The sequence below is a fragment of the Macaca fascicularis genome, chromosome 12, assembly GCF_037993035.2.
Source record: "Macaca fascicularis isolate 582-1 chromosome 12, T2T-MFA8v1.1".
In the NCBI taxonomy this organism is placed as follows: Eukaryota; Metazoa; Chordata; class Mammalia; order Primates; family Cercopithecidae; genus Macaca; species Macaca fascicularis.
In genome coordinates this window covers 67,210,030-67,354,208 of record NC_088386.1, presented here as the reverse complement: position 1 = coordinate 67,354,208, position 144,179 = coordinate 67,210,030, and the positions used below count along the sequence as shown (strand labels likewise).

Genomic DNA, 144,179 nt, shown 5'->3' with positions numbered 1-144,179 from the left:
CATATTCAATATAGTGGGCCCTCCATCTGCTTGAGTGCCATGTCCTTGGATTCAACCAACTGTGGTTGGAAAATATTTGGGAAAAAACAAACAATAAAAAATAACACTACAACAATAAAAAATATAAAATTTAAAAATTCAGCATAACAATTATTTACATCTTATTTACCTTATATTAGGTATTAGTAATGTATAGATGATTTAAAATATACCAGAGGATGTGCATAGGTTATATGAAAATACTACACCATTTTAGATCAGGGACATGAGCATCCATGGATTTTGGTATTCGAAAGCAGTATCAGGAATACTTTTGTGCCAGGTGAGGTGGCTCGTGCCTGTAATCCCAGCACTTCGGGAGGTTGAGGTGGGAGGATTGCTTGAGCTCAAGAGTTTGAGACCAGCCTGGACAACATAGACAGACCCCATCTCTACAAAAAAATTTAAAAATTAGCTGGGCATGGTGACATGCATCTGTAGTTCTAGCTACTTCGGAGGCTGAGGCAGTGGGATGGCCTGAACCTGGGAATTTGAGGCTGCAGTGAGCCGTGTTTGTGCCACTACATTCCAGCCTGGGCATCAGAGTGAAACTCTGTCTCCAAAAAAAGAAAAAAAAAAAAAGAATATTTTTGCATTAATTAATAAGTGAAATATAAAATTACTTAGAAACATTTATCCCATTCTTTTATAATTTCTATTTTTGTATATACTTTAAAATCCATCTTATATATAATTGTATAATGTATATTAGATTTTTGTATATATAATTAAGACATTGGCAAGTATGTTAACTTTTTATTTAGTTTATTCTGTCATTTCATACTGTTTACATAGTATAGAAGGTCTTTTCATAATGAATATTAAAGAACAAGACTGACACACTAGTATAGACAAGTTATCTTAGATCCTTTCTTTATGCTATGGGATACCTGTGAAATAACATCTGGTGGAATTTTTCTCTTTATTATTATTATAGATTTTATGTTAGAACTATGACAGTAGTCATTAGAGATGGTAGATTATGATCAATATTCTCCGATTTAAGAATCAAGTTAATTTTTTATACTTTAGAAAGCTTTTTAAATTTTAAGTTAAAGAAGGAAAAAAAATTTATAACTGAAATGCTTGTTTACCTGAAAGATTCACTTCTGTAAACTGATAGTGTATTCCCCCAACAGTAGCAGATAAATGAGGTATTAATAGGCTTGTAAAAATTGGGGTAAGGGGGAAGCTACTGTGTATTTGGCTTAATATGGTTTTTAAATGCTGATGATAGAGTTATCTATTTTTAAATACATTGCTTTCATTTTTGGCTGCATGAATATCCTATTTTCTTCTTTTGGAAAAGATACTACTGCATTACCAATATCACTTTTAGGTTTTGTTTTTTCTTGTCTTAAAATAGTCAAATTGTAGTTTTCTTCACTTGCTGTGTGCTCTTTCAAGATTTTTTTTTTTACTTGCTTTCTTCTTCTTTGCAGCAGTCTCCTGGATTAGGTAGGCCTATCTGGCTCCAGATTGCCGAGTCTGCTTACAGATTCACTCTGGGCTCAGTTGCTGGAGGTGAGTGACATGTCTGTGTGCTGTTTGAGGCTTGTGTTAATGTAATCTTATCTCACTAGACTAAGGCAGATCAGCAAAGGTGTAGTTCATTGTTCCCATGGGTCACGACTTCAGGGCTTTCTGAAGTGTTCTTTATTTTTACCTATGATCAGGGGACTTGTCATAGCAATGACTGTGGACCATCTGGCTCCAGTCTGTCTTCAGGACAAAACCTCTGTAATGATGTGAAAGTCTGGGATGCAGTGCTGCACTCTCCTTAATCATACTGGCTAAGGCCAGTATAAAAAAGTGGAAAATGAAACTGTGTTTATGGGGCAGGTTAAGAAATTGAGATTTGCTATTATCCTTATCATACTAACGCAGGAACAGAAAACCAAATACCGCATGCTCTCACTTATAAGTAGGAACTAAATAGGAACCTATGAACCCAAAGAAGGAAACAGACGCTGGGGTCTACTTGCGGGGGAAGGTGGCAGGAAGGAGGGGAGCAGAAAAAATAACTATTGGATACTGGGATTAATACCTGAGTGATGAAATATGTACAACAAACGCCCATGACATGTGTTTACCTATGTAACAAACCTTCTTATATACCCTACACCTAAAATAAAACTGAAAAAAAAAAAAAAAAAAAAAAGAAATTGAGATTTGAGATATGAATCCAGAACCTCATGAAATAAAACAACGTCTCAAAGTGATTCACAGTCAAAATTTGAGAGACTGTTTTTGCTTAGATACTCTAAATAGAAAATGTGTACAATCGGCCGGGCACGGTGGCTCAAGCCTGTAATCCCAGCACTTTGGGAGGCCGAGGCGGGTGGATCACGAGGTCAGGAGATCGAGACTATCCTGGCTAACATGGTGAAACCCCGTCTCTACTAAAAATACAAAAAACTAGCCGGGCGTGGTGGTGGGCGCCTGTAGTCTCAGCTACTTGGGAGGCTGAGGCGGGAGAATGGCGTGAACCCGGGAGGCGGAGCTTGCAGTGAGCCGAGATCACGCCACTGCACTCCAGCCTGGGAGACACAGCGAGACTCCGTCTCAAAAAAAAAAAAAAAAGAAAATGTGTACAATCTGAAGTTGCTTTGTTGAGAAGAAACTAGCAGGTGTGATTAAAATGCTTACGATTTTTTAAGATAAGCCTGGACTCAAAATACTTTTTTTTTTTCTTTTCACTGTCAGTTTTAGAAGTTGCAAACCAGGTTTCGGCTTTCAGCAGTCAAAGTGTGTAATACTTTCGTTCATGTAAATAAATTTTTCAGTCCCTGAGAAATTTTAAAGCATAGCCATATTTTCTTTTTTCTTTTTTTTTTTTTTTTGAGACAGAGTCTCGCTCTGTCGCCCAGGCTGGAGTGCAGTGGCCGGATCTCAGCTCACTGCAAGCTCCGCCTCCCGGGTTCCCGCCATTCTCCTGCCTCAGCCTCCCGAGTAGCCGGGACTACAGGCGCCCGCCACCTCGCCCGGCTAGTTTTTTGTATTTTTTAGTAGAGACGGGGTTTCACCGTGTTAGCCAGGATGGTCTCGATCTCCTGACCTCGTGATCCGCCCGTCTCGGCCTCCCAGAGTGCTGGGATTACAGGCTTGAGCCACCGTGCCCGGCCTCATTTTCTTTCAAACCAAATTCTATACATAGGGATAGGATAATGTTGAAATGTGTCTCCAATATTGTGGTTGTAACTATGATTAATTTACCGAGATGCTTTATTAAACTAAATTTTAAAATTGTAGCCACCTAGTGTACGGATATAGTCATTTTAAGAAGTAACTGGCATAATATTTAGGCATTTAATGGAAAATATAAGTAAATGTTTTATATAATAGTTTAATGTTGTTATTATAGAAAACTGAGTGTTAACTATCTAATTTGGGAAGTGACTCGATAATCCACTCTGTAATTTATGAACCTAAGATATCAAAGAGCATTCTTGACAGTTGTTCTCTGAAGCAGCTGTATTTATGGATTTCAGTGGTTGCTATAGCCTGCTACCTCTAAGGTGTGTGTGAGGGAAAGAAAAATACTAACATAAAGTCTCTTTTGTGAGAATACATATTGTGTTTTATTTTTTCATCCTTTAAGATAAGATTTGTCATCCTTATGGACTCTCCATTTAATTGTGTTCTTTTTTAAGCCTAAAAATTCTTCTGTTTGTAGCTGTGGGAGCCACTGCAGTGTATCCTATAGATCTGGTGAAGACCCGAATGCAAAACCAGCGTGGCTCTGGCTCTGTTGTTGGGGAGCTGATGTACAAAAACAGCTTTGACTGTTTTAAGAAAGTCTTGCGTTATGAGGGCTTCTTTGGACTCTACCGGGGTGAGTAAGCAAATCCCAGCTGCTGAAGTTAGTGATTTGATCTCACAAGCAGCAGATTTTAACTCACTAATTATGGAAGCCAATATGTAGTATGCCTAACCAGACTAGGTCTGTTTCTCTCTTTTTATTTTCTCTTTGCTCATTTCCCTTTTTACATTCTTTCTGGTGATTAGCAATATTAATCTGCAAACAAGGTCTTCATTTCTTCTTCTTGCTATTTATATTTCTTGGTATCCAAATTATGTGTTTGTCCCAACATGGGTCTATGTCACCATGCTTCTGCAAACCAAGACATATATCTGCAGGTGGAATACAAGGATGATAGCTAAGAAATAGAGAGCTGCTTTTCTCAAAGAATTAAAGAGGAGAAATACATCTCTTTTCTGCGAAAAAGAAGCCAGGCTACCACTCAAAGATGAGTTTACCCTCCATATATTTGTTTCAACTGAAAGAAATATCAAATGTTTTTGTCTCTTTCAGGGAACATTTATAAATTTTTTCCAATGAGTCATGTGAAGGTTTAAAAAAAAAAAAAAGAAAAAAAGGGAAAACCCTTTGGTTCCAAGTCTAATTCTTGCTCCTTTCCCCCACTTAGCTCAGAGGTGTACAGTCAAAACAGAGAGATTTTCTTTTGCAGGGAATGTTAGCAGCCATTCTAGACTGAGCACAGTGCAGTTGGCAGCAGAGGCAGCAGCCCCATGCAGAATTCTCCCCACCCCTCGTTGTCTTTGTAGGAACTTGTCTCTTTGGAGAGAGAATGACTTTCATGTATGTGTTTCCACATTAGAATATAGGGTTTCCTTTGGGAGGGAGATTAATTTTTTAATCTCTTTGGGCGCCACTTGGGATTCTTTGAAAATGCTCTCTACATGCTCAAGTCCAGGCCATTTATGTAATTTACTGTACTTGTTTGTTTGCACACACAAGCTCATTAATCCCTAGCCTATTCTGAGCTCTGTTGAACTATTTGGCTTAGAAATCTTCGTAAGAAAGACTGGGCCCGAACAAAGCTTTGGGCTCATGGACAGGAGAAAAAAAACACCTCTGGTTAACATTATATACAGGTATTCAATCAAAAAATATAACTCCGATAAACTCATAATTGAAGTAGAGGGTCACAAGGATGTTCATTTTTAGCATTATGTATAGAATAAGAGGAGAGAGTCATTCTGAAATCAAACTAGGCTCAAGTACCTTGCTCTTGAGAATGAATGTGATGAGTTTTCCTCAAATATTCAGAACTGTAGCCTCTTTGAATTCCACCTGTACAGCATGTACCCTGTGGAAAGGGGAACAGTATCCAGAACGCAGATCTTTCTGTGTGAATGCTTGTTTTAACTGATTAAACCCTGCATATCCACATTTTATGTAATAGGGAATCAAGGTTAAGTGGCATTAAGGTTGTTTTTTTCCTTGATACCTTCAGTGTTTCTTTGTTGAATAATGACCTTTCTCCTCTTTGGTATACTTTTAAATTGCAAAGAAAATGTCCCCTATTAAAAGGAACCTAGATATTTACTGCACAGTTTAGCCTTCTCAATGAATAGGTGCTTACAGAAGATTTCATTTGAGAGGGATGTCATGTTAATTAAATGGATGCAATATAGCAAGTAGGGGAGGGGATTGTTGGTTTTATTCAGGATGTAAGCTCATAAAAGCAGTTCTTTAAATGAGAGACTTTTGTATTAGGGAGAAGATTGTAGGAGTCCTGTATGTGAGCACTATGATTATTGAGATTGTCATATATTGCTTGGAACTGGTCCATTATTCTGTCAGATGATTGACAAAATTGTTGACAGATTAGCTAAATTTCTTTGCAGGCAACAATGATAAAATGACACAAATCAGTACTTTATTAAATTCCATGAGCCTTATTGAGGCGAGTTGTAAAACAAATATGCATGCTGACATGGTTGTATGGGAGTTAGATTAAAAGTAATTGAGCCTGATAATCACGAGGGTTAGAAAGTTAAGACTGCCATCTGCTGATTTGTTCTTTTAAATCAGTCTGCTACCCATGAAAAGTGTGTGTGGATTTGTGTGTATCATTGATAATTCAGTCTGACTGACAGTAGCCAATATGTATGATTACTTGCTGGTTCTCAGCTTATGGAAAATCACTCAGCAGTATCCTCAAAGCAGGCTGCAGATCAGCAGTCAGCAAGCAGGCAAACACATATATAACTCCCGTTTGGCTGGATGATTTAAAGAATATAAAATGTTTATTGTTAGCATCTTTAAAAAATGTATGGGAAAAAGTATGCTAACAATTCGGATAAGCTGTGTGCTTTAGAAAGCTGAGCCCAACAGATGTTGTTTATTTTTTTCTTTTCCAGTTTACAACCAGCCTGGGAAATGTAACTTTCTAAGGATTATGATTTCCTTTGTTTTGAGGGGATTCTTTTAAAATGTCTTAAGCTTGACATATATTAGTAAATAAGAATACAACAGGCATATGTTTTTGCTTATAGGAGATACTCATTATACAATACTTAAAACTGCATTTTTCTTTGCAGTTTTGGCTTCCTTTTAAATAAATGAATATTGAATGCTGTGTCTCTCTGAAGAGATTATGGGAGTTAGTGTTCTATAATAACCAAGCCACTGTATGCCATTATGTAGGTAGTACAGTTTGTGGCAAAATCTGGGTATGCTTAACAGCATGCTTTTCAGAGCTTTTCCAAGTGTACAGTGTCTGTGTATGTTTATATGTTTTTGGTTATAACAAGGGAGGGAATTTGGTTACATTTTCATTGGCAGTGTTCCCAGAATAGAGAAGACCCATGGCTCTGTTTCTTCCTCATGGACTTTTTGGGAAGTGTTGGATAACCGGGCTTTAAAGTAAGCATGCTTAAGAAGAGGATTTATAGCCTCAAGAAACATGACATTATACTGTATTTGTAAATAATGATTACATATGTATACAGAGTTTTCAGGATAATCTTTTTCCCATTTTAATGAAAACTCTAAAATGTTTGATGGGTAAATAATATGGGGGAAACTCCTTGTTGTTGGGCTTGTGTTTTCGTGTCTGGTACATCTATATTGCTGATCATTCTGTCCCTTTACCTAGGTCTGATACCACAGCTTATAGGGGTTGCTCCAGAAAAGGCCATTAAACTGACTGTAAGTTTCTCTCTAACTGAATTTGTGTCATTTGTTTAGATTACCATTAAGCCAAAAAACTGAAGTCAAGGCTCGGCATGGTAGCTCATGACTATAATCCCAGCATTTTGGGTGGTGGGAGGATCACTTGAGACCAGGAGTTCCAAACCAGCATAAGCATAGTAAGAATTCAGCTCTGCCAAAACAACAACAGCAACAAAAATGGAAAATTAGCCAAGTGTGGTGACACATGCCAAGAGGCTGATATGGGAGGATTGCTTGAGTCCAGGAATTTGAGGCTGTAGTGAGCTATGATCATGCCACTGCACTCCAGCCTGAGCAACAGAGCGAGACCCTGTCTCAAAAACAAAACTAAAATTGATACTGCCGACACTGGCACACTATCACAGAATTTGTAAAACTTTAATTTTACATATAAGCATTTGATAATTTTTAATTTTATCATAAGACAAATATTTTGCTGACTTGGAAAAGCAACAGTGTGCCAGAAGAGAAACAGTTGGGAATTTTGGTTAACTGATGTTGTCTTTCTAATTAGGTTAATGATTTTGTTCGGGACAAATTTACCAGAAGAGATGGCTCTGTTCCACTTCCAGCAGAAGTCCTTGCTGGAGGCTGTGTAAGTATTACTCTTAGGCGCTTCTTGTGACAAATATATTCCGTTAACCTTTTTGCACAGATATGATAGATATCTGAGTGACATTTCCCTTGAACTCAAGGGATTCTAAGCAGGTTTTCTCGATAATCATATGGAATAACTTTTAAATTTTATTGTAAAAGCTAACTGGTTTTGAGTATAGAAAAGAGGTGGCATTTTCCACCAGTTACAATGGTGATCATTAAAAAGTCAGGAAACAACAGATGCTGGAGAGGATGTGGAGAAATAGGAACACTTTTACACTGTTGGTGGGAGTGTAAATTAGTTCAACCGTTGTGGAAGACAGTGTGGCGATTCCTCAAGGAGCTAGAACTAGAAATACCTTTTGATCCAGCAATCCCATTACTGGGTATATAACCAAAGGATTATAAATCATGCTACTATAAAGACACATGCACAAATATGTTTATTGTGGCACTATTCACAATAGCAAAGACTTGGAACCAACCCAAATGCCCATCAATGACAGACTGGATTAAGAAAATGTGGCACATATACGCCATGGAATGCTATGCAGCCATCAAAAAGGATGAGTTCATGTCCTTTGCAGGGACATGGATGAAGCTGGAAACCGTCATTCTCAGCAAACTATCGCAAGAACGGAAAACCAAACACATGTTCTCACTTATAGGTGGGAATTGAACAATGAGATCACTTGGACACAGGACAGGAAACATCACACACTGGGGCCTGTCGGGGGTTGGGGGTTTGGGGGAGAGATAGCATTAGGAGAAATACCTAATGTAAATGATGAGTTGATGGGTGTAGCAAACCAACATGGCACATGTATACATATGTATCAAACCTGCACGTTGTGCACATGTACCCTAGAACTTAAAGTATAATGATAAAAAAAAAAAAAGAGGTAACGTTTTCATCAGCTCTATCTCTTTGATGCTCCTAAAGCATTATCTTCCAGACTTTTTTAAAAGTTCTAATTCCTATTCCTTTTAAGAAATGGAGTACAGAAAATATAGTAGTGGGTAGAGTTACCATTCGTATATGTTAACTGGAACTTTAAAACAAGTGTGAGATGGCTGATTAATTGGGCCCTTATATCTTAGATATAGGACTGAGTAAGCCATTGTTTAATTATAATTTTTCTTCTTTAGAGGCCAGAGGGTATGGCAAACAATAATAATGGTAACTACATTTCAGCTGTTGACAGAAATTCTGAACCCAGAGACTCTGATATTTACTTAGGGCACAAAGGTTTCTGTCTTTAAAAGTGTAAGCATGACATTGGCTTTGGACCAATTCTTAAATCTGTTTGCAACTCAACTAATTTCATTTGTGGTATTTGTTTCATATTTGATAATGTATGGTTCGTTTAAGACTTGTTTAGTCCATTTTATTCTTGGAAACATTAATAACTTCCAGTTGAATTGGCTGACAGTCTTGGCTAAAACTTCCTCAGTTGCTTGTGAAACCTGAAGTGATGAGGTCAGTGACCCTGGCAACATTTAATTCAGAGACACTGCCTCAGGGGTCAGAGAGAGAGAGAGGTTGCTTCAGGTTTTCTTTGATATGTGTCAGTGTGGCACATACCTGAGTCCTCACCTTTCTGCAGAGTTGCTTTGGTAGAGGTGGACTGCTGTGTGGGTGTGTGTGTGCCTGTATGCATGCCCCAGCACATTCTCAGGAAGGAAATCTCTTTGGCTACATTTCTTTTTTAATGAAGAGTAAACAGTGGACATAGAATAAAACTTTTGCTTAGGTGGATCACCAGAAATGAAGTTTCTCTTTTTCCTTTATTCCAATTAGATTCTGTAATTGGTTCTTGTCTAGAGAGAGAATCTTTGCCAATCATAAATATTCTTTTTCTTGGTCGTTTTAAGTTTCTTTTTTTTTTTTTTTTTTTTTTGAGACGGAGTCTCGCTCTGTCACCCAGCCTGGAGTGCAGTGGCTGGATCTCAGCTCACTGCAAGCTCCGCCTCCCGGGTTTACGCCATTCTCCTGCCTCAGCCTCCCGAGTAGCTGGGACTACAGGCACCCGCCACCTCGCCCGGCTAGTTTTTTGTATTTTTTAGTAGAGACGGGGTTTCACCGGGTTAGCCGGGATGGCCTCGATCTCCTGACCTCGTGATCCGCCCGTCTCGGCCTCCCAGAGTGCTGGGATTACAGGCTTGAGCCACCGCTCCCGGCTTAAGTTTCTGTTTGGTTAAGCTTTCTAAGTCATTTTTATGACAGCACATGCATACCTTTGCCAGAAATCTTCTAAGTCATGCTCTTTCTGTTCCATGTAGCTAATTATTTGTTTCTATTTGCAATATCCAGGTTTTTGGCCATGAAGCTGACCTGTTTCCATGTCTGACATGTGACCTAAGTGGTTAAACCAAAATAAGATATTTAGTTCCTTTGTTCTTCCTAGCTACAGACCCTGTTTATAGGTTTGAACTTTAGGAATTTTTATTGAAGTCTGGGGTGCCTTGAGGGTTGTGCTGACACTCTAAATCTCTTCCTTAATCATGACTCATTTCTGGAGGCTTTGATGGATTATCTAGCGGGAAATTGACAGCATGAAAAATATCAGATTGGACTCTAGGCAGAATGATAAGGTTGTCTGCAGTTCTTCACCACAAACGTTTTCTGCTTCCTCCTTTGCTCTAAATCTCTTCTTTCAGGAAGAAGAAAAAAGTGCAATTATTGAGTTTCTACTGACAAATTCACTTATACCATGGTATAAATGATTGTTAAAGCATAATTCACTGTTTCTCCCCAAAGTCTATAAATTTCAACAGAGAATAAAGTCTTCAAAAGGATGAGTCTCTCTTTATAGAATATCAGGCTCTGTGGAACATAGGATACGCCATTTCCTAAATGATACCTGGCAAACAGCCAACAGATTAACACTGTGAAGAGTGGCTGCCTGTGAGCCTGACCCTGAGTCCTCACCATCCTGGGTAGTGGTGGTGATACGATGTATGATGTCCTTGTGGCTTTTGGCTGAGTGCTGTCAGTGCCACTAGTGTGAAGAATACTGCTGTTCTTCCAAAAATTACCCAATTTTAAAGATGCACCTAATGCGTTAACCTAATGTAGGTTAATTAGGAAGAAATGGCTCAAACTGAGTTCTAGGCATTTTTTCCCAGAGGAAGGATTAGCTAGGACCTAGGCCTTGAGTTCCCTGTAGATGAGAGGGAAATTTTATTGCCATGGAAATGACAATATTCTCTTTTAGGAAAAATGGTGTGTGTTAACTAGATCATGAAGTGACCTGGAAGTGAAAATCTCTAGTCCTTGGGCATTATATATTTTGTTGTTGTTGTATGTTTTGTTTTATGATCTGGTTATTTTATTTATTTATTTATTTTTGTTTTTTTGAGAGAGAGTTTCTCTCTTGTTGTCCAGGCTGGAGTGCAATGTCACGATCTTGGCCCACCGCACCCTCCACCTCCCAGTTTCAAGTGATTCTCTTGCCTCAGCCTCCCTAGTAGCTGGGATTACAGGCATGTGCCACTGCGCCCAGCTAATTTTGTATTTTTAGTGGAGCCAGGGTTTCTCCATGTTGGTCAGGCTGATCTCGAACTCCCGACCTCAGGTGATCCACCCGCCTCGGCCTCCCAAAGTGCTGGGATTATAGGCGTGAGCCACCGTGCCTGGTCTTTATGATCTATTTTTAAAGGCATGTGATTTTTGTTTTTTGTTTGTTTGTTTGTTTTTCTTCTTTTTCGAGACAGTATCTCAGTCTTGCCCGGGCTGAAGTCGAGTAGTGCAATCTCAGCTCACTGCAGCCTTGACCTCCTGGACTCTGGGGCTCCTCCCATCGCTAAGCCTCCCCAGTAGCTGGGACTATAGGCGCATGCCACCATCCTCTGCTAATTTTTGTATTTTTTGTAGAGATGGGGTTTTGTCATGTTGCCCAGGCTGGTCTTGAACTCCTGGGCTCAAGCAACCCACCTGCCTTGGCCTCCTAGTTTTGGGATTACGGGTGTGAGTCACCAGGCTGGCCAAGGCCTGTGATTTTTGATACATGCAAAATAATACAAACAGTATAATTATAGAATAATAATAAAATGAGCATCCCCATGGTTCTAGCACCCAACTTAACTAAAACTTTACTATTGTTAATGCTGATTATTGCTTTTGATGTAGCTCGAATCAGCTAATGAGCAAAACATACTTTTCTTACTGGGCTGAACATTTTATAGGGATTATCTCATTATTATTCCCAACTAGAGTTGAAAAAACTAAAACCTTAGTGAAATCCAAATTTGGACTTAGTAAATGTCAAAATTGTGATTCAAACCACTTCTATCTCCAAATCCATATTCTTTTACACTTGATGTAGGTTTTCATTTATTTGTTCTTTCATATATTCACTTATTCATTGAATACCTGATATGTTTCATGCAAATTTTAAAACCCAGCTTTAGGCTGGGTGCAATGGCTCACGCATGTAATCCCAGTACTTTGGGAGGCCGAAGCAAGTGGATCACCTGAGGTCAGGAGTTCGAGACCAGCCTGGCCAATATAGTGAAACCCCGTCTCTACTTAAAATACAAAAAAATTAGCTGGGTGAAGTGGCGCGTGCCTGTAGTCCCAGCTACTTGGGAGGCTGAGGTAGGAGAATCGCTTGAACCCAGGAGGCGGAGGTTGCAGTGAGCTGAGATCGTGCCACTGTACTCCAGCTTGGGCAACAGGGTGAGACTCTGTCTCAAAAAAAAAAAAAAAGGAAAAATAACAGCTTTGTTGAGATATACTTACCATACAGTTCCCCCATTTAATGCGTATAAAATTCAGTGTTTTGTTGTGAAACCATCACCACAATCAATTTTAGAACATTTTTATCAACACAGAAAGAAACCCAGTACCTTTTAGCTATTACTTCTCAGTCTTCCCACGCCATCCCTAAGACCTAGGCAACTGTGTTGCCCAGGCAGGAGTGCAGTGGTACGATCAAGGCTCACAGCAACCTTGAACTGCCAGCTCAAGCAGTCCTCCCACCTCAGCTTCCCTGGTAGCTAGGACTACGGGTGTTTGCCACCACCCTCAGCTAATTTTTAAATTTTTCATAGAGACAGGGTCTCACTTGCCCTGGCTGGCCTTGAGCTCCTGGCCTCAAGCAATCCTTCTGCCTCCTCCTCCCAAAGTACTAGAGTTACAGGTATGAGCCACTGCACTTGGCCTCTAGGCAACTATTAATATACTTTCTGTTTTTATAAATTCACCAATTCTGAATATTTTATATAAATGGAGGCTGGGCATGGTGGCTCATGCCTGTAATCCCAGCACTTTGGGAGGCTGAGGTGGGTGGATCACTTGAGGTCAGGAGTTTGAGACCAGCCTGACCAACATGGTAAAACCCCATCTTTACAAAAAAATGCAAAAATTAGCCAGGCGTGGTGGTAAGTGCTTTTAATCCCGCCTACTTGGGAGGCTGAGGCAGGAGAATCACTTGAGCCCGGGAGGCGGAGATTGCAATGAGCAGAGATTATGCCCACTGCACTCCAGCCTGGGCAACAGAGAGAGACTCTATCTCTAAATAAATAAATAAATAAATAAGGAATCATGATATGTGGCCTTTTGTAAGCATGACATTGTGCCTTTTTTCACTTAGTGCGTTTTCAAGGTTCATCTGTGTTGTAGTATGTATCAGTACTTAATTCATTTTTATTGCTGAATATATGGATATACTACAGTTTTATTCATTAGTTGATAAATGTTTGAGTTGTTTCTACCTTTTGACTATTATGAATAATGCTGCTATGAATATTGGTGCATAAGGTTTTACGTGGACATGTTTTCATTTCTCTTGGGTATATACGTATGAGTGGAATTGGTGGGTCATATGACAACTCTAATTAGCATTTGCAGGACTGCCAGACTGTTTTTCAAAGTGGCTACATCCTTTTCCATCCCTACTAGTAGTGTGAAGGTTCTGATTTCTCTACATCTTTGCGTGTGTGTGTGTGTGTGTGTGTGTGTGTGTGTGTGTTTATTTTTAAATAATGGCAGCGTCTCAAAATGTTGCCCAAGCTGAGAGTGTAGCGGCTATTCACAGGTGTGAACATAGCATGAGCCACCACACCCAGCCCATTTTCAGATTTTTAAATCTCGTTGTGAACATTAGCCAAACTTTTGTTTTATATCTGTATCAAACTCCTCAAACTCCTGGCCTCAAGTGATCTTCCTGCCCCATCCTCCTGAGTAACTGGGACTACAGGCATATGCCATCACGCACAGCTACTTTCCACATCTTTGATAACACTTCTTATTGTCTATCTTTTTACTATAACCATCTTACTGGGTGAAAAGTGATACCTTATTGTGGTCTAATGACTGACAATGTTGAGCATCTTTTTGTGTGCATATTGGCCACTTGTATATCTTCTTTGAAAAAATGTCTATTCAGAATTTTTGCCTATTTTTAAATTGGATTGTTTTTTAGGTTACAGAGTTCTTTATATATTCTAGATGTGAGTCCCTTTTCAGATATTTTTTTACTTTCTTGATGATGTCTTTTGAAGAATTGGGCTTTAATGAAGTTCATTTAATGTATTTTTTCTTTTGGTGTTTGTACTTTTGGTGTTATATCTAAGAAATCATTAATCCAAGATCATGAAGATGTATGCCTTTTTTTTTTTTTTCCTGGTATATAGAAATTGACTTTATATGTATGCCTCTTTTTTTTCTTTTCAGAGTTTTATAGTTTTAGCTTTTACATCTAGGTCTTTTCCGATTTTTAAGCCTTAGTTTTTTAGGTTTTTTTCTTTTTTTTTTTTTTTGCCTGAACAGAGAGAGATATTACTAAATGTCAGTTTTGTTTTATTTTTGATTGCTAATGTTTTGGTGTATTTCCTTCTAATGTTTTCATATACATGTGTACGTGCTCTTATGCATAAACATATGTGTGCACATGCATATACACACACATACATACACACTTTTTAAAACCAGATGGAAGTTTTGTTGACTCTGACTTCCTGATTGGAAATGCAAGCAACTCTCACTTACCACAGAAAAGAGGGAGTCACAGTGGAATGTCTTATTTTAGAAGTAGTATATAACCTTTGGGAATAGTAGTACAAACAGATTGTGCATTTTCAGATTTTTATTTTTTTGAGATGGAGTCTCGCTCTGTTGCCCAGGCAGGAGTGCAGTAGCATGATCTCGGCTCACTGCAAGCTCCGCCTCCCGGGTTCAAGCGATTCTCCGGCCTCAGTCTCCTGAGTAGCTGGGACTACAGGCACGTGCCACCAAACCTGGCTAATTTTTTGTATTTTTAGTAGAGACGGGGTTTCACCGTGTTAGCCAGGATGGTCTCCATCTCCTGACCTCGTGATCCACCCGCCTCGGCCTCCCAAAGTGCCGGGATTACAGGCATGAGCTACTGCACCCGGCCCATTTTTAGATTTTTAAATCTCATTGTGAACATTAACCAAACTTTTGTTTTATATCTATATCAAAATCTTCTCAAAAAACTTACTAGTTCAGAATTTATGATAACTTAGATGTGCTATCCCAATATGTTTTTTTGTTTGATTTTTGTTTGTAGTATCTATAAATTGAACTCTAGGTTAAATTGCCTGACCTTGGCTAGGTGTGGTAGCTCACGGCTGTAACCTCTGCACTTGGGAAGGCTGAGGTGGGAAGATGGCTTGAGCCCAGGAGTTCAAGGCCAGCTTGTGCAACATAGTGGGACCTCCATCTCTACAAATAATAATAATAATAATTTTTAAAAATTGACCTCTTTTAAGGTGGAGATGGGGTAAGATTGTATGTGTGTGTATACAGTTGCTCAGTAAATATTTCTTATGAATGTTGAGTGTTGTATGAGTATTAAATATGTAACAATAGGTTTTAAATAATTTTTCCTCTTGTTCTCATAGGTAAACCATTCTTGTCAGACCATATATTTTTCTGTTAGAAAATCTGTATCTTTCTCTACACACACACACACCCCCACACCCAGATGCTCCTTGACTTACAATGAGGTTACATTGTAATAAACCTATCATGAGTTGGAAATTTTTAGGTCAACAATGCACTTAATCCACCTAGCCTACTGAATGTCATACTTAGCCTATCGTACCTAAAACATGCTCAGAACACTTACGTTAGCCTGTAATTGGGCAAAATCATAAAGCACAAAGCCTGTTTTATATTACAGTATTGGATATCTCATGTAATTTGTTGAATACTGTACTGAAAGTGAAAAACAGAAACGCTTTATGGGTACTTCAAGTATTGTTTCTACTGAATGTTATATTGCTTTTGCACTATCGTAAAGTCAAAAAACCATAAATTGTATCATTAAGTTGGGGACCACCTGTATATATATGTTTATGCATAATATTTATATGTACAAATGTATGTTTATTAGAAGACACAAATATAGTTGAATGTTTGATTATGATATCTGTTGTGGGCAAAAATAGTACCTTAATGTCAACCTAGAATTTTCAAAGTACATTATTATGCATTATTGTCACCCTCTATAAAATAGGTAGATGAGAAACAGAAGTCCAGAAAGGCTAACTCTCTTACCCCAATTTACACAGCTAATATATGCTGGAGGTTTCGTGTGAACCCAAGTATTCTGATTTTTTTAGACCAAGTCCTTTTATTCTATAATGTCCTCTTGGGGGAATCAAAGCATTGATTTGTGTCAAAATAAATCTAGATGACCCTATTCCACTTTACAGTGACTTTCTTGCATCTTTCCTTCCTTCCTTTAATAAATATATGAATATGACATATTTATATATTTGGTTGTTTTTTTAGGTATAATTACCATTTTTAAAAGGAACAGATTTTAGGTATTCAGCTCAATGAGTTTTGACAATTGTATACACCCATGTAATCACCACCTAAGATAATGAACATTTCACCCCAGAAAATTCATTCATGCCTCTTTCCAATCAGTCCCTTCTCCCTTACTCCATGCAACCACACTTCTGATTTCTGTCTCAAGGTTTGTTGTTCTTGGATTTCGTGTAAATGGAGTGCACAAGATGCATTCTTTCATGGCTGGCTTCTTTTGTTTAATATGTTTTCAGAGAGTCATCCTTGTGTGGGTATCAGGTTTGTGTTTGTTTTACATATTGCTGAGTAGTATTTCATTGTACAAATTTACCACAGTTTATCCATTTTTCTATCGATAGATGTTTGAGTTTTTGTCTGTTACATATAAGTTTGCTATAAACATTCTTGTACAAATCTTTTTGTCAACCTATATTTTCATTTTTCTTGGGTATCTAAGAGTAAAATAGAGTCAATGTACATTCAATTTAAAATGAACTACCAGTTAGTTCTTAGAAGTGGATGGATCATTTTATAGTCTTCTCAGCAGTATACAAGTATTCCAGTTGCTCCACATCCTCACTGATGTTTGATATCTGTAGTGTTTTTGATAGTAATCATTGTAGGTATGTGAAATAGTATCTTATTGTGGTTTAAATTTGCATATTCCTGATTCCTAAAGATATTGATTATCTTTTCATGTGTTATTGGCTATTCGTGTGTGTGTGTGTGTGTGTATGTGTGAAGTATCTGTTCAAATCTTTTGCCTACATTTTATTAGGTTTCATATTTTTTACTATTTGTAGAAGTTGTTTATATGTCATGGATACAGCCCTTTGTCAAATAGATGTGTTGTGGATATTTTTTTGCCAGTCTATGACTTGTTTATTACTTTTATTAATGATGTTTGTAGTAGTTTTTAAAGAAAAAGTAATTATGTAGTTTTTTGGATAGATCCAGAAACTTAACTGAGAATAAATTTAAATATCTTTCCAAATTAACAAAACAGAATATTAAAAAAATCTAGGCCGAGCGCAGTGGCTCAAGCCTGTAATCCCAGCACTTTGGGAGGCCGAGACAGGCGGATCACGAGGTCAGGAGATCGAGACCATTCTGGCTAACACGGTGAAACCCCGTCTCTACTAAAAAATACAAAAAACTAGCCGGGCGAGGTGGTGGGCGCCTGTAGTCCCAGCTTTTCGGGAGGCTGAGGCAGGAGAATGGCGTAAACCCGGGAGGTGGAGCTTGCAGTGAGCTGAGATCCGGCCACTGCACTCCAGCCTGGGCGACAGAGCGAGACTCCGTCTCAAAAAAAAAAAAAATCTAAATGGACTAACCTATATGTACTTTCTAATGGTCTCTTTGGTAAGTACCTGTTCTTTTTTAATTGTTAAACTCAAATCAGAGATTAGCAATAAACTTACCTAGCTGACTGCATTACCTCTTTCAGAGAGTATATACTCCTGAGTGGATGGAAGTCATAAAACTCAAAACTTACTGCTCAGCAAAGTGCTAATGTTGCAGGTGAATTTCCACAACCCTATGCGAACACACTTTCTGGAGAACACATTCTTTCCCTTTGTGTTTTGCTTTCGGTCTGCATAGTGCTCTCACATGAGTTAGTAGTGCACAAGACCTCTGTAAGGCAGATGGCACGGTTGTGGGAATGGAATGGTTATGCTGAATGCAAAATCTATGACAATCTAGGTCAGTAGTCTTCCAAACCTAGAATCTTTGAATTCTCCCATGCTTTTTCTCAGCTTAAGCATGTGTGTGCCCACACTGCATACACACACCCTCCCTTCATATCGGTAAAGCAAAAAGCCCACATGTTAGGTGGAGCATTTACTAATCCTGGGGTCCAAGATCTGTAACTATCCAGCTCCTTATGATGAAGAATTCTGTGTCTTCCTCAGCAAGCCGAGCTTGTATATCTCTAACGAGTAGTTTGGAAACAGCTCCTCCACCTCCCATCCCCAGGAATTAGTGTGGTGCAACTTTATCCCTACATACTTATGTGAACACATATAGATATGCATACAAGTTAAAAATCCTTATATATTTATGTCAAAAGTGGCTTATGATAGGTACACAGGAATTTTCATTCTTGCTGTCTTAGTTAATTGTGGCTGCTATTAAAAAATACCTTCGACTGAGTAATTTATAAACAACAGAAATTTATTGCTTACAGTTCTGGAGGCTGGAAGTTCAAGATCAAGGTACTGGCAGATTCAGCGTCTGGTGAGGGAGGGCTTGCTCTCTCTTCCAAGATGGCACCTTGCTGCTGTGTGCTCGCTTGGTAGGAGAGACAAGGCAGCTCCCTTCAACCTCATGTATAAGGGCACTAATCCCATTCACTAGGGCAGAACCATCATGACTTAATCACCTCCCAAAAGGCCCTACTTCTTAATACTATAATGTTGGATATTAGTTCCAACATATGAAATGGGGGAAACACCAACATTCAGATCATAGCACTTCCCTTACCCTAGTTAGGGGTATATGTAATGTTAATTCATAACACCCTCGCATATATCATCAATCAGCAATGAGCACATTGCAGTTTATTTCTTTTAAGCTATCACTATCCTATTTTAGAAAGAACCATAGCATTTCCTATTGCTTTAGAAAAATATGAATGGTTGGTGGTATGCAAGGCTGACTCACTGTCTGTTCCTGTTCCTCTTGAGTCAGTCCTAGTGACACCTAGTTCTGTGACTTTTATTGTTTATCTGGTTATTTTATGTGCACATATGGTGTTCATCTGGAGTTGATGTGACCTTAAATAAACTGAAGTTAGATTTTCATCAGTCTCTAAAAGGGAAGACTTTATAATGAGTTACTTAGATTGGATATTTTGTGGTTGGAGGGAAATCATTTCAATCTATAGGAGACAACAGATCAAAGAAGGAAATAAACAAAGGACTTGGCACAAACAGGGCCCAGTCTCCAACCTCTTTGTGAAACTTGCCCCGGGGATAGGATTGAGAGGGCAGAAGGTTGAATAGGCCTAATCCTGTGTATAGCCCCTCGGCCTTAGGCACTGTGGAAGCATGGTGACATCTCAAAATTACATCCTTTTCCCCACTAACTTTTGCTGTCAGCTTTAGTTGATTTTCTCATTAAAAAAATCATATAAGATTAAATGGAAGTTTTTTATTCTTTCCATTTCTGTTATATATGGGTAACCCTCATTCAAAATGAGATTTGTTCCCTTTTATGTATCTTTTAAACTCAGTTCTAGAACAAAGAAATGACAACAGAATACTGAAAAGTAGAAAGCATCTAAGTCTGTTTTAATATTAATGCTTGTATCTCTTTTAAAAAATAAGCTGCAAATTTGATGAGGGAAATTTAAGCAATTTGAGAATTAGAAGCTAATTTTGGTGATTTCATGAGTGAAAAAAATTCAGCAAAGGTATGGTATTGAATGGTATGTTATCTAATATAAGCATTTATAAAAGAAGCAACAGGATGTCAAATTTAGCAATGTCCATTTAAATTTATGTAGCTGTGTATCATTGTGGTTTAATTTAAAATTTTATATATCTTAGTGTTGATTATTTCAGATCACTAGCTATATTTGGTTAGGTTTTTTGATGTTCATATATAATAAGCTTTTTAAAAAACCTTAGGTCCACAGTAACTAATGCCAACTAGTTTAAAAAATATATTTGCCAAATTACCAAATTTACCATGAAGAAGAATATGTGAGAGAAGACTTAGTCTATAAAGAAGCCATTGTTTCTAAGACCAGGTCTGTTTCTTGTTGTTGTTGAGTAGTTAATACATTCATATGTTTTGAAATTTAAAAGGTACAATAGAGTATGCTATGAAAATTATTTCTCCCAGCTATTCAGTTTCTTTATCCAGGAGGCAATCAATGTTTTAATCTTTAAGCCACTTTGATTTTGAGAAACTTAGGTAAATTTTGACATATTTATGATCAAGTGTGTACCTAATATCTTATGTTCTGTTTTGTCATTTGGCATGATTTTATTATCAAATCATATTGCCCAATTAACAGCATAAAATTGTATCTACTTGGCAGTTTTATTGGGAATTTGAATTTCTTCCTGTTCAATTTTGCTATTAAAAATAGCAAATGTTAGCATATTTGTAGAAATACAGGTACTATTTTTTATTGAAAAGTTACTATATTTATGGAATTCTATATATTAAAGATTATATTTACTGCAAGCAGTGGTTTTCCCCTTTGGAAAGCTGTTATTAATGATATCATTTATAATCAATAGAGTCTTGGAAGAAATATTCTATTTCTCTGTATTTGTTTCTCAGAGAGGAAACACCCAGTTCAATAGTTTGATAACATAGTCCCTCATTCTGTATTGCTTGATTTCTTACCAGTATAATTGAACGAATCTCAGATTTTACTCCCCCTTCCCTATCCCCAATTTAATATGTAGGAGAGAGAGAGACGGAGTGATTAACCTCAGAATTTGAAAAAGAACAGTGCATATTTGCCATGTATGTTTCCCTCTAAGCATTATAAACATCCAGAGTTTTAGACAAACTATTATGTTGGTACAAAAGTAACTGCGGTTTTTGCAGTCTTTATCTTTGCTAAAATTATTCAGCGTTTCTGGAAAGTATTTGCCTTATGTTCCTAGGCCTATCATGAGGTTTTAAAAATGTATACTAATTACTAAAAAAATTTAAGAGGTAGGGGTCTTACTCCATTGCCCAGGCTGGCCTTGAACTCCTGGGCTCAAATAATTCTCCTGCCTCAGTCTCTTGAGCAGCTGGGACTACAGGCATGTGTCATTGCACTTGGCGTGTATGTTAGTTTTTAAAGCATATACAAATGATGTAATTGTCAGAAGTGTTCCTCCTTCAAACATAGGCATGAAACAAACTTATAGATGTGTGCCTTGCTATAGTGTCATTGATTGTTTGCACTCTTACTTGCCAGATTAAATGTGTTTATAAATGCACATCAATTGAGTTTTGTGGTTATGTCCTGTGCATTGTTGGGATTTGGTATGTGTGCTAGGTAACTAATCTTCAAATCATACAGCAATTAAGGTGTATGTATTTTTAAAATGTAGTCCCACCTGGGTGCAGTGGCTCACGCCTGTAATCTTAGCACTTTGGAAGGCCAAGGCGAGTGGATCGCTTGAGCCTAGGAGTTCGAGATCAGCTTGGGCAACATGGTAAGACCCCCATCTCTACAAAAAATACAAAAATTAGCTGGGCGTGGTGGTGCACGCTTGTAGTCCCAGCTACTTGGGAAGCTGAGGTGAGAGGATCGCCTGAACCCGGGGAGGTTGAGGTTGCAGTGAGCTGATCCTGCCACTGCACTCCAGCCTGGGTGACAGAGTGAGACCCTGTCTCACAAACAAATAAAACATCAATTATTTCTCTTTATTGTACCATTTTTGTAGTTTCAGTAGAAAGCCTGTTACTTGTATACTTCAAAAAATTTGAAGCATTGTTAAAGGAGTATAAATCTCAATCAATTGGCAGTTATTTCTAAAAGGGTGCATGAGAGAAGGAAGGGGAGGAGGCAGCTGTGAGGTGCGGGTGGGGGACATGGATTGGAGTACTCCTGCCCAGCAGGATGTTATAATTTACTAATGATTACAAACATGAAAAACCTTTGTATTTATTTAAACATAATGTCCACATTTAACATTTGGCACCCAGGGACTGACACTGTCTGGTAGTGGCAAATTTGGGGGAATTAGAATAAAAATTTTCAGTTCTATTAATTTTTAAACCTGCTTTAGTTAAAACATAAAGCACATTTTCCAAAAGATAGTCTTTGCAACCATTATTTAAACAAGAGATTTCAGGGAAGTAGTGAACTTTTTCAATTGATTTGGTCTTTAATACTAGCTACAGGAGCAATTAGTTGGATTATTATTTTAACATAATTTTTCACCCAGCAATCCTTTTGAAAGTATTGTTTGCTTAGATTGAAACATTAAAGTGCTTCTTTCTGCCTGCAGTGCAACAGATTAAAAGAGAGAGAAACGCAGGCAAATCAACATGTAAAATTGGGTCAGTACATAGTTGGGGGACCTGTGCGCCAGTGGTCTGGATTGTGTTGAGTTGAGGAGTTAGAGGAAACCGTGAGAGAGAGACAGCAAATTGCTGCACCTCCCTGCTCGAAGGACAAAAAGGGGATTGAGGCCCTAGGGAATCCAGAACAATAAGCTGTCCATGAAGAGGGAAGGCATTTAGTATCATTGCTGGCAATTTTGAATATTGAAAGGAGTTAAGGAGTCAGGATTGGAATACGGGTAGTTGGGGGATTTATAGTCCCAAGGCAATTAGGAAAATGGACTGAGCCATGTTGCTGCCCCTTGGAAGCGGGTCTGCGAGGGCTTTGGGTTTTAGATAAACGAGCAGGAATGTGGGCAAAGGTTGAGCACTGAAGTACCATTGAAAGCTGCATGTGAATTTTTGGTATTGTTTGTAATCTTTACCTGTGGAATTACAGTGTCCCAGATTTCATATTTCACATGTGATTATATACAATGATTATGATGATATGAATATCATTATGAATATTATATGAATATGGTTATGATTACATAATATAAACAGCTACAGTTGAAGATGTACAAATGGGATTTTTCATTTCCTGAAAGGAGATATATATTTTATTTATTTTTATATATCCATGGTCACACACATTTTTTTCTTTCTTGTCTTACAGAAACCAAAAAAAAAGAAGTTGGTAGAAGTTTTTGTTAAACTTTTTTTTTTCTCTACTAGTTAACAGATTTCAGATGCAAATATACTCTCATTATCCAAATTCAAATCTCTGTCACTCACCACAGGAATATGGAATGTGGCTTTGATCTTGAGGGTGTTGTACTCATGGTAACTAGATGTTCCATTTCTCAGCTTTGCCTTGAAGAGTTTTTCTGGTTTTGTCTTGAAATGATACTGAAATTTATCTTTCTAAATTCTTCCCTTTTGTGTGGGTGTAGCCATGTACCTGTATCCGAATTTTGCTTAGGATAATACATTTTAGAATTTGAACTGGAGGAGACTTTTCCCCTTTTGACTTAAGGCACCAAAGTAGTTTTAATTGCTCTACAATCCAAGGAAGCAGAAGCAAGTGGGTTTGCTGCCAAGAATGCTTACCACAAAGAGGAAAAAAATAATTGTAGCTCTGAATTTTAGCTCTGGCTTGTAAAATATGACAGTCTTCTACTATCTCTTTTTCTTTCATTGAGTACCTTGCTGCCACATCTGTCTCTACTTTTTTTTCCAAATGGGTTTATTAGTTTTGTTATTTGGAATATGGCTGGGGTGATCCTGGAAACACTGGTCTGAGAAATAGTCTTGACATTTCAGCTAGAAACAAACCCAGGGGTAGATTGATCTGAGACAGAGTTTGAGACTATCCCTCTGAACCTCTCCAGGGTGGGCCTAAGTGTCAAACTGTCATTCCCTCATGAGGAAGGAGGTTTTACCTTCTTCTTTTCAAGATAGCAAGACGTGGAGGCTTTGCTGGATTTTCCTTTTTTACGCTGCCAGTCGGGCTCTGATGTGGAATCTGCCTGTCTCTTCTCCCTTGCCTACAGGCTGGAGGCTCTCAGGTCATTTTTACCAACCCATTGGAGATAGTGAAGATTCGTCTGCAAGTAGCTGGAGAGATCACCACGGGACCCAGAGTCAGCGCCCTGAATGTACTCCGGGACTTGGGAATTTTTGGTCTGTATAAGGTGGGTAGGTTTAGGTTATAATGTACTCAATAAAATGTGAAAGAATGTGGAAACCAGACTTCTTCCCTCCAACTTGAAAAGCAATGTTGTCTAGCAGGGTAGTCTGTGGAGTAGAAAATCAAAAAAAAGAAAAGAATCAGGACACTTGTATGAGAGGCTGTGGAATACATATGCAACCTCTCCTGTTGTCATCTTCAGGCTTTTGTGAAACTGTCAGCAAGGAGGCCAGTACCGCAGACCTACTGGCCTCAGGCTCACAGCCTTTCATTTGCTGGGGGGTTTGGGAAGACTTTCCTTGGTGCTCTCTTTGGGCTGGTTTAGGGCTTCAAAATAGTCTTATGTTTATTTTCAGTCTGAGTTATCTCTATTGTTAACTTCCCAGTGGGAGCTTTTCTTTGTCTTAATAATTTGACCACAGTAAAACAGTAGTAGAGTTTGGTAGGATTCAGGTCTTTAAGAAGTTAAGTGGTAGGATTTGTCAATAATGAATTCCATTTAGGAAAAAAAAAAAAAAAAACCAACAACAACAGAGTGTACTGTACTTTAACAAAATGCCAGTCAACAGATTCCTTCCCTGCGGGCATACTTACTCCCATCATTACAGATCAGATGTAATGGAGCAGAAGCTATTATTTTTCTTAAACAAGGAAGAGTATTTCTTTCCATTCCTTTGCCTCGTGTAAGGGGAATACGTAAATTTAGCCACCATAGACAACTGTGTTTCCACAGCATCTGATATAGATCCATCACTGCAGAAATGTGTAAATTTGTTTCTGTAACTGCAAATTAGAAATTAGAAATTCTCTAGATTGGAATCACACAGCTACAGGGTTCTCTGGAGACCAGCAAACAATGATGCCTGTCTCAAGAGAGTTTCGTACACATTTTTGCTTCCTCCTCCCCACTCCCAATTTCCATCCTTTTTGAATTCCCTTTGAGAGATGAATTTATTAATATTGCTTCTCTCTGTATTATCCTTTAGCGAGTCCGTGGATTTTTTTCTTTTTTCAATGTTTGAGTTTGTCTTTTTGAAAAAAAACCAGGGCTGGGAGCACTGGCTCACACTTGCACTCCCAGCACTTTGGGAGGCCGAGGCAGGGGGATTGCTTGAGCCCAGGAGTTCAACCAGCCAGGGCAAAATGTCTAGACCTTGTCTCTACTTTAAAAAAAAAAAAATTAGCTGGCACAGTGGTGTACACCTGTCATCCCAGCTACTCAGGAGGCTGAGGTGGGAGGATCACTTGAGCCCAGAAGGTCAAGGCTACAGCAAGCTGTGATCGTGCCACTACACTCCAGCCTGGGCAACATAGTGAGACCCTGTCTCAGAAAAAAAAAAAGAAGAAGAAGAAAACAGAGTCATTAAAAAAATAAGCGCCAAGGTGGAGTGTTTGGCTAGCTAGGTAGTGGAATGGTGTGGGCTTCTGACAGAGCTGAGAGAGGGGTTCTTTGAGACCTCAGTCATGGGGACAAGCTGCCCCTGGGTAATGATTTTCTACTCCTGTGGAAATCTGCTGCTAAAATATTTTGTCTGATATTTAGGACATGGGGAATGAGGAGGGAAGATTTGGGTTTCTTTTCCCCCTGCTCTAGAGTAGTTACCTTCCTTCACCACTGCTGCTAGCTTTTCACCTGGCACTGCGGGGACTCTCACCTGATGTAAAAATTTAAGAGGGTAGATCTTGTGTGTTTTTACCATAGTAAGAGATTAATTAATTTAAAAAACCCTGAATCTATATTAAAAATGCCAGAAAGTTCTCAGTTTTCAGATAGTATCATTACCCAGTTATTAACTCTAGGACTGCAGGATTCACCATGCTTTCACAAGCTTTGAGATATACGGATTTCCCTATTCCCCACTCATCTCCCGCCTCCCCCATTTCCCTTGCACATCAGTTCTAATGCTGTTTGAGGGACACCTCAGGCTTGTCACTGAAAAATGTCACATGGATCCCATTTGGGCATTCATACTCAGTTTCACACTGTTTTGCACTATTTCCTCACTGTGTGACAGGGTGCCAAAGCGTGTTTCCTCCGAGACATTCCCTTCTCTGCAATCTATTTTCCTGTTTATGCTCATTGCAAACTACTTCTGGCTGATGAAAATGGACATGTGGGAGGTTTAAATCTTCTTGCAGCTGGAGCTATGGCAGGTAACTACGAATTTTTTTTTTTTTAACTGCAAGAATTCTCCCATTATTTAAAAAGTACAGAATCTCTATGTACTTTCCCCTTTTATTTCTGGAAGGATTATTGTTTGTACCTGACTTAGTTTAAATATCACTTTTTCTCCTTTGTGGGATGTGCTGTGATTCTGATGAGAGTTAATTACATTTGCATAATGTGGATAAACAGCTTAATGCAGCTTAGCAACTCAGAGCCAAATTAGATCTGCCCATCTAAATTGGGCTTTCATCATTAACATGTTTCTTAGTCTCCTGTGCCCCTGAAACCCTGAGTACAGCCAAGCTAAGCATTAAGTTAGGAAAGTTTTTCCTCAAATCAGTTGCTTTGCTGTATCTCATGCTTATGCACAGATCTAGCATGCTCTTACTTTCTCTGTATATTGGAATCTACATGGTTTGGCCCAAAATTGAGCTTTTGTCGTGAAAGTGTCCCTCTTTTTCCTACCATTGCCCTCATTAGACCAAAGTAAGCAGTACCCCTCAGCAAACCACCTTGAACTCAATTTTTGTACTTTTTCTAACCCTTAACACTTTGTCATTAGCCAGGTATAGTGGTGCGTGCCTGTAGTCCCAGCTACCCGGGAGGCTGAGGTGGGAGGATCACCTGAGCCTGGGAGGTCAAGGCTGCGGTGAGCCGAGATGATACCACTGTACTCCAGCCTGGGTGACAGAGTGAGAGCTTGTCTCAAAAAAACAAAGAAACAAACAAAAAAAAAACAAAAACAGTTTGTCTTTTATTAATAGTTATTTGCATAAGTGTTATCCTCTGTACTAGGCTAATAGCTTCTTGAGGGCAAGAGTTTCATTCTCTTCATCCTTGCCTTTCCTGTGTGGCCAGTGTAGTAGTAATAGGTGCTCAATAAATGTCAATAACATGAAGGAAAACCTTCATCTCATCTAAGATACCAAATTAGGCACAGAAGAGATTCCATTTGAAAGAGGAGCCTTGTAAGAGCAGGGACGTACTAAGATGCTTCCTTCTGACCTCACAGGTACAGCCTGACTCTTGAGTTAGGAAGGAGCTGACTTGGAATAGAAGGAGAGAACCAGGTGTCCTTGGCTGCACCAACACTCTGAAAAGACAAAGGAAGGAAGGGGTGCATGTTTGCTCTCTATACAACCAGTAATGAACCATTGCAGAGCTCAGTGTGGCTGTGACCAGCCAGGCTTATGTTCACTGTGTGGCTCTTCATTGCTGGGCTCATTCTCCTCTGGAGGCTCTGGCTAAACATCGCGGCAACCTGAGCAGCTCCTGGAGTGTGCTGTGCTTGGTGTGTGGCAGGAGCCCTTGGGCCTGAGAGTGTTGGGATGGACCACATTGTTCTTGCTTGTGAAGACAGGGATGACTTGTGATCATTAAGAAACGGCCCCAGGGACCTTACCGCCCTTACTTGGGGCCCAGCAAGTCCTTTCTCCCCTAGCGGTGGTAATTTCAGTAAGTTTTGCGTTTAAAAGCCAGTAAAGTTACCCGCTCAGTCTTGGCAGTGAGTTGTGTGTAGCAGCCCCTTTCTGGTACTTACCAGTCTCCCACCTTTTTTTTTTTTTTTTTTTTTTTTTTTTTTTTTTTTTTTGGTGAGACGGAGTCTTGCTCTGTCACTCAGGCTGGAGTGCAGTGGTACAATTTTGGCTCACTGCAACCTCTGCCTCCCGGGTTCAAGCGATTCTCCTGCGTCAGCCTCCCAAGTAGTTGGGACTACAGGCGTGTACCACCATGCCTGGCTAATTTTTGTATTTTAGATAAAGACAGGGTTTCACCATGTTGGCCAGCACAGCTGGTCAGAGCCACACTGAGCTCTGTAATGGTTCATTACTGGTTGTATAGAGAGCAAACATGCACCCCTTCCTTCCTTTGTCTTTTCGGAGTGTTGGTGCAGCCAAGGACATCTGGTTCTCTCCTTTTCCAAGTCAGCTCCTTCCTAACTCAAGAGTCAGACTGAGGCCAGGCGCGGTGGTTCATGCCTATAATCCCTGCACTTTGGGAGGCTGAGGTGGGCAGATCACGAGGTCAGGAGATTGAGACCATCCTGGCTAACACAGTGAAGCCCCATCTCTACTAAAAATGCAAAACATTAGCCGGGTGTGGTGGCAGGTGCCTGTAGTCCCAGCTACTCGGGAGGCGAGGCAGGAGAATGGCGTGAACCTGGGAGGCAGAGCTTGCAGTGAGCCAAGATCGTGCCACTGCACTCCAGCCTGGGCGACAGAGTGAGACTCCGTCTCAAAAAAAAAAAAAAAGAGTCAGGCTGTACATGTGAGGTTTCAAACTCCTGACCTCAGGTGATCCACCCATCTTGGCCTTCCAAAGTGCTGGGATTACAAGTGTGAACCACCACACTTGGCCCAGTCTCCTACTTTTAAATGGGGGCAACATTTGCCTTCCAGGCTTTTCCTTGTGCTTCCCAATCAACAACGAAAAACAGCCAGGGAAGAAGAGTCTAATTGTGGACAGGCATTTGCCAGTGGTTGACTGAACCAACTAAATATTTCCATGGAACTGTCAGCAGCAACTTTTTCCCCATAGACATTTGATGTCAGTTTTCAGAATGAAATTATTTTTTCTAATTTTTACCAGTCAAGATTTGCTAGCAGGAACTGAGAACATTCAAAAGTCTGCCTCCAAAGGCAGGCAGTTTACCTAGTTTCATCTGAATAGGGTGCAAGGCCATGCCAAGGGGAGGTATTTGCATTCTTCTCTAGCAGAACCCCCTACAAGGCTGCCAGCTCCATCTGCCTAGTGAGGATACAATGATATTCAGGCCAAATTGAATTTCTTTCCCCTGGGGAAGATTATGTTGCTCCTTTGCTCTCCATTTTATTTTATAAGTAAAAGGTGTGGTTGTGAAATCCGTCTTCTGTGTCCTGATGCTGATCAATCTCAACATGACCCCAGGGAGCTTGGGCACAGGGGCCTTTCCCTGACCAGCTCCCCTATTGTTTCTTAACTGGCTGTCTGGCCACCTCTCGCTCCAGTTGTAATGACTTTTGTCATGTAAGCATGTCTGAAAGGAGTCACAGTTAACTCTCAGGTAGCCCTTCAAACAAGCGAGTGATTATGAGTATTGATACTCACCTCCCACACTACAGTTGACAAGAATCAGGAAAAACAGTAGTTTGGTGTCAGATACATTTAGTGACTCACTAAAATGACATTATCCTTTTTTTATACATAAAAAATACTTGTATCTTATTTAAGAAAAAAAGGAGGTAAAATAATTGAAACTGAAAGAGAACACGGGAATTGCCTTATTAATATTGCTACTTTTTTATTCGTTTCACAGTTATTTGGGATCGTGCAATGTAGAGTGATTTTTTTTTAATTCGGAAAAAAAAATAATTTTCCACTGATCACATTGAAACAGCTAATAGGCTTCTATGTCCTTTTCCCATTAGTGGCCAGACATCTATTTAAAGAGTTTTGAGTTCCGCTCAAGTGATTGAAGTTGCAGACTCTATAGTAGATGTTAGTAGTATTCCTATCTTTTATAAGGTACTCTAGATAAATGTAGTTTTCTTCTGAAAGGTGTCCCAGCTGCATCTCTGGTGACCCCTGCTGATGTCATCAAGACAAGACTGCAGGTGGCTGCCCGTGCTGGCCAGACGACATACAGTGGTGTCATCGACTGTTTCAGGAAGATTCTCCGGGAAGAAGGGCCCTCAGCATTTTGGAAAGGGACTGCAGGTAGGCAGGGGCTGGAGCCATACAGAATAGCTGGCTGGCTCTAGCATCCTCTCCTGTGACTCAGTGGCTGTCTTTACCACATTTGTTCTGGCTTTAAGTCTCCCCTGCCCCTGCTTCTGTTTTTCAGCTCGAGTGTTTCGATCCTCTCCCCAGTTTGGTGTTACCTTGGTCACTTATGAACTTCTCCAGCGGTGGTTTTACATTGATTTTGGAGGCCTGTAAGTCAGCTGCTCAACTCCTTTACAAAGAAATCACTAAAACCAAAACAAATGTTTGCTCTGTCTACAAAGGCATTGTTGCAACTCTTAGAAAACTGATAAGACAGAACCTTTAATAAGCTATTGGGGGATTTTAGGGAAGCAGCAAATTTTTTTTAAAAGACAGGATATCCTCTGTTGCCCAGGCTGGAGTGCAATGGCATGATCTTGGCTCACTGTAGCCTCAACCTCCCGGGCTCAAGTGATCCTCCCACCTCAGCCTCCCGAGTAGCTGGGATCACAGAGGCGTGCCACCACACCCAGCTAATTTTTGTACTTTTTTATAGAGATGGGATCTTGCGGTGTTGTCCAGGCTGGTTTCAAACTCCACCAGCCTTGGCCTCCCAAAGTGCTGGGATTATAGGCATGAGCTACCGTGCCTAGCCAGGAGGCAGCAGATTAAAATGCTGTGTAAATAATTGTCTTTTTTCACGTAAGCAAATACTGAACTTCATGGTGTTCTCATTATGTGGATTTTATTATATGGCCCTTTCACAGAAGTAATGTAAATGTATACCAGTAACACTTTTGTGCATTTTCTTTCAAAGTCCCAAGCCTTTTTGCATCTCTGATACTTCATTATTCACCACAATTTATTATTAGTTAGGTGTAGATGTTCTTGAAGCTAATTTACTGGAAAAACCAATAGGCTTGAAGAGAGATTTTGCCCATGGATATAATCACTAGTGAGCTGTAGGCCAGAAATTGGGCTTCTAAAAGTTTATCATTTGAAGCTTGCACTGAGAAGAGGAATTATTAGTTGAATTTTCTGGGTGGGGAAGTTGTACCCAAAGCAAGCAGTTATTAGCTTTTTAGCAGAAGACCAAGTACCATTCCTGAGTCCTCACATCAGAAGCCTGTGAACTCCTCTGTGCCCAAAGGCCATATATGGAATCAGCTGTTGGATCAAGTGGAGGGACCTATACAAAAAAAGTGAGAACAGTAGTCTTACAGTTGCATTGTAGAAATGTGAAGCTTCAGGCTTTTCCATGCTTTCAACTTCTGTAAAAGAACTAAAGCTATTTATTTCTCTCTCTCTCTCTCTTTTTTTTTTTTCTGACAGAGTCTCGCTCTGTCGCCCAGGCTGGAGTGCAGTGGTGTGATCTCGGCTCACTGCACCCTCCACCTCCCAGGTTCAAGTGATTCTCCTGCCTCAGCCTCCCGAGTAGCTGGGACTATAGGCACATGCCACTGCGCCCAGCTGATTTTTTTTTTTATATTTTTAGTAGACACAGTTTCACCGTGTTAGCCAGGATAGCTTCTATCTCCTGACCTCGTGATCCACCTGCCTTGGCCTCCCAAAGTGCTGAGATTATAGGCGTGAGCCACCGTGCCCTGCCTATTTCTCTTTAAATAATTTCATTGATAATCTTTATGAGTCTACTACGTAAAAAGTTAACTTCTAAAGTTATGTCAAAAGAAAAATATATACTTTAAAAATTACTTTCATATATGCTAAGTGCAGAAAATTTGGAAAACCATAAAGCATAAAAGAAAAAAACCAGCCTGGGTGTGGTGGCTCACACCTCCCAGTGCTCTGGGAGGCCAAGGCAGAAGGATCGCTTAGACCAGAAGTTCGAAACCAGCTTTGGCAACATAGCAAGACCCCATCTTTACAAAAAGAAAAAAGAAAAAAATCATCCATAATCCTACTTCCCAGAGAATCTTCATATTTGAATGTCTTTTCTTCTGACTTTTTTCCTATGGATCTGTTTATATATGTATACAAGCATTGGAAATAAGGCCATTTCTCTTGTAAATCAGATATGTAGATAAGTTGCTGTCAAAGCAGCCATAAATCATGACTGTTGTTTCTAGTCATGCAGCACAGGTGCCATGGAAATAGTTGAGACAAACACTCTTCTTTGTGGCACATGGGTCAGACCGGAAATGTCCAGCGGTAAGCTGCCCTCATCCACCTTCAGCATGCTAACCGTTGGCTTTTTTTCTGTCAACAGCAAACCCGCTGGTTCAGAACCAACACCTAAGTCACGCATTGCAGACCTTCCTCCTGCCAACCCTGATCACATCGGTGGATACAGACTCGCCACAGCCACGTTTGCAGGCATCGAAAACAAATTTGGCCTTTATCTCCCCAAATTTAAGTCTCCTAGTGTTGCTGTGGTTCAGCCAAAGGCAGCAGTGGCAGCCACTCAGTGATGAGACAACTGTTGAGTGTGGCAAAATGGCACCTTGAAGAAAGAGGCCTAGGAGAGCAGCCCTGTAATGTATCCAGTCAGCTGCATGGTGCTGACTGAGCTGAGGAGTCAAACTATTCTTTCTATATGACATATACATATACTTGTTTATAAAATAATCATTTGCCCAGGGAGAAAACCACAATGCTGTTTCAAGCTTTAGTCTTATGTGTTGAAATGTTTTCGTACGCCTTGGCATGAATTAGTGTTCTAGACTCTGCTTTGCACAGCTTGCACTTACAGTGATTGTACATATTGTACATCTTTGTACAGACACATCTTGGCACCTCATCCCAACAAATCACATTTGTAGAAATGTAATGCGGTTCTGAGTGGCTTGAAATGTACAGAATGTTTTGAAAGTGTTTTATTAAGAATCACACAAAAATAAATGTATTAAAATTAAATTCATTCTCTTATTGGTGACTTATGGAAATAAAGCATCAATATTGGATGTATTTAATTCCTAGTTTGTTTTCCATTCTGGAATAAAAAGGTATTTGCTGATAAAAGGCATAATGAGACATATTGCTGATACCATTGAATAAGTGGTACTTTGGAAAGATGCATGCCAGTGGATGCCAGAGGACCAGGCTAATGACTTGTGTGTGCTGATATGTTTCCATTTGTATTTTAATGTGTGTGTAGACCCTCCTCTGTTCATCAATCAAAAAGCATTTCCTAGGCAGCTCCTCTCCTGTCAGTGTGCATATAGAAACAGGGATATCTCCATCATTACTGGCTTAGTTTTGCTTTCCTTTGACACAGCAAGGCAAAGGCCAAGCTTTCAAAAGAGTAAAGGATACTTCCACAGTTTTCCTTCATATGGATATGATTCCAGTCAAAAATAAAATGCACACCAAAATGTGTACATGTAGTTTGATTTTTCTTTGTAAATATACTGATAATGCTTTTTGTTCTGATTGACTACTGTTTCCAAAAATCTCATGATCAGGTTCGCCCTTTCTTCCACCTTTATAGAAAATAGAAAAATTAGTTTTAGAAAGGGCTAGCGCAGAGTGAAGGGAGGGAAGAAGAAAGAGAAGAAAGGCTCTATATGGTGATTTAGTGGGGTCTACGTTCTTACTTTGGAATCCAAATGCAAACTGTTCTAAAAGTCACTCACCAAAGGCGTGATTACTAATTTGGATCTAAACATACATCTTGACAGCCACATCTATACTTTGATATGGATGTGATTTGATGTGCATCATCAGAATTTATTTACCTTACCAAAGTGCTCTTGGAAGACATTGCTACTGCCAGTAAGCTGGAATATGAGAATGTATGCAAATATTTTCAAGAGGCGAGCCTGGAGACAGACCAAGTTACTTAGTATCCTGCACAGGGCTCCTTGATTGATGGCTGACAGCCCTGTGACCACAACTGTAGGCTGTTTGAAGGCCCTCCAGGAACAAAAGAATTAGCTTTGAAAGCAAGTTATTTTCAAATGTGTTAGATTGATCTCATAGGAATGGAACAAATAATAATACAGTTGTTTTGCTACTACCACTTGTTAGGAATATATGAGTAGTCCATGGATATGTGATTATAAAAGAATCCTATGTATGTATCTAGAGTAAGATGGGAAAGTGTCCCGCTTACCCTCCTTCTACCTCCACCACTTCCTGGCCCAGAGGTAATCACTGCTAATAGGTTACAGCATGAATCTGTAGTCTGTTTTTCATAACTCTATATAAATATATGTACATATTTATATTTTAACAGGATTATGCTGTGTGTGTGTTATTCTGTGTCTTGCTTGTGTTTTGGATATCTTTCCATGTCAGTTTATAAAGTTTTATTTTTAATGACTGCATAGTATTTCATTTTATGGGTTATAATACTTTTCATAAATCTCCCCTTTTGATATTTATTCATTTTTTTCACTACGGCAAACAATGCTGTAGTGAATGGCAGACATCTTCGTACATATATCTTGAGTGCATGTGAATTTCATTATGATAGATACTTGGAATTGAAGACTTTTAAGACAAGCTTTACGTTTTTATACATATTGCCACATCGGTCTTCAAAAAGGAATTATTAATTTACTTTCCTGTTGACAGCATATGAGAATGCCTATTTCTCTGCAACCTCAGCAAAGAGGGATATTATCAGTCTTTTACTTTTTCAGGAAATCATGAGAGCTGATCATGGTTATTTTATTTTTCTAATTACTAGTGAGATTGAATGTCTTTTCATATTTACTGGTCATTTGTATATTTTCTTATTGTGGAATATAGACAAAGTACGTGAAACATGTATGCATGTATACAACAGATATGTACACACATATATATTTTTAACATAATGTGCATACCATATGACTACCGAGTAAAGAAATAGAACATCTCCAACATCTCAGAAGCTCCCTATATGTCCCTCCCTAACACAACCTGCCGTCCACTTTAACATCATCCCTACTTTTCGCTTTGCTTTTCTTCACAGTTTTACCATTCATGTATATGTCTCTAAAGACCATATTTAGTTTCTGTTTTTGGAATTTATGTGAATCATATGTACACTTTTGAGACTGGTTTCTTTCGCTAAGCATTATGAGATTCATCCTTATCACTGAATGTAGCTATAGTGTGTTTATTCCATTGTATGAATGTATTACATATACTTTTTTCATTTTACTCTTGATGGACAATCTGGATTTTTTCCACTTTGGGGATATTTCAAACAGTGCTTCTATGGATATTTTGAACATGTCTTCTGGAGTTTGCATCTTTAAAAGGACATATACATAAGAGTGGAACCTAGATCATGCCAACTGTTTCCCAAAGATTCTTGTACTGATTTACATTCTTCCCAGGGTGTACTGGCTTTCCCCCAGCCACCCCAATCTGGTAGATGTATAATGGTATCACATTGTCGTTTAAATGACCATTTTCCTTATATGGAAAAAATATGAAAGGTGTTCATGAGGCTGAGCACATTTCATATATTTTTTGGCCATTTGGATTTCATCTTTGGTGAATGAAGTATGTTAAAGTTTGACCATTTTTCTCATTAATTTGCAGGTGATTCTTTATATATTCTGGATACTACTCCTTTAAGAGTTGTGTTGCAGAATCTTTTCCCACTTTGTGCTTGTCTTTTCACAGTGTTTATAAAATATATTAACATTTTAATTTTAATATCTTCAAATATATCAATAGTTTTCCTTTATGGTTAGCTCACTTTTTAAAATCATTACGTTAAAAATATAGTTAATATTCTCTTGTTACATGCTTTGTAGTTTTGCCTCTCACATTTTGGTGTCATCCCACTTGGAACAATCTTCAACATATAGTATGAGGTAATTTTTTTGCTGCTTTAAGGCTAGTCTGTTGTGCCAGCACTGTTTATTGAAAAAAAAAACAAAAAACTTCCTTGTCCTATTGCTTTGAAGTGCCTTTTCTGTTGTATATTGTCCATATATGCAAAGATCTTTTATGAGCTCTTTATTATATTGTTTTTTTTTCCCTCTGCTAATGTACACCCTCTTCATTACTCCATCATCTTCAAAAAATTTTTTTGATATATCAAAGTCCTTTCACGTCCTTGTTATTCATCAATAGCTTGTGGCTCTTCTTGGTTCTCTGCTCTTCTTTATATATTTTAGAAATAGTTTATCACGTTTCACTAAAAAATGCCAAACACATTGAAAATTTGACTGGAGTTGCAATGAATCTATAAGCTATTTTGGGAGAATTTATATCATAGTGGGCCTTTCAATCCATGAACATGATATATCACTAAGTCCTTTTAATGTCTTAATAAAATTTTATTAATCGCCAAGATGGTCTTGTAAATCTTTTGTTACATATATTCCTAGGTACATCATACATTTGGATACCGTTATAAATATCTTTTTTGGAAATGTCATTTCTGGTATGTAGGAATATAACTCGGTTTTTTCATAACATTGGAAGCCAGTTGTCTTACAGAATGTCTCACATTGTTTATCTGATTGCTTCCTCCTGGTGTCGTCTGACTTGTTCCAGTATAATAAACTTGAAGTTAGTCTAGCAGTACGGTTTTCTTTCTGACAGCTTTACTGAAGGGGTATTTACAGAGCTACGTAACCATCACCACAATAAAATTTTAGTGGATTGATATCATGCTCTAAATGTAAAATGTATCACTTTATACTCCCACCAGTAATGGATGAGTGTTACAGTTTCTCCACATCCTTACCAATACTTAATTATTGACTATCTTCTTATAGCTATTCAGTGGATGTGAAGTGATACTACATTGTGGTTTTAATTGCTTTTCCCTAATAACTAATGTTGAGTGTTTTTTCATGTGCTTATAGGTATCTATGTTTCTTCAAATCTTTTATCTATTTTTTAATTGAGGTTTGTCTTTTTATTATTGAGTTGTAGTAGTTCTTTATACGTTCTGGATGTGAGTCCTATATCAGATTTGCAAATATTTTCTCCCAATCTGTTTTCTTACTGGCGTCTGTTGAAGCACAAAAGCTTAACATTTTTATTAAGTTCAATTTCATGCTTTTGGTGTCATCTAAAAACTGGTTAAACTAAGGTCATGAAGGTTTTCTGTTTTCCTTGAGAAGTTTAATATTTTAGTTCTTACATTTAGGTCTATGATCTATTTTGAGTTAATTTTTGTATATGGTATGAAGTAAGGATTTAAATTCATACTCTGTATGTGAATATCCAATTGTCCAATTACTAATTTTTTTTTTATTTTCACTTTTTGTGGAGATGAGGTCTCACTATGTTGCCCTGGCTGGTCTCAAATTCCTGGCCTCAAGCAATCCTCCTTCCTTGGCCTCCCAAAGTGCTGGGATTACAGGTGTGAGCCACTATGTCCAACCTCAGCACCATTCTTGAAAAGACAATCCTTTCCTCAGTGAATTGCCTTGGTGTTCTTTAATCAACAATAAATTGACAATGCCTGTAAGAGTTTATTTCTAGACCCTCATTTCTGTTCCATTCATCTATATCACTATACTTAAGACAGTACCACAATTTTGATTATTGTAGCTTCACATTAAGTTTTGAAATAGGGAAGTGTAAATCCTCTAATTTTGTTCGTTTTCAAAACTGTTTTGCTTATGTTGGATCTTTTGTATTTCCATATAAACTTTAGGATTAGCTTGTCAATTTCTTCAAAAAAGTCAGCTGTTCTTTTTTTGATAGGGATTTTGCTGAATTTATAGATCAATTTGGGAAGAACTGCCATCTTAACAATCTTGAGTTTTCCAATCCACACACTTGGGATCTCTAATTAGATCTTTAAAATTTCACCCATGTTTATATTTTTCAGTGTACAGGTCTAATACCTCTTTGTTAAATTTATCCCTAAATATTTTATTTATTTTTTTGAGACAGAGTCTCGCTGTGTCATCCAGGCTGGAGTGCAGTGGCGTGATCTCAGCTCACTGCAACCTCTGCCTCCCAGGTTCAAGCGATTCTCCTGCCTTGCCTTCCTGAGTAGCTGGGATTACAGACACACACTACCACACCCAGCTAATTTTTGTATCTTTAGTAGAGACGGGATTTCACCATGTTGGTGAGGCTGATCTTGAACTCCTGACCTTGTGATCTGCCCGCCTTGGCCTCCCAAAGTGCTGGGATTACAGATGTGAGCCACTGCGCCCAGTCCTTAAATATTTTATTTATGATGTTTTTATTAATGCAATGTTCTTCATTTTCAGATTGTTCATTGTTATATAGAGAAACAGCTGATTTTTAGATGTTGATCTTGTATCTTACAACCTTGCTGAACTCACTGGTTTTGATAATCAGGTTTTATTTTCTATGTCTCTTTTTTTCCTTGTTTCTTTCTTTCTCCTTTACTTTCTTTTGTGTTAAAAATATATATTTTATAGTGTTCCATTGTAAGTTTTTTGTTTTAACTATTTTTTGGAGTTATTTTCTTAGTGATTTATCTAGGGGTTAAAATATATATCTTAATTTATCACAATGTACTGATTAATATTAATTCTGGAAAATATATGCCAGTAAGTTCCAGTAAAATATAAAAACATAGCTCTAATATAGCTCCATTTCTTTTCCTCCTTTTGCTATTGTCATATATATTACATTTGTATATGTTATAACCCCACAGTAAAGTTTTATAATTACTGTTCCTTGCCGTTGTATTTTAAATCAATTAAGATAAAAAAAAATGTAGTCTTACATTTACCTATGTACTGCCTTTATAGGTGTTTTTCATTCATGTGAATTCGAGTTACCATCTGCTATGGTTTGAATGTATCCAACAAGGTTCATGTGTTGAAAATTTAATCCCAAATGCAACAATGTTAAAAGGTGGGACCTTTAAGAGGTGATTAGGTCATGAGGGCTCTGCCCTCATGAATGGATTAACATATTTATCTCAGTAGTTGGTTGGTTATCACAAGAGTGGGTTTGTTATAAAAGTGGGTTTGGCCCCTCTTGCTCTCACCCTGTCTTGCCCTCCACCAAGGGATGATGGAGCATGAAGGTCCTTGCCAGATGCCAGCACCATGCATGCTTTTGAACTTCCCTGCCTCCAGAACTGTGAGCCAAATATCTGTTCATTATAAATTATCCAATCTGTGTCATTCTGTTATGGCAGCATAAAATGGTCTAAAACACTACTGCTATTTCTTTTCAGACAATAGGACTTCCTTTAATAATTTCTTGCAAGGTAGGTTGTCTAGCAACAAATACTGTCAGTCATTTGTTTAATGATGTCATTATTTTAGCTTCATTTTTGAAGACTAATTTTGCTGGACATAGAATTCTTAGCTGACAGTTTCTTTTTCCTTTCAGCTTTGAATATGTTATCTTCCTGCCTTATGGCATTCATGGTTTCTGATGAGAAATCAACTGTTGATCATATTGTTGTTCCCTTATATATGGTAAGTCATCTTTCTTTTGTTGCTTTCAAAAATTCCTCTTTTTGAATATTACATGCCTAAATGTTGATCTCTTTTTATTCCGTTTGCTCACTGTCTTTTTTGTTTGTTTGTTTTCCTGAGATAGAGTCTTGCTCTGTCACCCAGGCTGGAGTGCAGTGGCATGATCTTGGCTCACTGCAACCTCCACTTCTTGGGTTCAAGTGATTCTCCCACCTCAGTCTCTCAAGTAGCTGGGAATACAGGCATGTGCCACCAAGCCCATCTCATTTTTTTATTTTTAGTGGAGACGGAGTTTCACCATGTTGGCCAGGCTGGTCTCAAACTCCTGACCTCAAGTGGTCCACCTGCCTCAGCCTCCCAAAGTGCTGGGATTACAGGTGTGAACCACTGTGCCCACCCTCATTTTCATATATTTCAAAATATTTTAAATTTTCTCTTGAGATTTATTCTTTGACCCATGTGTTATTTAGAAGTTATTAATCTCCAAGTATTTTAAGGTATCCAGCTATCTTTGTTATTGATTTCTAGTTTAATTCCTTTGAGGCCTGAGAACAGACATTATATGTTTATTCTTTTAAATGTTTTAAAGTGTGTTTTTATGGCCCAGAATGTGGTAGTTGTGAATGTTTCATGTAAGCTTGATAAGAATATGTATTCTGCTGTTGTTTTAAGTAGTAGTCAATAGACATCCATCACATCCAGTTGATTGATGGTGTTGCTGAGTTCAACTATGTCCTTACTGATTGATCTGCCTGCTGGATCTGTCCTTTTCTGATAGAGGGGTGTTGAAGCCTGTAACCATAATAGTGAACTCCTTGAAGTTCAATCAGTTTTTGCCTCACATATTTTGATGCTGTCTTGTTGGGAGCATACGTAAGAACTGTTTTGTCTTCCTGGAGTATTGACCCCGTTATCATTATATAATGCCCCTTTTTATTCCTGGTAACTTTCCTTGCTCTGGAGTATTCTCTGTTTGAAATTAGTGTATCTACTCTTGATTTCCAGGATCCCTCACAAATACCAAAATTCAAGGATGCTCAATTCCCCCAAATAAAATGGTGTAGTATTTCCATATAACCTACGCTCATACTCCCATGTACTTTAAATCATCTCTAGATTACTTGTACCTAATACAATGTAAATACTATGTAAATAGCTGTGTTGGATTTTTATTTGCATTATTTTTATTGGGTATTGTTATTTTTAATAGTTTTTTTCCCAATATTTTCAAGTTGGTTAGTTGAATCCATGGATATAGAACCTACAAATATGGAGGGAAGGCCAGTTGCAATATAAAGTAGCATTTAGGAGAGCAAGTTCACCTTCAGTGTTCACTTTCAAAATTGTGTTGCTTATTTTTCCATCATTTCTCTTGCATGAGTTACACAGTCAACATTTTTTCAAGTTCTAGTTAAAAATTCTGTTGGAATTTTCCTTGGAAAGTTATAATTTGCTTTAGGATGTATACTGATTTTATAATATGGAATCTTTCCATCTCAGGTCTGTCCATTTTTCAGATTTCTAAATATCCTTCAGCAAAATTTTATATTCTTAAGTATTAAGTAGGTTTTACAAACTCCTTTTATTGTAGTATGCTTAGGTTTAAATATTTTCATTCCTATTATGAACAGAGTTATTGCCCATTACATTTTCTAACTAATGTAATAGGCAATTTGGATATACTAATCTTATACTCAGTCATCTTAATGAACTCTTGCAATATTTTTCAGTTGACTGATTATCTTGTCCTCTTGTGGTTAAAAATTTTATCTGCAAAGGTGGTTTTGTGTCTTTTCAGTATTTACATTTTATTTTCTTAATGCAGATGCTTGGACTTCTACTACCATGTTAAACAGAAGGAGCGTGATACTAAGCATCCTTGCATTTCTCTAGCATTAGTGAGAATGATTCTAACATCTCACCCTTAAGTGTGATGTTTGCTATAGGTTACTGATAGATACGAATTTTTTTTTTTTTTTTTTTTTTGAGACAGAGTTTCACTCTTGTTGCCCAGGCTGGAGTGCAGTGACATGATCTTGGCTCACTGCAACCTCTGCCTCCCAGGTTCAAGCGATTCTCCTGGCTCAGCCTCCTGAGTAGCTGGGATTACAGGCATGCACCATCACGCCCGGGTAATTTTGTACTTTTAGTAGAGATGGAGTTTCTCCATGTTGGTCAGGCTGGTCTCGAACTCCCGACCTCAGGTGATCTGCCCGCCTCGGCCTCCCAAAGTGCTGGGATTATAGGTGTGAGCCACCATGCTGGGCCAATAGATACCCTTTATTGACTTAAGAGTTTTCACTATTCCTAATTTATTTTGGTGTTTCTTTTTTCTTTTAAAATCAAGAATAGGTATTAAATTTTATCATATACTTTTTTGCCTCCACTGAGATTTTTCTCTTTAATTTTTACATGTGATTAGCAATATTAATACACTGTCTCATAGTGAAACATTAAAAAATTTCTAGGATTAACCCTACTTGGTTGTGATATCTTAATCTTTTTAAATAGTGTTATATTCAATTTTTGCATTTTTGTTCATTCCTGAGATTGGCTTATTCTTTTGTTTTGACTTTGTACCATCCATGTCTGGTTTGGTGTTCACTGCATTTTCCATCGTTTTCTAGTTTCTGGAATAGCTGTTACTAAAGCTCTAGAAATTGTGCCTTTAAAGCTTATGTCTTTCAGCCAGGCGTGGTCGCTCGTGCCTGTATTCTCAGCACTTTGGGAGGCCAAGGCAAGCAGATCACTTGAGCTCACCAGTTCAAGACCTGCCTGGGCAACATGGTGAAATCCTGTCTCTACAAAAAAGCACAAACATTAACCAGGAGAGATGGCATGCACCTGTGGTCCCAGCTACTGAGGCTGAGATGGGAGAATCATTTGAGCCCTAGAGATAGGAGGTTGCAGTGAGTTGAAATTATGACACTGTATTCCAGCCTGGATGACAGAATGAGACCCTGGCAGAAAAAAAAGCTTATGTATTTCAAGGGAGTAATCTTTGGTAACCTTTTCAACTTCTTTTTGGTTTTCTGGTCTGATTAAGTTTTTACTTCTTAGATCAACTTCACCAATTTATATGTTCCTTAGTTTTTCTTCTATATTGTCAAGGCTTTCAAATTTATTAACAAAGGTATATGCTGTATTGACTTAACTTTTGGAAAAATTCAAACGTATACAAAGTAAACAGAATACTGTAATATTTACAATTTTTACTCATCACCCAGCTTCAAAAATTATCAACTCATAGCTAATCCTGTTTCAATTATACTTCATCCATGTCTCTTCCACCCTTACTGAATTATTCTGAAACAAACCCCAGATATCAGATCATCCAGAAATATTTCCTTATATACCTCTAAGTGTTAAGGACTTTTGAAAAAAATACGTAACACCACAATTTCCCCAGCTGTGTCAGTCTCTTTCCTTCTCTCTGTCTCTCTCTCTCTCACGTGCGCATGCACACAGAGACACACAGACACACAGACACACACACAGTTTGAATCAGTATCCAAGTCCAGTCCATACATGGAATATAGTTGTTATCTCTCTTAAATCTAACACCACCATTTCCCCAACTGTGTCTCAGTCTCTTTTTCCTTCTGCCTTCTCTCTCTCTCTCTCTCTCTCTCTCACACACACACACACACAGTTCAAATCAGTATCCAAGTGAAGTCCATAGATTGGTATCACTCTTAAATCTCTTTTTAGCTTTTGGTTTCCCTCTCCTCCTCTTTTTTACTTGCACATAAGACTTCAGCCTGTTTGTCCCATAGTTTCCTACATTCTCAGTTTTGGTGGTTGCATCCTTGTGGTGGTGTTTAGCTGTTTCTATTTCCCTGAATTTTGTATAAATTGGTAGTTATATTCTAGAGGCTTGACAACATTGAAGATTTTTTTTTTTTTTGGTAAGAATACTTTGTGGAGGCCAGGCGCAGTGGCTCACGCCTATAATCCCAGCACTTTGGGAGGCTGAGGCGGGCAGATAAAGAGGTCGGGAGATCAAGACCATCCTGGCTAACACGGTGAAACCCCGTCTCTACTAAAAATACAAAAAATTAGCCGGGAGTGATGGCGGGCACCTGTAGTCTCAGCTACTTGGGAGGCTGAGGCAGGAGAATGGTATGAACCTGAGAGGCAGAGCTTGCAGTGAACTGAGATTATGCCACTGTACTCCAGCATGGGCGACAGAGCGAGACTCCGTCTCAAAAAAAAAAAAAAAAAAAAAAAAAAAAAGGAATACTTTGTGGCTGTGTTACGGGTACATCCAAAAGAAGGCACATAATGTCTCTTTTGGTAATACTAGCAGGCCTTGATAATTACCTTCAACCATTATTTCATCAGGAATTGCAAAATGGTGGTATTCTATTATATCTTATATATTAGCTGAGATACTTTTACAAAGAGAAACGTAACAATTATTTGGTTACACAGAGGGGAAAAACAGGATAAATGCTTGATTTTTTCTATTTTCAAAATATTTCCCCAGCATCTTCCAGAGATGATCAATGAGAGTTTCTTTGAAAAGTGTCAAAGAATTAAACATACTTGAAAACCTTTGGGATTTTTTTCTTTTTTGAGACAGAGTCTTGCTCCGTCACCCAGGCTGTAGTGCAGTGGCATGAGCTCAGCTCGCTGCAGCCCCGACTTCCCAGGTTCAAGCGATTCTCGTTCCTCAGCCTCCCAAGTAGCTGGGATTACAGGCACCTACCACCACGCCAGACTAATTTTTGTATTTTTAGTAGAGACAGGGTTTCACCATGTTGGCCAGGCTGGTCTCCAATTCCTGACCTCAGGTGATCTGCCCATCTCAGCCTCCCAAAGTACTCAGATTACAGGTGTGAGCCACCATGTAATTTTTTTTTTTTTTTTTAAGTACTCAACTTGTCACATTTTCAGCCAGTGGGAGCCTCTTGCAATTAAATTCTGAGTCCTACTGATACTACCTCAGGATTTTTTTTTTTTTTTTAAGAGATGGGGTCTTGGTATGTTGCTTAGGCTGATTTCAAACTCCTTGGCTCAAGTGATCCTCCTACCTCGGTCTCCTGAGTAGCTAGGACTACGGATGCATGCTACTGCACCTGCTGGGTTTTTATGGGTTTTTTTTCAATTTTTTGTACAGACAGGGGTCTTGCTATTAGGTTGCAGTTTCCACAATTACTTTTGTGCCAACCTAATATATTGCTCAGGTTGGTTTCAAACTCCTGAGCTCAGGCAGTCCTCCTGCCTTGGCCTCTCAAAGCACTGGGATTAGACATGAGCTGTGTTTGGCCCTCAGTCATCTTTGATAGCTTCCTAGCTTTCTGGTATGACAAGATGCTCCAAACTCTTGCTTTTATTTCTTGCCAAGACCCGACATTAGTCATTTCTCCACAGAGCCCTAATTCTGTATTAATTACTAAATTATTTTTTATTTACTTTTACCCTGAGTTATTTAGAAGGGAATTTGAAAATTTTCTTTTCGGCAAGCCTTGCATTTAAAAATGTACATTTTAGTGCACTATGGTAAAAATATACCTACAATCACTCCTGTTGAGATATTCTGACACTTTTGGTCAATGATTCATATTTAAAAGGGATAAATTCCTTTATAGTCCTAAGACTTGTGCCTTTTCAAACCAAAGAAAGCTATTCTAGTCTATATTTTTCTATGTCCCATCTTTTTTTTTTTTTTTTTTTTTTTTGAGATGGAGTCTCGCTCTGTCGCCCAGGCTGGAGTGCAGTGGCCGGATCTCAGCTCACTGCAAGCTCCGCCTCCCGGGTTCACGCCATTCTCCTGCCTCAGCCTCCGGAGTAGCTGGGACTACAGGCGCCCGACACCTCGCCCGGCTAGTTTTTTGTATTTTTTTAGTAGAGACGGGGTTTCACCGGGTTAGCCAGGATGGTCTCGATCTCCTGACCTTGTGATCCGCCCGTCTCGGCCTCCCAAAGTGCTGGGATTACAGGCTTGAGCCACCGCGCCCGGCCTATGTCCCATCTTTTATCTCCTATTTAGATACTGGAGTTTTGGGACACATCCCTGTATCGTTGAGCTTTCCTTGATACTTTCTTTGTTACTACTTTTTGGTTGAATCTGAGAGACACCTTGTGATTATTCTACTGATAGTTTTACTCCAGCTGTAACCCTCTACTATTTAGCTTTTAAAACAACTTTAACAACCATAATTGTAATATCCAAGATTGGATTGGTTCTTCTATAATAACCTATACTTATTTTTTGGCTGTATCATCCTGTATACTCTTGGGATGTTAAATACACTTATTTGATGTCTTCTTTAATATGCTGTTATTTGGACTTTTTAAAAAGATTTGTTCGGGGCCTTCCATATTACTGGCTTTCTTCAAATATTTTAGTGATTCATAGTTGTAATTTTAAGTTATTTAGTTGCTCATTTTTGTATCTGAGAGCCTCTTTTTATGGATGTCATATCTGTTTATCATAGCCTGTGATGAGACTGGTGGGCTGTGCTGTGTTGAGGATATGTCAGTATTTTGGCTCTGGGTACAGTAGTCCCCCTTATCTGCAGGAAATATACTCCAAGACCCCCAGTGGATACCTGAAACCATGAATAGTACCAAACCCAGTTGCTGTCAGTTGGAACCCTTTCCATTCACGTCTGCCATCCACAAGTTTAATGCTCTTTACACCTTAACTAAGTGCTTACCTGCACTGTGGGGTAACTTCCACAGTTTAAGGTGCACAGCAAAACTAGCATGAATTTATCTTTCCTTCTTCACAATTTCACGGATGGAAGATTTGTTCATACCTTAGACCTAAGCCATACTTTAGATCTTAGCAACCTCAGCATACAATTAAAAAAATTGTCAAGAACTTTTACATTTTCACTTAAAGGAAGCAATTTACAGTTTTTTGGGCACATCTGAATTGCCAGCATCACTACTGGCATTTTGAGGTCATTATTAAGTTAAATAGGGGTTGCTTGAATGCAAACACTGAGATACTGTGACAGTTGATCTGATAACGAGGACAGCTACTAAGTGACTAACAGGTAGGCAGTGTAGACAGTGTGGATACACTGGACAAAGGGATGATTACATCCTGGGAAGGACAGAGCAGACGGTACAAGATTTCATACCACTACTTAGAATGACCTGCAACTTAAAACTCATGAATTATTTCTGGAACTTTCCATGTAATATGTTAGGACTGTGTTGACCATGGGTAACAAACTGTGGAGAGCCAAACCATGGATAAGGGGCAACTAGTGTATGGGCTTCTGTTCTCCTCTTGCGCGTCAGCAAGTGTCTGGGGGTATTGCCCTGCTTTCCCAGCTCCAGTGGCATCACTCAGTTATGTTATAGGCTGGCCAGAGACACTCCTTTTGTCCACCACTCAGTCTGTGGTTGGGAAATGGGACTTGCGTAGCTATTCTGAATGAGCTCCCTAATGAATCACCCTGTCCGGTACTCCAGGGAACCCTCCTGCTCTTTGCATCTGTTGACTCTGGGTTCCAACCCATGCCTCCTTTTATAGTAGTCTTGCCTGTTTTCAATTATGATTCCCTATCATTTTGTTTGCTTATAACTCTGATCCTACCAGTTTTTGATGTTTATGGCATTCTTCCAAATTTCTATTCCATTGCTAGCCCTCTCATCTTTCAGTGCTATAGCAGATTTCTTATTTTTCTTCTGTTTTATTATAGCACTTTATGGAATTTAGAGTTTAGAGGGAGAGCAGATACTTCTGTTTGCCATCTTGATCCAATCTCACTAATAGCACTTAAAGCAAACAGAAAACTCTTTTCTTTCTCTTGTTGAAGTGACTCCTGGGATGATCCTATAGTTACAAAATGTGCTGTGCAACTAGTAATTCGCAGAACATATTTACAAGGTTTTATTAAAATATCAGCTCTTTTCCCTGCTTCCTAACACACATTTTGTGATGAATCTGTTAATACTAAACACCGATTTCTAGTAGTGAATACTCTTAGGAGTCATGAAATAGTATTCAGTGATAAACAATTTTATTTGCATTGAAAAAATACCATTAGGGACAACAGAATTATCTTTTAAAAAGTGACTCAGTTGACTTTAGGAGAAAAGACAGGTCCAGCACTGCCCTCGGGTGCCTTGTTTTAGAGGCCCTCCTGTAGTTGTGTTTCCCAGGGGGCAAAAAGTCTGCAGGGCCAATGGGTTATGCCTACTGGGAACTCACTTCATTCTCTTCTAGACCACGTTCAAGGTACCTGAAACCCTGATTTTCCTGCCTAAACTGCTCAACTTCCAGGGCTTTCACAAGGCCTATCTTTTGCCCAAACTTACCCTGGTCGAAAAGGTGGCCAAGGGGCAGCTATGTGCAAGGCTGTGGAAAAACTTAGGCATGTAGGCTGAAGAATACACAAGTGTTCCTGTGAAGCCCTTCAGAATATTGAAGGAGCGGGTGGAAAGAAGGAGGGCAATGTGCTGCAGGCTGGGTCCCCGCTGGCTGTCATCTTTGGGAATGGAATTCTGAGAAGTACGAAAATCCAAGGTGGACCTGCATGTTGTGCATATAATTTAGTAGCTTTTAAGCTTGATTTATAACACTGAAATATCTTGACCTACCTATTGCTTCAGGGCCTGCAAATTTTAGGGGAGGGCCTAGGAAGGAGAAAGAGTGATTCCTAAGTGGGTTCAGGCAGCATACCTGCAAACAGTGATGTCATAAAGTAGTCCTGCTGAGTTGCAGGTAAGCCACTTATAGCTACTACCATTTTTTTCAGCCAGTGGAAACATATTCCGTATCTAACTAGTTTCTTCCAGTAGTTTGAGCTAACGAGGAGTAAAAAGTTCTAGAATCGACTGCTGGCAAGATGGCCAAATAGGAACAGCTCCAGTCTGAAGCTCCCAGAATGACCGACGCAGAAGGCAGGTGATTTCTGCATTTCCAACTGAGGTACCTGGTTCATCTCAATGGGACTGGTTGGACAGTGGGTGCAGCCCACAGAGGGCGAGCTGAAGCAGGGTGGGGCGTTGCCTTACCCAGGAAGTGCAAGGTGTTTGGGAACTCCCTCTCCTAGCCAAGGAAAGCCATTAGGGACTGTACTGTGAGGAACAGTGCACTCCGGGCCCAGATACTGCGCTTTTTCCATGGTCTTCACAACCTGCAGACCAGGAGATTCCTTCCGGTGCCTATACCACCAAGGCCCTGGGTTTCAAGCACAAAACTGGGTGGCTGTTTGGGCAGACACCAAGCTAGCCGCAGTTTTTTTTTTTTTCATACCCCAGTGGTTCCTGGAATGCCAGTGAGACAGAACCATTCACTCCCCTGGAAAGGGTGCTGAAGCCAGGGAGCCAAAGTGGTCTGGCTCAGTGGGTCCCAACCCCACAGTGCCCAGCCAGCTAAGATTCACTGGCTTGAAATTCTTGCTGCCAGCACAGCAGTCTGAGCTCGACCTGGGATGCTTGAGCTTGGTGAGGGGAGAGGCGTCCACCATTGCTGAGGCTTGACTGGACAGTTTTACCCTCACAGTGTAAACAAAGCCAACTAGAAGATCGAACTGGGCAGAGCATACTGCAGCTCAGCAAGGCTGCTGTGGCCAGACTGCCTCTCTCTCTTCCTCCTCTCTGGGAAGGGCATCTCTGAAAAACAAAAACAAAAAAACAAAAAAAGGCAGCATCCCCAGTCAGGGACTTAGAGATAAAACCACTATCTCCCTGGGACAGATGTCACCTTCCCCTAGGTGAAGGGACAGCTGTGAGCACAGCTTCAGCAGACTTAAACGTCCCTGCCTGATGGCTCTGAAAAGAGCATCTCACAGCAGTGGATCTCACAGTGGATCTCACAGCACAGCATCTGAGCACTGCCTCCTCAAGTGAGTCCCTGACTCCAGTGTCTCTTGATTGGGAGACACCTCCCAGTAGGAGCTGACAGACACCTCATATGGGAGAGCTCTGGCTGGCATCTGGCGGCTGCCCCCTGGGACGAAGCTTCCAGAGGAAAGAACAGGCAGCAATCTTTGCTGTCCTGAAGCCTGGGTGATACCTAGGCAAACAGGGTCTGGGATGGACCTCCAGGAAACTCTAGCAGACTTGCAGCAGAGGGGCCTGTTAGAAGGAAAACTAGCAAACAAAAAGGAATAGCATCAACATCAACAAAAAGGACGTCCACTCAGAGACCCCATCCGAGGTCACCAACATCAAAGACCAAAGGTAGATAAATCCACGAAGATGGGGAGAAACCAGCGCAAAAAGAGTGAAAATTCCAAAAACCAGAATGTCTCTTCTCCTCCAAAGGATCACAACTCCTCGCCAGCAAGGGAACAAAACTGGATGCAGAATGAGTTTGACAAATTGACAGAAGTAGGCTTCAGAAGGTGGGTAATAACAAACTCCTCCAAGCTAAAGAAGCATGTTCTAACCCAATGCAAAGAAGCTAAGAACCTTGAAAAAAGGTCAGACGAATTGGTAACTGGAATAACCAGTTTAAAGAAGAACATAAATAACATGATGGAGCTGAAAAACACAGCATGAGAACTTTGTGAAGTATATGCAAGTATCAATGGCCAAATCGATCAAGCGCAAGAAAGGATGTCAGCAAAGGATGTCAGCGATTGAAGATCAACGTAATGAAATAAAGCGAGCAGACAAGATTAGTGAAAAAAGAATGAAAAGGAATGAACAAAGCCTCCAAGACATATGGGACTATGTGAAAAGATCAAATCTATGTTTGATTGATGTACCTGAAAGTGACAAGGAGAATGGAACCAAGTTGGAAAACACTCTTCAGGATATTATCCAGGAGAACTTCCCCAACCTGGCAAGACAGGCCAACATTTTAATTCAGGAAATACAGAGACCACCACAAAGATACTCCTCAAGAAGAGCAACCCCAAGACACATACTCGTCAGATTCACCAAGGTTGAAATGAAGGAAAAAATGTTAAGGGCAGCCAGAGGGAAAGTTCAGGTTACCCATGAAGGGAAGCCCATCAGACTAACAGCGGATCTCTCTGTAGAAACCCTACAAGCCAGAAGAGAGAGGGGGCCAATATTCAACATTCTTAAAGAAAAGAATTTTCAACCCAGAATTTCATATCCAGCCAAACTAAGCTTCATAAGTGAAGGAGAAATAAAATCCTTTACAGACAAGCAAATGCTGAGAGATTTTGTTACCACCAGGCCTGCCTTACAAGAGCTCCTGAAGGAAGCACTGAACATAGAAAGGAAAAACTGGTACCAGCCACCGCAAAAACATGCCAAATTGTAAAGACCATTGACACTATGAAGAAACCACATCAACTAACGGGCAAAATAACCAGCTAGCATCATAATGACAGGATCAAATTCACACACAATATTAAAAGTAAATAGGCTAAATGCCCCAATTAAAAGACACAGACTGGCCAGGCACGGTGGCTCACGCCTATAATCCCAGCACTTTGGGAGGCCAAAGCAGGTGGATCATGAGGTCAGGAGTTTGAGACCAGCCTGACCAACATGGTGAAACCCTGTCTCTACTAGAAATACAATAATTAGCCAGGCGTGATGGTGCAGGCCTGTAATCCCAGCTACTCAGGAGGCTGAGGTGGGAAAATCACTTGAACCCGGGAGGCGGACGTTGTGGTGAGCCGAGATCGTGCCACTAGACTCCATCTTGGGCGACAGAGTGGAGACTCTGTCTGGAAAAAAAAAAAAAAAAAAAAGACACAGACTGGCAAATTGGATAAAGAATCAAGACCCATCAGTGTGCTGTATTCAGGAGACCCATCTCAAGTGCAAAGACACAGGCTCAAAATAAAGGGATGCAGAAATATTTACCAAGCAAATGGAAAGCAAAAAAAAGCAGGGGTGCAATCCTAGTATCTGATAAAACAGACTTTAAACCAACAAAGATCAAAAGAGACAAAGATGGGTATTACATAATGGTAAAGGGATCAATGCAACAAGAAGAGCTAACTATTCTAAATATATATGCATCCAATACAGGAGCACCCAGATTCATAAAGCAAGTCCTTAGAGACCTACAAAGTGACTTAGACTCCCACACAATAATAGTGGGAGACTTTAACACCCCACTGTCAATATCAGACAGATCAACGAGACAGAAAATTAACAAGGATATTCAGGACTTGAACTCAGCTCTGGACCAAGCAGACCTAATAGACGTCTACAGAACACCCCAAATTAACAGAATATACATTCTTCTCAGTATATCACACTTATTCTAAAACTGACCACATCACTGGAAGTAAAACACTCCTCAGCAAATGCACAAGAATGGAAATCGTAACAGTTTATCAGACCACCGTGCAATCAAATTAGAAATCAGGATTAAGAAATTCACAACTACATGGAAACTGAACAACCTGCTCCTGAATGACTACTGGGTACATAACGAAATGAAGGCAGAAATAAGTTATTTGAAACCAATGAGAACAGACACAAGGTACCAGAATCTCTGGGACACATTTAAAGCAGTGTAGAGGGAAATTTATAGCACTAAATGCCCACAAGAGAAAGCAGGAAAGATCTAAAGTCGACACCCTAACATCAAAATTAAAAGAACTAGAGAAACGAGCAAACAAATTCAAACGCTAGCAGAAGACAAGAAATAACTAAGATCAGAGCAGAACTGAAGGAGACAGAGACACAAAAAACCCTTCAAAAAAATCAAGGAATCCAGGAGCTGGTTTTTTGAAAAGATCAACAAAATAGATAGACTGCTAGCAAGACTAATAAAGAAAAGAGAGAAGAATCAAATAGATGCAATAAGAAAAGGGGCTATCACCACTGATCCCACAGAAATACAAACGGCCATCAGAGAATACTATGAATACCTCTATGCAAATAAACTAGAAAATCTAGAAGAAATGACTAAATTCCTGGACACATACACCCTCCCAAGTCTATACCATGAAGAAGCTGAATCCCTGAATAGACCAATAACAAGTTCTGAAATGAAGGCAGTAATAGTCTACCAACCAAAAAAAGTCCAGGACCAGATGGATTCACAGCCAAATTCTACCAGAGGTACAAAGAGGAGCTGATACCATTCCTTCTGAAACTGTTCCAAACAATAAAAAAGAAGGAATCCTCCCTAACTCATATTATGAGGCCAGCGTCATCCTGATACCAAACCGGGCAGACACACAACAAAAAAAAAGAAAATTGCAGGCCAATATCCCTGATGAACATCAATGCAAAAATCCTCAATAAAATACTGGCAAACCGAATCCAGCAGCACATCAAAAAGCTTATCCACTACGATCAAGTTGGCTTCATCCCTGGGATGAAAGGCTGGTTCAACACATGCAAATCAATAAACGTAATCCATCACATAAAGAGAACCCATGACCAAAAAAACATGATTATCTCAACAGATGCAGAAAAGGCCTTTGACAAAATTCAACATCCTTCATGCTAAAAGCTCTCAATAAACTAGGTATTGATGGAACGTATATCTCAAAAGAGTAAGAGCTATTTATGACAAACCCACAGACAATATCGTACTGAATGGGCAAAAACTGGAAGCATTCTCTTTGAAAACCAGCAAAAGACAGGGATGCCCTCTCTCACCACTCCTATTCAACATAGTGTTGGAAGTTCTGGCTAGGGCAATCAGGCAAGAGAAAGAAATGAAGGTATTCAGTTAGGTAAAGAAGAAGTCAAATTGTCCCTGTTTGCAGATGACATGATTGTATATTTAGAAAACCCCATCATCTCAGCCCAAAATCTCCTTAAGCTGATAAGCAACTCCAGCAAAGTCTCAGGATACAAAATCAATGTGCAAAAATCACAACCATTTCTATACACCAATAATAGAGAACCAAATCATGAGTGAACTTCCATTCACAATTGCTACAAAGAGAATTAAATACCTAGGAATACAACTTACAAGGGATGTGAAAGACCTCTTCAAAGAGAACTACAAACCACTGCTCAAGGAAATAAGAGAAGACACAAACAAATGGAAAAACATTCCATGCTTATGGATAGGAAGAATCAATATCATGAAAATGGCCATACTGCCCAAAGTAATTTACAGATTCAATGCTATCCCTATCAAGCTACCATTGACTTTCTTCACAGAATTAGAAAAAACTACTTTAAATTTTATATGGAACCAAAAAAGAGCCTGCATAGGCAAGACAATCCTAAGCAAAAAGAACAAAGTCGGAGGCATCACACTCCTGACTTCAAACTATACTACAAGGCTACAGTAACCACACGGCATGGTACTGGTACCGAAACAGATACATATATATATCAATGGAACAGATCAGAGGCTTCAGAAATAATACCACACATCTACAATCATCTGATCTTTGACGAACCTGACAGAAACAAGCAATGGGGGAAGGATTCCCTATTTCATAAACGGTGTTGGGAAAACTGCCTAACCATATGCAGAAAACTGAAACTGGATGCCTTCCTTACACCTTATACAAAAATTAACTCAAGATGGATTAAAGACTTACACGTAAGACCTAAAACCATAAAAACCATAGAAGAAAACCTAGGCAATACCATTCTGGACAGAGGCACGGGCAAAGACTTCATGACTGAAATACCAAAAGCAATGGCAACAAAAGCCAAAATTGAAAAATGGGATCTAATTAAACTACAGAGCTTCTGCACAGCAAAAGAAACTATCATGAAAGTGAACAGACAACCTACAGAATGGCAGAAAATTTTTGCAATCTATCCATCTGACAAGGGGCTAATATCCAGAATCTACAAAGAACTTAAACAAATTTACAAGAAACAAACAAACCCCATTAAAAAGTGGGCAAAGGTTATGAACAGACACTTCTCAAAAGAAGACACTGATGCGGCCAGCAAACATGAAAAAAAGCTCATCACTGGTCATTAGAGAAAATGCAAATCAAAACCACAATGAGATACCATCTCGCACCAGTTAGAATGGCAATCATTAAAAAGTCAGGAAACAACAGATGCTGGAGAGGATGTGAAGAAATAGAAATGCTTTTACACTGTTGGTGGGAGTGTAAATTAGTTCAACCATTGTGGAAGACAGTGTGGCAATTCCTCAAGGATCTAGAACCAGAAATACCACTTGACGCAGCAATTCCATTACTGGGTATATACTCAAAGGATTATAAATCATTCTACTGTAAAGACACATGCACATGTATGTTTACTGCGGCACTGTTCACAATAGCAAGGACTTGGAACCAACCCAAATGCCCATCAGTGATAGACTGGATAAAGAAAATGTGGCACATATACACCATGGAGTACTATGCAGCCGTAAAAAAGGGATGAGTTCGTCCGGGTGTGGTTGCTCACACCTGTAATCCCAGCACTTTGGGAGACTGAAGCGGGCAGATCACAAGGTCAGAAGATAGAGACCATCCTGGCTAACATGGTGAAATCCCGTTGCTACTAAAAAATACAAAAAAAATTAGCCGTGCGAGGTGGTGGGCGCCTGTAGTCCCAGTCTACGCAGAAGGCTGAGGCAGGAGAATGGCATGAACCCGGGAGGCGGAGCTTGCAGTGAGTTGAAATCGTGCCACTGCACTCCAGCCTGGGCGACAGAGTGAGACTCCATCTCTAAATAAATAAATAAATAAATAAATAAATAAATAAATGGATGAGTTCATGTCCTTTGCAGGGACATGGATGAAGCTGGAAACCATCATTCTCAGCAAACTAATACAAGAACAGAAAACCAAACACTGCATGTTCTCACTCCTAAGTGGGAACTGAACAATGAGAATACATGGATGCAGGGAGGGGAATATCACACACTGGGGCCTGTCTGGAGGTGGGGCGTTAGGGGAGGGATAGCATTAGGAGAAATATCTAATGTAGATGATGGGTTGATGGGTACAGCAAACCAGCATGGCACGTGTATACCTATATAACAAACCTGCACGTTCTGCACACGTACCCTAGAACTTAAAGTACTTTTTTAAAAAAAGTTCTAGAATCACTTTCCTAGAAGCCAGAAGAGTAATCCTAGTTCTTACTCTCTCTCACAAAGAGTTGCTTTGTGGTCTTTTAAATATGTAGTATTATATGTAGGCTTATTTGAGCTGAAAACTATCATAAAAGTAGTGCAGCAACTTGGTTAAGTACACAACTCTAAAATCAAGACTTTGTGTTTCGTTCCTAAACTATGACTCGCTTAATGCCCCTAGTCCCAGGGATATGCTGGACCTGGCTTGTACCAGTCCAATGAGGGCCCACTATGTGTGTATCTTCCCAATTCCATTTTCATTGATACTACATTTGTTGTTTGCAATTGGCCATGGTGGGAACATCTACATCATGCAAACTGGCTACACACCAGTTTCCTCTTTTGTAAATTAGCAATCATATTTCCCACATCTGTGTGTGTGTGTGTGTGTGTGTATATATATATATATATAATTTAATACATGCTCAGTAAATAGCAGCAGTTACTACTACTACATGGTCAGAATGTACACAGGCCAGTTCTTTGTAAGGCAGAGGAAATGGTAACTTTAGAAACAGCTGTACATTTCCACTAAGTATAAAGTAATGGTAAAAGATCTTTGAGTAGGTTCTCATATCACTCCCATCTCTTTTTTTTTTGAAACTTATACTGATTTAGCACTCTCTTTCAAAAGCAGAATAAAAAAGCTAAGATAAAGATATCAGTGAATCCCAACTGGTCAGGAAGGCTTTGTGTGGTAAAGCAGCTGTGTCAGCAAAGATACCTGAACTTCTAGGAGCCTGTTTTTAACCGCTAACAGCCAGGAGACAGAGCCTGCAAAGCTTACAGGAGCTACTGAAGATCAGATACTGAACCTGTTGAAGGTTCACCTTCCATAATACCAGTGCTTCATACCTGTATGGTGCTTCACAGATTAGCATGCATTTTCACATATATTCGGGTATAATTCTCATAACTTCTTTGAGAAGTGGTAGATGAAAGAATAGGCTTAGAGAGGTGAAAACATTTGCCCAAAGACATGGTTAACTGAGTTTCAACACAAGTTGACTCTTTAAATTCAAGGCTGTTAGAACTAGAAATATAAATTTCAAGACTATCATGTTTGAAAAGGCTAATCTACCAACTAAATATTAATATTTGGAGTCAATTATTTCCTCTCAGTTGATGTAATTCCAATTAAACCACATCTTCTTAACATTCATTTAGCATTTTGGGGCATCTGATCTACATGAATGTATTATTCCAGTTATTCCCTGGTAATGCTGATACTGCAGCACTCATTTTACAGCAAAGAGGGGGAAGGTCTAGAGAGATGAAGAATTTGTCTAAGATGAGGAGCAGGAAACTCAGGGGCAGTCTTCTTTGCATCACACTGTATTACTCCTTATTGGACTTTTAGCACAAAATAAACATTTTTTCTTGATACAAATACAACTTAAGTAACTCCTGAGTTTGAGGAAAAATAAGCCTCATCATTTCTTTTACCTCTAGAAAATGAAGTTTCCTTCAAATCCATTTAAGAACCCTTAAAGTACTGACAAATTCATGACTATATCAAACATTATTAGAAATAAGGCCCATTAATAAGGGGCTAGTCATTTTACCACGTTTCTTCCTCAGTGGGTATTTATTATATCAGGTTTTGCCTTGTTTCTGGAAATCACATTTTGGATACAGTAAGAGATCCCTACCTGCCAATCCAGATAAGAAGCAGGTAAGAGCTATTTCTGCAGGACTGATCTCAAGGTGTCCTGTAAGCCCGACAGCCAATACACAGTTCCTTAAGGAACAAAAGTCTTCCTTTTAGTGATCATCTTCTCACATGAGCACACATTATTTCCAAGGGGACTAACCCTAGGGAAGGGAGAAGTACTATGTAAAGAGTGTAACAGCTGAATAGCTGTTGTTCCTAGATTTATAGAGAAGTGACTGATTCCGGTTCTGCCACTATTTAACTGTGTAGTCTTGAACCAAGTTTGTTGTCTCATTGATTCAAAAAAGGAGTTCCACTTCCCCTTTTCACAGGCTCCAGATACCACAGTCGATGTTCTGTATATAACTAACAGAAGAGCAACAGCTGAGTCTACGATAGAAATTCAGAGTGGGTCATTTTTTTTCAACTAAGCATAATCTGTAACTTTATCATAGAATGTAATAAAACATTCCTAGAAAAAATATCACTGATTAAAAGCATTTGGTATTTTTCTCAGTTCACTGCTACTCCTGAAAACCTGAGGATTCTGCTGAGGGTTTAAGTTATGTGATTTCCTAGAATTAAAAAATAATTTCTTAAACACCAACCCACTTTATCCTGAGCTCGTTACATTGCACAGAGGGGTACACAGATGGCCTCTCTCCATTCTTGTATTCTTAAAAAGAAAATGAAAAATAAAATCTCTTATTTGTATAGTACTTTGTAATATAATTTACAAAGGCCTTCACATATACATTTTCTCACATAATTGTCACAGAAAGCAAATATTTTCCTCATTTAAAAGATGATAATACTTACCCTTGTCCTAGATTACATTATTAGAAATGGGGGAAATCAGGAATAGAACTTGGGTCTTTTGTGCCTAGTGTTCTTTCTCTTATATACCAAGCCACTCTTAAATACAAGAAATTTTGTTTCAATGCATTTCCATTACCTTGTTCAGAAAAAAAAAAAAAACAAAAACCTAGTACAAAAATGCACAAAAGATAAAATTACTGCTATCAAAGTCTTACCACTGGCATACCTGATTTCAGGAGTCACAGTGTCAGGTCTCTGCATGTTCGGCCCAACGCAGGTGTGTTCTACATCTATACAATCACCGCCCCACAGCTTTCTGACCAAATCAAGTACATTATAAGAGAGGCAGGATAATACATTACCAGAGACCTGAATAAGTGACCTCACAAAGTGAAACAGACCTTTCAGAAAGCTTACCTGAGTGCAAGCTGTTCCATCCTCTGACTGGGAACTGGTAATGGAATATTAAGAAGCCAAAACTGGGATTCCTGCTATGAAACTAACAACACAAAATACCATAATTTTATAAAAGTTTGTAAAAGTCTGCTGATTGGCTATGTGGAAACTATCAGTGGCTAAAAGCTACATACTGAAAACTTAAAATACCTGCCATCCATTTGAACTTTTAGAAGTTTGGGAATTGTGAACATGGCAGGCAGAAAGACAATCTAAATACCTAAAGTCCAACAAAAGGAATGAGAGAACTGGCCTATTGTGAAAAGCATTCCAGTGTGAGGAATTCCAAGTCTTATAGTTGGTATTCTGGTTAGCAGTGTAGGATTTTTCTTTAAGATGGACTCCATAACATGTTTCCTATTTATGAAAAGGATTTACAAAATGTAATACAGTACAAGCAAATTACTACCATTTGGGGGCTGTAAAACTTTTGAAAAACTTGATTAAAAGAATGTTCCTAATTGTAATCTTCCCCTTCAAAAGAAATACTGAAAATGGCTGTTCTCTTAATATTGCCTTTGGGGCAATTTCCAATTCTTTGACAGCATTAGGAGCCCCTAGATTTGTAAGCCAGATCTCTAAGTAAATAATTTCACAGCATCAATAATTTTTAATTAGTAAATGATAAGGTCCAAGTTGGGAGTGACTGTTCCTCAAACCTGTAAGGTCCTTAAGTTGCCAAGCAAAGGGGTCCCCAACCCCTGGGCTGCAAACCAGAACCAGCAGTGACCCATGGCAGGCCATGTAACAGGAGGTGAGTGGCAGGCAGGCAGGCGAGTGAGCAATACCACCTGAGCTCCCCATCCAGGGATCTAGGTTGTGTGAGCTCCTTCCTTCTGAGAATCTAATAATGCCTGATGGTGACCTGAGGTGGAACAGTTTGATCCCGAAACCACCTCCCAAACCTCCCTGGTCCATGGAAAAATTGTCTTCCTTGAAACTGATGCCTGGTGCCAAAAAGGTTGGGGACTGCTGGCCTAGCAATCAGCAAGATGGTATCGGGAAAGCAAGAACTCCTTTCTTGTTGCTGTGTAGCTTGGATTAAAAACAAAACTCAATGGGAACCCCATCACTAAGTCATCAAGAAGAAGCAAAGCTGTTGGCTATTTAACCTTAGCTTATCCTGAAGACTGAGACATGACACCAGCACCCTAGATGATAAGCAGCATCTGGAGCTGCACTTGGAGCTCCATTCTCTTTAGCATACATTTAATTATACAGTCTTCTCATTTAGAAAACTATTAGAATATCAATGTTGAAACGCTGGGGTTGTGGAAAAGACATTTAAAAATGCACTGCCTAGTGAGTGGCGGGTGACCACTGAAATTTATGACAGCGCTTTAGGAAAAAAAAAACCCTACTGGATTTCTGACTTAAAAATAATGCACTACTCAATATAAGGAAAAATAGTATGATATGCTTCACAGCAGATTTTCACTCATCCATTCAAGTCTTTCTGTATGGTTCAAGGGGTGGATATTACAGTCTATCCACACTAGTACAGAACAGACTAAAACATTCTAACAACACTGAAAGACTAGGACCAATCATTCCTAAAACTACTTTTCTATAGTTCCTCCCACTAAATTTTAAGTCATCCATTCCTTCGAGATGCAGTATTTCAGCATTATTGTAACAACATTTTATATAAAGAGACTTTCTAAACTTTATAGGGAACTGGATCTGTAAATAGGAAGAAAGCTTCTACCAATGAATATTTGGTTTAAATACCAAAAAATGATTATTTCAGAGATTTACTGCAAGTTAATTGTCTGTGAAGCTGGATATTCCTTAACATAAAGGTAATAAACTTTAATGTTCCATTCAAAAAGACAAAAACCAAACAACAAAAATTAAGAAATTAACCAGAAAGCTACAGCTTGTTTTCTTACTCAGAAAAAAAGTACAACTGATAAGGTACAATTTCTGTAACTGGATATTTTTCAAAATTATAAGCCTTTTAGTTCTAAAAGTATAAAGAACTGTGATGCACTTCTAGTCAACCTAATCCAAGCTTCTATATCCACACTGACAGTCTCAATACTTTCTCTTTTGCTATTATATAGTCAACTTAAGGTAATTCCTTAAAGTAAATTTGTGTGTTCCTAAAAATACAGACTAAAGTTGAATGGGCAAAGGTATACATCGCATTTTCTGGGGGAGAAGGGGAGCAGTCATTCCCAAAAAGTGAAACATTTAAACAATTTTATTCTTTCTTTCACAACTAAACACAACACCTGGAGTTTGAGGAACATCTGATTTGCCATAGGATTTCCAACCTTTTCTTGTCCATTATATTTTAACACTTGTTTTCCCTACTTTTAGTCATTTTTACAAACCAAAGGTAGAGATACAGTAACTACATGAGTAGTGAGTACATGAATTTTTCTATATATAGACAGTGTGACTGCTAAAATTGAAGATTTGACTCACAGACACTGCTACAATGAGATAACTTGAGATGTTGTCTTTGGTATATAATGGGCAATTATGGGGTATCAATTTATGAAACTGAATACAGAAAAGCAAAGAATTGCCTACTTTTCTATATTCAGTTTCATATATTGATACCCCATAACTGAGTAGAGCTGAGAGAAAATTCAGAAATCATTAAATCAAAACTTAATTCCCACATATAAAGAATGAGGCACAGACTTGGCTAAAATCACACTTCTCATAGGTGCTTCAGCAAGAATGAGAGTTTGGGGCCAATAATTCCAGGTCAATTATTCCTTACACTATACACTACTCATTATTTGGAAATTTCTCTCCCAACAAATCTTTGTTACAATTATTGAAAGAAAAATGTTCAAATTCTGATTTCTAATCTTTCTTCCTAGTTCATGTTCTGTTGAATAAAAGACAGTTACATTTCAGAAGTACAAAAGTTTGGGATCAAGTAAATCGACAATTTAAAGTAGATAAAATCAAGATCTGATCATAGTCCTTTCCTCTATTCCTGAAATTCACTGATTTCAATACTAATTCTTAGATATTTGTCACCTACCTTTCTGACTTGTAGACAATGCTGTGGCAACATATCTCAAGATGTAGATTTTAATGCCAAAGTATGGTCCATCTGAGCACTTTGCCTTTATGGCTACTGAAATTATGAAATCAATTTCTCTCAAAGGTTTTACTCTCAGTGAGGTCACATACATAGTTCTTAATCAGTGAAAATTATAGGCAGCTTTCTATTTATCCTTTAAAGGAAATATGTCTTAGATGGAAAGAATATAAAGTAGTAAAACAAAAGTTAACCTAGGGGAAATTTTTTCACCAACAGATTATCTAGACATCAATTCACAATGCACTGGGAGATCTACAGTATATACCACATGGTATATTTAGAGCACACAGCTTTGAGATGGCTGCTTACAGCAGGAGCTTAAAGATATGGAAAAAATATATTTTATAAAAGATGGAAAAATTCAAGTTGTAAGGAATAAAAATGAACATTTGAGAAGTTAACGCATATTTGTTTTTATTTATAGGTAACTACCACATGAATTATAAGGACAACAAAGGATGTCAGAATGGAACATGGATAGGTGTATGCATACTACGGCCAATGAGAAACAATGTTCCTATATATTATGGGTAGTGAGAACATTATCTGTGTCATAGGGAACCGTGATCATTTAAAAATATGCAGAACTTATTTCATCTGTGCTTTAGAAATAACTGTATACAGTGTTATAAGTTGAAAAGAATTCAAAATAATACCAAATATACACCTGTGTATTAGAATTCAAAAAAGCTGCTTTCTGTGAAGTCAATCAGCTATATTAAAAAATGACACAAATCCAAAACAAGATGCATGTTATATATAAAAGGACATTGTAAGTTGCCTTACTGCATTAAACCCATGGTTTAATCCATGAAATTTCCTTTTAATTATCATTTAGATAGAAGCATGCAAATAATCTTGGGATCTACTTAAGAACCTTTCCCAAATCCACTAGTTACACTCCCCTTTTCAGGAACTAAGCAGGTATTCGGGTAGCTGCTTCCTCCTCTGCATCAGCTCGGTTTGCATTTATTTCTGCAAGTGTTCGGCCAAACCGTGCCCATTCATCATTGCGGGGAACAGCAATCTGCTATTAAAAGAAAGACAATGTTTTATATACAATGAAATAAAAGATCATTTTACCCACTATTATTCAGTTTGTTTTCAAATAATTTTTCTGTTAAAAAGTAATAATTGACCTGAATGGCCTTTCCATAATTACGGGGACTATAACAATGATTTACAACATTTCAAAACAAAAGACGGTGTTTGTGAAGTGTGTTGTGACAGCCTCAGAAATGACTTGGCTATTATCACCACCAATCCAAGAGAGAATAACAATGATGCTTTGTAAATATAACTCCTATGCACCATCTCATGGATTCTGCTGGAGAGGAATTCCTTAAAATTTTTTTTACTGTATTCTTGCATACAGTAAATAACTGAGTTTTTTTCTGTAAGAAACAATGTTTGAAGCATGGTTTCATAAGGGGGCTGGTTTCTTGTATTTTTGTTTGGAACATAAGGTAATCTTTCTTGATACCCTAACTCCTTCATCAAAAGCTATGCTACTATTCACTGCTTTAGTGTTGCACCGGTGGCAAAAGAGGCTTGTGATGCTTTACTTCATAGAGGCAGCTACATATATATATATATATATATATATACACACACAAAAAAAAAAAAATTTTTTTTTTTTTTTTGAAACAGAGTCTCACTCTGTTGCCCAGGCTGGAGTACAGTGGCACGATCTCGGCTCGCTGTAACCTCTGCCTCCCAGGTTCAAGTGATTCTCCTGCCTCAGCCTCCCGAGTAACTGGGATTACAGGCATGTGCCACCACACCTGGCTAATTTTTGTATTTTAAGTAGAGATGGGGTTTTGCCATGTTGGCCAGGCTGGTCTCGAACTCCTGACCTCAGGTGATCCACCTGCCTCTGCCTCCCAAAGTGCTGGGATTATAGGTGTGAACTACCGTGCCGGGCCCCAATAACAAATATTTTCGATAACTGCCATTATAATATCATAGGAGTCTGACACTGTCATGTTAGGGCACAAACCACTCACTGTGGCAAATGGCTGTGCCTGCTTCTAAATCTACACTATCCAGTAGGGTAGCTACTGGCCACATGTGATTATTTACATTAAAATTAATTAAAATTAAAAATTCAGTTCTTCAGTTGTAGTAGCAGATATTACTTTTGGTTTCTACTACTTGGCTCAAATTAATGAATACAGAAAAATAAATCTTATTTCAATATCAAGAAAACCCCAAAGTCCACCTATAACTCCAAACTTCTCCCCAAAGAATTTCTAATTTCCAGCAATGCATGCTTCAAGAAACAAGGTACGTTCAATGTATTTATTATATTACCCTCAAAATCTGTTGCATGGGAGACAGACCATTTGGTTTAGAAAGAAAATATTTCAAGAGTTGCTTCTGTGGTAGAAAGTAAATTTTATCTTTACAACGATATAGTTTATACAACTCATAAACCTCAAAGCCTAGGGTTAGCCACAAAGATGCCTTTACTACAACGCAACTAAATAGATGTGTCAAAATTATAGGCAGGGAGTCCCATACCTCTCCCACATCGTATATAACAATCTGTCCTTCAGAATCACCCACAGCAATCTCTCTGCCAGAATGGGTCCATCTCACACGATTAAGAGCAGGATTACCCTCCACAGAAATGCTGGCAGTTGGTACCTAAAGTCATTTAAAATAAAGGACAGTGTTAAAAGTTTCATCAAGATTTCTATAAACATGTAAAACAGTAATTCTTCTCTCAATCTGGCTACATTTTAAAAAACAAAGATGAAAATAAAGAATTTCCCCAACTTTTTTCTTCTTCAGTGACATATTATGAATGACATTATAGTCAATCCTTGAAAATTGTTTGCGAAAGTAAGTCCTTGTATAAAAAATTCTCAGAAGATTAGACACATTATTTTGAAAGGTCTTCTCTTAATAAAGAGTCCTTTTTTGTTGTTTTAATGTCTTTAAGAAGTCAAGCTGTTTGAAAACACATGGCCAAAACCCATTTAAAAAGAAAACACTTCAAAAGCCCTCATAAACAGATTATGGTTTGACTGTAGAGGACAGGAATCACTTGTGCAGCGTGTATCTCTATCAGCTGAAACCTGTATTTGACTCATTGTTCCTAGAAACAGTTCATACTGAAGGTGCAGTATGAGTCTGTCTAAAGCCTCCTGTTCCATGAGCTAGCGGGAAAGAGCCAGGATGATGGCACCAAAACAATGGCACCAGCTCCCTGGAATCTGACTGTGCCTCTTCTTTGCTAAGGAAGAAGAGTTTTATTTGCTACACATGGAGCAAACATGCAGTGTTTGATTCAGACTAAAAGTATGATAAAATTTTTAAAAATTTTTGAAATTTGACAAAAAAATCCTTTGTATTAGTCATCCCCAATTAATTTAACCCCATACACAGAATACCAAAATAGTTATAAAGAAATATTACATTTCAATCCACATTTAACTGTAACCTCAAATCTCTAAGACTGAAATCCAAATAAAACAGAATTGGTACCATTCTAGGTAACTAGGAAGAGATGTGGGAGATCTGAGTTGACTCTCTCTCAACAATTGTTATTGATAGAAATACTAATATTAATTCTATTACCAATAGCAATATAAAAAAATTCTAAGAACATTTTAAGCTTCTCTAAGCTGGTAAAAATACATGTGACTAAAAATAAATATAAGAGTTGCAATTAAATTTAATTGCTAATAAGTGATTTTAGTACAGCAATTAGGAAATTTGACAGTTTCTATATTCATTTTATAGTAATACTCTGTTTTCAATCCTTCATGGAAAAAAAACTCATCAAAAATCAAAATACATTTTTCCTTCCTTCAAACAAATCAGGCTAAGATTAATGTTTATGGATGATATATAATGCTATCAAGGCTAAGAGATAATTTAGAAATTCAGAATTAAGGTTAACATACTTCAACAGTCTGAAACTATCTGCCTGCTAGCCTATGAATGAAAAATATCCCAGTTATCTTATGAATGAGACTTTGCCAGGACATTAGAGACATGATAGTGCTTTTCAGAAGTAAAAGGAAATGCCCCAGTACTCCTGTCAACATTATTTCTCCCTTTAGTTCTTCACAGCATGCTGTTTATTATTTAGGGTACAAAGCTTATTTGAGTTCTTTGTGATGAAGCTACAATCACAGAGCCCTTTTACATTCTTTGGAATAAAAGGAATTTCGCAAATTATTCAATAAATATCCAATTTTCTATTTTTCAATGCAATTTTTGTTATTTTCCTGCTCACCTCTGTGTCATTATTGAGATTCCACAAATCCAATCTCCCCATGCCATCCACACAGGCAAACAGGGCTGGGTGGGTAGGTGACCACATAACATCATAAACATAGTCTGCATTATCTTCAAATGAATACAAAGGCTTGTTATTCTGAAGGAGAAAAGTTGATTTTTAGCATAGTCCATATATGACATACAAATCATTAAACTACTTATCACTGTTAAAAAAAAAGACATACATTCAACAAGTATAACATTTTATGATATTTAACTCAGCCGAGAAAAAGTTCTATAATTTGTTTCACTACAGAATTATCTGGTATTATAAACTAAGAATCAACTATTGATTGCATTTTCCTTTTAACTTGTAGATGCCATACTGCTTAAAAAAAGAAATAGAACATGCTTCAAAAACATCTGTCAATGAGAAGATTCTGGGAAGATAACAGCAATAGCAGTGTACTTTTTAAATCTCCTCTAGATCTCCCCATAAACTCAGATAAAGCAATGAGGGCGGGAAGAGCAAAGATTCACAGACAGCATCTACAGCAGAATCAGGAAACAAACTTCCAAATAAAATCAGGTGGAAACAAACCTCTGACAACTACAAGACTTGCATGGTATCAGTATCTGTGTGGGAAGAAGATGAAGGAAGGCACAAGAACTTCTGACAGGTGGAGAACAGAACCTCAGTCATAGCAGATGCTCACTGGACAGTGTGGTGGGCCAATCTGAGAACAGCAGCAAAAACTAGGAGACAGTTTGGCACAATTCCGTTTATAAATACATTTGACCCTTGAACAATACAGGTTTGAACTGCACAGATCTACTTATACTCATATTTTCTTCTGCTGCTGCCACCCCTGGGACAGCACAACCAACCCTTCCTCTTTCTTTTCCTCCTCAGCCTACTCAACTGTGAAGATGATAAGGATGAAGACCTTTATGATGATCCACATCCATTTAATGCATAGTAAATATATTTTCTCTTCTGTATGATTTTCTTAACATCTTCATTTCTTTAGCTTGCCCTTAAGATGACAGTATATACTTCATATAACATAAAAACTATGTGTTAATCAACAGTTTATGTTGTCAGTAAGGTTTCTGGTCAGCAGTAGGCTATTAGTAGTTAAGTTTATTGGAAGTCAGAAGTTATATGTGGATTTTGAACTGCTGGGATGGGCGCTGGCACCCCTAACCCCTGCATTATTCAAGGGTCAACTGTAAACGCAAGCAGACTACAGTGCAGTATAAGTAAGGTCTCCTGGTACAGTGTGGGTGCTATAAACTCTCAAAATTAACAAATCAAAGTTCCTTTCCAAGACAAAGTCTCACAGAAGAGAAACTGCTGGGAACAGAATCCCAGTTGTAGAATGCTGGACAAAAGAGACAAAGCAAAAAGTTCAGATAGAAGTGGTGGAGAGAAGCAGAAAAGGCACATCTCAGAAAGCACAAGATACATGTATTTTCACTTTGCAAAAGCCAGAGAAGAGAGAGCTTTAACCTAGAAAATGAGCTAGGAAAGCTATCCTTGCCCATTCCCTCCCTCCTAAAAGTACAGAAAAATTCATTTCACTAGCAGACAATAGCAAAGAAAAGGATCTCAGATTCCATAAAAGTTATTGTGGTGTCAAGAAAATTATATGGGAAAGGAATAGTCTTTTCAAGAAATGGTGCTGGGAAGACTAGATACACATATGCAAAAGAATAAAGCTGGCCCAGGCGCCATGGCTCATGCCTGTAATCCCAGCACTTTGAGAAGCTGAGGTGGGTGGATCACATGAGCTCAGGAGTTTGAGACTAGCTTGGCAACATGGCAAAACCCCATCTCCATGAAAAATACAAAAATTAGCTGAGCATGGTGGCATGCACCTATAGTCTCAGCTACCTGGTGGATGGCTTGAGCTCAGGATGTTGAGGCTGCAGTGAGCTGAGATCACGCCACTGCACTGCAGCCTAGGCGATGGGAGTGAGACCTTGTCTCAAAAAAACTAAAAAAAATAAAACAAAGCTGGATCCCTCCTTCCTTAAGTCATACAGAAAAATTAACTCAAATGTATCAAAGATCTAAATGGAAAGTAAAACCATGAAACTTTTTTTTTTGTTCTTTTTTGAGACAGTCTCACTCGGTAGCCCAGGCTGGAGTGCAGTGGTGTGATCTCAGCTCACTGCAACCTCTGCCTCCTGAGTTCAAGTGATTCTCCTGCCTCAGCCTCCCAAGTAGCTGGGATTACAGGCATGCACCACCATGCTCAGCTAATTTTTGTATTTTTAGTGGAGAAGGGGTTTCACCATGTTGGCCAGGTTGGTCTTGAACTCCTCACCTCAGGTGATCCACTCACCTCGGCCTCCCAAAGTGCTAGGATTATAAGCGTGAGCCACCGCGCCTGGTCAAAACTATGAAACTCTTAAAGGAAGCATACAAGTAAATCTTTGTGTCCTTGAACTCAGAAATGATTTCTCAGTTAAGAAGCCAAAAGCACAATGACAAAAGAAAAAGTAGGTAAACTGAGCTAAATCAATATTAAATACTTTTGGGCTTCAAATGATATCATCAAGAAAGTGAAAAGAGAACCTACAAAATGGGAGAAAATATTTGCAAAACCATGTATCTGATACATCACTGTGTCCACAGTGCTTACAATAGCCAATAAGTATTAACACATGAAAAGATGCTCAACATCATTAGTCGTGAGAGGAATGCAAATCAAAACCACAATGAGGTATCACTTCATACCACTAGGATAGCTAGAATAAAAAAGTAACAAAGGTTGGTGAGGATATGGGAAATCAGAACTTTCATACCTTGCTGGGGAACGTAAAATGGTGCCGCCACTTGAAAATAGTTTGGCAGTTCCTCAAAATGCTAATTAGTTACCACGTGACCCAACAATCCCACTCCTAGGTATATACCCGAGAGAAATAAAAACTTGCACATTCACAGCAGCATTATTCACAATAGCCAAAAAGTAGAAGCAACTGAACTGTTCATCTGATGAATGGATAAACAAAAAGTGGTATATCTATACAATGGGGTATCATTCAGCTATAGAAGGAACAATACACTGATACAAGAAATATCAATATGAAGGAATGACCCTTGAAAACATTATGCAAAGTGAGAGAAGCCAGTACACCGTTGAATGATTCCATGAAATGTCCATGAACTGTCCATAACAGGCAGATCCAAAGAGACAGAAAGCAGACTGATTAGTGGTTTCCAGGAGCTGTGGGGGATAGGGGAGAATGTGGAGTGACTGCTAATGGGTATAACGTTTCTTTCTAAAATTTGAAAATGTTCTAGAATTAGATACTGGCAATAATGCATGCCTCTGTGAATATACTAAGAACCACTGAATTGTATACTTTAAAAGGGTGAATTTCATGGTGTAAGGATTTTGCTCAATAAAACTGTTATTTAAAAAGAAACTAATTTTAAAAGAAGAGATAAGGTGATTTAGAAAAAGTGATAAAGAAGATCAGCAAAGGTACATCTACAATGGCAGGTCCTGAAGAAGAAAACCAAAGCAGTAATACAGAATACCAAAAACAACTCAAAAGAACTCTCCTAAAATAAGACAGCTTGAAACTACATATTGAAAGGGTATCCTGCGTATCTAGGAACACTGACCCTTTAAAGAAAAGGGAAAAAATCATTTGATCACCCAGGTTTTTAAAAAAAACCAAATTGCAAGTAGGGAAAAGAAAATCAGACTGTCATCAGACTTTGTGACAGCAATGCTTTTTTCCAGAAGTCCACAGAGTAACTAAGGTATGCAAAGAAAGAAAATGTAAGTCATGGATTTTATAAACAATCAAACTAACCTTCATAATCATATACTTTCGTGGAATATGGGAATAATGCACCTGTGGGCACCTTCTGTATCATATACTATAGAATGAGCTTCAGATGACCAAAAAGACCGAAGAGACGTTAACATAATGTCTGGTGGATAACCAAGTCATTTACGAGGGTAAACATCTCATTATGGAAACATAAACAATCTGCAACCACACACATTAATATGAATGACATCACAGGAATGCAAAATTGAGACTGAGAAACCCCACAGCACCAACTCGACAGAGATCAACCTGGTTTCTTCCTCAAGAATAAAACAGCAAGAAAAAAAAGAGGGATGCAAATCCTACTTTAAAGAGGAACTTAGAAGATAATGTCAATTGTGGCTGGGCTTGGTGGCTCATGCCTGTAATCCCAGGACTTTGGGAGGCCGAGGAGAGCCGAGGAGGGCCGAGGCAGGCGGATCACTTGAGGCCAGGAGTTTGAGACCAGCCTGGACAACATGCTGAAACCATCTCTACAAAAAATATAAAAATTAGCCGGGCATGGTCGTGGGCGCCTGTAATCCCAGCTACTCGGGGGGCTGAGGCATAAGAATCACTTGAACCCAGGAGACAGAGGTTGCAGTGAGCCGAGATCACGCTACTGCGCTCCAGCCTGGGCAATAGAGTGAGATTCCATCTCAAAAAAAAAAAAAAAAAAAAAAAGATATGTCAATCGTAAATGGATGGCCCTCCTTTGGATCCTGCTTCAAATACATAGTAAAAAGAAAAAAAAAATTGAACACTGATAGGCCATTTGATGAAAATAAGGAGCCAATGTTCATTGTGGGGGGTTTAATAATGATACGGTAGTATTTTTTTAAGAGGTTTTATTTTTTAGCGATACATATTGAATATAGTTGAAATGGTATGTATAGGTTTGATTTTAAATAATGCAGAGATAAGAATAGACAAGATTGCCGGGCGCGGTGGCTCACGCTTGTAATCCCAGCACTTTGGGAGGCCGAGGCGGGCGGATCACAAGGTCAGGAGATCGAGACCACGGTGAAACCCCGTCTCTACTAAAAATACAAAAAAATGAGCCGGGCGCAGTGGCGGGCGCCTGTAGTCCCAGCTACTCGGGAGGCTGGGGCAGGAGAATGGCGTGAACCCAGGAGGCGGAGCTTGCAGTGAGCCAGGATCGCGCCACTGCACTCCAGCTTGGGCGACAGAGCGAGACTCCGTCTCAAAAAAAAAAAAAAAAACCAAGATTGGTTATGTGTTAACTGTGGAAGCTGGGAACAATAATGGTTTCATTATATTATTCCTTCTCCTTTTGTATCAGCGATTTTCCATAATGTTTTTCAATTGTGAATTAAAATTTTTGAGATATAGTAAATGTCAACAGCATGATCATTTTAATAGCCAAAAATGTTTGTTTTTAATTTAAAAACCAAAATTTTAATAAAACTTAAAACTAAGCTAAACACAAAAATTAAAAGTCTTTTCCTTTTACGATCACTGTCTGTCACTCTCCCTGATAACACTACCAAACGAAGTCTCACTCTGAGAAAGTGGTTTTCTTTTTTTTTTTTTGAGGTGGAGTTTGACTCTTGTCACCCAGGCTGGAGTGCAATGGTGTGATCTTGGCTCACTGCAACCTCTGCCTCCCAGGTTCAAGTGATTCTCCTGCCTCAGTCTCTCGAGGAGCTGGGATTACAGGCATGCACCACCACACATGGCTAATTTTGTATTTTTAGTAGAGATGGGGTTTCACCATGTTGTCCAGGCTGGTCTCGAACTCCTGACCTCAGGTGATCCACCTGCCTCGGCCTCCCAAAGTGCTGGGATTACAGGCGTGAGCCACTGTGCCCAGCTGAGAAGGTGGTTTTCAACCTAGGATGTGCAAAATCATCTGCAGAGCTTTTGAAAAATACAGATGCAGGGCTCAACTCCAGATGCAGTTCCTCGGATTCTGATGCACACCAATGATTAAGAACCACTGTGCTAAGGCCACTGACTCCTGAGGTGATAGTGTACTTCAAAACAGCTTATTTTTAGGCAATGTTATGTCTTCCACCAAAGACCAAGTAATTCCACTCTAGGTATATACCCAACAGAAATGAGTACTTAGGCCATCAAAAGACATCTACAATTATGCTCACAACAACACTATTTGTAATGGCCCCAAACTGGAATTAATGCAAATACCATCAGCAGTAGAATGGATAAATTATGGTATATTTACACAATGGAATAGTATATATAGCAGAGAGAATAAATAATCTACAACTATACTAAAAAAAATGAATGAATCTCACAAATATAATGTTAAGCAAAAGAAATCAGACACAAATGAGTATTTTTTTTTTCTTTTTTTTTTTGAGGTGGAGTTTCGTTCTTGTCTCTCAGGCTGGAGTACAATGGTGCGATCTCAGCTCACTGCAAGCTCCACCTCCCGGTTTCTAGCGATTCTTCTGCCTCAGCCTCGCGAGTAGCTGGGATTATAGGTGCCTTCCACCATGCCCAGGTAATTTTTATAGTTTTAGTAGAGACGGGGTTTCACTACGTTGGCCAGGCTGGTCTCGAACTCCTGACCTCAGGTGATCCGCCCGCCCTGGCCTCCCAAAGTGCTGGAATTACAATCATTAGCCACTGCACCTGGCTGAGTATTTTATACTGTATGATTCCATTTTTATATGACACAAAATATGAAAAAAGCTACATGCAAATTAGATTAAAACTTACTTGTATTTATAATATAAAAGAAGATTGTTAAATGTATCATGAAGTGGTTACTAGGCTGAGTACCTGGGTGATGGAATAATCTGTACAACCACCCCCATGACATGATTTTACCTATATAAAAAACCTGCAAACATACCCCTGAACCTAAAAATTAAAAAAAAAATTCACCTACTCAGTGGACTAATACGCAGCCAGAGACAAAAACAGGATGCATTGTAACTGGGTAAAAGATGACAATAAAAAGAAAAACAGGGCTGGGCGTGGTGGTTCACACTATAACCCAACCACTTTGGGAGCCCGAGGCAGGCAGATCACTTGAGGCCAGGATTTCGAGACCAGCCTGGTCAAGGATGGCAAAACCCTGTCTCTACTAAAAATGCAAAAACTAATTGGGCATGGTGGCACATGCCTATAATCCCAGCTGTCTGGGAGGTTGAGGCATGATAATCGCTTGAACCTAGAAGGTGGAGGTTGCAATGAACTGAGGTCACCCCACTGCACTCCAGCCTGGACAACACAGTATGGTCACGAGTCAAGCCATATTTTTACTAAGCTCTTTAAGGTTGCACGCTGAGTTGAATAGTGTCTTCCTAAAATTTGTGTCTACCTGATATCTGTAAATGTGACCTTATTTGGAAACAGGGCCTTTGCAGATGTAATCAAGTTAAGATGAGGTCATATTGAATTAGGGTAGGTCCTAAATCTAGCACGATTGGTATTCTTAAAAAAAGAGAAAAATTCGGACACAGAGACAAACACGTAAAATGCCATCTGATCACAGAGGCAAAGGCTGGAGTGACGGTAGCTGCAAGTCAATGAACAGCAAGGACTGCTGGCAACCATCAGAAGTCAGGAGAGAGACAAGAAACAGATTCTCCTTCAGAATCTCCAAAAGTAACTAGCCTCTCGACACCCTGATTTTGGACTTCTAGCCTCCAGAAATGTGAACGAATAAATTTCTGTCATTTTAAGCCACCCAGTTTGTGGTGATTTGTTATGACAGCTTCGGGAAAAGAATATAGATTACTTTTCAAAGCTGGGGTAAGTGGGGAGTTCTAGATTAATAACAAAGAGAGTCCCTACAGTGAACACGTGAAGATAATAGTGAGATGCTTCCCAGAGAACTGGGAAATAAATATGTCATCAATTTGGATCAGAAGAGAAATAAATGGATTCTCTTTCAAAAGAAATGAATTCCAAGGTCAGAAATACCTTTCTATATAACTTGACTGAATGTATTAACTTTTTGAGACCAAATGTGTCTATTAAAATAGAAATACAAAGAAACAATCTTACAAGGAAAATGAAGACAGCACCCATTCAAGCATCGTCCAGGAGAAAGGAGTCTCAACCAATAGATTTTGAGAATTACTACCCCATGGCAAGGCTAGAATGAATCAGGCTATCTTAGCTTGGTGCCATTAAACATTCAAATTATAAAACTCCTTTTGTTCCAATTCCTTACTCACCAAGCAATCTTTTGATTATAATTTGGCTTCCCATGTGGATTGTCTACAGGGAAACAATGAGCTGGTCAGGCTCACAGGAGTATCTGGACCTTCTGGCAGTTATGTTTTTCATTGTAAATTAATAAATTGACATTCTCCAATGTACCAGTGTCTTAGGAGCCTGTTAGCTCCAGTTAGCACTCCCTGTCTAATCAACTCTAGTATACTGATTAAATTGAGTTTCTGAATATGCAAAGGAGAGCCTGGACATTGGCCAGTAGCAACTTACTGAGGCAAATGCTGCTGTGCAGGCCTGGGTCCAGATGAATAGGCAGCCTGCCCTAAGAACACCCAACTTCAAAGCATTTTTTCAGTTTAACTTGTCTAAATATGCAGAGTTGTTATTCTAAGGACTAGTAGGAACTTTTCACCCTGTTTAAATGCTGGTGCCCTCTGAGAGTTAACTAAGTAAGCTATTAAAATAAGGAGGGGTTCTAAGACTTATCAGAAAGTGTGAATAATTTCAAGATGTGTAAGGACTACAAAAGTGTGAAAACTCCCCCTTCCAGGAAATTACATTAACAATCTTAACTTTTCATCACTTTATGGTAAATACGGTTCTGATAAGCATTTGTGCACACAGCTCAAAATCCATCTTGTCCCCAAGTAAATAATTCTTATGTTTCAACAGTAATCTGTAACAAGTATGGTTAAATGTGGTAGAACATTAAGCGAATCTACCAGGTTTACCCATAATCAAACTCTTCTAGAATCCTTGTTACCCTGCAGCAGCTTTCACTCTTTATTCTCCCAACCATTTTTCAGACCTGCCAAAGTGCTTCTGTTGTGAATTTAAAATTTGGTATTTTGAGATGGTAACAGTCTTTTAAATATATTAGAAGCACTGTCTTATTGGTTTAAACTTCCATATATGGAAAATAATCTATTTCTGTTTGTCTTCTATACAGGTTGAATAGCCGTTACCAGAAATGCTTGGAACCAGAGGTGTTTCAGATTTCAAATGTTTTTGGATTTTTGAATACCTGCATTAGACTTACGGTTGAGCGTTCCTACTCTGAAATGTGAGATGTTTCAAAGAACATTTCCTTTGAGTGTCACATTAGTAGCCAAAAAGTTTTGAATTTTGGAGCATTTCAGACTTTGAATTTTCAGATTAGGGGGCTCAGCCTGTATTAAAAATAGTTGAGTTCAATAAAGTAATGAAAACAAGTTGATGAACCAGAACTCTGTGACTGAATTATAAATCTCTGGCTAGGCAAAGATTAGTGGCTAGCTGTAGATGACTTTAAACTAAATATGAGGCTGTGCCAAATTGAGATTCCCAGGGATTTGTAGAGGACTCATAGAAAGAGAGAAAAGGAAGAAATCTTGTTTTGCTATCAGGGCAGAGCCAGATCTTAAGGACACAAAGGTACAGCAATATCCCACGATTCAGCCTTCCAGTTTATGAGGACTCAACTCCTAGAGTCAGAGAGCACTTAAAAAGTAGAGGCAGAGAAGCAAAACATTTAAAGTCTGTTAAATTCAAGAGTGTGAAGACTTTGGTTTAAAATGAAATTGGAACAATGTTTTTAAAGAGAGATTATTTAAAAACACTGCCTATTACTCTTTATCATTCATTATTAATTAACATTGCCCATCAGTCATTATTACAGCATAGAGGCTCTATCAGTTTTTCAGCAGGGCAGAAATAAATACCAGCAACACAATTAACCAGGAAGTGTAAATTGACATTGGAGCCACGGTATGGCCAAATATAAAAGAATTCATCAACAGACTATTCCTTCTCTACCCTTCACAGAGTAGAACTACTTGTGTGCAGAAAGTTAGAATAAAGGGTGATTCTTCTGATAAAGTTTCAGAGGGTCCTTGGGCATTTGTAAAAACACCTGTTCTACGGTGGCCCATCCTTTGTACACTAACATCGGAGGGACGTTGGGGGCAGGGTGAGAGGCATGTATCACAATTGAATGAATAAATGAGTCTTCTATATAAGGCTCAAGGAAGGAAGCAATGCCTAGCCTAATTAGCAAAGAAAGAGATATGCCCACTTGTCATTCTTATTCAGAAGGCACTTCTATGTTGAAACACATTAAAATACAAGACTAAAAATATCAACCACCCCTCAACTAGCTGTGTAGTACCACAAAAGCAAGTATCAATCAGTCTGCTATCACAAGATAAATTGTTCTTGATTAGTCAAGATGAACTCCTTACTTTCAAATCCTATTGTTAATGTATATAAGGATGGAAGCCTCAAATTTAAAGCCAAAGGATGCTGGCAAACTGACACCCTGAGATAGTAAGAAATAGATAAAAGATTTTCACATACAGACTGAGAACAGAATAGGGAACCCAGAAATAAGACCGCACACCTACAATCATCATCTTTGACAAACCTGACAAAAAACAAGCAATGGGGAATGGATTCCCTGTTTAATAATGGTGCTGGGAGAACTGGCTAGCCATATGCAGAAAACTGAAACTGGACCCCTTCCTTATATCTTACACAAAAATTAACTCAAGATAGACTAAAGGCTTAAATGTAAAACCCCAAACTACAAAAAACCTGGAAGAAAACCTAGACAATACCATTCAGTACATAGCCATGGGCAAAATTTTCATGATGAAGATGGCCAAAGCAATTGCAACAAAAGCAAAAATTGACAAATGGGATCTAATTACAGAGCTTCTACACAGCAAAAAACAAAAACAAAAAAAACCCTGAAAAACAAAAAAACTATCAAGTAAACAGACAATTTACAGAATAGGAGAAAAATTCTGCAACCTATGCATCTGACCAAGGTCTAATATCCAGCATCTATAAGGAACTTAAACAAATTTACAAGAAAACAACCCCATTAGAAAGGGCAAAGGACATGAACAGACATTTCTCAAAAGAAGACATACAAGTGGCCAACAATCATATCAAAAAAAGCTCAACATCACTGATCATTAGAGAAATGCAAATCAAAACCACAATGAGATACCATCTCACACCAGGCAGAATGGCTATTATTAAAAAGTGAAAAAAAAAAAAAAAAAAAAAAAAAAAAGCTGACAGGGTTGTGGAGACAAAGGAACGTTTTTATACTGTTGGTGGGAGTATAAATTAGTTCAACCATTATGGAAGACAGTGTGGTGATTCCTCAAAGACCTAGAGACAGAAATACCTTTTGACCTAGCAATCCCATGACTGGGTATATACCCAAAGGAATATCAATCACTCTGTCATAGAGACATTAGCAAAGACATGGAATCAACCTAAATGCCAATTAATGGTAGATGGCATAAAGAAAATGTGGTACATATACACCATAGAATACTATGCAGCCATAAAAAGGAATGAGATCATGTCCTATGTGGGGACACTGATGAAGCTGGAGGCCATTATCCTTAGGAAACCAATGCAGGAACAGAAAACCAAATAACACATGTTCTCACTTATAAATGGGAGCTAAACAACGAACATACACACAGACACATAGAGGAGAACAACTCACACTGGGGCCTATCGGAGGGTGAGGGTGGGAGGAGGGAGAGGCTGAAGGAAAATAACTACTGGATACCAGGCTTAATACCTGGGTGACACAATAATCTATATGACAAATCCATACATCCTTTACATGTACCCTTGAATGTAAAATGAAAGTTAAAAAAAAAAAGATTACTTTCAATTACTGAAAAGGAAGTTGGCTAACAATCTAACAAAAATGTGTCTCCTGTGACTATACATGGGACTACTAAGATGAAAGTGCATCTAAAAATCTAGCAACTTACATGGCTGTATGAAGCCTTTGGAGAAATAGTTGGCTTCATCTCGCCAATTCTGCATCTTGCTTTGGTTTTATAGGTTTATCTGAAATACTTAGAACCAGAAGCATTTGAGATTTTGGACTTTTTCAGATTTTAGAATACAGGAAGTCCTCACTTAACATCATTTATAGGTTCTTGGAAACTGTGATGTTAAGCAAAACAACATAAAACAAAACCAGTTGTACCACAGGCTAATTGATATAAACAAGAGTTAAGTCCCTATGGCATTTATCTGGTCACAAAAAATCACCAAATTTCTAAATAGTGACCCTAAACACTTCAAATATTAAACACTGAAATAAAATGTGAGCTACACATACAATCCAGAAAGATTATCATTACTTTTTCAGGTGGAGTTTTGCTCGTCACCCAGGCTGGAGTGCAATGGTGCGATCTCGGCTCACTGCAACCTCCTCCTCCTGGGTTCAAGTGATTCTCCTGCCTCAGCCTCCTGAGTAGCTGGGATCACAGGTGCCCGCTACCATGCCCAGCTCATTTTTGTATTTTCAGTAGAGATGCGGTTTCACCATGTTGGCCAGGCTGGTCTCAAACTCCTGACCTCAGGTGATCCACCCACCTCGGCCTCCCAAAGTGCTGGGATTACATGGTCACATTTCAGAAAGATTAATAAAAACAAGATAATTATTAACCCAATTTTTGGTGAACCAGTGAATGATGGTGGTAGTAGAGGTAGTAGGTTAAATCAAGGAATAAATGTTTTGCAAAGTGAAAATTGTAAGGAGTATACCCTATCACCAGGCAGTTCTACAACAATGACAAAGACAGCAGGTTCGCTGAGCGGTTTCACACTGCATCCTTTAACTGCTGTGCCTTTGTACGATTACTATGTATCTTACAAATTTTTATTTTATGACAATTTGTATTCATTCATTCACTCATTTTCCAACCTGCTTTTTGCAGTTCAAGGTCACAGCTGGTCAGAGCACAAGACAGGAACCCACCAGGGACAGGATGCTATTCTATCACAGGGCACACTCAGACACACGCACACTCATTCAGACTGGGACAATTTAGACACGCCAGTTGAGCAATCCTCCCACCTCAGTCTCCTAAGTAACTAGGACCACAGGTGCGCACCACCATGCATGGCTAATTTTTAAATATTTTGTAAACGTGGGGTCTCCTTGTGTTACCCAGACTGGTCTTGAACTCCTGGGCTCAAGTAATCCTTCTGCCTTGGCCTCCCAAAGCGCTGGGATTACAAAGAGCCACTGAGCCCGGCCAGTGTTTTTTCTTGTCAATTTTATGACAAAACACACTATTTGATGACCTGCTGTTTTTGTGTCATACTTATGGTTATACATCTCTAATCCAAAAATCCAAAATCCAAAATGCTCCAATGAGTGTTTCCTTTGAGTGTCACGTCTGCGCTCAAAGAGTTTTGAATTCTGGAGCATTACAGATTAGGAATGCTCAACCTATGCTAGCTAGATTATGCGTTTCTTTGCTTGTGAGCTTTGAGAATCTTCTTCTACCTTTTCCCACTGTATAAATTTCATTAAAAGAACAAAAATTCAAGAACAATTCAAGAAAGGAAAGAGATGACTTAATAAATGTATGCAGGCTCTGTCTGATCCCCATTAAGAGGTAAAAGAGACACTAAACATCGGTAAGTGCCTATTATTTGCTGGACACTGTGTTAAGCATCTCTGTCTCCTTTATTAGAGTTAAGGTAAACACTATTTTTATATCTGCTAATGATAAACCCGAAAATGCTCAATTTTAAAAGGCGAGCTTTTAGAGGCAAAGTTTTCTAACCCATTTCATTATTAGACAGAAAGGAGGCATCAAGAAAGGACAAGAATGAATAATGAGTTCATCCCAGACTTCTAAGGCCAACACTTGATAAATAATTAGAAGTTCACTAAAATAGTGAAGAACATCTCTTACATTAGGTTTTCTCACAGAAACTGAAGAACCAAAGATCTCTAAACTTTGTCTCATGATGGATTATTTAAAAAGTCAATATTTAGGATAAGGCAGATGGAAACAGAAAAAAAAAAAACCTTAGAATTTAATTTAAATAGAATCTGATGCTTAGTATGCATTTTCCCAACAATAATGTAATACCACAGAAAAACTAGACAGCAAAGTTAAGGCACTTTCATTATAAAATGAGATTAAATGAAACTATATCACAGGAGGTAATGTTGCCTACTTGGATTTGTCTTGAGACTTTTTAACAGGTAAGACAATGTCACATTTATCTGGAATTACTGAAGGATCAGGAATCATTTTATCACATAAATGGGTTTTTTAAATACTGAAGTTTATTAAAATCAAAATAAATGATTTAAATGGCTTATCATAGAATAACAAAAAATATATGCATCCATGCTGTTACACAATGCTTTCCTAAGGATTCCAGTTTACTACATACAGCCATATTATACACGACTTAATTATAAATCACTTTCTCTCTCTTTTCCCTATTTCTCATCAACTCTGTGAACCACTGTAGTTACGAATAAGCTGTTAAAAACTCTCCAAAGGGCAAATGCATAGCTTTTGTGCTGAGCTGAATGACAACTATATGAGGTGCTATGCGAGATACTCAGGGCTTTTTCCCCAATGCAGTTCAGGGTAAACAGTTCTGTATTCAAAAAGACTGAAGTGGTGGGAAGACTGGTCTTTGATTCTGTGTAGGGTCACCATACTTGTTAGCATACTTTTATAAAAACTACAACATCTAGTAGTTCACTCATGCTCTGTGTAACTTCTTAGCAGGTTTCATCTATTAGTAAACAATTGTGATTTAAAAGGTTTTCATCATTCCTGTGTAGTATCAGATCACCACCTTGTGTCAGAAACCTGAGCAAATAGCAGACATCTATATTTTAGATACCTTAGTTGTCCAAAGCTTTACTGTCCAGTCAAATGATGAAGTGACAAAAAGATGTGAGAAGTCTACTGCTCCAACAGCTGCATGACAATGGATGCCAGTGATTGGTCCTTGATGCCCTTCAAACATCTCACTGATTCCAGCTTTGCTAATTTCATAAAAGTGAAAATGTTAGCGAAGTCTCCTATAAGTAGACCAAATACACACACTTTTTATTATAGGTTTATATATCAGGCCTTCACTTAATTTTGACAGACTTAACTCTGCGCTCATAACTTATCAGAATTAACCTTGTTGAGTGTTATTCCATCCACATTTAGTAATACTACAAAAGCAGTAAGTACCTTTGGAACTGTAAACATCATGCTGTTGACAACAGACCTCAAAAGTCCAGTATCTGAAATGGTGTAATAGAAACAAAGATACACTACATTTAAGAGAGACAATCAGGGCTACTTTTAAATCAAAAGCTTTGAAGTGAAGGTGATCTATATTTGAGATGAAATCTGGGCAATTTTTTTTTTAAAGGAAGCAATAAGGTACAGCTAGACGATTTCAAAACAGACAGAATGGAAGGAGAAATATTACTCAGTTTAAAATATGTATGACATTACTGTACAATTATCAGGAGACTGAACTAATGCTGAAAGTCCAACTACATCAAAATAGGAAACAGCTGAAAATCTCATTTATAAGTCTATAGGTCAATATTGGCATGTGTATATTGTATTTGTAACTACTGAATGTTCCTGCCTATCACTAACTTATGTGAGTACATGCACACACACAAAACCACAACCCACAAAATCTAGCACACATCATGAATCCCAAATTATCTTTTATACAAAAAGGTATTAAGTTTTAATTTTATGTGCCTGAACACAAAAAATCTGTCACAAATAACAAGTAGATCTATGACAGATTTCTACTTAAATAAGGCAATTTGTTTCAATAGGATTAAAGGAAGAATTTTAAATTATTGCAAATTCCAGTTTAGGTTTACCTGCCATGGCGGCATGCTGTGTACACAGAACCTTCTTCACTCCCAACAACAAAGTTGTTGACATCTCCAACAGGGAAGGACATAGATGTCACAGCTACTGCTTTTGACTGTTTATGAACCAACTCCATGCTATCCTACATAGAAAAACCTGAGAAAATTAGTTTGTAAACTTGCAATTTTAAATTTCTGTAGAAAAACTTCTAGTCTTTGATTGTAAACAATTCTTTTACTGTATTATTTACATAAATCTACCTCAATTAAATGAAGCAGGTTTCAAAGTAAAATATATACATAAAAAACTATATTAAACATACTTCAGCTTATAAACTGTTGTAACACTACTATAAAACAGTTTATGAGAAACATAAGTTGAGGTATACACACATGTAAAACATAACATTTACCTCAAAATTTCAGTTTCCCAAGTATAACCCACCTGTGGATGGGAAAGCATGTCCAGACTCCATGAACAAATTTTTCCATCAGTAGAGATGCTAATCAGATTGTGAGCATTTTGTGTTCCAACAACATTCACACAATATACAGGGTGCTAGAGATATTAAAAAAAAAAGTTTTCAGGGATTATTTTACCAAAAAGCAAAACAAAATTTTTAGTCTAATTATAAGCATTCTGTTTATTATCAAGTCCCATAACTTGTGGGTATTCTTAATGTGAAGTTTGCTATTAACAGAAGGTTGTCACAGAAGAGAGATGAGTTTCCAATAAATCTCCAAAAAAAAAAAAAAAAAGACGGCCTTCATTCTTGGTTGCTAAATGGTGAGGAATTCATACACCAAAGGAAGTGCATTCTGAGATGACTCTGATGGCCACTACACTAAGTATTATAGCTAAGGGTGAAGGAGCACAGAAGCCTAATGGAAATAACCTTATTTACTTACTGTGTGTGCAGCTGCTGACAGTGGAGTTCTTTGCACTGGAGTTCTTTTATTGCTACGGTTATCCCAAAGCACAATTTGGCCTGAATATGTACCACCAACAACAAGATTTGGATGAAATTTTGCAAATGTGGCAGACATCACAGCTGACTGCAAATAAGTAAGATTTTCATACTTGAGATTCAAATGAAAAAAGCCTGACAAGTTCTAAAAACCAATCTATTTCCGAAATATTTCTTTCTTCATTGTATGATATTAGAGGTTATAAAAAACTAACTAAATTAATTAAAAGTTTTCACTGTTTCAGAAATATAAAAATGTATCTTTAAGATATTCTTTGCTTAAAAGTCCAATGTAATGGCTGTTTACATAAGTAGGTTTAACCAATTTATCAAAGAAAGCAAAAAGTTATTTAACTATAGTATTAAAAAGATAACTAGCCCTGCATTAGCCTCTGAGACAGTAATCTAACAGTAGAGTACATGCTAGTTTGATTCAAGTAAGTGTTTACTCAAGATTATGACATTATTAAAATATTTTAACTTATGCAACCAGAAAAGGCTTGCAAATTCTAACCTTCTACTAAATCTACTTTAAAAATCTGCATCTGTTTTCTACTTCAACCATATGTTTCTACTTAAAACCATTTAGTTCCAATTCCTCAGGCCATGTATAAGTAATTCAGTGGGCCAACCATCTAATTGTATATTCACAAATAAGTTCCTGGGAAACTCCCTGTAGGAAAGACATTTTATAAAAGATTCCTTTTATACAGTCAATCACCATAAAAGAAAATCACAACTGCAAAGGACTTTAGGTGTGATTAAACATTATAAGAGATGTCAGAAAAGCTACAAAAGACAGATCATGTTGAACTGAGAAGTCTTCAGTTTTCTGTTAACATCTGTTTGCAAATATGGAGTGGTTTAGTAAAATGCCAATCCAATGAAATCATTATGTTGACAAGAAAAGAAAAAAGGCACTTGTCTTAATTCATCAATGAATTCTTAAACTTGAGGAAGACTGTTAAAAGACCACCATACCTGGCAGTGAAACACATACTCTGGGGTAGTTTTTTTGTATTTCATATTCCATACAAGGGCCACACCATCAGGCTCATGAGGGGCATCTTCATTGTTATTATAGGAAGCCACAAGTAACTCCGGATACTGCTCAGAAGAATCAAGAGGAAAAGAAAGGCTATGCATTATAATAAGAACTGTTTTATATTCCTAGTCATTTGTCTTTATCAGATTATTATTCTGAAAATACAAAAACCTAACATTTCATCAAGAGAGACGTCTCTAGCGTTACGCTCACTGGGACATTAGTACAATTTTAAATTAGAACAGTTAATTATTTTAAATGTTTTAATGTTAAAACATTTAATTAAAATATGTGTCCAAATTTTACACAAAGGATTTGGTGAGCAACTGAAATTAGTAAAACTGGCCTATAGCATCAAGTCCTGAATTTTAAAAATAAACAATGCTTCTAATCTTTCTTCTAAAGTACATAAGATGAGTATGTTAACATTAGAGCCATCATCCAATTAATTTTAAATAATACATATTGATTTATTACACAAAATTCCCATAATTAAAATAAAATGACCTGCTAATTATAATTTTTAAAATGAGTTAAGAGCAGCCATTTTGTTGCATTTTACCTGAGATGACCAATCCAAACAACTAACAACCCGATGCTTCGACCAACGTTCGTCAAAAAATTGTCGATTTAATGACAGTTTAGCACCTGCTTGAATCTCTCTACAAAAAAAGACCAACCCCCACAAAAGATGGTGTTATAATTTTTATCACTCTTAATCTTAAAGTAATTTAACATTATTGAAGCTAAAGATCTTAGCAATTCAACATTACCCTTCTTTGTCTTCCAAATCTCTCCCACTGTAGTCAAAGAAGATGTTAATCTGCTCAGAAAGAGCTCTTTCTACAATTCTTGTAGAATGGTCAAAGAAACTTAAAAATTCCTCAGAGTGCAAGATTTGTTGCTTTTCTTCTTCAGTCAGCTCATGAGGGGGAGCTGGAAAATAAATAATTTTTTGAAGTATGATTTATGTCAGGCAAATCACATCAACTCACTATCACAGTATGGATCAATGAATGTTACACATTCTTTTTCAATCAGATTCACTTATTTGATTTACAGCATTTCATACTGCTTTAATACATAAGTAATAAAAGGAATCTTAACAGAAATCAACAAAATTTTTTAAAGTTTAATTCTTTAAGATACCTTTACTATCATTTTCCTCATCTTTCTTTAAAGTTTTTTCTTCTTCAGGTTCAATAGGTGGTTTAGGAGCCACTACATCATCATCTTCCTCTTCATCTGAAAAAAAAAAAAAAAGAAGGATATAATAAATTATTTTAATGAAAATAGCTGGTAACTTTTGACACAGTATTTCAGAAGGTATCACAACTCCCAAGATAAAAGCAAAACTAAACCACGGACAGGACAGAACAAGTACAAATAATAGGGATTTTTATCAACATAATCAAATAATTAAGTGGAACCTCTTGGTTTTTATACATACCTATGTGGTACCTCAGCAACAGCCACCCTAAATTCTGTAGCTACATAAACTGAAATAAGATATATAAGCAACTAGGATGAATTCCTCATGAAGTCTCTAAAAGCTTGCAAGCATTTATCATTCTAGACAGAACAACATGCAACTCCTGCATAGTTTTATATAGCATGCTGACACATTAATGCTGTAGAATGAGGAAAATCAAATGTCTAAAATAGCCTACAGGGCTGGCTGCTTACTTGTGATCTGAAACCATCAGTGTCTAATGGGTCTTCATATGGCATAAAGATGGCTTACATTAACTCTCAGGTTGCTATTTGAGAGGCAGATTTTGAAGATAATAGCTATAAGACCACATTTTCTATTCTGTCATTTTAAATGCAAGTCTCATCATCTATTGTTACATGATGTGGCAATAAGCACTTAAAATAATGTTTTCTTAATTTGAATAAAAGTATACATTGGGATAATATACAATGTTTATAAGACTTCTAAAAAATTACTAAATCTCTTACATCCCAAACCAGGAAGTAATTTAAAATCATTTATTTTAAAATGTTATAGAACACATAACCCTGCCTACCTTTTCTTTTGCTACACACTGAGATGGGTTTTTATGAAGAAAATGTTTATTTTTATTGCCTAAACACATGCGTTATTTGTCTATAAGGGAAAGGCAGCAGGCATCTGCAGCAGAGTGCAGCTCAAGTAATGAGAGCCTATTCAATAAGGGGACTTTACTTGTTATAGTCATTTCCCTGACTCATGTTCAAAATTATCTAAAACACACATACATACGACGTACACAAAAGAATGGTCAAGAATGGGAACCAGCTGCCAAGTCATGGTCCCAGCAGCCAGGCCAGCTGACTAGACAGCAACAACCAGATGGCACTGCTGGGATTGTGTCTTTCTGCTACAAGGTGGCAATGGGATGGCATAACATTCTTCCGCTTCACTGCTTCCAATCCTGTGTCTCTCCCCAATGGCGGGTCTGTGCAAATTACCAGCACTCCAGGAGGCCTAAAGACAAGCCTTTACCCTGCAAACAAAATGCAGCTTGTAGGCCACACCAGCTGCCAAACCACACACATAGTGTTAGGTTTAGAGAGCTATGAAAATCTTTCTAACTCTATAGTATAAGCAATAAAAATATAACTGTACCTGTGGAAAGAAAGCTTTAAATGACACTGTATAATGCACACAATGATACAACCTCCAACTTAATCAAAATGATAATGACGTATGCCAATCCTACATTACTTGAAATTGAGCGATTTTTACGTTCTGACAAGTTTACAGAACTAGGATAAATGGCACGAGTGATTTCAATATATGCTCATACTTTTGAACCAAATGGTGAAGGTTAAAATTTTTCCTTTCAAGGGCCTCAATCAGCCACAAAGGAAAACAGTAATCACTGTCTTTTCAGCCAGCCCAACCACATTTGTCAGCCCTTTCTCCGTCAATGCAGCCAGAGCAATCAACCTGCCAAACATTCAGAATGGAAAAACAATCTGAAAATACAGGGTATAATGCACCTGCCAGTGAAAATGGCCATTTCAAGAAAAGCTAGTGATCTCAGTGACCCTGCTGAGGAGGCGGTGGTGCAAAGGGGAAAGAACACGTAAAAGAATTCTTAGTGATCGCCACTCTCTTGCACACTGACACTTCCTTACAAAGCATGCCAATTACAGCTTTTGTGCTACTTAAAAAAATGAAAAGCTTTTTGGGGCAAAATAATCACATAGAGAAACAGAAAGACACTACTCCTTTTTAGATGAATTCTCATATGCAACGAATTATTAATCCGAAAACAGTATAACTGGTAGCAATTCTATACTACATTACTCAAGCATTAGAATGAAATTCTTCCATAAAGTCACCTGCAGGTGTAATGTAATAAAATAATTTTATTACATTTAACTTACAAGTTGTCTTTTAGAATATAGGACATCTACTTCAACTAAAAATTCACTGTAAGAATATACATATATTCTCCACTTTCTGCTAACGCTACCAGTTACCCTAATCAAGTTTGTTTACTAGTAGGGTTCACTGTATGTAAATCCTAAAATCAAAGATAGGAATTTTGAATCACCCAGGACGGGTCATTCTTGAGCACTGTGAATTATAAATTACAGCCTCCTACCCACATCTTATTCTCCTCCTTCAACTTTGTTGTATTATACAGCCTCTAAGTACCATTTCCAATGACAGGTGTCAAATTCCTGTCATAATGCATATGGTCAGTACTTTAGTGCTAAGTGACCTCATAATTTACATATTTAACAGAAAAGATCTTGTTTATAGACACTCTTTTCCTTTTAAAATTTAAAATGTAGATGAAATATGTCAGACAGTGATCTATATCTGTGTCCTATACAGCATGTGCCATGCCTGTTTGTCCATATAAATTATTTCAGTTGTAGCTGAATGATGAGTATCAACTATTTAAACACATGCTCTCAGGGTTTTATTTTAGAATTAAAGTACATACCCTCCCTTTCTACATGGATTAAAACCAGATTTTAAAACTATCATTGGTACTTAAGCTTCATAAAAATGATTAAATTTCAAGAAACATAAAAACAATGCTGTTCTTAAAAACTGTAAAATGCAATCTTTTTGCTGTAAGGTTGATCTTAAATAATTATCAAATTTACTAAATATTTGACAAAAATGCTTAACATCAATAACATCAGATTAAAGAATGTTCTTCTGAAACAAATATGCTTTTCTTGTTATAAGCTAATATGATAGCTACCAAAGGACTATTAACATGGTCAAAAAAATAAAATTACAGTTCTAAAGATTTTCTAATCTAGTCCTTATTACACGATAAGCTATATTTAAAACTGGAAAAGACTGTAACAGAGCAGGAAGACTGAAAAATGGGGCTGCCATGTCACATCAATTTATTGATGAATATTCATTACAATATGCTAAGTGGTTAACTCCATGCTTTCTCTGACAAGGAATCTAAGGTTATAAACTGAGCAGTAAAGAGTGCATAAAAGTAGCAGTTACTTTTAAAATGACAAATCTCTTGTCAATGAATGCTAAAACTAGGTTTAATGAACCACTGAATTTTTACTGAGTTAACATCAAAATTGTGATGTATTTTGGTAAGACAGAAAGAAAAGCTGTTTTGTAAATTAAGCTGCACCTAGAAATAACACCAAAGAATGAAATTCCAGTTGTTGGAATAACCTGTTACAATGGAGTAGGTTAATCAAAGTTAAATCATCTGTGAAATGGGTGGCTTTTGTTAAACTGAAGGAAGGAGCCTTCAGAGCAAGTTTTCTCATCTGTACCTCATGGTACATTTAAGATACATTTTACATTCAAGATACCTTTAAGATAAGCTAAGAGTATGCCACAAAGCATACTTTGAATTATTTTAAAATATTACAAGACATTTAAAAGGTAACACAGTATCTTAGAAAATCCTTACTGAACAAACATTGCTACTAATGAATCTATCACTTCTAATGATTAAATCTCAATAGGAAGTGAAAAATCCCATCATTAGTGCACTGTTGTTTAGGAAATATGTTTGTTGTCCATCAATTTACTAATGTAGTTTTATTATAACGGTGCATCCCATTTTAAGATAATTTAATATCCTATGAAAAATTCCTAACTTATAAGGTAGTCTGATTATTCCTGGTATAAAGGAAGCTGACACTGAATTCTAAAAGTCAGGACATTTGCTGCATATAAAAATATGATTTGACTTATAAAAATTCAACTTATGAATAACTTCACAAACATCTATGAAAATATTAGAGGAAAATGCTTTAATCATTAGTTTAAAAATACAGATTACATAGGAATGATTTTCCTTTAATATTTTCAAAAAATCCCTTCTTTTCTGGGTGAATTTCATTTTGAATCACTCTATTTCAATCCATTTGTCCATCATTTCATCTTCTTATACCTTACTCTTTAAAATCAAATGTATATTAAAGAAAATCTTCATTGGGACAAAGCTTCATGAATGTATCAATGGAATCCATTCCTTTTCTTTTTTTACACCATCTAGAATAAGATGCAAGGTCACTTGGCTTTCTTTGGCTTTTCAACAAGGGAAAAATACACAGCTGACTTTTTAATCAGAAATGATTTCAATATAGACATAACGCTAGCTTGGGGGGGAAATAAGAAACGACTAATAGTTTAATTTACCACTTCCTTTAACACAAAATTTGTCTCTCCGTAGCCTTTTTTTTTTTTTTTTTTAAGAGATCGGGTCTTGCTATGTGCCTTGGCTGGCCTCAAACTCCTGGGCTCTAGTGATCCTCCTGTCTCAGCCTCCTGAGTGCCTGGAACTACAGGCGCACACCACCTTGACCAATCACAGTCCTTTTTATATAAAATTTGGGTTTCATTTTGGCAGTATTAGCATTCTTACATAGGTCATGTTATCTGTGATCTCATCAAATATTACATTTTTCTGAGGCCAGGGTTTCAGATATGCTGGTTAAAGTCTTTCAAGATTAAGAACAAATGCTTCAATTTTCAATTATATTTATATTCTCATAGGTCCTCTGAGGGTTAAAACTAATTTATTAAATGTGTTATTCATTCCAGAATCTTTTAAAAATGCATTTTAATTAATTATTTATTTGAGATAGAGTCTCACTCTATCACCCAGGCTTGAGTGCAATGGCACAATCTTGGCTCAATGCAATCTCTGCCTCTCGGGTTCAAGCGATTCTCCTGCCTTAGCCTCCCAAGTAGCTGGGATTACAGGTGTGTGCCACCACACTTGGCTAATTTTTGTATTTTCAGTAGAGATGGGGTTTCACCATGTTAGCCAAGCTGGTCTCAAACTTCTGACCTCTGGTGATCTGCCCCACCTCAACCTCCCAAAGTGCTGGGATTACAGAAAAATCCATTTTAGATAAGGACTATGTATTAACCAGAAGGCATACAAATTTGGTCTTCTGGGAGTGAATTCCAAATGTTAAGATCATGCAATAAGTGATTACAAGATATTCACATATAATAATTTTCTACATACTATGAAGCTAATCGACAGGTATTGAAGAAAACATATCTGGCTACTAAGCCAATACCAACAGTAATTATAAACTCCTTCACAGATAAGAAAGTGAAATGGAATAAGAGAAATGGCACTTCACTAGAAATCAAGTACCAGTTTCTGGATGTATGCCTGATATTCTCTCAGACGGTGGACTCAGGCTCACCAATTAATCCCCTTAAACCTCAGTTTCCTCAGAGATAAACAAGCTGATGAGATTAGGTAACCTTCAGGATTTTTCCTTTAATAATCTTTCAAAAAATAGCAAAATTAAAAAAAAATCCATACAGAAGAAGTGAGTAAGAAAAAATTATGCCATTTTTCAAAAGAGGTAAAACTTTTAAAAGGTAAAGAAAGTAACTTTTTCAGGAGCATATCTGTGGGTACCACGTTCTTGCCAAGAGAAGCTTTCACCTGCTGAGAAGAAAATTGACTGAAGTCACGTGGTACTAGTCAATTTCATTCACAGTAGGTGCTTTAAGACAGCAAAGCACCGCAGTTCAGAGACAGTACTACCAACTTACAGAGTAAACTTGAAAGCAAGAAGGTGGCCAGAAGGTGGAAAAAGAAAAACAAGGCAGAATAAAAACTGCTTTTTTAAAGGAATAGGCTTGGCCATTTTTATTTAAAAAAAGAATACAAGGCCGGGCGCGGTGGCTCAAGCCTGTAATCCCAGCACTTGGGAGGCCGAGACGGGCGGATCACGAGGTCAGGAGATCGAGACCATCCTGGTTAACACGGTGAAACCTCGTCTCTACTAAAATACAAAAAAACTAGCCGGGCGAGGTGGCGGGCGCCTGTAGTCCCAGCTACTCGGGAGACTGAGGCAGGAGAATGGCGTAAACCTGGGAGGCGGAGCTTGCAGTGAGCTGAGATCCGGCCACTGTACTCCAACCTGGGCGGCAGAGCGAGACTCCGTCTCAAAAAAAAAAAACAAAAAAAAAAAAACAAAAAAAAGAATACAAAAGAAAGGTAAGAGTTAAGTCTATGACCAATTTTTACCTTCAATTTGGTAAGTTACATTACTTCTGCACGGATTTTACTGCCTACCGAAGTTCAGTTTGCTGTCTGTTACACGCCAATTGTGATTTCACCAATTTTGTTTTACGGTGAGTTTTGGAATTCATTACATCATTCTTAAATGGGAACCAACCAGGCAAAGTTTGAGAACCACTGTATTAAAGTGATGGGTAAGCAAAAGAACAGTTAAGCACACAGTGTTTCCATTATAAAACCTTAATTTCAAGGTTTTTCTCTTTCCTTCTTTCTAAAACTTATAAAATTTGGGAAAAGAAACTTAATGTAAGAGGTCCTGACATGAAAATAACTATAATGATAGAGAAAAGAAATTATCTCATTTTTTCCCCAAAGGATACTGCCCAAATATCTCATTTTTATAAATATTTCCAAAGGGTAAGGATACCTCCATCGTATCAGGACGCATTTTTTTCCTCCCCTTCACTTATATACCTCAACCTGTAACTAAAAGGATGACAAATCCAAAGAAAGGATAAGCTAGTGCCTCTATATAGAGCAAATAATCTATAAACATGTAGAATCAGTGCTAGATAATATAAACTAAACAACTTACTACAGGTTACTATAGAAAAATAGGAGTTGCTACTTCAGTGGCGAGAGAAAGTACACCTTAGAATCAGTCATATTTGGTTTACAATCACAGCCTACTAGCTATGTGATGCTCGATAAACTAACTCTTTCAGTTTCAGCTTCTTGGTGTGTAAACAAAACCAATACCTAACTTTCAGGGCTTTGGTGACAGCATTACTGATGATGTAAAGTGTCTCATACTATGCCTGATATGTGGTAGGCACTTCTTGGTGTTATAATTTTGAGTCACCAAGTTAAATAAGAAATTTGGAGACACATTCATTGGAACCAAAATATTAACAATGGGTGGTACACAGCAGTATCAAAGACATTTCCTCTCTATATCCTTTCTGTACTTTTAAATTCTCTATGATATACCACTATAGTAATTAGAAAAAAAAATTTTTTTAAATGAAAGTCTTGGCTGGATGCAGTGGCTAATGCCTGTAATCCCAGCACTTTGGGAGGCCAAGGTGGGTGGATCACTTAAGGCTAGGAGTTTGAGACCAGGCTGGCCAACATGGTGAGACCCCCCATCTCTACCAAAAATACAAAAATTAGCTGGGAGTGGTGGCGCACGCCTGTAGTCACTGCTACTCAGGAGGCTGAGGAGGGAGAATCACTTGAACCCAGGACATGGAGGTTGCAGTGAGCTGAGATGGCACCACTGCACTCCAGCCTGTGTGACAAAGTGAGACTCTGTCAAAAAAAAAAAAAAAAAGAAAAAAAAGGCTTCACTTAAACTGAGTATAACTATATATATAATAGGCATTACTCAAAATAGTTTCAGAATACTTTATATTTGAAACAATCCAAAATGCACTGTACCATAAGTATAATAGTGTAACTAAAAATACAATCTCCAAATTATCAGATGAACAAAAAGGCCTAAATTTATTTTTTTAAATGAGTTACGGTGCCTTCGTTTTGGCTATTCTGCTCACTTTCTGAGTTAACATATCTACTAATGTAGCTCCTAAATGGCAGACATAATACTCACCAAATTAATATACTAGTTAACAAAATAATATTTTCTAGAAATTACAGAATCCTGCAGTATTAGTATTCTCATACTGACAGCTCCACACTTTCTTTCTTTCCTTTTTAAAAAAAGTTGCTTATGTCTCAAGCAAGTTTATCATCAGTGTTTTTCTTCTGTTAGGATGAGGACCTTGCATCTACAAAAGCTATCTTACCAACCAATGGAGCAGCAGGAATGAAAAACAATGAATACACAGAAAATTTACATGGCCAAGTAAAAAGTACTTGGACATGGCCGGGCGCGGTAGCTCATGCCTGTAATCTCAGCACTTTGGGAGGCCAAGGTGGGTGGATTCCCTGAGGTCAAGAGTTCGAGACCAGCCTGGCCAACATGGTGAAACCCCATCTCTACTAAAAATACAAAAAGTTAACCGGGCATGGTGGCAGGCACCTGTAATCCCAGCTACTCAGGAAGCTGAGGTGGGAGAACTGAGCCAAGATGGCGCCACTGCCCTCCAGCCTGGGTGTCAGAGCAAGACTCCGTCTCAAACATACAAACAAACAAACAACTTAAACAAAATTTCCTCAAAATTTTGAAAGTGTAATTATATGTATCATAATGTTGTCATCCCCTTTTGAGAAGAGTGAAAGGAAAAGTTTAATGTATTTATTTCATTTCCATCCTCAGAGGACAGCAAAAGGAGAATAGTTAAAAGTGTCTGTGATGATCTATTATTAAGTCAAAAGGTTGTAAATAGCTACAATCCTAATTTTTTTTGAAATGGAGTCTCGCTCTGTCGCCCAGGCTGGAGTGCAGTGGCACAATCTTGGCTCACTGTAACCTCTGCCTCCTGGGTTCAAGCAATTCTCCTGCCTCAGCCTCCCGAGTAGTTGGGATTACAGGCGCCCACCACCACGCCCGGCTAATTTTTGTATTTTTAGTAGAGACAAGGTTTCACCATGTTGGTCAGGCTGGTCTTGAACTCCTGATCTCAAGCAATCCACCTGCCTTGGCCTCCCAAAGTGCTAGTAGAGGTGTGAGCCACCGCGCCCGGCCACAATCCTAATTTTTTTTTAGGTATATGCAAATATGAAATTTTAAAGATTTTCTTTGGCACTAGACAGGGATTTCAAGGATTTCTCCTCGCTTCTGCTTACCTGTATTTTCTGACTTTCTGCAATGAATATAACTTTTGTTTTTCCTTAATGGAGAAACATGGTAATTTAATTAAAAATTTAAAAATACATTAATTCAAACATTTGATAAAACTTCTATTCCAAAATTGTTAACAGCTCTAAAATCCATAACTCATTTGATGGTAAACTCTGACATGACCAGAGGTAAAGCTATTTATAATCATTACTTCTCTCACTCAGTATGTTCACACGCTTTGCTGCCAAAATATTAATGCCCAAAATACTACTGGAGTGTTAACATATGATATACATGTTTTATTACTTTTATATAATCTGAAAAATTCGGAATTCTAATACATATGTGGCCCCAAAAGCTTCAGATAAGATACTGTGAAGTGTATTAGGGATCTCACATAAATCTTTTTTTTTTTTTTTTTGTATGATATAAATTCATTAGCCTTACTGGGAAATGAGATCATAGTACTTTATGCTGGAATCATTAGCTATTTGCAATGCTTTCTGGTTTAAGAACCAAAGGGTCTCCACATTCAATAGGTCTGTGCATACTTCCCCATATTATACACAAATTACAGGCTACTAACTAATCAACACAATAGAGCCACTATACCATAAAAGAGAAAGTTTAAGAATTAAGTCTAGATTTGTTCATTAGTATGAATAACATCAGGGTACAGTGTGCTATTCAGAAATAATTTACATGACTTTGTTTACTATGGGACCCACTCTCTTTTGGGGAAGAATTATGCTCAATGACAGAAATAGAACATTCTTAAGCTTTTTGGCTTCTAAAGGCAGTATATATTAATGACAAAATAAGGGCTGAAAGACTTAAATTTATGTCAACAAAATTAAGAAACCATACATACAGCTTACAACATTAACTTCTAGTAAGTTTTAAAACTCCAAAAAATGAAGACATAAATACAGAAACTGTAAAGCATTAGTTTTCTCATGTTTCCCTAAGAAAATATGCCAAAATACAAAAGCAAAAAACAAATAAAACAAAAATCAAACGAAGAAAAAAAGAATCTATGTATTTAACATAGGTGCTCAATGACAATTATACTAAGGATAGATACTCACCTTCTTTGGGTTGAGCCATAACTGGAGTCTGAGTTTCCTTTGTATATGTGACAATTTCTCGAGGAGGAAAGTCGACTTGAGTGATTTTAGCCATTCCAAGTTTAATAGGTCCTCGTCTAAATTAAGTAAATACAAACAATACATTTTAACTACATCAAACCATGTTATTTTCAAAAATTAAGAATTAAACAGTCATTTGCACCCAACATTGTAATTTCAATCCATTTTATTCAAGAAATTTTAGATTAACAATTGGCTTTATTTTAGCAAAAGAATGAGAAGGTAGCAAAAGCAGAAGATATTTCTGAATCATTCAGTGTTTTTATTTTTCATTTTAAAAGGGCAAGTAATTTCATTATTTAGAACAAATGTGTGGGCAATAATGCAGTAAGAGAATAGGAACTTCAGAGTGGACCACTGAATAAGGTTGTTATAAGAACTGGTTTCAGCTGGGATATGGTACTTTCTGGGTTTTTTTACAGAATCAGACATGGATATCACTCAGACCACATTTAGTTGATCTCGCCACTAGGAGAATTCAGCTTTACGACTGAAAAACAGGTTTCTACTGAAAGCTGTTTTTCTACTTATATTTGGCAGAATTGAGAATTACACTATCAATTTGGACTTTAAAATGAAATATTTAAAACTTTTAAATCTCTAATCTCTGCATGATCAATACTGTCCTTGATTCATATATGGACAAACTAAGGTCCAGATATTCTACTTAGACTAAAGCAACAGATCTTTTGAATATCATAAATCTACTAAAGTCACTTCTGTTTAAGTTAAATACAGGGAACACATTCTTTTTTGACAATGAAAGAGAGCTGTGGCTGAGGAAAATGAACCAAAAGAAAAATATATTTTATTAGCTATCTGGAAGATCTTTTATTGGTTTTATTAGATGTTTAAATTTGAAACCAAATAAAGTACGCTTCCAAACTCCCAAAAAGGTTCTCAGTGATGAAGCTGCCTTAAAAGGATACACAATAAAGACACTGCTGCAACTTTCAGAATATAAGGCAGGCTATCACTGGTAATCTAACTTTTTTCTTATGTAAATATTCTTTTCATTCTGTTTAGTAACTAAATCCAAGCCCTATACAATCTAATAAAGCATAATAAAGTATTATAAAGTATAAAGTATAATAAAATTAGTACATTTAAAAAATCAATGTTCCAAAATGTGGGCCGTAACAATTTTTTAATGTCTTTTCTAGTTTAGAAATTAAAAAGAAAGGGAAAAAAAGTATAGTCAAAGAATTAAGTGGACAATTTAAGTAACCTGAAGTAATTTAGAAGTCTAAGAATAAAATTTGAAGACACTTTATATTCTGATTTTTAAGATGCAAATTATATAAAAAGTAAATCACTCACATAGCTGGAAAAATATTGTCAAGCCTACAATATTAGGAACAAATTACCAACTTGAATGCATACAGAGTCTAACAGACAAAAACCATAATATTAAACAAACAAAATATTCCAAGATTTTATAGGAGGAGGTGGGTAGGGAAGTAATACCTCACTTATCCAAAAGCTACTTTTACTGAAAATAAGGAAGCAATGGGAGGCAGGGGGGAAGCCTCAGTGTGGCCAATACAGACGGCTTCTAGTTCATGTACAAGAAACTCATATTTTTCTTATATGCCTCAAATCAAGGCTTATTTACCTTACTTTAGACACAATTTCAAAAGGTATATTCATATGTTTTAGAAGCTGTAAATTATCAGGGGAAAAGGGCTATCTGAGTCAGGCAAAATGGCAGCAGCAAACATTTATAATTTGCATTAGAATCTAGAATAAATAATTGAATGAATGAATGGATGAATAATCTTATCTCTATGTCAACAAAATTTTAAAAAACCATACATACAGCTTACAGCATTAACTTCTAAAAGAACAAGTTTTAAAACTCTAAAAAACAAAGACATAAACACAGAAACTATAAAGCATCAGTTTTCTAATGTTTCGCTAAGAAAATATGCAAAAAAAAAAAAACCAAATATAAAAGGAAGAAAGAAAAGAAATCTATTTATTTAACATGGGGCTCAATGACAATTATATTAAGAATATTCATCCATACATTCTATGAATAATCTATTCATCCATTCATTCACTCATTTATTCTAGATTCATGAATAGTTTTATTCTAGATTCATGAATAAATAGTAATGAATGAATGAACAGTGTAAGGACCAGTATCTCCGTTACTCTCAAAACCTTAGAAATCATCAGTGAATTTTAATACAGAAAAATAAATTAACATTCATATCAAGTAACCCTGAAAAGGTTCAATTACATGTAGAATATTAGAAAAAGTCTGAGAAGTTTTTCAATACATCCTGGAAAACTTGTATTAAAAATATAGAAATAATTTTAAAAGTTTGGACACTTAAATGGACTTAGGGTACCTAGAACATCACATAGAATATCCTTTCACTAAAGATACTGGATAAATGAGGTGTCACAGTAAAATGTAACTCTTGTCCTTACTACATGATACAATATTATAAACTTAAGCAAAATAAAATTAGGACAGTTTCACAAATAATCAAATTCATTATAAAACAGGTAAGGTAAAAAATCTATTCAATACCCCAAATCGGAATCTGAGTGAAGCTGAAGAACTGATGGATCTGTATCCCAATGCAGCGTCCTAAATGGTTGTAGGACAACCATGAAGCATTAGCAAAAAAGGCCATAAGTTAGTCAAGCAAATACATTCTATGAATAGCTAAAGCTAAAGTACTATTCACAATTTAAAAACACATGTTCTGGTTAGTATTGGAAAAAAAAATCAAAAAACAAAACAAAAAATCCACCAGGTCACTCAGCCATCTAGTGCATGCAATAGGCTTCCTATTGTTAAAGATACAAGCATACAACCCAGAATAGTTAAAAGACATTATGTGCAGATTATGGGAAACTAATATTGTATAATAATAGATCTGCTTTAGAACAACTAAAGTCACACAACCCAAGTAATTATTTATGGATAACAAGCTAGGCTATAAAATGGTTGAAATTTTAAGATTCCCAATGAAAACAAACACATTTAGACCTCTTTAACATTTTAATCTTCCCCAAAGCATTAAATGTGTGCAGGAAATTGTCATACTGGTAAAGGAAATGAGTCAACACATAAGCCTTTTGGTAATAAAACCAAAGACTATCCCACTGGGATACAAAATAGCTAAAGTTTCCAAAATGTGACCCTTCTATAATCAATGGGTTAAGCACTGCCTTGGGCTTACATATCATCTGCTTAAAGAAAACAACTAAAGATTTCTGTCTCTAGGAAAAAATAGATTTTTCCCTGGAAAAATATTTTATGTTCAAATATCAATCCTAAATATTCAGTGATAAGTTTTAGCATCGCCTGCTGGCTAAGTAACTTACAGAGCATCTTTTCCACTTAAGCCAAACTTAGTTACTAATAGAACAAAAGGTACTTTATCATACTGACATTTATATAGGTTAGCAATATATAAGGTAATTATGTACGATACTGTATAATGTTCACAGTCCCCACTAAAAAAAGTTAAGCACAATACATTTAGTATTACCATTTTTGTCAAATATATTTTTCACTTACGTAAGACGACATAATGTACAACTAGTTTTAGTTGCTGCAATGTTTTAATACAACAAATGGTTTCTCTACCTGCCTGTATAATTTATCAAGAAAAATAATAACGAATCTAGAGAAATCCTTCATTTTAAAAAATATAAAGAAAGATCTTGGAATTTAAACAAGGTTATGTGTATGCAATGTAAGAAGCAGCCACAGTGAAGATCTACTTTGTACTAAGCAATGAATAGCAACAAGCTTAGGCTTTGTTAAATCGAAAGTTCTATGAGATGGTCTCCAAGGAATGTTCTGTCAACAGCCTTTACATTATGTAAGTAAGAGCTCTGTTACCAATGACATAAAATTCCTTGTTGAGGATGTCATTTTAGTCTAAAATCAAGTAAGACTGTACCTCAAAATACAGCCAGTACTGAAAACGCACTGGACATACATGTACATGATTACATTTATTAGGGGCATCTTCAGGCATATAGAGTACAATTGCAAGTACAAAGCTTGAGAAGTAAATTGATCAAAAACGGAAAAATGGGCCAGGCGCGGTGGCTCACACTGGTAATCCTGGCACTTTGGGAGGCCGAGGTGGGCAGATCACTTGAGGTCAGGAGTTCGAGACCAGCCTGGCCAACATGGTGAAACCTGATCTCTACTAAAAATCAGAAAGTAGCTGGTGTGGTATGGTGACACACACCTGTAATTCCAGCTACTGGGGAGACTGAGGCAGGAGAATCGCTTGAACCCAGAAGGCAGAGATTGAAGTGAGCCGAGATCACGCCATTGCACCCTAGCCTGGACAACAGAGCAAGACTCCAACTCAAAAAAAAAAAAAAAAAAAAGGAAGGAAAAAAGGAACAAGAGGCCTGGATTACCCCACTGAATAATTGTTCCTAAATTTCTGAGATAACAAATGTAATGCAGCTTCCTAATCTGCAAAGTTAGAGAGAGATCATTTCTCATGGCCTTTTATATTTATTCATAAATTACCACCAGTCCCAACAGAAATTCTTGGCACTCAGAGTGATTCAAACATGTTTAAATAGCATATTTTATAATGTCTTATCTATTCCTACTCCCTGAGTGTACTAATCTTAGACCATCTTGGCCAACTGAAACTACATGTACAGGTGCATACACATATCTCACATTTCTTCATGCATTTTCCTATTATATTTCTTCTAACTGTCTTTATTCTTACATTAACATTGTGTTTGCTCAATATGAGTTCCTTAGGTTTCATTCTCAGACCTGGGCACTCTTTTTAAATGTCACATATTTAGAAATGCATTATTTCACTGCCAATATCACCATCACAATTATAACTGCCTCTATGAAAGCTGGACATGATTCAGTAGAATTCATCATTTTCTATTATCGTGTGTGCGTGTGTGTGTATACATAAAAAAGAATATACTTAGCCCTCTTGAAAATTAATGTTTCCAAGTGAGTCTGTGCTCTCAAAGGAGACAATGTACATATTAAGGTTAAAAAGATGTGGCTGGGTACGGTGGCTCAAGCCTGCAACCCCAGCACTTTGAGAGGCTGAGACGGGTGGATCACCTGAGGTCAGGAGTTGAAGACCAGCCTGGCCAACAGAGCGAAACCCTATCTTTACTAAAAATACAAAATTAGTTGGGCACGGTGGTGCATGCCTGTAATGCCAGTTACTTGGGAGGCTGAGACAGGAGAATCGCTTGAACCTGGGAGGTGGAGGTTGCAGTGAGCCAAGATCGTGCCACTGCACTCCAGCCTGGGTAACAAGAAGGAAATGTGATCTCAAAGAAAAAAAAGAAAATGTAAGGTCACCTCACTCAAAAAGAGGATTTTTCTCTCTGTTAAACTCACAAGAAACGAATTTTGTATTCATTATCTAACAAGAATAAATACTTTAAAAAATATTAACTATTTGTTTTTGTGTTTTACAATTTATTTTAAAAAAAACTACGCTTCACACTAAACATAGGTTAGCATACTACCCTTATGGCTTTTCAATAAAGCCAACAGTATCTTTAAATTCATGATGTAATCACTACAATGTAAATTCTATGAAAGCAAGGACCATCAATGTTTTATCTTCTGTGGTAAGCCATAGTATTTAATAAAGTTGGTAACTTAATATTTGTTCTATAGACAAATAAATATTTTTCTTACCAGCATTACTCCCTCTATTAATTTACAATATTCTAAAAGGTCTCTAATAATCTCTGGCTTGTCCATAAAACTCATGGGGACATGTTTTAATTCACATTAATTTAAAAAACTTAAGTAGGTGTCAAAGTACTTTTGAAAGCAACCTTGCCGACACCGAATTAAAATAATCTACTATTCAAAATCAGGAACAATGAGTCATAATGTACACAATATAGTATCTACATAAAATAATGTATAATATCAAATAAAGACATTTAATAAATATAGTAATTTTTTATATTGGGAAATATTTTTACTATGGTAATGTTGTAGAAGGGGAAAAAAAACCCTTCACTTAAAAATGCCAGTTGATTATTAATTATCTAAAGGAACAGTGGCTGGGTGCAGTGGCTCATGCCGATAACCCCAGCACTTTGGGAGGCCAAGGTGGGTGGATCACTTGAGTCTGGGAATTCGAGTCCAGCCTGGGCAACATGGCAAAATCCTGTCTCTGCAAAAAACACAAAAATTAGCCAGGCATGGTGGCATGTGCCTGTAGTCCCAGCTACTCGGGAGGCTGATGTGGGAGGATCATTTGAGCCCAGGAGGCAGAGGTTGCAGTGCGCCAAGACTGTGCCACTGCACTCCAGCCTGGGTGACAGAGACCCTGTCTGCAAAAAAATAAATACATAAATAAAGGAATAATGACATATTTGTATAAAAATACAGAAGTACAAAATACGAAAAAAAAATTAACCTATAAAAGTGAATTTACATTAGACAAATTGTCCTTATTCTGTAACAGATACTATATTATAAGCTAATAACATTATTTCTAAAAAGAAAATTTTGATTTTTCTTAAATGAAAGAGTTATGTCATTTACCTCCAAAGAGAGCATAGCTTAGATATGCAATTTTGGTTCTATTTGGAAAGCACTTCTCAAATTCAAGCTGGCAAGCTTTATGTGCCTTTTAATCATTAATGATAACCTGATTATTCAAGAGCTGATTGAAGTATTGAGTTTACAGATCATCTAGTCACTTGCTTCTTTTTTCTTGCCCTGTCTTTTAGATATTTATTACTGGTTTGCAACTTCAACTAGAGGGACTAGACAAAAAAAGGATAAAACTTCTAATAGTTTATGTCTTATTAAAAGGTGTGTTAGAGATTTTCTTGGTGAGGACATGCAACTTCCTGGCCCAAAATAAGCATTCTTAATCAGCTGTGGATTTTGACTACCTATGTTTAATTTCATTTCAGAAGTCAAAAAGTATGATACTATTAAATACTATTTTGTGTGTGTATGCGTGTGACAAAGAGGAATAAGTAGTGATACTTTTCCCAATATGATCTTTGAAAGAAAGCTGAAATCTTACTGAACTTTTGAAAAGCAAGACCCAACATGTATGCGGGATCCTAAAACAAACACGAAATGTAATTTTACAAGGAAGATGCAAGTTCAGGAATACTTGACAGTAAACATTCTTAATGTCGTCCTTAGCAGTTACTCCTTACTCTTGACATTTTATGCATTATTATTCACTCTCTTAATTAGTAGAACTAATGACTTAATAGAACAGAATTGAGCTGTTTAACAGAATTGTTTACATTTTCAATTACTGAATGGGGAATCAAGCACAAGAGAGAGGTTTTACACTATTTACACCCAAAACATTCACATGATAACCAACAAAAAGTTTGTTTAAACAGAAAAATCTAAATCCATTAATATCACTATTTTTAATATAAAATAATTAGCATAAAACCGGTTGACTAGTACTAATTAAATGTGATGGTCAAAATATTATTAACAAAAAAAAGTTTTTTTCTCCCAATGTCCAACAGAGAATTTCTATACCATTTTAGATTTTTAAATGTTAGGACTAACTTGACACAACTATTTAGAGGACCTTTAAAGTATCAACAGTATTTGGGCACTGAATGCATTCTATCATTAAAATATTAAAAGGAAAATTACTGTACCTAGATCCCACGGCGCCATCTCCAGAGTCTTGGCTTCCAGCTTCACTTGGAGTGCTCACAGATTTGGAGGATGGAGACATAGGAGGAGGGACTAAATAGTGAAATAGACAGGTATCCGCTGTTACTACACGGAGAGGTTGCTCAGCTTATGACGTTTCAAAAATAATTTAACATGAAGTAATTAACAAAAAAGAAAAAAACAATGGCAAACCAAAAATCAAAAATATATGAATGAAAATGAACAGCAGAAAGAAAGGGGAAAAGACAAAAAGTTAACAATGCATGCTGAAGATTCATGCAATTTTTCTGGCAAAATGCATCTGAGCTTTATAATTTTTTTTAAAAGGCAAGATTATGGAAGGATGCATCTTCATCTCATCCACCACCAAATGTGGCCACTAATTTTCAAAGGAGAGCATTCCTTCTCCCCTTTATAACTTTTCACTTTTAATATCACCAGATTATAAATATTATTTACAATTGCTGCCAAAATTCAACTCTGAAATATGTTTCATTAAGTTATTTAATCTCTGGTTTCTCAAGATTTATTTTAAAATATTAACTTTTGTCTAATAATTTTTTCCTTCAAAAAGTAATGTTTAAAATGATTTCAGTCCCCCCAAGCCCCCCAAAAAGATGTCAGTTTAGAGAAACGACTGCAGCTAAAGGAATGGCTCCTTTAAAACGTTCATTAGTTTCCAGCAATTTGGGTGAAAAATGCAAACAGGCCATAAAACAGCATGCCTTCTAGACATTATGCATAACATAAAGTGACACATGCAAATAAACAAGGCAAGACTTATGGGAACTTCCTTACCCCAGTATTCAGAAAAAACTGAAGTGTACAGACAAAGATACAGACACCCAAAATATTCTTAATCCCTTCTTATAGAAAAATACACATTTTTCATAGTATATAAAATAAACAGCAAGTGCTTTCCCCTAGATCCTCAACTTTTAACATTATATAACAACAGCTGAACGTGCACATTTCATGCTATGACATTTGTAAAACTTTTTGATTACCGTTGCAGGGAGTATAGGAGGATCATCACTGCCATCTTCTGGTTAAATATTACCATAAATGTCCCCAATCCCAAGTATCTTTTCAAAATAATTTTTCAGTGTATGATATTAAGTGACTAATACAGTTTATGTTGAGCTGAAAGCCCTTCTTTTAATAGTCTACTGAAAAGAAGGCAAGTTCCTAGTTATAGAGGAACTAAAGAAATAAGTATTTAATTAAAAGTCTGTGTTTTTTAGGATAGTCACATCCATTGAACCTTAAAATTAGGTCTAAATGTTTATACACGCTGCAGTAAAAACAGTGGGTTTGGTAATGTAACGAAATGTATAATATATTATGATGACTTGCATCTTAAACATAGGTATAAAACTGATCATCCTTATTTTTTCAATGGCAAATTCTAATTGACACCAATAAGATTAGAAGAAAAAAATCACAACTAGAATATTTCTTTCCTAAGATACAGTGACTAACTGCTTAAATTTCAAAGGACTATAAAAACATAATGTTTCTAATATTGTGATTAAATCTGTCAGAAAAAAACTATAAGACCAGATAGTTTCCTATAGTTTACATGTAGATGACACTGTGCTAGGTGCTATATGTATAATTCGAAGTAGCTAAAAATGATTTTTATCTAAAGTAGAAGAATATTAATGTCCCTTAATTTATTTAGGTTACATTTCCTCATCTTTTTGTCCATCTTTCACTGTGAGGCTTTCCCTAGTCTAAGTCCCAACTGATATAGGAATAGAGTAATACTTAACAGTTGTTTGCCTACCGTGCTGTAAACACAAATAAATGTTTATTAAATTATAGTGAGGCACCACAACGTTTTCAAGATTTTTAAAGAAGAAATTTTGTACGCTTTAAATTACATACTTAATTTCATACTCAGAAAAACAATTTTTCGAAGTGTACATATCAGAGGGGTTGAAGGAAAATTACTAAAATTCCCATCAATCTATTTGTGATGAACTAGAGAATTCTTTTTCAGTTTAACATGCTTTTCCCCCTTTCTGATGATTTCAAGTAGCAATGACTCCACTGAACAAGTTCAACAGTATTTCACTTGGTTAAAGACTACATTTTTAAAAAATGTTAATCAAAATTCTTTACAGAAACAGGCTAAATACTAATTATACAGACATAAATAGATACATTAACATAGCCAGTTCTGAAATAAAAGTTTCAGAAATAAAAAATAAATCCAAAGGGTGATGCTACCATATTATCACAGTTTCTTAGCCAAACAAAGGCAAAATAAATCAGTGACTTCAAATTTGTAATTATATAAATATCTCCATTCCAGAACTATCTTCTTTTACCAAAAGATAGTTTCAAGCCAAATGATGGAAAAGGCTCTATAAAGGACTCTTAGCTATTATCTGAACCACAGCTACATCTTGCAATAATAAATAATGTATACCACAGAAGGGACAATCCTAGAAAGAAATTACTATCATTACAAAACGAGGAAAATTAATTTTTAAAAACGGGAATGATAGTGTTATTTGGTGACTGCTACATTTTAACCCAACTAGTCTAGAAAAATCAAAGAATACTATAATTACACAATAAGGCAAATACCACTATATTCCCAGACTTCAATAAACCCCTGAGAACAAACGAATGCATGCATTCGGGAGGAAAAAACAAAACAGAAACACTAATCAACTCATAGGTTCTCAAACGTAAGAAAAGACTCGCTTCTGGAACTCATTTTTAAGGACGGTTTTTAAGTCTAATCAGCTTTGAAAATAACATAAACCATTAATAATTTTTGCCAAGTATATGAGATATGATCTGCTTAGTAAGAACAGTGATTCAATCAGATTACCTTTACTCCACAGTTCTGTATATAAAACAGCCTAAAACAGGCTTTAAATGGTATAAAATAAGGGAATTAATATAAACACAGGTGAGTATGTTAATGAATTTCATCTTCTTAGAAGTTTCAAGCACAGATACCTGTTTTCTTTGACAACCACTGCAGAAGAAAAAAAAAAAAGCTAAACCATGGCAGTCACTGATCATGTAAGTAATGTGGAAAAGACTGTACCTCTGTACCTCTTTAACGCTCCAGGACAAAAAGCCAATCAAGAAAGCCTTTCCTGCCAGCTTAGACCTTGGCCTTCCAAGGATATAAAATTAACACTGCTGGCTTTTGGCCTGTGAAGAAACAACTAGAATATTTTTAGACCACAAAGGACCTGGGAATGCACCTAGATTTAGAATTAGCATTAAGTCTGGGTCAACCACTCAGAACTACACAGAAGTCTCAAGGGCAAAGGATAGCACATAGCTGAATTATTTTTCAAGTAGAAGAAAGCCTCTGGCAAGAAGGGGTTTTTATCAGGAAGAAAGACCTGGAAAAGCTAGACAGCCAAGTAAGGTGAATGTAGGGATTGGAAGTGTTGGTAGAAGACAGTGAAATGCAAGGAGTGAGATTTTGGGATGCATGTAACCCAAAGTTGTGAAGTCTCTTCTAAGCTCATCAATGATACTCAGTACTCAAACATAGCCCACGTTACAATAATGCCCCCTTCTGGACACAAGTGTTCTTAGCGTGGATTATTAAAATTTAAATAACTATTTTTCATACCTTACTTTTTTTTCTGACCTTCTGAAAGATGTTACTTTAAACCTTAACTCTCTGAAATATTAATTTATCCCTTCCCCTTGCTCCTTCTCTTCATAATGAGGTTTAAATATCCTCTACTAATCTCTCTTAAGTGTTTCATTTCCTTTATTCTCCTTTTCAATGTGATTCAGAGCATTACATTAAAATAAAAAAAAAAAAGAAAGAAGTGAAAATAAAATTTTAGCCCGGGTGTGGTGTGTCATGCCTATAATCTCAGCACTTTGGGGGACTGAGGCAAAAGGATTCCTTGATCCTAGAAATTCGAAACAAGCCTGGCCAGCATAACAAGACTCTGTCTCTCAAAAAATTAGCTGGGCATGGTGGTGCATGGCTGTAGTCCCAGCTACTCAGTAGGCTGAGGCGAGAGGACTGCTTGAGCCCAGGAGGTCAAGGCTGCAGTGAGCCATAACTGCACCACCGTATTCCAGCCCGGGTAACAGAGTGAGGCCCTGTCTCAAAAAATAATTAAATTAAATTAAAATACAATTTAGTTGTTGACCTAAAGCAAAATGGCTTTAATTCGCCCTTACCAGGTGGTAAGACATATATGACCTAGAAATAATGGAACAAAAATTTAGGTGTCTAGCCTGTGCTGGTACCAGGGGTAAAAATATAAGTAATATATTCTGCTTGCTCTCAAGAATCTCTAACAAAAGTAGTCAAGTTACCAAGTAATTAAGAATCTACCAGTAGGAAGGGATGGTGACTGATGCCTGTAATCCCAGCATCTTGGAAGGTCAAGGCAGGAGGATCGCTTAAAGCCAGGAGTTTGATACCAGCCTGCACAACATGGTGAGTCCCCATCTCTACAAAAATAAAAAAAATTAGGTGGCTATGATAGAGTGAGCCTGTAGTTCAAGCTACTCGGGAGGCTGAGGTGAAAGGATTGCTTGAGCCTGGAGGCAGAAGCTGTAGTTTGTGCCGCTGTACTCCAGCCTGAACAACAGAGTGAGATTCTGTTAAAAAAACAAAAACAAAAACAAAAAGAAAAGCAAAGAAAAGTTATGAGAGGTTTGATTAGCTGTATCTCTTTTTTCTTTAAACAAATTCTTTTTAGTAGGAAAAAAAAATCCACTTTAGGAAAACAATAGATTGATTTTTTAAAAATAAACCCAGTGTTTTTATACTATTATAATTTAAAAATATTTAATAAATACTCAAGGAGTACATTCTATATTGAAAAGAACAAGTATCCATCCTGAGTCATGACACAAAATAGATTTTTTACTGTGGTTTACTGTCAAAAAAGGTTTGAAAGCCATTGCCTTCATCCGTATCCTGTATTTTTCAGGCCAAATTATAAATAAGTACTGGACTTGTAGGCATATGTTTTAAGGATTATGACATGCACTTAGCCTAATTTTCTAAAGGTAATGAGATCTTCAGAAAGCCTTTAACCCTTCACAGATTCCATTATAATGGTAAATCTGCCAACAAGAAAGGGAAAAATCGTTTAGAAATAAGAACCTCAAAGAAAGGAAAAGATGTCTGTAGATCTAACTTGGAAACTTAGACTCTTACATCTAAACACAGTGTTAACCTTTTCTGGGAAGGAATAGTCAACACTGTTTATAGCTATTTGAGGAAACTCGTAATTCGATTGTTAATCAGCTCAAGCTGCTTTGATAAACACAATCTCACATGCCTTCACATTATTGAAAAGTTCAAATCGATATCATAAGCTAAATAAATTAAAGCAATGACATTTGAATTGTTTTTCAAAGCATATTTATTTACTGCTCCCTACAATGTTGTATCCTCACCAGAATTGAGTCTCCACTCTTAATTACTGACAGCTAAAAATTCTGAAGTTAAATAGTTCACAATAGATAAGCTAATATTTAATCAAGAGGAAGATACTATTCCACCCCACTGAGAAAAACCTTGGCTGAAAATTATGCCAGAAAATATATTCTGCAAAAAAATAAATTTTATTAATAATCTATTTATAAAATGACTGGAAATAAAATATGCTACCTTCCCCACTGTCTTGCAACTAATCCAAATATTCAACTAAAGTTTAAATCACATATAAAATGTTCTTCAAAACCTTCTATAGCCAATCATGTTCACTAAGGACATTTTTATTTTAAAAAGTAGCTACTTACTAAATTCTCTCTCCATGGCTTAATTTAGTAATAACATTAAACTAACAGTATGAGGCTTAGTGATATCTTTCTTCCTTCTCCCTTTCTCTCTCATATCTACACTCATAAACAACAAAAAAAAGTTGGCATAAAGAAACAAGGGGCTGGGTGAAGTGGTTCACGCCTGTAATTCCAGCACTTTGGGAGGACCAGGTGGGCAGATCATTTGAGGTCAGGAGTTCGAGACTAGCTTGGCCAACATGGTGAAACCCTGTCTCTACCCAAAATACAAAAATTAGCTGAGCTTGGTGGAAGATGCCTGTAATCCCAGCTACTCAGGTGGCTGAGGCAGGGGAATCGCTTGAACCTGGGAGGCGGAGATCGTACCATTGTACTCCAGCCTGGGAGACAGAGCAAGACTCGGTCTCCAAAAAAAGAAAAATAGCAAGGGAATGATCTCTTCTAAAGTTTATAGTCTAAACACGCCCATTCAAGATGAATATAAAAATAAAATACTAATACTACAATATTTACCCCCAGCAAAAAGCTTTTTTTTGAGTTCTAATTGATTAAGATAAAATCAGTTTGTTATTGGCTACAAATGGTTTATCAAGACATATTTTTTATCTTAACCAACTTTTCTCAGAGTCAACTCTCAAAAATCAGAGTCACCTAAGAGAAGCTATAAAACTAGGATAATTGGCTAGGCACGGTGGCTCACGCCTATAATCCCAGCACTTTGGGAGGCCGAGGTACACGGATCACGAGGTCAGGAGATCGAGACCATCCTGGCTAACACAGTGAAACCCCATCTCTACTAAAAATACAAAAAACTAGCCGGGCGTGGTGGCGGGCGCCTGTAGTCCCAGCTACTTGGGAGGCTGAGGCAGGAGAATGGTGTGAACCCGGGAGGCAGAGCTTGCAGTGAGCCGAGATCGCGCCACTGCACTCCAGCCTGGGTGACACAGTAAGACTCCGTCTCAAAAAAACAAACAAACAAAGTAGGATAATTGAAAGCTGGTTATAGCTACGATTAAACAAGTCAGTCTTTAGTCTCTACAGTAGTTTGGTTTAATGACCCATCTAAGACACTACCCTGCTTAAAACTCTATGAAAATGCCTTTCATCACCTATAAGGCTACAATTTTTTAAAATGTTGAAATCTCTCAGAAAATCCCTCAAAAATTTGTGACTTTGATTTATGGGTAAATTCTCTGTGAATGTGGGCTGGACTTAGTTTTTCTCTTCTAATGGACAGAATGTGGCAAAGGTGATGCTTTGTGACTTCCAAATCTGAGTCATAAAAAGGACAGTTTTCTTCTAACTCTCTTTTTCTCTTGGACTGTTCACTCTGGGAGAACCCAGCCAACATGCTACAAGGATACTCCAGTAGATCTGTGGAGTGGCCCACAAGGATGGGAACTCAGCTGTCCCGCTAGCAACCAACACCAACTTGCCAGCCATGTGAATGAACCACCATGAAGCAAGTTCTCAAGCCTCCGTCAAGACTTGAGATCACTAAAGCTCTAATTGAAATATTGACTTTGACCCAATGAGAAAACCTGAGCCAGAACCACCTAGCTAAGCTGCTACCAAATTCTTGACCAGCAGAAACTATGAGAGATAATAAATGTTTATTGTTATTTTGGGGAGAAAAAACAGATATAAGAAGAAATAGAAAATCTGAAGAGACTATAACTATTTAAACAACTTGAGCAGTTAGGGAGGCCAAGGCAGGAGGATCACTTGAGGCCAGGAGTTTGAAACCAGCCTGGGTAACATAGCAAGACCCCATCTCTATAAAAATTTTTTTTTAAACTAGCCAGGCATGGTGATACCTGCCTATAGTCCCAGCTACTTAGGAGGTTAGGCAGGAGAAGGACTTGAGCCCACGAGTTTGAAGCCACAGTGAGTTGAGATCACACCACTGCACTCCAGTCTGGGCCACAGACTGAGACCCTGTCTCTAAACTGCACCCCCACCCGCCGCCACACACACGTGCGCGCACACACACACACACTCCAAATGAATAACCCCAGCTCTCTACTCTCTGTAGAAAAAAGTCATAATCCAAGGCAGTTCTACAATGGAAATCTATCGAGTTTTTAAGAAACAGGCATCTTTTATAAATTATTCTACAAAATAGCAAAAACAAAAACTGACCAATTTATTTTAAAACCATAACCATGATGAAACATGAACATGGACAGTACAAGAAAATCAAAGGCAAACTTCATTCATTAGTACATATACAAAAAACCCTCAATAAAGTATTAGCTAATCTTTTTTCTTTTTTTCTTGAGACAGAGTCTCGCTCTGTGGCCCAGGCTGGAGTGCAGTGGCGCCATCTCTGCTCACTGCAAGCTCCGCCTCCAGGGTTCACACCATTCTTCTGCCTCAGCCTCCCGAGTAGCTGGGACTACAGGTGCCCGCCACCACGCCCGGCTCATTTTTTATAGTTTTAGTAGAGACGGGGGTTTCACCATTAGCCAGGATGGTCTCGATCTCTTGACCTCGTGATCCGCCTGCCTCGGCCTCCCAAAGTGCTGGGATTACAGGCGTGAGCCACCGCGCCTAGCCTGTGAGACGCTGTTTCTACTAAAAATACAAAAATTAGCTGGATGTGGTGGCAGCACGTTCCTGTAGTCCCAGCTACTCGGGTGGTTGAGGTGGGAGAACTGCTTGAGCCTGGGAGGGGCGGAGGTTGCAGGGAGCCAAAACCACACCACTGCACTCCAGCATGGGTGACAAAGTGAAACTCTGTCTCAAAAAAATAAATAAAAAAGATAAAATACATGCGAAACTTCATCTGCCACACCTGGAGGTGACTATTAGTAACTAAAGCAAAAAAGTAAACATGTCTCCTGCTTTTCTACCATTTAGGGTAACCAAAAAGCCCTAGTTATTGAGGAAACGCTCCCCTTTACAGAAGAACTTTAGCCAATAAACGTAGAACAAATGGCAGAATTACAAAAACAATGTTGCAACTCCTAATTAAATAACTTAGATGAGGATCGTCAGTAAGTATTAACACCATCAGATAAAAGGCTGATAAAGAAATGAATAGTCACATAGTGCCCAAGTATCACCCTCAGATATTACCTATTAGTCACAAGGGGGTAATTATGATGGAGAGATCAGCTTATCACAATTGTAACCCAAAAATGAAGCTCAGCATCGCTCAATAGCCAGAGAGATGTGCTACTGATGTGATACAATATGAAGGACACAACATCACTTATGAGATTTTCTTGCCAAAAAAGTTCAGCCTAAAGTGAATCAAGCTTATTTTCTTTTCTTTTTTTTGATAGGGTCTTGCTGTGTCTCCCAGGCTGGAGTTGAGTAGTGCGATCACAGCCAGCACCTCAACCTTGCAAACTCAATTGATCCTCCCACCTCAACCTCCACAGTAGCTGGGACTATAGGTACCTGCTATCATGTCTGGCTAATTTTTTTTTTTTTTTTTGTAGAGACAGGGTCTTGCCATATTGCCCACGCTGGTCTTGAACTCCTGGGCTTAAGCGATCCACCCACCTCAGCCTCCCAAAGCAATGGGATGACAGGTGTGAACCACCACGCACAGTATGAATTAGATCAAAATCAAGCTTTTTAATCTAACTTCCAGTTCAAAGGAAATATAAGGGATAAAAGCTAAATGTGAGAATGCCATCAGACAAACCCAGGAGGGGAGACAGTCTACAAACCAATTGGCCCACCCTCTTCAACAAGTAGATATCATGAGGCAAAAAGTAGTATGTGTGTGGAGAATATTCTAGATTTTTTAAAATTAGGAAGGGTATAGTGGCTCATGCCTATAATCCCAGCACCTTGGGAGGCCAAGGCTGAAGGATCGCTTGAGCCCAGGAGTTCAAGGCCAGCCCTGGCAGCACAGTGAGACCCCAACTCTACAAAAAAAAAAAAAAAAAAATTAGTTGGGCATGGTGGTGTGCACCTATGGTCCCAGCTACTTAGGAGGCTGAGGTGAGAGGATCACTTGAGCCTGGGAGGTTGAGGCTATAGCAAGACATGGTTGCACCATTGCATTCCAGCCTAGGTGACAGAGCAAGACCTTGTCTCAAAAAATAGTAATAAAAATTCAAAAAATAAAAACATATAGCAACGCAATGTATGTATGGTATAGCAACACTTTGGAGGGAAACAAACCAAATTTCTTGAGGGGAAGAAAAATGTTTGTGAACCTAGGACTATTTTGTAAAAGGAACACAGGGGGTGATTTTCTATACCAGATATTAGAATATAACACAAAGGTACAGTAATTAAAACTGGGTTGTGTAGAATCAAACAAATAGATCCATAGTGAAAATAGAGCCCAGAAATATATGGGAATTTACTGTATGACAAAGTTGGCATCAGACCTCAGTGGGGCGGGAAAGATAGACTAATAAATGGCATTGAGAAAATTAGCTAACTATACAGAGAAAAATTAGGTTGGATCCCTACCTCATATTTTAAAAAATATAACCCAAATATCTACATGTGAAGGGTACAACTATAAAATTAATATGAAAAACACAGAAAAATATATTTGCATCCACAACATAGGAAAGGATTTCTTTTTAAAAAGACCAAAAGCACACAAAAAAGGGTCATACTTTTTTGAGTATCCCCTATCCAAAACGCTTGGGACCAAAGGTGATAGATTATTTTGGATTTTGCAATATTTGCATTATACCTAGCAGTTCAGTATCCTAACTTAAAAATCTGAAATCTGAAACTCTCTAATCAGTATTTCTTTTGAGTGTCATGTTGGTGCTTAAAATGTTTCAGATTTTGGGGCATTCTGAATGCTGAATTTTTGGATTAGGAATACTTAGCCTGTAATTGCTAGATTTGACCATATCAAAATGAAGGATTTGACCATACCAAAATAAAGGATTCTGTTCAATGAAGAATACTATAAACAGTTAACAGGTAACAGATTAGGAGAAGGGTTTTTTAAAAGACTAAAACAGACAAAAGTCCTCCCTAAAATATACAAAATACACAAAGAATGCCTACAAATCAGAAGATAAAGAACCTCAATTGTAGTAAATGGGGAGAAGGATATGAATATGCAATTCGCAGAAGGGAAAACTTGAATGGTTAAAAGATATATAAAGAGGTGGTCAATCTCACTGTAATCAGATAAATGTATATTAAAACATTTCGATGTACCACTTTATATTCAAGTTAGCAAAAATTAGAAAGCTGGATAACATCCAGTCATGATGTGAATATGGTAAAGCAGTTACTTTTTCAGGCACTGGTAATGGGAGGCTAAACTTTGTAGCCATTCTGGAGAGTGATATGCAGAACCTAATTAAGCTAAGTCTTATATACAATAACACAGCAAGTCAATTCTTGGGCATACACCCCAGAGAAAGTATTCCACAGTTCTCAAGGGAAAAAACACATACTTTCTGCAGTGTTGTTTATGATGGTAAAGCAAAGAGACAAAAGGAAACTGAGTGCATAGCACTAGGGGAATGGATAAGTAAAATGTGGTACATAATAGGATACAGTGTATTAGAAATAAATACTAAATTTGTATATAGCAACATGGAATAAACAAAAGACATACAGCACTATGCCATTTATGTACATAAAGTGTGTATACACAGATATGTGAAACCTTGAAAAACAGAGGATAATCTGAAGGATGTATGGTTTTTTTTTTTTTTGAGAGGGAGTCTCGCTCTGTGGCCCAGGCTGGAGTGCAGTGGCCGGATCTCAGCTCACTGCAAGCTCCGCCTCCCGGGTTTACGCCATTCTCCTGCCTCAGCCTCCCGAGTAGCTGGGACTACAGGCGCCCGCCACCTCGCCCGGCTAGTTTTTTTGTATTTTTTAGTAGAGACGGGGTTTCACCATGTTAGCCAGGATGGTTTCGATCTCCTGACCTCGTGATCCGCCCGTCTCGGCCTCCCAAAGTGCTGGGATTACAGGCTTGAGCCACTAGGATGTATGTTAAAAATTCAAAAGTGGGCCGGGCATGGTGACTAACGCCTGTAATCCAAGCACGTAGGGAGGCCGAAGAGGGCGGATCACGAGGTCAGGAGTTCGAGACCAGCCTGGCCAACATGGTGAAAGCCCATCTATACTAAAGAGATAAAAAATTAGCCAGGTGTGGTGGCATGTGCCTGTAATCCCAGCTACTCGGGAGGCTGAGGCAGGAGAATCGCTTGAACCCGGGAGGTGGAGGTTGCAGTGAACTGAGATCACGCCATTGCACTCCAGTCTGGGCGACAGGGCAAGACTCCATCTCAAAAATCAAAACAAAAAATGAAAAACAAACAAAAAAAACTGCAAAAGCGGGCACTTAATGCATTAGTGGGAATGAGAATGGAATTAGATATGAGAAATGAGGGACACATACACAAACCCTAAAGAATGGTCTTTCAAGAATTAATGATGGAGATGGGCCATTGATACAGTTTGGACATCCCCTCCAAATCTCTTGTTGAGATATAATCCCCAGTGTTGGAAGTGGGGTCTACTGGGAGTTGCTTGGGTCATGGGGGCGGACCCCTCATGGTTTCGTTTAAAACTGTGTGGCATCTTCCCCCACCTCTTGCTCTTGCTCACTGCATGAGACATGCTGACACCCCTTTGCGTTGTGCCATGATTGGAAGCTTCCTGAGGCCTCATCAGAAGAAGTCAGCACCATGCTTCCTAAAAAGCTTGCAGAACCATGAGCCAATTAACCCTCTTTTCTTGTTTTGAGACGGTGTTTCACTCCTGTTGCCCAGGCTGGAGCACAATGGCCAGATCTCCGCTCACCACAACCTCTGCCTCCCGGGTTCAAGCAATTCTCCTGCCTCAGCCTCCCAAGTAGCTGGGATTATAGGCATGCGCCACCAAGCCCGGCTAATTTTATATTTTTAGTAGAGATGGGGTTTCTCCGTGTTGCTCAGGCTAGTCTCGAACTCCCGACCTCAGGTGATCTGCCCACGTCAGCCTCCCAAAGTGCTGGGATTACAGGCGTGAGCCACCCCACCCGGCCACCTCTTTTCTTTATAAGTTAACCAACCTCAGTATTCCTTCACAGTAACACAAAGAACTAACCCAGCCATAAATTAGGAAATATGAACACTTTGGGGGTGGGCAGATCATGAGGCCAGGAGTTTGAGACCAGCCTGGCCCATATGGTGAAACCCTGTCTCTACTAAAAGTACAAAAATTAGCCAGGCATGGTGGCACAAGCCTGTAGTCCCAGCTACTCAGGAGGCTGAGGCAGAAGAATTGCTTGAACCCAGGAGGTGGCAGTTGCAGTGAGCTGAGATTGTGCCACTGCACTCCAGCCTGGGAGAGAAAGTGAGACTCAGTCTCAAAAAAAACAAAAAGAAAGAAAAAAAGAAATATGAACAAGTGAGTTCAGTGAAACTAAAGTCTTAAGAAGAACATAAAAGAAAAAAAACCCTATAGGAGAAAAACAAAAGCCAATGCACAGAAAAAAAAGGTAACTCAAACAAAGGCTAACAAGCAACTTGGTTTAGTTACAAGAAAAAAGTGTTCTGATTCATTTACTTTTAAAATTGCATATTCAACATAAGCTTATTGAATAAATACATAAAATTAATATACTTCAGTCTTCAAATTCTACAAGAAAAGAAAAGGAGATGAAAGAAATAATTAAGCTGACCATAAGAGTAGCCAGCCTTTTCACCTTGAAACCTTTTAGAAATATCAGCTCTAAGGACAGTTATGTTGCAGTTTCACAACAAGCATAGGGCATTTACAATCTCCAGTATTTGTCCCCTGGACTAGATAAAATAAGCCCACAAACTAGCCCGAAAATGTTAGGTCTCTAAAGGATAAAGGCCATGTTAAACTAAACTACTATGTAACAGCACCCAGCACAGAACTATTTTAAGTAAGCATTTGTTCCTGATATGTAACTAGATTGCCTGTGTACCTCTACTATTTCAGCTTTTTTCGTCTAGTACTGTTATCAAAATTAATAACCCAGAAAAATAGTAAGATTAAGTCAAATCACTGCCAAAATAAGCTACCAAAATGATCTCCCTTATTAGCAATGACAGCAGAAGGCTATAAGCTTATCCTTCCAATCCTGTACCTTTGAATATTAATATATTTTGCATACTAACAATATAATTTTGATTGTATCTCTCTCTAATCTCCAGAAAGGAATACAGAGTTCAGATCAGGAATCCCAGTTATCTTTGAACTTAACACAGTATAGCACACAAAACTTGCTTAACAAATGTTTGTTGAAATAAATTACTGATTTAATAAGAGAAGTCAATTGGTAGTTCAGTATATGTTAATAATTACTCTTGCAGCTCTTTTGAACAAATAAAATAACCATGTACTAGCATATCTGGAAAAAAGACAATTCCAAATAAATTATAAGATTAATAATTTTAGAGACACAAGGAAAATATGTAAAATATATCAAGTCAACCCACTCAGTTATGTCTGAGCTGAACAGAATCTATGCTTATCTCTTATAAATGGATATATTCTTAACCTTACCAATGGGGGATTCTGGAGTTAGCCCCATGCTTTGAAGCAATGCTTCAGCTTCTCTTCTTTTTTTTTCAAGATCTGATTCTTCTTGCACAGGAGCAACAGCTTCCTTCTTCTGATCAGTCTAAAATTTTTAGGTTAAAAACTTACGTTTACATATAGTATGAAACATTTATTTGCAAAAATGTTTTAAATAATATGCTAACACTGTATACTTTTAAGGCATGAACTTAGTTTTGAGTACAGGTTAAGTTTTTTTATAGTCATTAAATGAAAATCATTCTCAACAGAGTTCTAGTAAATAACCTCCAAATGATATGTACTAAACTGCTCTATTTTATATGTAATCAAGGAGTTTCCACAAAAATTTTCCTAACAGATACACTCAAGAAGTACAGTCAACTTCAAATTATCTACAGTATGAAATTGCTGTCTATGGTTAGGAATAATAGACAATTTTCCCCAAGTGGCACAAAAGGTTAGATACAATATCACATACAATGAAAAAATTAAAGTGTAATTATTTAAGAGGTAACAAATTTTAAGTAAATGACAATATTTGTTGAAAACCAGTATCACAGACTTCTGTACAATGTCTTCATTTTATTTGGGATTGGGTTTTGTAAAATTAAACTCACTTTTGCATAGCACAAAACATTTTGTTATGAAAATTTTTGCCAGCTTTTATCTCAGCCATTTATAGTTTTAGCACAATCTTCTGGTTAAACTAGATAAACCTCAATACTCTCAGATCATCCAAGACATCTCAAGTAAAATGTAAGCTTTCCAAGGAAAAGTTTTTTTATGTAAATCTCAAATCCCTATGCCAACTAGACAACTATTACTTAGACATTGTCTGGAGTGAATTTTGTTAGCCATAACATTCTATACCATTTTGACTTAAAAGTCATCAGAAAAATTAATCAAAATAACGAAACAGGTTGTAGTATCAAGCTGATGCTTCACTGTTGATAAAAATATATTAATAGACTCACAGTTTAATATCATTGTGTTATCTCTTATAACATTTTTATAAACTTTGTTTTCTCCCATTGGTCTGTGTGACTCAATAGTTTTATAAACTTTAAATTAGGTATAAATCACGCAATAGATATCCCTTAGAAGCCACTTTTGCCAGTTATGGCCATCATTAGAAAACAAAAATGAAATCTGCTCTTAGCACAGAAATGTTTAGGGTTATAAACATTTTTTTGGAATAGCTCTGCCAACCTGAATCATGCTTCTACCAGTCAGCTTTTAATCTAATAGCTAATGTAAAGCTCCAACCCTCTTATAATGTATCACAGAAAGGTGCAGAATAAACTAGCAAATTTTTCAATTACAGGCCTTTACAGCATCATAGTAAAGCTGCACATAAATTGTACCTTCAACTTTTCTACTACTTATTTTTCTCTTAGTCCCCAAGAGATAGTTCTGGCAGTCTTGGCTATTATTTATGCTATCATATATAAAAACTTGGTCCTAAAGACACACAGGAAAAAGTACCTTACGCTAGCTATTTAAAAGATATCTGCAGTAAAAGTACACAGATATGTCTAAAGAGTTTCCATAGGGATAAAAGTATATTTCAATGTAGGAACAAGTAAAATGTCTCCAGCTCAGGGTCTATGTACATTTGCTGTATATAACGTGATGCATATTTCTGATACAAAAAATCAAAAGAAGTACCTGGTCCACCTTTATGGTACCATCATACCTACTACTCGGTAAAAATATTTCAATGACTAACTCATAAGAGATAAGAACAAATCCCTTAGTCAATTAAATCATCTATTATGTATATTTTATTTGCCATTAATATTATCCATTCTTACAAATTAGCAGTTCAGACTAGCAAAATATTCAGATAAATTCAAAGTCCAAACTAAGTTATGATATATATATACCATATTTATGAGCTATTATAATATAGACCTCTTGGCTGAGTGTGGTGGCTCACGCCTGTAATCCCAACACTTTGGGAGGCTGAGGTAGGAGGACTGTTTGAGCTCAGCGGTTGGAGACCAGCCTCGGTAACATGGCAAAACCCCGTCTCTACAAAAAATACAAAAATTAGCCTAGCATAGTGACATGTGCCTGTAGTCCCAGCTACTCCAGAGGCTGAAGTGGAAGGATTACCTGAGTCAGGGGAGATTGAGGCTGCAGTGAGTTGTGATCACACCACTGCACTCCAGTCTGAGTGACACAGTGAGACGCTGTCTCAAAAAAAAAAAAACCCCAAAACAAAAAAAAATACAGATGCACCTTACTTTATAATAAATATACTCCTAGAAGACTAAATATGTAAACTGAACTTTTATAAATGAAATTTTAGAAATGCATCAATCTATATGAAATTGTTTTTAAAAATATTTTATCAGTTTTGTCATTTTCACATATCTTGCTTCTTTCAAGATTTACTTATAGTGCTATGTCTGCAGTCAGAACTGCCAGATTTTTAAGTATCCTGAAACTATTAGGTTTGTGCAAAAGTAACTGCAGTTTTTGCCATTACTTTTAACCACAATTACTTTTGCACCAATCTATATGTAAATACATAAATATGTGAAATAAAACACAATTACTTTATGTTGTTTATTTAAGAAAAAAAGGAAACATACTTCTTTTTTTTTCCTTTCTTCTTCTTTTCTCTTCTTTTCCTCTCTGATTTGGGCCAGTCGCTGCTTCTTACGTTCCAACTCAGCCTTTAATTCACTTTTGTCTGACATGTTTGTGACCTTAGAAACATGTAATCGTTACATTAGTAAAAGCAGTACAGTTGAAAAAACTAGTGTTCCAAGAAGAGAACTGTCCCAAAAGGCCATATAGTTCAATGCTATCTCAAAAGAGCACAAAAATCTTACTTTTAAAATAATGGGGCTGGGCAGTAGCTTACTTTGGGAGGCTAAAGTGGGAGGATTGCTTTCAGGCCATGAGTTTGAGACCAGCCTGGGCAACACAGCAAGACCCCATCTCTACCAAAAAAAAAAAAAAGGCAAGAAAAATAAAAAATTAGGGGGGCATGGTGGCATGTGCCTGTAGTCCCAACTACTTGGAAGGATTGCTGGAGCCCAGGAAGTCAAGGCTGCAGTGAGCCGTGATCATGCCAAAGCACTCCAGCTTAGGCAGCAGAGCGTCTCTAAAAAATAAACTTTTAAAAAATAAAATAAAGGAAGCATATATATTATTACTAAGACTTAAAAAATGTATAAACAAATATATATAATATACCTAGAGTAGAGCACAGTAGCTAGCCTATAGTAAGCACTTTAATGTTTGCATACACAATGTCTCAAAGTTTTTGATGACAATATAGTAGGTACCCAAGATAAAGGTCAAAACTGGCTCTTAAAACAGAGGACAAGGTTTGGCATTTAGAAGCTCTTAAGCTATATGACAGGGATCAAAACTATTACCAATTCTATTGCATTCATAGAAACTTGACAAAAAACAATAGGAAGTCAAACTGAAAATTTCTGTAAGTTCTAAAAGTGCTGTAGTAATACTAAAGACAAGCAAAATGCCAGAGTTACCATCATTAGCTATCAAATCAAATGACTTTGTATTTCTCCACAACAACACCTTACCTATATCTTGTGATGGCACTTTTAGCACAATTATTTGTGGACATACCTGAAATGTTCCCTATTAGATTGTAATGTACTTGAAATCAGGGACTGTTTTTTAGTTATTTTTGTCGTCTTCACAACATCCGGCAGAAGGATCTTAACATTACAATTGACACTGGCTAATGAATAATAGATACGGTAGACAGAATTACAAACTGAGCTTCAAAAACTAATTGCATTAACACTACTTCAGCTTGAGTTTTAGGAAGAAGCAATGAATTAGGATTTTTTTTTTTTTAAAGTAGCCTAGCAGCTGAGCATAAGGCAGGAGCCAGGAACTCGTTACCTTTTCCACAGGATTGACTTATTGCCTAATGATCAATCTCTTTCAATGTCCCTGTACAAGTGAAGTATTAAATGCTTTAGATCAAGAAAACTAGGAGAATAACCTCTGACAGTTTTGTATTCCCAGAGGTTAGGGAAAATCTCTTAAAAAGCACAATTGTTAAATCTGAATAAAGGTAAGTCAGTCAAGAGGAGAAATTCACCTACTAACAAATGGATAAAGCAAATTTCAGCTACTAAACTCCATTAAGACTGGCAAGCGAATTGACAATTTTCAAGCATACGAAAAGGATGAAAAGTTGACATGGCAGACCCTGAAATACATACACAGTATTTGTTTGAACAAACTAAAAGCAAGTGAACGTGTTTCTTATTCCACCCTTTCTACACCTCTAAACAGCTCCATCCAAACGGCTGGTGAAGAGAACTTCCATACGTAACTGTATGCTACGCTAGGCATATTATGCTTTGCTCAACGTCAACTGTAAAATAGATATACCAACACTAATTGATATTAAAACAAGCGCATTTTTAGTTAAAGCCCAACAACAAAGTCTTGACCAGCTGAACTATAGCTGACCAATCCTCTCATCCTCACAGAAGCCAGAGCCTTCCTCCATGACTGACATGTTCACGTTCTTAAAACTCAAGAGAAGAGAAACTCTAGAGTTTTGTGCTAGAACCTCCGTGTTCGGGGACTTTCCATCACACTTAAGGTGAGAGGAGACCCTATAAAGGCAAGTAGAGATGGCCTTAATTTGTAAAATGGGGCAAGGCAAAAAGGAATCACCTTCTCCCCTGGGGTCACCGCCAGGAGGGCGCGGTCCAGGGCAGGGAGTCCAGGAGAAGCAAGTGGGCGCCGGAGAAGCCTCAAGGCTCCCCAGGCCGCCTCTGGAGGGTCGAGAAGGGAAAGGAGTGGACTCCTCTCGCCGCGCCGCCCTGAGTCACCGCACCCGGGTCTCCCCGCCTTTCCTCCCCAAAGCCGGGCCGGGCGGGGCTGTCAGCAGGAACTGCCAAGCCGCCCTTCGAATTGCGACGTGGAACACAGGCGGGGAGGCCTTGAGGGATCAACAGTCAACTCACCTGCCAGGTGACTGGATGAGGAAGAAACCTCCCGCTTGCAACTTCCCGGTAATGTCTCTCGCCTAAGCCCCCAACACCAACTGTAGCCACCACCAGCTCCGCAGCTTTCCAAAGCACACAAAGAGGGATGGGCGGCGGCTGCTACGGCGAGAGCTTAGGGACAAACATCCTCACCAGAACGAGGTCGCTCCCAGAAATAAAAGGTGGGGCCCTGCCACGAGGAATTATAGCTCCTCCGTGACTTACCTGTCGTAAAGCAGAAGCCGGTAGATAAAACAAAGAACCCAGCAAACCCAGGGGCCTTAAGTATTTCCGCTTTGCCAAAAACTGGAAAACTACGCCTAATATCCTCGGGCCAGGAATCCAACTACCGCCCTTGCCTTACAAACTGACACGACCGGGAAGAACTACAAGCCCCGGCAACAAGGAAAATCTGCGTGCGACGAGCAGTGCATTCTGGGAATTGCAGTCGCTGGGCGTTGCAAGGTGTGCTGGGACATGTAGTGTGTCCCCTCCTTTAGGTTTCCAACTCCAAGGCCTTCTTCCGTTGAGAAGCTTCTCTGTATTCTCGTCTATTGATCCGTGCTCACAGTGTAGTATGTGTTGTAGTGTAAGATCTTTGACCCAACATTGGCGGAATTTTAAGAAGGGCTATTTTCCAGTGGTGAACCTGTGAATCACACTGCTGCACATTTGGTGAAGACACGAAGTAGACTTTTTAGGATGTAAAACATATATATATGTACATACCTATGTAAGTTTTAGGGAAAAAATGTCTTATAGAGGCTTCATGTGGCATCTTAGGCAAAATCTAAATAAAAATATGTCAACCGACATAGCAAATAATTCTTCAGTATTTTGTTGCAGTGTGGTAGCATTTTGGTTTTCTCTCAAAGAATTTTAGGAGATAAAGCATTTTGTACTATTAGACTCTCAAACCAAGCTAGAATGTTTTCCACAGTTAGATTTTTAACATACAAAGAAAAGTTACTGGAACATGAATTTACCGGCAATGTATGCGTTGATACACCTTTTTAAAGTTTAAATAATTTAAAGCATTATTTGGCAGGAGTTAAAGCTAACATCGAGGCAATATCTTTCCTATGTTATAGAAAACTGATTGTTCTAGAAGTTCTAGATATTGCCCAAGTCTAGAATGAACCTTTATGATTCAAATTCCAAGTCATTGGGTTTGTGGTCTTTTTCTTACCTTTCTCTGTATTATCTGTGGTCTTTCGTATAGAAAAAAAATCCTAAAAATGAATTTGAGAAAGAAAATCCTTGGCTTTCCACAGCTTTTCCCAATAACCTAACATTCAAAGAGCTTTATAGCTATGTTATTTTCTTACTTCTTTCCTAATATTTAGTTTTCATTTATTAATTTGAAAAAAAATATATTATTGATTGCCTACCATATGCCAGGAATGGTGATGGGTGCTGTATTAAGAGCTAAAATGGACCAGGCGCGGATGTAATCCCACACTTTGGGAGGCCGAGGCAGGCAGATCACCTGAGCTCAGGAGTTAGAGACTAGCCTGGGCAACATGGTGAAACCCCGTCTCTACAAAAAATAAAAAAATTAGCAGGGTGTGGGGTGTGTGCCTGTAGTCCCAGCTACTCACGAGGCTGAGGCAGGAGGATGGCTTGCGCCTAGGAGGCGGAAGTTACAGTGAGCTGAGATCGCACAATTGCATTCCAGTCTGGGAGACAGAGCAAGACCCTGCCTCAAAAAACGAAACAAAACAAAACAAAAAACTGCACATCCTTCTTCTCAAGGGAGAAAGACAGGACACTCACTCAACTAATTATGGATGGCGTCTGACTGATAGTTTAACTTACGATTTTTTTTTTCTCATTATGATGGGCTTATTAGAGTAAAATGCATTTTCAACATATATTTTCGACTTAAAATGGGTTTATCAGGACATAACTCAAGGAGCATCTCTATAATGATGGGATTAGGTAAGGAAGTCATAGAAACACCTGGAAAAACTTTTCAGGAAACTTCTGGAAGGAGGTGATTCTAGAGCTCAGTCTTTGATTCTCAGAGGCTGAGTAGAAGAAGTTAGCCAAGCAGATTCAGAAAGGTACCTTGGGAAGAGAAAAAAATATGGACAAAGGACAGAGGTGTGAGAGCATAGAATGCTGGTGAATCTGGAAATAATTCACAGTGGCCATAGGCTAAGACAGGAACTGGGAAATGAAGCCATAAGCAGGGGCAAAGTCGCACATCCCAGTTTAGATTTAGTCCTACAGATTGTGTAAATCCACTGATAGATTTTAAGCGGGTGCATGGTATGATAAGGTTTGCATTTTAGGTAGCTGACCTTTCAAAGTAGTCTGGAGAAAGACTAACATGCTGGTTATTTTCTTTGCCCCCCAGATTCATTTCCTGCCCTTCTCTGCTAAGCTCTATGCCTCTGAGGGTTGACCTCAGTTTCTTTAAGGACTGCCTTGTGATTGGACATAAAGAAGGCCAAGGCAAGGATATCAGAAAGTGGGTAGAAAGGGAAATTGGGGCGTCTCTTCCTTGCTCCTTCCTTCTTTGAGTGTCACATGTCCGGCAACAGCTTCATTCCTTCATGACTATAGTAGCTGCCAGATGGCTCTTTCTCCATGGCTCTAGTTTTCGCCGGGCTCTCTGGTGATTTTATGTTCTCCTTTTATCTCTTGAACACCTCCTCTGTAGCTAGTCTCTGAGTGCCTCATCATCTCTTGTTTGTTCCCTTACTACCTGCTCACCCCTCTGTAACTCGTCCTTTCATTAAAGTATTTTCATATGAACTATCTTGTGAATTCTGTTTCTTGTTGAGACCCTTATTGATACAGCTTGCCTAGAGGGATGAGAGGTGGAGAAAAGAGGTAAGGTAGAGACTGGAAGCAGGGAATGCAACTGGAAGACTTTTGGGTAGAGCCAGCATTTATAAATGCATGAACTAATGCATCATCAGTGAGAATTAAGAAAAGCAGATGGATTGGAGAGATGTTAAGATTATGTGAGACTTCTACAGCAGTAAAACAGACTAGATACCCCTTCCCACTGAAAACCACTAAATATGCTGACTGGATAATATAGCTTTTAGGTGGGTACAGTGGCTCTTGCCGGTAATCCCAGCACTTTGGGAGGCCAAGGTGGAAGGATCACTTGAGCGCAGGAGTTTGAGACCAGACTGGGCAAGATGACAAAACCCCATTTCTATAAAAAATTTAAAAATTAGGTATGATGGCACTCACTTGTAGGCCCAGCGACTTGGGAGGCTGAGGGCAGGAGGATTGCTTGAATCCAGGCATTTGAGGCTGCAGTGAGCTATAATCGCACCATTGCACTCCAGCCTGGGTGACAGAGTGACATCCTGTTGCTTAAACAAATAAAATTTTAAAAAATGTTTTAAGATATAAAATATGTAACTAAAAAAACCCCATGTTTTTGTTGTTTTATTTTTAACACTTTTTTGAAGAAACCCATTATCAGCACTGATTAGAAAGACTGTACCCTGGACATTACATAGTTCAAACCACTATGTCTTCCTACTTTTTAAGTTGGAAGGGCTGAGGAGGAATCCTAATAAGCGTACGTGCTGCAGGGTGTTTTTGAAAGGGAGAATTTGCATTTTAAAAATTCTTATAATGGTTTGTAGGAGAGGGTAGAAATATATACAGATGAATTTGTTGAACAAATTCATATCTGGATTTACATTTGAGTTCAATATGCCAATGTTTGCAAAATTTTAATACAATTAATATATTGACATAATGCAGGATTTCATTTATATAGAATGCAAATCAGGTAAAACTAATGAAATGTCAGAATAGTGGCTATTGAGGTATAGGGGTATTGATGGCAAGAGACATGGGGAGGCTTTTTTTCATTTCTTCATCTGGTGGGGGTTACACACATTTACATATCTGTAAAACATTCATCGACCTCTACCCTCAACATGGGTCCTTTTTATTGTATGTATGTTATATTAAAAAAATAGTTAAGAAAAAAGTAGCTATTAAACCAAGGGACTTAAACAAATGTATAAAACATCAAAAAGATGTAGCAAACACCAAATTGGAAGAGGAAGGAATTTGAAGGGGTTAAAAATGTATTCTGCTACCCAGCAGTTCAGGCATCTCAAAATATTCCAGGAACTCTAGTACGTCCCAAGTAATCAGCTAGAGCATCTGTAGCCATTTGTTGATAACCCTGTTATATACATCCTCATCATACAAGTTTTTAATGAAATTATGTTGTGAAAAGAAAGTTGTGGCTCCATAGCAATGCATGAAACTTTCTAGTAATTATACTTTCAGTGTTCTTGTGTAAATGTCACTTGATTGGTTTATAACTTTGCTAAAATGACATGTAAAATTTAATACACACATTCTTGTGACCTTCTTACCATGCAAAGAACATATTTCCCAAGACCTTTTCATAAATATTGGATCGTTATTATTTTTTCCACATTTTAATCAGAGGCCCTCTAAGATTTCACTTTGGTTAAGTTCACGAGGTTTCTACCAGATTGCCTGTGGAATCTTAAGATTGTTCGTTCTTCTCATGTTAACAGCTCTGAGTCACTTGTGTTTTTAATTTTTTTCTAAATATTTCCACTTCACCTTCGGGAAATGTATTTGACCCTTTTAGAAACATTGGCATAAGAAAATATTTTCTTCCAACTTTGGAAACTATCTTGACTTTCCCATTTCCTCCCATGTCTAAGAGAAGCTCTTTAAGAAACTATCTTCACTCAAGGGAGTGTTAATGAGCCGACCAGCAAGTCTCTGATAATTTAACAGCATTACTTTTCTATTATCCTTATTATTGTTCTAGTCTGTATTTTTCCCTTTGGAGTGTTTGCTGCATTGTTAACTTAATATAGGTTTTTTTTTCATTATTACCTCTACTTGTCTTGATGCACATATTTTCTCTCTTAGTGTCAAAATAAGGTGATGGTGAATTATGAGTCCCTTCTGAGCCTAGAATACTTTTGTAATCTGGTAACCTTTGGCATGAAGCACATATCCTAGTGAATGATGGAGCACTTAAGAGTGATTCGCCACTGAGCATTACAGAAAATAGGCTGAGGGGCTCACAAATTCAAGGCAAGTTCCTTCTACTCAGCATGGTGTATATACTGCACTCTCACTTTCCTACCCCCTATTATGTGGTTAAGAGAGAGGAGATAATGATGGCTTCTTAAAGTTACTGATAATGCACTAAAAAAAACTCTGTTAGGTGTAATGGTTTTAAAAGGTAGAATGAAAACACAGCTAGGAGATCAACACAAAAGGAATCATTTTCTGATAGAGATGGTGAGCCTGTGCTCTTGATAACACACACACGCAACTCCCATTAACTATAATGGGAATTATGAGTGCCCTGTTAAAGGAACATATACCCCCAAAATGTGGTAGGGGGATACTCTTTCTTCACCAGAGTTTCTTGTACTGATTTAGTTTCTTATGGTAGAATAAAATATTGTATTATATTTTTAATTCCTCTTGACTATTCAATATATCATCTTTTGAATGTGGGAATGTAAAATAAAAATTGCTAATTGGCAGGTAGAATATATTTAAACAACCACAGACCCTATGTAAAGCCCAAACCAGACCCAGATTGATTAATTTTCAGGCTAGAAGCATTGACCTGTAATACTCCTCACTGAATAAATATTTATTCAACATTTGACCTTACTGACTTTAGATAAATTTAAGAGTGGTTAAGACTTTCAACATTAATGTTGAAATGAGCTTCTAATTATGGAGAGCTGTTGATTAACAACATGCACAGATTTGCATAATGAGAAAAGAGCTGTGGTTTGCTCAGTGATCTTTCCAGGTATACATAAGTATAGAAATATAGAAATCTTGATCACCGACAGAATTTTAGGGTTGTGTTGTTTTGTTTTGTTTTGTTTTTGAGACGGAGTCTCGCTCTGTCACCCAGGCTGGAGTGCAGTGGCGGGATCTCTGCTCATTGTAAGCTCCACCTCCCGGGTTCAAGCCGTTCTCCTGCGTCAGCCTCCTGAGTAGCTGGGACTACTGGCACCCGCCACCACGCCCGGCTAATTGTTTTTTTTTTTTTTTTCATATTTTTAGTCGAGATGGGGTTTCACCATGTTAGCCAGGATGGTCTCGATCTCCTGACCTCATGATCCGCCCACCTCGGCCTCCCAAAGTGCTAAGATTACGGGTGTGAGCCACCGCACCCAGCCAGAATTTTAGTTTTTAAAATGTTGTTTGTGGATATGCTTGAATGTGTGTGTGTGCACACGCGTACAGAGAAATATTCACACAAATGTAACACCATTTCCTGAGTTCCCAAGCTGTGCATCCAACTCTCCACTGGCTATCTCCTGGAGATCCTGCAGGAGATTCCTCAAATTCTACATGTCTACAACTGAATTGTCACCTTTCCTAACAAGCCTGTTCCTCCTCCCCTGTTTCCGACCTCACTGATAAAACCATCAGTCAACCAAGCCACAATCTTCAAAATCATCCTATTTCAGATTTCATATCCTCCACGTTTGTTGATTCCATCTCCTACATATTTTCTGGAGGCAACAGGAAGACATTTGTAGTGTGAGTGGGCAGGCTGTAGCAAGCATGAATCTAGCATCAGATCTAGGCAGATGGTCTTCCTGAGAGAAGGGTGAACACAGGAAGTGAGAATCCAGCCATGGGACTGGCAGTGCAGAAATTCAGGCAAGATAGTCCCAAGCTCAGATAACTAACAGATTAGTGGGGAAACGAAGCAGTAATGAGTGAATGCCGGGGTTGGAGACATAAGATGGGGAATATATTCCTGGAACTGGGATGGCAAGCAGGACGTGGTGAAATATGGCCTAAATGGTCACTTGCTACAAGTAAGATAAAAGGTCACAACTGGGCCAGCAGTAAACACTTCTATTAATGCAGAGCCACAAAGCTCTGGATCCCGTAGTCCTTACATTTCCCTGGCCTGGGAGCCAAATTAAGCTCAGAGGCTGGAATAGGAATGCAGGAGCAGATGGGAGTTGGGTGGTCCCAGCTTCCATCTTCTGGGACTTTGCGGCCAGAAAGGTCATCACATGGCTATCTCTGGATGCTATCTGTGTGTCATTAACAGCTCCCTTATCATTTTAATTTATTGGTTAAGATATTTTTCTCTGAATAATTTCACAGTTTCAAAAGAACAGTGTTTGTGCCATGTGTTAATATTTGGCTGTTCTCAGGTATATACTAGATTACCAAGGTACCTGGATTAGGACAGTAAATTGCAGGAGGGCAAATGCCTCATCTTGCTTGGCCACCACTGTTTCCTCAGCCTTAAGAATAGTATCTAGCACATGGAGAGTATACAAGAAACAGTCATTAATTTTGGTTGAATAACTATGTAATTATAATGGTATTTGTTACTTTGGACCTTACAGATTTAGATTCTAATAGTTAAGACATCACAAACTGTAATCTTGCTTTTCTCATTGTAACAAAGTAAACAAGTAAAACTAGGAGTGATGTTCAATATATTGTTTTCAAGCAGCTCTATAGCAAAACATTTAAATTAATAAAGATACTACTTATAAATTATTTTTGAGGGGCCGGGTGTGGTGGCTTATGCCTGTAATCCTAGCACTTTGGGAGGCCAAGGCGAGAGTATCACTTGAGCTCACAAGTTCAAGGCCAGCCTGGACAACATAGTGAGACCTCATATCAAATAAATAAATAAATAAATAAATATTGACATTCCAAAAACTCATGGAAATCATAGAAAAATACTAGTACTCTCAGGTATGAGACAGTGTGAGATAACTACAAGTGATACTGCGGGAACCAGCACAGAGCCCACAGCTGCAGGGGCATCAGCACCCCAAGACCTAAAGAAAGGGAGAGAGAGTAACAGAAACCCGACCCAAGAACATTGTACAGGGTGAGGTGTCTTGAACCCAGGCAGCTCAGGTGACCTCACAGGGAGGAAACCAAGGAATAAGTGACCCTGACGTCACTCCTCCTGGGGCTTCCCATTGGCCAAACCCTACTGGAAGCCAGTAGGCACAGGAGACCATTCACCCAGGTCAGCCTCCTGAGGCCGAAATCAGGGTGGAGAAGGGTGAAAGTGCATCTGGAGGGGCAAAGGGAAGGTATCAGATGACATGTTACAGGTGGTAATGGTAAGCACTTGTTCCTGGTAGACAACCATGCATTCTTAAGTTTTCAATTTAAGCTGACTGGAGCTACTGGCTTCAGGCAAATAATAGCTCATCTCAAGGTAGCTACATGTCACAAAACACTCAATGGGGATTGGAACAATGCCTGTAAGGAGTGTGTGTGTGTGTGTGTGTGTGTGTGTGTGTGTGTTGTTTGTTACTATTCAAGGACAATATTTTCCAGGAATAAGACCAATGTACATTTTGCCACTCATATAAGAAGTTGCACGTGAAACCCTGAGCTAATTGGCACTATGTTTCTAATTAATTCTAATAATAAATGAATCCTTTAATTGGGCCCCCTGAGCAATGACCCAACACTGCCCTTTATCGTGAACTGATTAGACATAAGGAAATAGAGGGAGACGAAGGACTTAAGAATTATTTAAAGACAATGTATTTGATGGGGTAGATATGTAACACTGCTTTTTCTCTAGCCAAATTTAGAACTATTTGAGAGAGAGAAAGAGACAGAGACAGAGAGACAGAGGCAGGGACAAATAACTCAGGCAGGTCCCCTTGGAGGGCCTGCTTGTATGAAACTCATAGCAGAGAACAGACAGCAATGTATGTGTGCTTTCTTTAGGTGCACAGATGCCAAAGGAAAGAATAAAGTAGAGAGAAAATAGGAAGCTGCATGTACCAAAGTTTTTTTCTCCCAAATTCACCAATCAGATAATTCTCTCCCCCTCCTGCAGGGAGGAGTAAGGGAGGGGATGGAGAGAGGGCAAGGGTGGTACTCTGGAGAGATCCCACTACAAAAAACACTAAGATGAGGAGAGAGGAAGTGCTTCTCCTATAGAAGACAATATCTTGGCTTACTGGATGCCAATAGAGAATATACAAAGAAAGGAAAAATAGTGACTTGGTTTGAGAAATGTTTGACTTTGGTTGCAAGTGAACATTAAGTTGGGGATATACAGTAGGAAGGTGCATATATGGATCTGGAGTTCAAGAGAGATGTTGGGCTGGAAATGTAGATTTGAGAGTCATATACATATGGATAAATAATAGTTGGAGATGGATATGAATAACAATGATTTGGATTTATGTACATAAAAAGAGGAGAAGATAACTCTTTGGAATACTGGCGAACACGAGCACTCAAGGAATAGGTGAGAAGAAGTGAATATAAAAAGGTAATGGAGAAAAGTAGGTAGAAGAAAATCCAAGAGTGGCTAAGCAGAGTGGTTCATGCCTGTAATCCCAGCACTTTGGGAGGCTGAGTTCGGTGGATCACTTGAGGTCAGGAGCTTGAGACCAACCTGGCCAACATGGCAAAACCCTGTCTCTACTAAAAAGTACAATAAATTAGCTGAATGTGGTGGCATGCGCCTGTAGTCCCAGCTACTCGGGAGGATGAGGCAGGAGAATCATTTGAACCTGGGAGGCGGAGGTTGCAGTGAGCCGAGATTGTGCCACTGCACTCTAGCCTGGTCCACAGAGCAAAACCCTGTCTCCGAAACAAAACAAAACAAAAAAGCCAAGAGAAAGTAGTATTTTTAAAAATTTGATTCATTTGGATTTATTTCTTTGTTCTGTTGACAGGTTATAGGGCATCCCAAGTAGAATACATACAATAATATAAAATAACAAATGTTAACAGTTGAACTGTTATATTCAACTATAGTGTTGAGCACTAATGATCAATGACACAATTTGGGCATAAAGACCAAAATTTAATTATTTTATTTTAAAGTTCCAGGTTATATGTGCAGGATGTGCATGTTTGTTCCTTGTAGATTCTGGATATTAGCATCTACATGGATTGTTTTTCCATCTGTTTGTGTTCTCTCTGATTTCCTTGAGCAGTGGTTTGTAGTTCTCCTTGAAGAGGTCCTTCACTTCCCTTGTTAGCTGTATTCCTACATATTTTATTCTCTTTGTGGCAATTGTGATGGGATTTCATTCATGATTTGGCTCTCTGCTTGTCTGTTATTCATGTATAGGAATGTTTACTCTCACATTTACTGTAGCACTATTCACAAAAGCTAAAATTTGGAATCAACCTAAGGGTCCATCAACAGATGAATGGATAAAAATGTGGTACTTATACTACGTGAGGTACAATTCAGCCATAAAAAAGAATAAGATCCTATCATTTGCAACAACATGGATGGAACTGGAGATCATTATGTTAAGTGAAATAACCCAGGCACAGAAAGACAAACATCGCATGTTCTTGCTTATTTGTGGGATCTAAAAATCAAAACAATTGAACTAATGGAGATAGAGAATAGGATTATTACTGGAGGCTAGGAAGGGTAGTGGGAGGGTAGGGGAGACGTGGGAATGGTTAATGGTTATAAAAAAAATAGTTAAAAAGAATGAAAAGAACTAGCATTTGATAGCACAGCAGCATGACTGTAGTAAAAAATAATTTAATTGTACATTTAAAAATGACCCAAAGAGTATAATTGGATTGTTTATAACACAAGGGATAAATGGTTGAGGTTACCATTTACCCTGATGTAATGATTATACCTTGCATGCTTGTATCAAAATATCTTGTGTACCCCATAAATATATATACCTACTATGTATCTACAAAATTAAAAAGTAAAAGTTAAAAATTAAAAATATATATTTTTGGTAGTTGTATAGAAGATGGATGAGTGGGGAATCTAGAGCAGGGGTAGGGAGACCAATTAAAAATTTAAGTAAGAAACAATGAGATGAAAGAAGACAATGAGAGAGTTGGGAATAGATCTGAGGAATATTTATAAGGAGAAGCAGCAGGGTTCCATGACTAATTTAGGTTATGGGACACATAAGAGTTCTGAGCAGCATAATAATTTAGTTCACCATTTATTAAATGGGTTTAGAAACAAAGAAATTTTCTATGAATACAATTTGAAGATAGAAACAATTGAAAATAGAAATTCATATACTAGTTTACTTTCACTGACTAAAGCAGAGCCAATAGGCTAAAACAGATAATACACGCAAATTAGGATAATCCAAGGAGGGTTCATTTGCCCTGGGGACTATAATTATCGACTGTGATAAGTGCAGGTGCAGATAAGAACAGACTGAAGATCTTTTAAGATAAGGTGGTCAAGGGAAGGCCTCTTTGAGGTGTTAGTTCAACGAAGACCTCTGTAAAGAGGTCAGTCTTGAAAAGGCAAGCAAGGAAATAATAGAGGAGTGACATTTTTTGGCTGCCTATCGTCTGAATTCTTTTCTTGTGTGTGAGGACTTTCCACTATGTGAGTCTTCGTAGGAGGTGGGCTTCTCCAAAGCCCATTTACTCACTTTCTTAGCCTTCCTAGCAGTTAGGGTATGAGCACTTGAGCCAGGCTTGGATCAGAGTCACCTGCCCAAGTCAGTGAATCAAGAACTAGTGCTACTCAGAAGCACAGCAGAGAAATGGTTTTGGTGGCAGTGACTGTGGTAGCAACCTCCAGTTTCTGGAGCAACCACTCCAGAGTTCCTTTATCTATGACAGCTTTACCGGCAGAGGCAAAAGCAACAGGGGCCTCTTAGACTGGGTTCAGGTGTGATCTTGCCTGAAGCTCTGTCCAGGCTTGCTTTGTTTCTTCCTGTTCTCCAAACCTGATATTCCAGCCCTCTCGGAAATTCTGTGAGCCACTCAATGCACTCCAATACATTTCTTTTAGGCTTACATCAGCCCAAGTCAGTTTCTGGTGATTCCGTCTAAGAATCCTGATGAATATGGGGGGTGGGGGGAGGAATTGGAGTACACGGCAGTGTTGGAGGACATTGGGATTACAGGAATGTGCAGAAGCCCTGAAGTGGGAGTGGAGGTGGAGAGAGAGCTTGGATTACTTGAGGAACTGAGAAAGAAACTAAAGTGGTTGGGGTTAGTGAAAAGGTGGCAAGTGGATAAGATGGGTGCAAGTGGGTGAGCTAGGCAAGAGTCCAAGCTAGCAGGTACCCGTGATAGAAGTAGGAAATGTGCTGGGCCTATTCTTTTCTCAGCCAGACTCAACTGTCTCATGTGTCCTGATCAGATGGGTCTCCATTGGTCAGCAGGACTCCAGGGCCATTCTAGTGTGGTGGTATCCACTCTGCTGTGCCAAGAAATTCCAAACCACGTCCTACACAGAAGGCTAGGCCTTGGGCTTTCCACTTCCACCCAATGAAATCTCTCTCCTTTGAAGACCAAGATACTGTTTATATATCTCTAAAGACATTTTTTTTTTTTTTTTTTTTTTGAGACGGAGTCTCGCTCTGTCGCCCAGGCTGGAGTGCAGTGACGCGATCTCAGCTCACTGCAAGCTCCGCCTCCTGGGTTTACACCATCTCCTGCCTCAGCCTCCCGAGTAGCTGGGACTACAGGCGCCCGCCACCTCGCCCAGCTAGTTTTTTGTACTTTTTAGTAGAGATGGGGTTTCACCGTGTTAGCCAGGATGGTCTCGATCTCCTGACCTCGTGATTCGCCAGTCTCGGCCTCCCAAAGTGCTGGGATTACAGGCTTGAGCCACCGCGCCCAGCCTCTAAAGACATTTATAACATTCAGCTTTTGTTATATGTTTTTGAGAATTTGTCATATACCTTACTAGACAGTTAACTCCCTGAGAACAGAGTGGGGAGGTGGAATGATCACATGCTTTGGCAAAATACATCTGGAATTAAAAAATTTTTTGGTCCTTTCAATTACACGTTATATGATCGCAGACAAATTGGTTCACCTCTCTGAACTTCAGTTTTCTTATCTGAAAAATAAGCATACTAGTATCTACTTTTTAGGAATATATTGAGGGTTATTTTTACTGCAAATCACCACACAATGCCCCCAACATAGGAGGCACTCTAAATCACACAAAAGGCGCTCTGTAAATGTTAGTTCCTTTGTGTCTTTTGTAGTATTTCATTGAACAGAATAGAATCTGCTGGATTTAGGAAAACAAAATAAAATCCTTGCTTTTTGTGCTTACCTCATTGTGAAATGCTAATTTAAAATAATGTAGATTACACTGCTTTCTTAGTTCAGAATTTGATCAGGAAAAATTTCTTTTTCTTAAAAATTTACTTTTTCTTAAAAACTATTTTAAAGCATTATTGGCTGGGTGTGGTGACTCACACCTGTAATCCCAGCACTTTGGGAGGCCGAGGCAGGCAGATCATCAGAGTTCAGGAGTTCAAGACCAGCCTGGCCAACATGGTAAAACCCTGTCTCTACTAAAAATACAAAAATTACCTGGGCATGGTCATGGGTGCCTGTAGTCCCAGCTACTCAAGAGGCTGAGGCAGGAGAATCTCTTGAACCCAGGAGGCAGAGGTTGCAGTGAGCTGGGATCACATCACTGTACTCCAGCCTGGGCAATAGAGTGAGACCCTGTCTTTAAAAAAAAAAAAAAAAAGTTATTGCCATTCACTCAGTTCACTTCAGAAAGTGTAGTGATTTTTAAAAATCAACAATTTATTTTCTTCAAACATCTCTGGAGACATGATCTAGGGTATAAACAAAACACTGGGTCCAAAACCAGAAGGCAGATTTTATTATCTTGGGAATGCAGGAGGATATTACTCAAGTCCTGATTATCTTAACCAAAAACACTCCCTTATGCAATATTCCCTCTTTTCCATTTTAAGAACTTGAAATCATATATGCTCTATATGATTGTCATTAACTGATCGAATATGTAACTCGGCTGTTAAGTTAAAAATTTTAAAACATTATAAGACAAAAATCTTGAGTCTCTCAAGCCCCTTGCTTCCTGACTTGCTTAAGCAACTTACCTAATGGAATGAATAGAGGTCTTTCAGAACGCTTTTCTTTCCTCCTTGCCCTGATCCTTCAACATACATTTCCTGATCTCCATCTTCTGATTTCTTTCTTCTGTCTCCTAGGATTTTGGTGCAGTTTCTTTTTTCACATCTGGGAATAGGTAAAGAATAAAAGTTTGCATTGTAAATGCATGATGTTTCACTTCAAATCGCAAATGAGACAAGGCAGATTGGACAGAAGATTCATCCACCTTTTTATCTCTAGTTACTTTCTATAAACCACAAGAACTTACAACCAGTGAGGGACCGGTCAAGGAAAAGCTTGATTACATAAGGTTCTTGTTTAATGACATTTTAAAAAACATATAGCCCTCTCTTTAAAAATTCCCATATTCTCAGGCTGGGCACAGTGGCTCATACTTATGATCCTAGCGCTTTGGGAGGCAGAGGTGGGTGGATTGCTTGAGCACAGGAGTTCCAGACCAGCCTGGGATGGTGAAATTCCATCTCTACCAAAATATATTAAAAAATTAGCTGGGCATGGTGGTGCGTGCCTGTAGTCCCAGCTACTCAGGAGGCTGAGGTGGGAAGATGGCTTGAGCCCGGGAAGCTAAGGCTACCATGAGCTGTGATCATGCCACTGCACTCCATCCTGGATGACAGAGTAAGACGCTGTCTCAAAAATAAATGAACAAGTAAATAAATAAATAAATATTCTCGACACTAGTGACGTTCCCAACACTGAGAATACTCCCATAGCCCTGGCGATTGAAGCCTGAGGTGAAAACATTATTGCAACTTTCTGCAGAGGGAAGGGAAGAACCTTTTGTTATTTCTAAATACAAATGCGACAAATAATTAACCACTGAAAAATAAATAATCAGGCCCTTGTCATCAATTCTTGGCATGTTTGCCTTGGAATTCTAAATCACTAAAAATAACAGTTCAGATTCTCAGAGAAAAGACTTGCAAAGACCTCAAGCAAACAAATGGAAACACTTATTGCCTAGAAAAGCACACGTAGAGCAAGATATATTTGTTGCATGTGAAAAGGATATGCAGGTGAGCATTGGTGTTCTTTTTGTATTGGCCCTGAGGTTGTTTTAGGAGGATATAACCAAGTTGACTTTGAAAGCATCTGGTCTTCGTAGGAAGGATTCATTTTGTCAAGTTGGGAGGAATCAAGGAACAATCTCGCTCTTTTGTTGTAGGTTTTGTGCCCAAATAGATCACTGGTTTCCAGATTTCCAAGACCAAACTCCAGTTGATGAGAGGAAATAAAACTGTCAACAAACAGATTAATTTATGATGCTTGAACAATTATTCTGTTCTTGTTTAGCTATAGGTTTTAGGTGGCATGTATCAGTGGCTTTAAAGGACAAGCCAGTATCAAGAAATTTGAACAAATATTTTTTCATACACTTAAAACTCAACCAGGTTAATATACCTTGTGCCAGATTCTCTCAGAACACAAACTTCTCCCTAGCGCTTCAGTAGGTTGGCTGATTCAGTGCAGGTGTGTGTGTCTGCATCTCTGTGTATTTAATGGTTACTAGCAATGGGTAGAGTTAAGTCAATTGTGTTCAACTCAAAAGTTGGAAGTCCATTGCTTAAGAAAAAATACATAGGCTGATTGGGCATGGTGGTTCACTCGCAGCACTTTGGGAGGCCGAGGCAGGCAGATTGCATCAACCCAGAAGTTCAAGATCAGCCTGGGCAACATGGCTCTACAAAAAAGTACAAAAATTAGCTGGGCATGGAGGCACACACATGTAGTCCCAGCCACTCTGGAGTTTGAGGTAGGAGGATCAGCCTGGGAGATTAGGGCTACAGTCTGTCAAAGGAAGGAAGGAAAGAAGGGAAGGAAGGAAGGAAGGAAGGAAGGAAGGAAGGAAGGAAGGAAGGAAGGAAGGAAGGAAATACGTAAGTTGTACTCTTTGAAATGATTGCTATTTTAAATGGAATCTTTGACAAAACAATAGAAACATAGAGCATCACAACCCAAGTTTCATTTAAATTCATACCTGATGAGTATGTAAGCCTCTTATGCAAAGGCAAATATCTTTCTCTATTTTCCATCTTTCCTGTTCAATTACTGGAGCACTGGAATTGACCCAATGAAATGTCAAATCTAAGGTGTCTTGTAGTGCCTGGTATGTTGTACATGTTCAATGAATGTTAGCTACTACCTTTTCCTTTCTCCGCTATTGCCTTTTAAAGTTTTGATCCAAACAACACAGTTTAAGCATATAATAATTACATAATCTTATTCAATGAAACTGCTAATACTGTGTATGTATTCATCTTATCTCCATGTATTAGTTTCTTATTGTTGCTGTAAAAAATCGCCACACACTTGGTTGCTTTAAACAATACAAACATTATCTTACAGTTTTGTAGTTCAGATGTCTAAAATGAGCCTTACTAGGCCAAAATCAAGGTGCTGACGGGGCTGTGTTTCTTCCTGGAGCTGCCAGAGAAAGTCTGTTTTCTTACCTTTCCCAGATTTTAGAGAAGGTCCACGTTCCTTCCATCTTCAAAGTCAGCAATTGCCAGTGTCTTTTTCACATTGCATCACTCTAACACTCTGACTTCTGCCTCCCCCTCCCATATTTAGGGACCCTGGTGATTTCATTGACCCCACTAGTCATCATCAGCAGCAGCAGCATCTTACATGCTGTAAGCTTCATATATGTCTCATATTTTTATCTGTATTTCTCATAGCAACAAGAATAGTTCTAACTATGTGTTTTTGGTTATTTCTTAAGCTAATAGAATAAGAGTTCTTAAAGGGCAGTCTGAAAAGCTCTGGTGATCTTTGACTTTCAGGTAGTATGCAAGTTGCGTTAAAATTCAACACAGAAAAATATGTAGCTTAAAAAACCCAAAAGAACATTTTTTAATATTACAACAAATTTGTTATATATATATATGAAGAAAATTTAACAACATTGCTCAACAAAATAAAAGAGTATGCCAAGGAAGAAGACATGGGACCTGGAAAGAATTATCTAGGCTGGGGGAAGGGAGTTCTTAGCATACAGCAGGCCTGGACACAAGCCAGATATGAGCCTGAGAATGCAGTAGAGACATGGCTAAAATGATTATAATGAAACTGCTAGATTACTTGAAATGTCCAAATGTATTGGAAGGATATTTATATGTCTTTTAGAGAGTTTAATGATGACTCATACTGAATTAATCAAATAAAAATACAAGGAAATTATACCATCAAGAAACTGTATTTATAGTATACTATGTAGTTTAGTTCTGAATAATATTAACAAAATGATAATAATGTAAACATTGAATATTGGTTGAATGAAAATTATGTCAAAACTACATAAGAGGATGAAAAGAGAAAGAAGATATACCAGGGGTGAGGAGGGTGGGGCTATATGTGGGCAACAATCAAATTCTCATCTACCATAGTAGGAAGTCAGAAAAAAAAATGAAAATATTAGAAGAAACAGCTAAAAGTACAGATATTATTACTGGGGAGGTTCAGGACGGGACCCTTCTATTACTATTTGACTGTGTAAATGGCATATGTGTGTTATTTTGGCAAAAATTACAATTAAGACAAAAATTTACCCGTATTTATTTTGAAAATAAAAAAGTAGGGATTATTTACAAGGGCAAAATCCCTGCAAGTGTTTTTGCAAGTGTTGTTGCTTTTCTTTCTTTCTTTTTTCTGCCTCTGGCAAGTAGTAGTTTCCAGAAACGTTTATTCTAACCAAAGTGATTTTATTGTTATTGTTCTTTGGTTCCAGAAGTTGAAAGACTTCAGTAAGACTTAGCCAATTAATAAACATGACTAGCCGCAATGAGACAGACCAGGTAAAGTCCTCAGACAGTGCCTGTACAAAATGATCAGGAAAAACTGTACTAGAAGTGGCAAGGTGTTTAGGAAGAATATTACCAGAGGCAAAGATAATATTGAAAATATTGAAACATTCTTGCTTATATTTCTGTCAGACTGAACTATTCCAAGTTTCCAAAATGTGTTGTATTTTCTTAGCTACCGATTTTTCATACATACTTTATGAGGCAACCATAATTAGTCCTGCAGCTCCTGCTATTACCTTTTTACCTTATCTGTAGGAGGCTTGCCATACGTGATGGAGTTTGTAATAATTAACAGAATGACATATCTAGAGGAGATAATTTAGTTCAAATTAAGCTTGGGTAGAGCCTCTTACCTCCTTCCTGCTCTCTTAGTTCTTTGCTCTCCCTACCTTCCAGTCTGTGATGAGCACATGGTCAGCCAATGACTTAAGGGACAGGGAGACAAGATACTTCAAATCAAAACTGTTTCAGGAATTCCAGCAAATATGGCTCTCAATTGTGTAGATTTCTTTTAGCGTACCAAGGTTTGGGGCAAGATGATAAATTCACAGGTTATTTTTCTTCTATTTGTTTTCCCAGTTAAGAGGCCCCATTACTCATTATACATTTTCCCATGAAGTTGCACAATTGGATTAGCTGATTCCAGAAAAAGGTGTCTGGATGCAGAAGGAGCCGCAGCAACCAGCCCCAAAAAGTCAGTCAAAGAATGGCTGGCTACTGATACAACCCAAGGCAAAGCAACTGTTCTTTCCATGACTAAACAATGAGGACGACTCTGTTCTATTGCAGTTTATTCATTCAGACAATATTTATTGAGTATCCTAGTGCCTGGCACTGTTCTAGATACTGGGGACACAGCTGTGGAGACAGTGACACAGTTCTGCCTACTTGTATCCTTTTCAGATTCAACCATGAAAATTAAGAAGAGTACAGTTGAATTTTTCACCCCCTAATCAAAGTCCAATCCAGATTTTGCCAATTCTTACTTGGCAGTATTTAACCAAAAGTTTCATAGGAATGAGGCTTTCTCTTGCAATGTTCCCGGATTCTGATCCTTCAGGAAAAACAAACTTTATTTCTGCAGTACTTTGTCCTCTTTCGTGTGTTCCACTACCTCGCCACCTCTTAGATAAAGAACTAAATTCCCTGAAAAGCCACAACTACCTTGTAGTAGAAATCGGTCCCTAATGATATTACACTTGCACAAATTGAAATGGGGTTAAAAGCTCACATTGTGGATTCTTAGATTTCTTGCTAAGCTGGACGCTTTTATGGGGCTCACTTTAAATTGAGAGGCAGAGTTTAGACCCTTTTGTTACTTAAGAGATTGAGCAAATTAGCAAGTCCAAGGCAAATCTTTTTTGATTACTGAACTATTACAAATGTCTCTTGGCCAAAGAATAACCTCTCTCCACAGAGAAATCTTCGGCAGGACCTTTTGCTTAAATTCGTAAAATCTGTTAAAGCAAATCTCTCACATTTCCATTAAGTCAGTAAATTACTTCTAGGGGAAAAAGAAAATGCTGGTGATAAAATGGCTGGACTATATTAATGATGGGAGGTGGGGCTGCAGAGGTGGAAGAATTGATGCCACATTTACAGTGCAGAGAATTTCAGCCTTTTTCACGTGTTGGCCTAAATGTAAATGATGTCACCTTCTCCTCCCTGAGTGAGAGGCAAAGTTATCAGGCCGCAGAGGCTTCACAGAACGCGTTCTGTGGCTGACACTAAAATAACTACAAGGTTATTTCTTTCCATATCTATTCTCTTGGAATTTTTTTCAAGATTTTATTTTAGATGGGAAAAATGCATAATGCTTACAGAAACAAAGCCCTAGCTACATTCTTGCTACTGGATTATTGTCATTCTATCTCAATGCTGATTGAAATCCAAGACTTTGTATCGAGGCCTTAATGAGATGCTGGCAAATATCTTTCTGCCCCACTGGAAATGTAATCTTTCTATTGAACATTTTGTACCAGTGAATTTCATCTGCAATAGCATTTTGCATTTGAATCAGAGAGGTCACTGCTTGAGAGCAGACCATGTGGTACTGGCTTGGTTCACTTTTGGGTGAAATTGATCCCTAAAGGTGTTGAAAGTATAACAGTGAGTCATTATAGATAATTAGCTCATTGTTTCATTCAGATGATTAGAGTCATAATACCAGTGTGCAATCTATTATATTTCTAAATATCAGATTTCCCCATAAAAATGAACTGCCAAATCTCATGTTCACAGTGCATCAAGTAGATTGAATTAGTGTATTATCTTTTAATGCATCTTCTTTATTTACATTAGATTTACTTAGGGAGACTCATGCATGTCATAACAGTTGTCCCTAAAATGGTAATATTTTTCTAGCTTTTTCTCAGTTTCGTGTGAATGAAGTAGTTTATGCTGTGAATATAGGCTAAAATACAAAGTAGAAATACTCTCTCCCTTGCCTAACCATCAACATTTTCTTGGCCTTTAGACAGTTAATCATCAAGGAAAAGTGCTAAATTGTACTCTTGTTTGCTAAGGTTGAGATAGCAGAAAAGGAAGCAACTACGGTCTTTTATACAGATAAGAAGCAATAACAAAACACATTTTCAAATATTTGGCTTGGTAGCTAAATTTTTTATTTCATGTCTATAAGCAATAAAGCATATCATGGTAGGAAATGCCTATATATATGTATGTGTGTTTTTAAAGTAAATGTATGCCACCAAAATATAAAAACTGTTGCTTTTCATGCTGTGCTAATATCAAAAGACTGAGCATTTAACTGCTATATGGACATGGCTTTTCAAGTAAATTTGCAAATCAAAAAGGCCTAGCATTGCCTTCATTGAATTCACTTAAATAGTGGCAGCTTACTGTTCTATGCAATATGATCAAGTTAATCAAAAGATGAATAGAACTACAAAAGAGATTTACCTACATTAAGAGACCAAAAGATTGGGCTATAAAACCCAATTATTGGTATTCCAAGTGTGGAAGAAATTCAAGAAAGCGTGAAGCTAGTAAATAATGGAAGAATTTTAACTTTGAGTAAAAATAAAACCTACAATTTCAGAATAGTAAGTTCATCACCATCATAATGTAATAACCTTGTTATGATGCTGTTAGGTATAGAGAAATAAACTGAAAATTTTGGTGTAATTATTTAAAAGGCCAATATAATTTTCTGTAAGTAGAAACATTATTTATAAAAATATTTAAATGTACATTTTGAAATTTGCAATATATGTTTAAAAGAACATTGTACAAATACTTTGTTTTTTAAGTATTTATTTTTAAAATTATATATATATATTTATTTCAGTAGCTTTGGGGTTACAAGTGATTTTTGGTTACATGAATGAATTGTATAATGGTGAAGGCTGAGATTTTAGTGTACATTGTATCTAATATGTAGTTTTTTTATCCTTCACCCACCTCCCATGGACCTTCCTTCTGAGTCTCCAGTGTCCATTATACCACGCTATATGCCTTTTGTACAAACACTTTTAACCAGCAAGTCCATGTTTCAGAAATTACACTAAGGAATTTAAGAGTTTAATAAGAAGGTTTAAAAGGAATTTGGCTACAATTATCATTGTGCTTTTAATTATAACAACAAAAACTTAGAAAAGCCTCAGGATCCCACACTAATGATTTGGTTGTGCATATTACTTATAATATAGAACATACAGATTCTATATAATAGAGTACTATGTAGAGATTATAAATGATGTTGCAAAAATATAATTGCAGAAATGTGTTTGTTGATATGGAAATGTACTTGCAATGTTATGTTAAAAAAAAAAACCCCAGTTAACATAAGTGTTTATAGATAATGATCCTATATATATGAATATACGTGTGTGTGTGTGTGTGTGTTCAGGAAAAGTAGTCACCAAAATACTGAGTGGTTATCTCTGAGGGGTGGTTTATATCTTATTTTTATTTTCGTTTTGCTTCTGTATTTTTGATTTGCATGATTTTTAAAAAATTACAAATACAAAAGGAATAAATTGTTCTATAGTGCCAGAAATGTTACACAGTATATTATTCTAAGTAGAATTAAATACAGTATATTATTCTTTTTTTTTTTTTTTTTGAGATGGAGTCTTGTTTTGTCACCCAGGCTAGAGTGCAATAGTGCAATCTTGGCTCACTGCAACCTCCGCCTCCTGGATGCAAGCAATTCTCCTGCCTCAGCCTCCCGAGTAGCTGGGACTACAGGTGCTTACCACCATGCCCGGCTAATTTTTGTATTTTTAGTAGAGACAGGGTTTCACCATATTGGCCAGGCCGGTCTCGAACTCCTGATCTCAGGTGATCAACCTTCCTCGGCCTCCCAAATTGCTGGAATTACAGGCGTGAGCCACCGCACCCAGTGTAATGGCTTATTTTACAGCAAGAAGTGGTCAGTTGTCTTCCATGGTCACTAAAGACAGGTTAAGAGCCTGAATTACAGCCTCAGAAAGCTCCATCATCACTTCAAAGAGCCAGACAATTGTGTATTGATTATCTGTATTTCTCCTCAGTGTTAAAATCATCTCTTTATCAAGCACTTACTATGCATTAGTTTCTCTAAACGCTTTACATGCTTTTTTCTCCATTACATGTTTATATCCACCCTGTATAGTAGCCATTATCTACCTCAATTTATGGACAAAAGGACTCATGTTTAAAGACTTCAATTATTTCTCAAGTTTACATAGTACAAGTTAGATGGCAGAAGCAGGTCTATTTCAAACCCTTGTTCTTAAATGCTACTTTTATATCATTTTGGATGCATTTGGCTGCAAGTAACAGAAAATCTCAACTCACATTGTCTTAAAGAAAATGTCATAACTCACAAAACCAGAGATGCGGAGGTCATGTGGCTCCAGGGCACCTTGTCAGGGCATCAGTTTCTCTTGGCAGGGATTCTATTGGCTTTTCCCTGCTCTGTGTCTTGGCTTCATTCTCAGGCTGATAGCAAGACACTTGTCAGTTCCAAGCATGATATCCAACCACAACACCATCCAGCGAAAGAAAGGAACCAAACCTTTCTTGTCTTTCATTTAA

At 37.9% G+C, this 144,179-nt stretch overlaps 2 protein-coding genes and 2 long non-coding RNA genes across 38 annotated transcripts in view; 2 read left to right on the top strand and 2 right to left on the bottom strand.

The window, feature by feature from the left end:
• The window catches only part of SLC25A12 (solute carrier family 25 member 12), a 227,991-nt gene extending 194,700 nt beyond the window's left edge, over positions 1-33,291 (top strand). For 12 of the 17 annotated variants that reach the window (XM_005573477.5, XM_074009451.1, XM_074009445.1 and 9 more), the window contains 9 exons: positions 1,482-1,563; positions 3,716-3,874; positions 6,948-7,000; positions 7,539-7,619; positions 23,966-24,106; positions 26,118-26,256; positions 29,807-29,965; positions 30,093-30,183; positions 32,181-33,291. In XM_005573477.5, the coding sequence (XP_005573534.1) occupies positions 1,482-1,563; positions 3,716-3,874; positions 6,948-7,000; positions 7,539-7,619; positions 23,966-24,106; positions 26,118-26,256; positions 29,807-29,965; positions 30,093-30,183; positions 32,181-32,382 (1,107 nt within the window). In that variant the 3' untranslated portion in view covers positions 32,383-33,291. The remainder of the gene's footprint in view (positions 1-1,481; positions 1,564-3,715; positions 3,875-6,947; positions 7,001-7,538; positions 7,620-23,965; positions 24,107-26,117; positions 26,257-29,806; positions 29,966-30,092; positions 30,184-32,180) is intronic. The other 5 variants (XM_045367260.3, XM_074009449.1, XM_074009443.1 and 2 more) reach the window with 1 other exon arrangement.
• A 13,962-nt stretch (positions 33,292-47,253) lies between these two features.
• On the bottom strand, positions 47,254-54,680 carry LOC141408187 (uncharacterized). Its single transcript, XR_012421224.1, has 2 exons — positions 54,543-54,680; positions 47,254-48,870 (listed from the first exon to the last, which is right to left on the bottom strand). It is a non-coding gene; the product is annotated as an uncharacterized lncRNA (long non-coding RNA).
• A 6,920-nt stretch (positions 54,681-61,600) lies between these two features.
• Positions 61,601-121,821, bottom strand: DYNC1I2 (dynein cytoplasmic 1 intermediate chain 2). Of its 19 annotated transcripts, none has more exons than XM_045367252.2 (18): positions 121,663-121,821; positions 119,041-119,157; positions 116,426-116,543; positions 102,992-103,009; positions 102,175-102,265; positions 97,070-97,129; positions 94,468-94,583; positions 84,290-84,385; positions 83,914-84,076; positions 83,703-83,802; positions 83,077-83,202; positions 82,037-82,183; positions 81,573-81,686; positions 81,137-81,270; positions 80,137-80,281; positions 65,462-65,602; positions 63,736-63,861; positions 61,601-62,242 (listed from the first exon to the last, which is right to left on the bottom strand). In XM_045367252.2, exons 2-18 carry the CDS (start codon positions 119,146-119,148, stop codon positions 62,129-62,131), a joined length of 1,917 nt encoding a protein of 638 aa, XP_045223187.1. In that variant the 5' UTR covers positions 119,149-119,157; positions 121,663-121,821; the 3' UTR covers positions 61,601-62,128. The 19 variants fall into 19 exon arrangements, with proteins under 19 accessions (XP_045223187.1, XP_073865556.1, XP_045223186.1 ...); XM_074009455.1 differs by having other exon boundaries at positions 61,601-62,239; XM_045367251.2 differs by lacking the exon at positions 121,663-121,821 and adding an exon at positions 121,417-121,535.
• Positions 65,294-74,663, top strand: LOC141408185 (uncharacterized). Its single transcript, XR_012421222.1, has 3 exons — positions 65,294-66,260; positions 66,359-66,424; positions 74,402-74,663. It is a non-coding gene; the product is annotated as an uncharacterized lncRNA (long non-coding RNA).
• Positions 121,822-144,179: the final 22,358 nt, after the last annotated feature.

Coding starts and splice junctions, on each gene's coding strand:
- DYNC1I2 (XM_045367249.2), bottom strand. CDS start 119,148: ATGTCAGACAAAAGTGAATTAAAGGCTGAGTTGGAACGTAAGAAGCAG. Junction 84,077..84,289: donor TGAGGAAAATGATAGTAAAG/GTATCTTAAAGA, acceptor TTTATTTTCCAG/CTCCCCCTCATGAGCTGACT. Junction 82,184..83,076: donor AGTATGTGTTTCACTGCCAG/GTATGGTGGTCT, acceptor ACTTATTTGCAG/TCAGCTGTGATGTCTGCCAC.